Source organism: Antechinus flavipes, chromosome 2 (assembly GCF_016432865.1).
Source record: "Antechinus flavipes isolate AdamAnt ecotype Samford, QLD, Australia chromosome 2, AdamAnt_v2, whole genome shotgun sequence".
Taxonomy (NCBI): Eukaryota; Metazoa; Chordata; class Mammalia; order Dasyuromorphia; family Dasyuridae; genus Antechinus; species Antechinus flavipes.
In genome coordinates, this window is record NC_067399.1 from 62,122,752 (window position 1) to 62,251,324 (window position 128,573).

Genomic DNA, 128,573 nt, shown 5'->3' on the forward strand with positions numbered 1-128,573 from the left:
GAGTATAATCCTTTAGGGGAAAAGGTTTGATAAAATAGAGAACTTCAAGCATTCATCATGAAAAGACCAGAATTGAATAGAAAATTTGATTTATAAATAGGGGACTCAGGAGAAGCATCAGGAAGTAATCAGGAAAGGGATATCATATATTCCATATAATAAGATTTATCTATTTACCTTCCTACATGGGAAAATTATATATATACAGGGAACACAAGTGTGATTTGAATATGAAGGAATAGTATCTAAAAAGAAAAAAATTAAGGCATGAGAGAGAATACTGGGAATATGGGAAAGTAAAAGTTAGAATGGTATGAATTATCTGCCATAAAAAAGGCAAGGAAAAGTCTTTACAGTAGAGGGGAAGAGATGGAGAGGAGCTGTGAGTGAACCCTACTTTCATCAGAATTTGTTCAAAGAGAAAATAATATATACACTCAATATGGATATAGAAATCTATCTTATCCTGCAGGAAAGTAGGATTTGTGAAATCTTGAGACTCCAGAGACTGGTGAGGACTCCCAACCAAATTATGGGCAAGGAAGTCTAAGCCTGTGCAGGCAAAGCACTAATGTGAAGTGCCAATCAATAGTCCATTAGGGGCCAGACTAAGCAATTGGGATGTACTCAAGTATAAGAGAAAGGATAAGAAAAGGATGAAAAATATTGTTGCTCTATATGAGGAGGAACCTCCCAGGACTGATTTGGTATGTCAGGCTTAAATCTGTATGCAAAAGCTGGAAATAGATTTTTGTGTGTGTCTGTGTGAGGATATTTAACAAGGAGAAAATATATTTAATATGGTGGAGATGGTAAAAGCAATAGAACAGGATAGGCAGAGTAAGAAGGAAATGAAACATATATAGAAAGGTAACTGAGAAAGTTTAAGCATGTAGAAACGAGAAGAGCTTAGACTGAAAAGGGTTAAAGAGTTTGGGAACTTTGGGGAAAATGGAAAGGTAGTATGCTAGCTGTCACTTTAAAAACTCCTGCAAACCAGGAGCCTGCAACTTTGCCATCAAAACTGAGGCTTTTGGATGATTCTGACAGTAAAAACACATATGAAGCATAAAGAACTTGTTGTTATTAGCAACTTTACTAATAGTAAATATAATAAAGGAAATTGGGTATTTCCACCCACGGTTGTGAATTAAGAGGAAATTACAGCTGACCATTTAACTGTTATGAATATTCTAAGACTGTTCACTATGTTAAAACCTACAACTGGTAATCACTGTGTGTGTAGAACAAGAGTGCAAAGGAGAAGATTTAATAATTACTGGAGTGGAGAGATCCTGATCTGTAAATTAGTCAGGAGTTTCAGGAATTGTTAACAGTAGTCACTCCTGCATATGGGATAGATGTAAATCCCAGAGGTAGGGAATAACTTGTCAGAGATTGGATTATACAATTGGTATTAGAATTAAAGATGTTGAACCATCAGGTAGATTTAAAATGCACCCACTTTGGGTAGACTATGAATGACAAGAATAAAGGAGATTTTAAAATTTCTCATTTAAAATCAATCTAAAAAATCCAGAGGAATAACTTGTCAGAGATTGGATTATACAATTGGTATTAGAATTAAAGATGTTGAACCATCAGGTAGATTTAAAATGCACCCACTTTGGGTAGACTATGAATGACAAGAATAAAGGAGATTTTAAAATTTCTCATTTAAAATCAATCTAAAAAATACAGAAATATCCTAAAGATAGTTGGGGTGAACAGATAGGAACATCAACCTCAGCCTCTCCTCTAGGACCCTTATTAATTTCCCTATTTGGAAGATTACTATGTTTTTTGAAACCATCTTGTCAGCCCTGGAAAAAGAGTTTGATTTGGTTTTATATTCTCCAAAAAAGGAATGAGTTTATTGATAATTTACAAGTTTGTTATATAAAAATATTATATGAAACATAATATATATGTGAAATATATATTATATAAAAATATTAAATAAAAATAGCAATCTAGTGTTTGACAAACCCAAAGATCCCAACTTTTGGGATAAGAATTCACTATTTGACAAAAACTGCTGGGAAAACTGGAAATTAGTATGGCAGAAATTAGGCGTGGACCCACACTTAACACCATATACCAAGATAAGATCAAAATGGGTTCATGACCTAGGCATAAAGAATGATATTACAAATAAATTAGAAGAACATAGCATAGTTTACCTCTCAGCCTTGTGGAGGAGGAAGAAAATTGCAACCAAAAAAGAACTAGAGATCATTACTGATCACAGAAAATTTTGATTATATCAAGTTAAAAAGCTTTTATACAAACAAAACTGATGCAAACAAGATTCAAAGGGAAGTAATAAACTGGGAAAACATTTTTACAGTTAAAGGTTCTGATAAAGGCCTCATTTCCAAAATATATAGAGAACTTGATTTATAAGAAATCAAGCCATGCTCCGATTGATAGTCAAAGGATATGAACAAACAATTTTCAGAGGATGAAATTGAAACTATTACCACTCATATGAAAGAGTGTTCCAAATCATTATTGATCAGAGAAATGCAAATTAAGACAACTCTGAGATACCACTACAGACCTGTCAGATTGGCTAAGATGACAGGAAAAAATAATGATGAATGTTGGAGGGGATGTGGGAAAACTGGGACACTATTGCATTGTTGGTGGAGTTGTGAACGAATCCAACCATTCTGGAGAGCAATCTGGAATTATGCCCAAAAAGTTATCAAACTGTGCATACCCTTTGATCCATCAGTGCTACTACTGGGCTTATATCCCAAAGAGATACTAAAGAAGGGAAAGGGACCTGTATGTGCCAAAATGTTTGTGGCAGCCCTGGTTGTAGTGACGAGAAACTGGAAATTGAATGGATGCCCATCAATTGGAGAATGGTTGGGTAAATTGTGGTATATAAATGTTATGGAATATTATTGCTCTGTAAGGAATGACCAGCAGGATGAATACAGAGAGGGTTGGAGAGACCTACATGGACTGATGCTAAGTGAAATGAGCAGAACCAGGAGATCATTATATACTTCAACAACAATACTGTATGAGGATGTATTCTGATGGAAGTGGATTTCTTCGACAAAGAGAAGATGCAATTAAATCCCAATTGATCAATGATGGACAGAACCAACTACACCCAGAGAAAGAACACTGGGAAATGAATGTGGACTATTTGCATCTTTGTTTTTCTTCCCATGTTATTTTTACCTTCTGAATCCAATTTTTCTTATGCAACAAGAGAACTGTACAAATGTGTAAACATATATTATATTTAAGATATACTTTAACATGTTTAACATGTATGAGATTGTCTGCCATCTAGAGGAGGAGATGGAGGGAGGGAAGGGAAAAGTTAGAACATTAGTGATTGCAAGGGACAATGTTGAAACATTACCCACATATATGTTCTGTCAACAAAAAGCTATTTTAAAAAAATGTTTTGGTGGGGGGAGGGGGGAAAGGTATAACAAAGAGTACATCCCACAGAAATATCCTAAAGATAGTTGGGGTGAACAGATAGGAACATCAACCTCAGCCTCTCCTCTAGGACCCTTATTAATTTCCCTATTTGGAAGATTACTATGTTTTTTGAAACCATCTTGTCAGCCCTGGAAAAAGAGTTTGATTTGGTTTTATATTCTCCAAAAAAGGAATGAGTTTATTGATAATTTACAAGTTTGTTATATAAAAATATTATATGAAACATAATATATATGTGAAATATATATTATATAAAAATATTATATGAAATTTTCTAATGTTTGCCTCTTATAACAGAATGGGTTTTTACTATATTATATCCTAAAGTAGGTAAGTCAACTATTTGGCCTATTCAATTATCTGTTGCTAGGTCCATAACATTTCTGTGATTGCTGACTTTGGTGACAGGCATCTAAATAGGCAGCCTTGCTACCTGGGCCCAAGTCCATCAGTAAAGCCCTCCTCAGAGCGCTCAGTGGGGTGCTCCTATTCCCAATCTGCATGGCGCCTTGTCCAAGAGGATTAGCATGGAGGCCAGGCTGGAGAATTTGTCAGTTAATGGTTATTCGAAAAGTGGGCACCTGTTAGTGTAGAAGGTTCCAATTCAGATGAGGAGAAAACTGATAATGAAGAAGCAAATGAACTATATAAGCGATGGTGTGAGAAGTCTTCAGAGATTAGAAGAGGGATTAAGTGTGATAGGTGAAGACTTTTCAGTCACTAGGATAAATTTGTTCAAACCCTAGTCTGTTTCATTTACCAGAAATCATCTGACTTAAAAAAAAAAAAAAAAAACAACCTCAACTCCAAGTCCTCTTCCCCTCAGTGCTATTATGAGATAATTTCCCCCGTTTTAGATTGTGAGCCTGCATCTCAGTCTTTGGGACTGGAGGCCAGGGCAGGATGGAGAATTTCCAAATAAGGGTATATGATTTAGTGCTTTCCTTCTGTGATTGCCCTTCTGCTTTCACCTTGAGAAATCTTGATTATTTAAGGTGGTGGTCTTTGACCCACATAAAAGGAAGGAAGGAAGAGAGGAAGGGAGGGAGGGAGGAAAGGAAGGTGGAATGAAGGAAAGGAAGAAAGATGAATTGGTGACGGCGCCACCTAGCGGTCCTTTCATTAGCTCCATTTTGCCACGGAGAAAACTGAAGCCCACGCCCCTGGTGACTGAGGCTGGATTTTGGTTCAGGTTAAATGGGGTCCCCAAACTTTTTACATAGGGGGCCAGTTCACTGTCCCTCAGACTGTTGGAGGGCCGGACTATAGTAAAAACAAAAACTTTGTACCGTGGGCCTTTGAATAAAGAAACTTCATAGCCCTGGGTTAGGGGGATAATTGTCCTCAGCTGCCGCATCTGGCCCGCAGGCCGTGATGAGGACCCCACTGCACCACCTCAAGTCCTAAGTACATTCCTCCCTGCTTGCCCTCCGGGCGTTTTCCTTGGGTGCCGGGGTCGTCGTGCACAGCTACCTGCCATTGTGCATTCTGCTCTAGCGCTTTCTGGTTCCACGTTTTCTGAGAGTTCCCGGGACGCCAGAATGGGAAGGTGTGGGGCGTGTTCAGGGAGGGCTAGCACCTCAGGGGTGAAGGAGGCTGAGCCCTTTTCAGGGCTGCTTTCCACCTGACCCACCTGACACACTCAAGCAAACTATTTTTGGCAGAGAGCTAAACTATTTTCCCATCTGTAAAATAGGAGTATCAGCATTTCCTCCCCAGGGTGGTCATGAAAAATCAAACTGTAAAGTGCTTGTACCTAGTACATATATATAGACACGAGGTATATTGCTATTATTTGGGTGCCGTTCCCGGCAGAAAAAGGCAATTTCATTGGTCTTTGTATCAGAAAGGCCTTGCCTGCAGGTGCCCAATAATTACTGATTGACCCGTAGGTGACTTTGCTGAGGCTTGCAAGAGTTCTTAAGATTTCAGCGTAAGCGCTTGCACCTCAGAATCTGCAAATGCTGCAAATCAGGGCTTGGTGCCTGGTCACCTGGACTGTCTAGATAGGAGAACTAGTTAATAATAATGCGGGTTACACTTAAAAGAACGTCCTGGCTATATCTCCGACCCGCAACTCCCAACCCTAGGTTGTTAAACTGTAACCAGCACCCCCCAGTTGGGGAGGATCCTTCTAGATCATCTAGCGCAATCCATTCGTTTTAGAGGGGAAGGCTGAGGTCCAGGGAGATGTCAGGAAATGGCACTAGAAACACAAGATTCGGTCGAGCGCCCTTTCTTCCCCTTCTTCTCTTTAGGCAATTTAGAGAACCGAGAACAAGGTTGGAAGGCGAGGAAAATACTTTTGTCCTCTCCGAGCTACCGTAGCCGCCCCTCCCGGAAACACACTTTGCTCCCGTGCTCCGAAGCCTCACACCGGAAGTGAGCTTCTCTGGCAGGGACACCCAATGAACAGCCCGCCGCGGGTGCAGATAAGATGGTGGGCGCAAGTAGCGGCGCTGGCCTGGGCGGCCTCCTGGAGAACGCGAACCCGCTGATATACCAAAGGTCCGGAGAGCGGCCAATTACCGCGGGCGAGGAGGATGATCAGGTCCCGGATAGCATCGACGACCGAGAGATCTTCGATATCTTCACAGAGCTGGGAGGTCCAGCGCCTGGGAAGTTTAACGGGGAGAGAATGGGCTTCGCAAGTTTGCGTGCTGGGGCCTAGATAGGGCGGGGCGGGGCCTGGGCGAAGGGGCGGGGCTTATTGTTAATACTCAGGAATTGGGCGGGGTGGGATGAGAATTCGTGGAAGGCGGGAGTTGGGCGGAGCCTGGTGAGGGGGCAGGGCCGATTCAATTCTCAGTCATTAGGCAGTTTGGGCGGGACAGGGGTGGGGCGTGAGCAGGGAGCTGGCTTTGGAGCGCCCTCTGCCGGGCCTGGCGCAGCCGTGTTTTCCTTCACTCCCCGCGCACACCTGATCCGATCCATCAATGACCCGGAGCACCCGCTCACCTTGGAGGAGCTGAATGTGGTGGAGCAAGTCCGGGTGAAAGTGAGGAAGGGTCGGGTGTGGGGGATGGGGGTGGTAGTGGGGGTTTCACTTTGGTAGTTTCTGCCCCTCCTAGAGATGACCCCTCCCCCGGGGCCTTTCTCAGTCCTCAAATCCGTGAGCTTTCATTAAGCCCCTGCTGTGTACAGTGTGCTAAGGGCAAGTGACGGCGAGTGTGTGTATGAGTATGTGTTTAAAAACAGACGTTTTAATGGCTCTTTTCTAGACAGCCAAGTGTCACATTGAATAGAGTGCTGGTCTTGGAGTCAGGATGACCTGAGTTCCAACATAGACTCAGACTTTAGCCTCTGCCTGCCTCAGTTTCCTCTTCTGTAAAATGACTGTAATAGCACCTGCCTCCCAGGGTTATTGTAAGGGTTAAATGAGGTAATATTTGCAAGCTTTACAAAACTTGCAGCACCGTGTTTTGGTTTGGTTTTTGTTTTTTTGGCAAGCCTATGTCTTTCTTTGTTTGCCCTTCCATTTCCCCTCTTAGGAAAAAAAAGTCATTGTAACAAATATGTATAGTCAAGTAAAACAAATCCCCACATTGGCTGTGTTCAAAAATGTGTCTCATTTTTTATCTCAAATCCATTACTTCTCTCAAGAAGTGACTTGCCAGCTAGCAAGCTAGCTTCATCATTAGTCTTCTAGAATTGTGGTCATAGGTAATTATTGCATGGATTAGAGTGCTTTCAAAGACTATTTTTCTTTGTAGTGTTATTGTATAAATTGTTTTTCTGGTTCTGCTTACTTCCTGTGTATCAGTTCACTTTTTTCCAGGTTTCTCTGAAGCAATCCACTTCACAGTTTTCTATAGCACACCAATACCCCATTACATTTCCCATAATTTGTTTAGCTATTTCCCAGTAAATAAGTATCCCGTTAGCTTCCATTTCTTTGCTACTACAAAAGTAATAGCACTAATAGCTGCTATAAATAATTTTGTACGTAATTCATCAACCATTTATTAATCTACTTCTATGAGCTAGGTACTGTGCTAAACATTGGATCAAAAGTATACCCAGTTTATTGATATTTTGATCCTACTTCCAAATTTCTTTCCAGATGCCCAGACCAACTCTTAGCTCTACCAACACTATATTAATACCCCTATTATCCTGGAACCTCCTCCCAAATAATTGTCAATTGCCAATCTGATTGTATGAGGTAAAAGTTCAAAGTTGTATTTCTTTATTATTTAAGAGCAACTTTTCATATGTTTATTGATAAATTGAATTTCTTCCTTTTAAAACTGCCTTTTCATACCCTTTGACTACTTATGGAGATTGGCTTTTCTTGTAAATTTAAACCAGTTCTTCCTGTGTCTTAGATATAAGATTTATATCAGAGAAACTTGATTGAAAGATTTTCCCCCCAGTAACATTTCTTATGTCATTTTAACTGAATTACTTTTATTTCCACAAACACTTTTAAATTTTACATAATCAAAACTGTTCATTTTACTTTCTGTGGTCCTTTTTGATCATGAAATCTTCACCAATGAATAGATCCCAAATTTCTTTCTTATTTCTCTAATTTGTTTGTGATATTACCCTTTATGCCAAGTGGTAAATCCATTTGTAGTTTATCATGATAGATGATGTGAGATCTTTTCTATACTTAATTTTTGCCAAATTGTTCTTCAGTTTTCCCAGCAGATTTTGTCAAATAATGAGACCTTACCTTAGTCTTTGGGTCATTAGATTTATGAAACACTTTGTTATAAGGTTCATTTGTTCTCTGTTACTTCCCAAACCTGTTACACTCATCAACCTCTCTGTTTTTTTAATTGATGGGTACCAAGTTATTTTGGTGGTTACTGCTTTGTAGAATAGTTTTGAGACTGGGTATGCTAGGCCTCCTTTCGTCCCTTAAAAAAAATCCCCTTAAGAATAAGATTCTTGGGAGGAAGGAGGGGGGAAATTGGAACAAAAGGTTTTGCAATTGTCAATGCTGAAAAATTACCCATGCATATAACTTGTAAATAAAAAGCCATAATAAAAAATTTTAAAAATTAAAAAAGAATAAGATTCTTGGTCTTATATACATAGAGATGTCAGGAAGGGAAGCAAGGTGGGTCTGCCCTACAGTTTGCAGTTTTCTGAGCAGTTCTGTGGCAGTACGACTATCGAGGAAGCTTTCTAAGAGCTTGTAAAATCAGGATAGCTTTGAAAGTTATAGACTTCAAAATAAAGCATGCTGTACATGTCATAGTTTCAGAGGTTCAGGCACGATCCCCCCTTTTCTGTTTCTGTTTCTCTTCAGACATGGAAATCCTTAAATTCATAATTTTTTAGAAATAATTCAGAGGTAGTTTGTGAGACTTTCCGCCTAGGTATCAATATGGACCTATCCAGTGATGGAACATCAACATGGAGGAGTATTTCCCTCTCCATGGAAACTTGACCTTGACATTGGGAGAAGAGCCCAGATAAATAGCTTACACACTCTTCTTCCTCTGCAGGTTAATGATAAGGAGAGTACAGTGGCTGTGGAATTTACTCCCACAATTCCTCACTGCAGTATGGCAACATTAATCGGCCTGTCCATCAAAGTTAAGCTGATCCGCTCCTTGCCTGAAAGGTTCAAGGTCAGTGAAAGATATACATTCTCCCTACCTCCAGACTAACTCTGTACCTGACTAGGTAGTTAATCCTTTGAATACTTTTAAGGGGATTTAAGGTAAGGTGCCCATTATAATGGCATTTTTTGTGAAAGACTCAGGGAAGGAGGAGCCATCAATTTCCTTCTGCACATTCAAGCCCCATACTCTAAAAGACCCGGGAGATGGGGCACTTAGCAAGGATCAGAACTTCTTCAAAGCCTTTTAGTGGCTCTTTATTTCTTCCTTCCAGATGGATGTTCACATTACTCCTGGGACACATGCTTCAGAACATGCCGGTGAGTATGGGCCCCAGTCCCACACTTCCCTTCCTGGCTGCGCCCTCTCGATTTCAATGGAAACACCCAAGAAAGAATAGAATTGGGTTTTTTGAGTATTTTTTTCTTCTGGTTTCATTCACTCAGCATGACATTTTTCTCCATTTCTGGAGTCTGCAATTAGGGCAAGTGACCTTCTCCCTCTACCCTGTTTCCCAAGATCATGATCAGAGTCAGGAGGAAAACTCTAATCTGGCTCCAGGCACCATCCCATTGCCATCTAACCCCAATTTCCTTTTTTCCTTCATCAAACTTCCCTGGATACCTTGCCCCCCTTTCCCTCTGCCTGCCAGTATATCTATTCCCTCAGCATGGGGGTATCTGGTTGTTAGAGGTCTGATCCAAGGACGGTGTCCCCCTAGGAGAGGAAGGGCAGCCAGAGCAGGACAATTAGCTAGAAGCTAGTTTCCTTTCAGAAGACTAAATGGTGTGGGGAACATGGCCTGAAGCCAGCCAAATGAAGTGGAAAGGAAGAAGGCCATTCTGGGGAGGAGGAACACAGAGAGTTAGGTGTGGAGCATTTGGGGCACCTGCCCCTGTAGCCTTTTGTGCCTACCTGAGGAAAGGAAAATTGGTTTTCTTTCAGCAAGCACTTGCTAGGTACTTCCTGCATGCAGAGATTTGTGGTGAGGCTGGGAGGAGGCATAGGAGAAGCATTCAGCAGGTTTTTCCCATGAGACATTTCTAACCTAATTATTGAGAAAGAACATAAATAATTTAAGAATATGCTATAGTAGTAAGTATAGTAAGTATGAATGTATTATAAGATACAAGTAGATTGTATATTATCATTCTCTTGATTATTACAATTGTGGTTATTATTTTTACAAATTATAAGTACCTAAGATATTCCAAGCCAGAGAATTTACTGTAGATTATGGTTAATTTAGAAGGTTTCATGGGATAAGGCTTATTAAACTTTCTACTCACAACCCCTTTTTGCCTGAGAAATTTTTACCCAATCCCAGATATATAGGTATATAAAATAAATATATAAGTATAACATTTACTGATAATAAATCATAATTTCATGACCCCCACATTCAGTTACAAGATCCCATATAGGACTGATCCAAAGTTGAAGAAGTTGAGGCTTAGGATATGAGTTCTGAGGATATGGATTAGTGGGGAAATGAAGGTAGTTGCTATCAAGGAGAACGAAGGGAGCAGAAGTCTCATGTGGGTTTACCCCATGGTGAGGGGCCTGGGCTTGAGAGACGGGGGAGTTAGGTCCCAGGCAAGGCCAGTCTGGACCACGGTGTGTGGAAGCATCCAGAGCTGGCCTTGCAGGAAGATGGAAGCCATGAGGAACAAGAAGGTGAGGGTTTGGCATTTGGGATGGGCAGATCTGGTGGCCTGATGGACCAGAGGCCAGGGATGCGAGTATGAGACGGTGGTGGCTGTCCCAGGGGCAAACAGGACAGGCAGCCCAGCAGAAAGAATAGCAGTGAGCTCAGAGTCCGGACTCTGGGTTCTGGGCCTGCCTTTCCGGAGCTGAGGCTGGAAACGAGCCAGTTCCCTTCTTTCAGCCTCAGTTTCTCCTGAAATGAAGAGTTGGCCTGACTCCTCTCTCTAGTTTGTCTGTCTTTGTGCTCCAATGTGCTCTAGCTCTGGCAACCTCTGGTCACAGCCCTCAGACCTCTAGGCCAGAGATGCTCAGAAGCAGTGGGGCTGAGCCTTGGCGACACTATCCCCCTGCACCCCCACCCCATGCCCTGGTCTCTGCTTGTGTCTTGTTCAGTGAACAAACAGCTTGCTGACAAGGAGCGGGTCGCAGCAGCTTTGGAGAATTCCCATTTACTGGAAGTTGTAAACCAGTGTCTGTCAGCTCGCTCCTAGCTCTCTTAGGAGAGGAGCCACCTCCTGAGGATCCTGCAGCTCTCGCCAGTCTATATGTGTTCTTTCGGCCTTCCACGTCCCCCTATTTGTCACTCACACCCCTTCGTGTCTAAGGAAAACTGAACCGGGAAAAACTGTGCCCACTGCAACCACTTGACAATGGCTGTCTGGGTGGGCACAGGGGGATTCAAGTAAATGAGTTATGTCACTGAAGAGGACACTGGAAATATTTTAATAAACTTTAACTTATACTTCACTGAACCAAAAGGTTCCTTAACCCTGTGTTTTCCAAGGAGTTCCCAGGGTCAGGGCAAGGCACCTTCTGAACCCTCATCCCTTGGCCTCCCAGCAGAGCTGGAGGGGGAGCAGCAGGGAGATCCCCGAAGAACTGTGCAGCAGCCTCAGGAAAACGTGGTGGGAGGAGACTGGCAAGTGTGGGCCGATGGCCAGATTAGCCACTGGGAACCCGAGGGACATGGGTGCCAGGAGCTCACTGCTAGACTTAGAACCATGCCTTATGCCTGGAGCCCCTGGCCTGAGGTGGACAGCAGTCGCTCATCTCTGACTGGCTGGCTTCCCTGTGAGAGGAATGGTCACTCAGGACCCCCCTAAGATCATGCAGATAACTTGGACATTATGCTTTAGCATTCTTTTAAGTCCATGTGGCAGAATCGGGAGAGCCAGCCTCAAGAGACCTGGGTTCAGATCCTGCCACCAGCATACTGGCTATAGCCTTGGGCCAATCAATAGTAAACATATTAAGCACCTACTATGTACTGGGCCATGCTATACACTAGAGAAGTCAGCCTCTTCCTTCACAGTCACAGTCTCTGTAGGTAGGTGGGTCAGGCTAGGTACCCAAAGGGCATGAAGAAAAAGCAAAGTGAGTGCAGTCTGGCCACAGGAGATGTCCAAATACTGTCCTGGGCCCCTCCTAATGTGGAGGCCAACAAGTGCATGGCTCTGCAGGGCAGAGGCACAAGCTCTCAGGAGCGGGGGCATCTCCTGCACTAGGCCACAGGACAGGCTCCGAGCCCTTTGGAGGGCATTCTCTACCCCAATAAAAGCACCAGCTTAGTCTAGAATTGAAAGAAATCCCTCCTGGCTCCAATACCCGGTGTTCCCTTCAGTCTGAGGTCCTAAGAAGACATACTTGTTGATAAAAGTTCCCAGTTTGGCTCGGGTTTACACACGGAGCAGCCGGAGAATAGTCAAGTGTCTGGTTTCCAAAGTGTGTGCCATGGTTGGCAGTTCATGCTGCACTCGGTGGGGCACAATGGAGTCATGCAAGTCCTGTTTGATGTGTACTGGCTGCGTGAACACAGGCAATCACTTCCCCTCTCTGTGCCCGGGCCCAGACCGAGGTGACTGGCATGTGTGCTGTGAGGACACGGTACTGCACACTCTGTTTTGGGCCGGCTAAGATAGTGAAATGGTGACATGGCCTCTGGGAATTTATAGTTCAATGGGACAGCAGCGGTGTCAAAAAATAGAAACGGGCAGGGCTTCAGACCCCACACAGTAACATGTTTTACTGCGCTTTTACTCACTTTGTCTTATGTTTCCTAATCATGTTTTAATCTGGTTCCAGCCCCATGTGGAAGGCTTATGGGCCATGTGTTTGACATCCTCCATGTACAGATAAATATTATGCAAAGTGTAAAGGACAGGACAAAGAATAGAAAAGACAAAATCTGAAACCAAGTCTGAGGAGAGAGGGAGGATTGGAAGGTTTCCTGAAAGGGTTGGCTTCTGGATGGCCCCACGTTGGATGCCACAGATGGAAATAGGGTCTTGGCAACAGGAGTGTTCCAAAAGAAGGGCATGGTTATGGCCAAGCTTGGGGATGAAGCAGAAAGATCCCACACATGACCTAAGTAGGACAGGGTAGCTACAGGACTCCTGGCAGATCATGTCCCTTCTATCATGTCCCTTCTCCACAAAATGGGGTTGGACTAGATTATCTCTAAGGTTCTTTCCAATTCTAAAATGCCACAATTCAATCTGGTGTAACATAGGATCAAGAAGGTGGCTAACCCCAAATTGAAGTAATCTGAGAAGTCACCAGATAGGCCTGCTGTATAACTGTGGGCAAATCCTTTCATTTCTCTGATCTTCAGTTTCCTTATGTATTAAATGAGAAAGGAAGGAAAAGATAATTAAGCATTTGCTGGATGGCATGGTGGACAGTGCTGGGCCTGGACTCGGGAAGACTGAGTTCAAACCCAGTCTTAGGCACGTACTAGCATCTTGACATTGGGCTTCAAGTTGCCTCCGTTTCCTTATCTGTAAAATGAACTGGAGAAAGAAATGACAAATCATTGCAATATCTTTGCTAAGAAAACCCCATATGGAGATGATGATTGAACAGCAATATGTACCAAAGGTGGGGATATAAATACCATAATAATACAATCCCTGCTCACAAGAAGCTTATATTCAAATGTAGAAAGACATGACATAGGAATCATGGAAGGGGAGGGGAAGATGTCTAGCACAGGGGCACCATTTTGAGGTTGTTCAGAAAGTTGGGAAAGAGACCAGGAGATAAATGAAGGCAGGTTGGCTTGGATCCTTCACAAAATAGAGGCTCCAAAAGGAAATAATCAGTGGGGAAAGAGGGGGAAAGAGGAGCAAGGTGCAGGGGTGGAAGTATGTTCTAGAACCAGAAGGGCTGAGAAAAGATGAGAAAGCAATAGAAGCATGATGTGAATGGGGATGACAGTACTAGTAATACCTGCCTCATAGCGGGTGTCATGAAGGGAAGCATTTTGTAAACCTTAATGGAATGTCTGTAAGCTGTTACTATTATTATAACAGTCTGTCTCATCCCTCATCACATTTGCTACGTTGCTTTCATCATATGTTATTTTAACTCCTTGACTTAATTAGGGTGGGTCCCCAAAGATGCTGCAAATTTGTGATTTGAAATCACATATTTGAGCTTTTATTAGTAAAAGACAGTATAGTGCTTTAATATTTGCAGACTTTATACATTTACAGTTACACATTTCTTTTGAATTTTTATCACAACCTCCTGAGTTAAATGCTGGAGATAGTTGTTCAGTCATTTTGATTTTGCCCAACTTTGACACCATTTGAGGTTTTTTTAGTAAAGACAGTGAAGTGGTTTGCCATTTCCTTCTACCATCCATTTTATAGATGAGAAAATTGAGGCAAACAGGAATAATAGCTTGTCTAGGGTCACACAGTAAATTTCTGAGGCCAGATTTGAGCTCTTACTGAGTCTTACTGACTCCAAGTTCAAGGTTCTATCCAATGCACCACCTAGCTGCCCGATACAGACCCATTTCATGACCGAAGAATTTAGACTCAAAGTTTAAGTGACTTTGTAACTATGAGGTAGAATTCAAATTCAGATCTTCCTGACTCAGGCCAAGCATTCTACCTAGCTGTCCCACAGGAGAAAAAAGAAATAATTAACTGAGAGGCTGTAGAATTTAGAGGAACTGGAAAAGGCTTCCAATAAAAGGTGGGATTTTAAGCTGGGACTTAGAGGAAGCCAGGGGAGAGGGTAAGCACGATAAGGATGGCAGGGCAGCCTTTGATTTAACTTAAGGGCAACACTTAAGGATAGAAGCTGTCTTAAACCAGGACAGGGTGTGTCTGGAGCTGAGGTGACCCCCGCTGCACATCTTCAGCTGAAACCCAACAGCCACCTCAGCCTAACACTAAGTGACAGCTATGTGCCTATGGTCCCACCTTGGGGATGTAAAGACAATAAAAAGTTTGGGGGAGGGGTTGCATTCTATTGGAAAGAGGTGACATAAATATTTGTGTGATCATTTGAAGAAATACAGAGCAGGGCTTCTTAAATTTTTTTCTTTCATGACCACTTTTTGCCCAAGAAATTTTTATGTGACCCCATATATAAAATAGGTATATTAATAAAACATTTACTAATAATCATTAAGAAATTTATTTTAGAACAGTTTTCTGTTATACATATAATTTTACCATTTAAGAAAGACAAAAGCAAATTTGCATTCTAATGAGATGGATATGCTTGTTTATTTTTATCTAAAGAATTAAATCTTGGGGGAATAGTTGTTACCTTTTACTGCTGCCAAATTTTTCTGGACCCCCACATTCAGTTACCCACACTTTTCGAAGCTTTGTGATAGAACATTAATGCTTAGGAGACCCCAGGGAGGCTTTACAAAGGAGGTGGTCTATGAGCTGTCTTAAGGAAAGTTAATAATTCTAAGGGGGAAATTGGAGATGGGGTTGGGGGTGCAGTCCAGCTCTCAGAGATTGTCTGCAAAAGTATAATGAAGGAGATTGAATGCCGGGCATGAAGACTAACTGCAAACAGGTCAGTCTGGCTAGAAGATAGAGTTTATGAAAAAGACCAATTTGGAATGAGGCTAGAAAGACCATATTGTGAATTAATTATCCAACTGGGAAATTTGCATTTTATTCCAAAGTCAAAAAGAGGTCTCTTGGAGTGGCTTCTTGAACTTGAGTGTGACAAGATTGAATATGCTTTTAGGAGGCTTACTTGGGCTACTTAGGTGAAGAAGAAATAGAAGAGGGAAAAACCTAAAATGAGAAGTGACCAATTAGAAGATGAAAAATGAAAGAAGAGGAAGGAAAATGCAATTTATATCCAGAGAAAGAATAGATAGTAATATCACACACACACAAAGGACCACCTCCTTTGTAAATATATACATACATATTTGTGTCTAATAGTCATCTGGGCCAGGTAGGGAAAGAAGAAAATTTTGGAACTCTTAATTTTATTTAAAATGAATGTTTAGCTGGATAAATTATGGTATATGAATGTTATAGAATATTACTGTTCTGTAAGAAACGACCATCAGGATGATTTCAGAGAGGCTTGGAGAGACTTACATGAACTGATGGTAAATGAAATTAGCAGAACTGACAACAAGAAGATCATTTCTGATGGATGTGGCTCTCTTCAACAATGAGATGATTCAAACCAGTTTCAAATGTTCAGTGATGAAGAGAGCCATTTACACCCAGAGAGAGAACTGTGGGAACTGATATGGACCACAACATAGCATTCTCACTCTTTCTGTTGTTATTTGCTTGCATTATATTTTCTTTCTCGTTTTTTTTTCTTTCTTAATCCGATTTTTCTTGTGCAGCAAGATAACTGTATAGATGTGTATATGTATATTAGATTTAACATGAATTGGATTACCTGCCATCTAGAGGAGGGAGGAGGGAGAAGGAAGGGAAATTTTGGAACAGAAGATTTTGCAAGGGTCAATGTTGAAAAATCACCTATGCATTTGTTTGTAAATAAAAAGCTTTAATAAAATAAAAATTTCAAAAATAAAATGAATGTTTAAAATTATTTTTACATGTAATTGGAAAAAATAAAATGCTATTTACTAAAAAAAAAGTTGTACATAATAAATGTGCAGTTTTTTTCTCTTCTACTTTGTTATAGAAATGCTGGTTTTATTTTTTAAGTTCAGAATTGAAAACATAAATATATGAAATTATTAATTTACAAAAATAAAACAATACATTTAAAATTAGTTTTTTTTAAAATGTAAAGGATGGAGAGAAGGGTTAATATGGTTAAATGAATAAACTGGTGGTTCCCTATCATCTTCAGAATCAAATATAAAATCCTTTGGCATTCAGAGTACTTCATAACCTACCACCCTCCCACAGACAGACATACCTTTCCAGTTTTCTTTCTTATTCTTTCATCCTATCTCTATACAATGTAATGACCATGGCCTTCAGCGGTTCTTCAACAAGACAGTTCATTTCTCAGCTTCAGGCATTTTCTCTGCTTCTACTCCAAGGTTGGAATGTTCTTTTTCAATAATGCTTTCAAGCTTGGTGGCTCCTTCAAGTCTCAACTAAAGGTAGGAATCCTCTATAGAAAACTTTTCCCAACCCTTCTTAATTTAGTGCCTTCCCTCTGAATCATTTCCTATTTTTCCTATATATAGTATATATTTGTTTGCTTATTGTCTCCTCTGCTAGATTGCGAGCTCCTTAAGGGCAGGATTTATTACTTGCTTTTTTTTTTGTATCACTCATGCACACAATTAGTACAGTATCTTTCTCAGTAGTCATTTAACATGTTTATTGACTAACAGAGAAGGGTACAGAGATAAATTATCTTATGAAAGTTGAATTGACAAGATATTCTTTGGGGCATAAGAATAAAGGACAAGGAAGAGTTCCGAATTTCAAATTTAGGAATCAAATAATGAATGGCAGTGATCTCAATAGAAATAGAGAAATTTTTTGAGGGATGGATTTGGGAAAAAAAATTAGTTCTGTTTTGGAAATGCTGGATTTGAGAGGCTTTTAGAACGGCTAGTTGAAAATATCCCACAGGCAGACTCTGATCTGAGACCAGATCTCAAGAGATCTAGGGCTGAAGCTGGAAATTTCAGAGACACTTGGATAGAGATGTATTGAAGAGAAATGATGAGATCACCAAGAGAGAAGGATACAAAGAGAAAAGAATGAATACCATTCTACAGAAATAAAATCCCTCTAGAAATAAATAGGAGCTACGTTGTATTGTAGCCAAGAAGTAGAAAGGAGGCTCTCCTTCACTTCTCCGCTGAAACCGACTCCAGAAGGTCTCCAGAAAAGTAGCCGAGCCCCAAGTGAAGGAGATAGAACTTTGAAGGAGATAATAAAGGATTTGGACTTTTACACCTGGCTGCACTTGTGGTGATTACTGAACTGAAACGAAGGCTGCTCCCAGAGACCCCAAGAAAATCCGAATCAGAGAGGAAGGAAGGAAGGAAAGGAGGGAGGGAGAGAGGGAAAGGAAAGGAAAGGGAAAAGGAAAAGGGAAAGGAAAGGAAAGAAAGGAAGATTCAGCCCTTCAAAGCAAACTCAGAAGCGGCGGTCAGATGAGGGAAGAGGAAATCCAGGTGAAGGGCATAGCTAAATGTGTTCGGTGCCCAGTGAGGTCAAGAAAGATGAGAACTTTCAAAGTTTTATTTTAATAGGGATTCCTATTCCAATTCTGGCCTCTGGGTGTCCCCCTGGGGTCTTTGTGGGATTGAGATCCTATGAGTCACAGGCCAGCAGGTGGCGAGAGAGATTTGAAAGACATGACGGTCCTTCCCCAGCCCCATCCCTTCCTCCCAGGGGGCTGTAGAAAAAGCACCAGAAATAATGGTAACTCTTCAGGAATCCCCCTCAAGCGGAGCATTCCCTCGCTTCCATAGCAGGCCTGTACCTCAGCCATCCCAAACAGAAGCTGATGTTGCAGCGCTCCAGGGAGGAAGTTGCCCACTACAGTTACTTGGTCCAGTTTTGCTGTGAGGAGCCTGAGTCTCTGGCCTGGAGGGTATTCCACTGGATCATGAGACCTGAGGGGATGGAAGGCCCAGGCAGACACTTCCTGAGCAGGGGTACACAGTTAACTAGAAGATCTGGCCGATCCTTGGGGGCACTAGAACATAGAAGGCTAGCACTAGGAGATCCCTTAGAACACTGAAACATAGACTGTCAGAATTAAAAGGGTCCTTAGAGACTCTAGTCCAACCTTCAAAGGGAAACAGGCCAGAGGGGGTGTTGCTCCGGCAAATATCCATGTGAGCATTTGGGAACAATGAGCCCTTGGGGGCTACCTGGGTGCCAACTGGAAGTATCATCACCATCACCCAACTCCCTGAACAACCATTTTAATGTTACTATTTCTGGGGCCTACTAATAGGGAAGTCCTGCCAATAGCCCTGGCAAAAATCCTAATTTCCAAAACTAAAAAAAGGAAACTTTTTGTGTTATAAAAAAGTCCTGCACAAAAGGAGCATTTATAGCAATTCCTCTACACACACACACACACACACACACACACCCCCCTCCCTAGTCAAATCTACTTTTTTTCCAAGTCCTACTGCTTCCAGAAAGTAACCCTCCAGCCCACAAAGGCTTCACCCCATTAATTTGAAATTAGTTTCTTGTATTATATCAATGAGTAGCTAGGTAGCACAGAGAATAGAGCACAGGAGTCAAAAAGAACTGAGTTCAAATCTGTGCTCAGACACTTTCTAGCTGGGTAAACCTGAACAAGTCACTTAACTTTGCCTCAGTTTCCTCATTTACAAAATGAGCTGGAGAAGGAAATGGCAAACAGCTCCAGTATCTTTGCCAAGAAAGCCCCAAATGGGGTCATGAAGAGTTGGACATGACTGAAACAACTGAATAACAACATTATGTCAGGAAATCAGAGCTGGAAGGGACTTTAGAATGTAGACTATTACATATAGCTGGAAGGAATTTTAAAAGTTGTCTTGTGCAATAGAAGGAAGCATTTTATTTGGAGCTAGACACTTTGGGTTCAAATACTGACTCTTGCCACTGTATGACTTTGAGTTAGTTATTTCTCTTCCTGAGATCTCTTTTAGCTAAATTTATGATCCTATAAGTGACTAAACAGATTATGGTACCTGAATGTATGTAATAGAATAGTACTGAGCTCTAAGAAACAATCGCTATGAAGGAGTCAGAAAAGAGTTCTACAAACTGATATAGAGTGAAGTAAGCAGAACCAAGAAAAAAGGTACATATAGTTGCCTATCCCTATACATATAAGTGTGTGTATGTATATATAATCACCATAGCAATCAAAATAGAGGTAGCTAGATGCCACCGTGGATAGAGAGCTGAACTGGAATGAAAAAGTTCAAATTCTGAGATGCTTACCAGCTATACAAATGTGGCCTAATCGTTTGCTCTTTTCATCCTCCATAAAATGAAGATAATAACAGTACCTATTTCCCAGAATTGTTGTGAGAATCAAATTAGCTAGTGTAAAGTGCTTTGCAGACCTTAAAACGCTATATATTTGCTAACTCTGATTATTAAATGGGGGAAATACGAAAGTGAATGTTATATAATTATAGTGAACAAGTTTAACCTCATTGGGGAAGTATTGAAGACTTTCTACTTCTTCCCTCAATTTCCAAAGATGGAAGGGTGGAGGAGATGGATATATTTTTGAAATGAAGATGATATAAAAATAAACTAAAAATTTAAGAGAATTGCTTTGTAAACTGATATAAATGGAAGCATTAATTATTATCTAGTTTCCATATCTCTACTTTAAAGACAAGGAAACTTTATAGATAGATAGATAAATAAACTAGATAGATAAATACTAGATAGAAAGAAACTAGATAGATAAAGGAAACAGGTTCAGATTGGGGATATGCCCAAGCCTCCGCTTCTGGTAAGTGATAAGTTGGACCTAGGAAGCAGATATCCTGGATCCCTAAGCTGTTATTTCCATTTCACTAGCCTGCCTACTTTTACCCCAGACAAATGCAGGGCAGCCAAGGGATGCTTAGACTGTCACACTCATAAGGCCCTGACTCATTCTGAGAAAGTCAGTGTCATCATCTGGCCCCATGACACCTGGCCTTGCGCATCCCTCCCTGCCTGGCCCTGGACTCATGCTGTCCATCACATATCACTGCGCTTTCCCATCCCTCTTCTCCATCACGTTTTAATTCTCTTCCTGGGGCACTCAACAACTATTATTAGGGTCCACTTTTACCAGATATATGCTAGTTGTGCGATCTTGGACAAGTCACTCAATCCTATTGCCTGAACAAACAAACAAAAAACAAAACCAGAACATGAGATATCATCATTGACTGAAAAGGGGAACCTTAGAGATCCCCTAGTCCAACCTTTTAATTTTATAAGTGAAATAACTGAGCCTCAGGGGCAACTGGATGGTTCGGTGGATAGAGCACCAGCCCTGAAGTCAGGAGGACCCGAGTTCAAATTGGATCTCAGACACTTAATACTTCCTAGCTGTGTGACCCTGGGCAAGTCATTTAACCCCAATTGCCTCAGGAAGAAAAAAAACTGACCCCCAGATTGGAAAAGGGCCTTTCTTGAGGACACATGGCTTTAGTGAATTTTCAATCCTATGGTTCTCTGATCCCACATCCAGGGCTTTTTCTGCTGGGAGGGACAAGGGGTGAGAGGGTCTCAGGGACTGATGACAGCACTGGATGCCTGGACCCTGAGTAGCCTGTGTGGACACGGTTCCCTTGGTAGTGACAGAAACAAACTTGAGGTCAAAGGCTAATAATATCACAGACAGAAATCCGAGTTAGGGCTTTTCCCTGACACGTCGGCCAGGCCTGATATGACCTCCCCCCTCTGGGGAAGAACGCCAGGGGGTGAAGAGGCCAGGTGCCACCAGCTGCCGGGGTCTCTCAACCCCAGAGGCTCAGAGGATATTTCCAGACTCCAGATGCCCTGGAGTGGGAAGTGGGGAGGGGCAGGGGCAGAAGTGAAAACGATGTTGCCAAGGACGCTAGATTTTGTTTGCCCTGCCTGGGGCCTCCACCTCTGCCACCTGGCCCAGCTCTTGGATTCCTAGGGCCTTGTGACAAGCCCTGAGCTTCCAGAAAGCAGCTCCCTGGGATCAGAGGCCCCTTCCCCTCCCAGACCCCTCACCCTGCCCCTGCTCCCTCCTTTCTTTGCCCTTGAAGGGGTCCAGAGACCCCAAGTGCATTTTTCACTCACGACCCCCACAATCTAACTGGAGCCAATAAGACTTACTGACCCTGGACAGCCAGCTTGAGTTGAGCCTTTCATACTAGACCCTCTGCAGAATCATCTTGTCCATGTAAGGTAGGGGATTTGGCAGGGGGGGAGGGAAGGCAGCTCAGAGCTCAATCGTTCCCCATCCTCCCAAGTCGTTAGGCATTCAAGGCTGCTAGGTGACTTGGTAGATGCAAGTGTTAAACCAGCAAGGGCTGAATTCTTCCTCAGTCATTTACTAGCTATATAACCCTAAGCCAGTAACCTATCAGTTCACCCTCAGTTTCCTCATCTATAAAATGGTATAATAATAGCACCTATTTCATAGGAGTATTCTGAAGACCAAATGAGGGAATATGTGTAAAGAGCTTTGCAAAGCTCAAAGTACAATATAAAATGCTAACCTCTACTATTAATGTTGGAGGGACTTTCATGTGGAAGAGGGAGGAAGAGTGTTCTTTTTGGCCCCAGAGGATAGAACCAGAAACAATGGGTAGGAATTTTTAAAAAGGCAAAAATAAAAGGGAGGGGCCTGATGTCAGAATAAACCTCAACCAACATATAAAGAGGCAAAAAAGGGGCTGATGTCAGAATAAACCTCAAACAAAAGGATTGTTCAAAAGTAGCCTGGGGTCCCTAGGAAGGTAATGGGCTTCCCCCCGTCCCATGGCAGTCATTAAACAGACTGAATGACCCCTTGTTGGATATGGCAGAGAAGGGAATTTCTTGTAGGTATGGGGTGGACTAATAGCCATTGATGTAGATCCTTAGTCCCCTGTGATTCAGTGAGGGAGCCCAAGTTCCTAGGAGGATTCTAGAGACCTAGGTCCTAGGTCTACTTCCAACACAATCTTGCTTCATGATGTTGCTCCAGTGGCCTTCCCTACCCTGGGTCTCATTGGTGAAAGTTCTTGCCAACTCTGACATTCGGTGAGAGTTCCTGTGAGTGGGCATGCAGGTTCTGGCAGCCTGGGAAACAAAGGAAGCCCCTGAGGTGTGTATGTATGGGGGTGAGGGGAGGCGACTGACTCAGAGGGTGGAGAGCTGATTCTCCAGTTGCCAGGGAAACAGATGAAGGACAGCCCGTATTGTGTGTGCCACTGTTGTCACGACAACCCAGTGGGGACCTAACCCAAGTGAGGCTTAGTGGAGTCTAAATTGAATGGAAGGAGCAGAAGTGGATGATGTCACCATGAATTACTTAAGGACAATCTCCAGCTAACACTTCCCTCAAATCCTGTAGCCCCAACCTGGTTCCCTTATCCCCACCCCACCCCCCACTTCCAATTAGTAAGAGTCAGCCCTCACATGTACTTTACAATTTCCATTGTCTTGTCCGTGTATTATCTCAGCGGATGCTCTATGACGAGGCAGGGAGGGTAGTTATTATTCTTTCTATCCTTGAAATAAAAAAGCTAAGGCTCAAGAGCTCTCTGAATTGGAAATGTAGAATACTTCATTCAATTCAAGGACCAGGGACCAGCACTGAAACTGAGAGATAGAAAGACAAAATCAAAACAAAATAAAAGAATCTCAACTCTTAGGAAATGTATGTTCTAAGAAGGAGAATTCAGACAAGTAATTTTCCTGGAATGACGGGTAGGTGGGATTGTGAAGGACTTTCAATGAAAACAGAAAAGTTGTATTTTATCCTAGAGGCAATAGGGATCTATCCACTGATGCTTTCTGAGTGACGTGGTCCATCTGTGCTGCAAAAATATCAGTGAGGATGATGAGTGGTGAATGGATTGGAGAAATGAGAGAGACTGGTGCAAGGAGCCCAGATGGGAACCACTGACCTGGTGAATCCTGAGATTACCTGGCCCCACCTCGAGGTGCCAAGATCAGGCAGCTAAAAAACAGTGAATCAACTCAAACTCAGGTCTCCTAACTCCCAGACCAGGATTGCTTACCCCACACTCACTAAAGTGTCAATAAATACACAATCGTGCAACCATTCTGAAACTTGGTGTTCTTCTCTGTAAAATTAAGGAGCAGCTACGTGGCACAGTGGATAGGGCACTGAGTCTGGAGTCAGGAAGGTCTGAGTTCAAATTTGAGCTGTATGATCCTGGACAAGTCACTTAATTCTGTTGACCTCATTTTTCTCATCTGTAAAATAATCTGGAGAAGAAAAATGGCAAACCATTCCAGTATCTTGATCAAGAAAACCCCAAATGGGATTATAAAAAGTCAGTCATGACAGACCAATAACAAAAATGAAGGACATAAATGATGTCCAAGGTCTCTCTATTTTTTAAATTCCTTATTCTAAGTTTCTCTCTAGCTCTGACATTCCTCATCTCTCATATTCCATATTTTAAAATTTCTTTTATCTCCATGTTCTATGGTCCCTTCCAGCTTTTAATATACTGGGTTTTAAGCTCCCTTCTAGATCTGAAATTGTGTGTTCTAAATTCCTTGCCATTTTAATTTAATTCCATTCGATTTAATTCAACATAAATAGCATCTATTATATGCAAGGCATTGTATTTAGAACAGTTTGTGTTCTCAAGTCCTAACACTGCCAACTTTCTTATGTTAGGGCCCTAAGGCAGCCTGGGACTTCCATTCCCTTGAGCCCTATCCCCCCTCCCACTATCCCTGACTTTACAATTCAATTTAGTTTGATATTGTTCAACCTATTTCTATTAAACTCCCTACTGAGTGCTAAGCCTTGTTGCAATAGCTAAAATAACTCAGGCCACACCTACTTTGGATAAGTCACTATTTGCCTTTATGTTGAACACCTTGGAATGCACCCTAAATTCTTTTCTTTTTTTATTTGTTGTTTTGTTTTGTTTTTGGTGGATAGAACATGAAATCTAGAGGAACTGGATTTAAATCCCACCTTTGCCATTTATTGTATTTACTTTGAATATTTCACTTTACTTTTTTTAAAATTACTTCTTCAGTCATGACAATGGCCAGACTAGACAACATCTAAACTCCCTTCCCATTCCAAATGCATGATCTTATTTTGATCCAAAACATCACCATCCTTCCAATCACCCAAGTTCACATTCTGGATTTTCTCTCCCTCACCCCATCTATCCAATCAGTTGCCTAATCTTGTGTCTTGCTTCTACAACATTTCTATTTGTTCCTTTCTCTATCTCACAAAGCCATTACCTTAGTTTGGACATTATCAACTCTCACCCGAACTGTCACAATATGTTCCTCACTCTTTTCATTATATATGTCCTCTTCATTCCATCCTCCACACAGCTGCCAAATAAACTGCAGTAGCTCCCTATTGCCTTTAGAACCAAATATAAACTTCTGTGTTTGACCTTTAAAATCCTTTACATCCTGACCCCAACCTACCCTTACCAACCTCTTTACATTACTCACCTTCCTTCATTCTATGATCCAGTCAGATTAGTCTTCTTGCTATTCCTTACACATAAACCTTTCTCTCCTGTCTCCATGCTTTGTATTAGCTCTCTTTGAAGCCTGGGATGTCCTTCTTCCTCACTCTGACTCTGAGAATCCCTAGCTTCCTTCAAGACTCAGCAAAAGCACCAACTTCTAAATGAAACCTTTCCAGATCCAACTGCTAGTCCTCTCTCCTTCAAATTTACTATGTCTATCCATACATGTGTGTATCCATCCATATGAATGGATGAGTGGATGGATAGATAGATGGATATATATATATATTCACTTATGTACATGTTTCATCCCCCTCCCAAAAGTGTATTCCCATTGCCTAGCACATTTAAAAAAAAAAAAATGAACCTGTGATTTCATGGGTATAGGAAGCTCCCAGGAAGGAATTCTCTCTCCTAAGGTAAATCCCAATGTTAGGAAGTTGCCTGAGGCATTGAGACTTTAAGTTTGCCCGTACATGTCAGTGGTAGGACTTGATATAGTTCTTCCTGACTCCCAGGCTGGATCTTTATTCACTCTCCTACACTATAGGCATATAGTAGTCACGTTAATAAAAGTAATCATTGATTGATTGATCAATGTATTACTATGATTCTATTTCAGTTAAATGGAATGGGAAGTGATTTTTATCAAACTTTTTCCTTCTTCCAACCAATTCCAGGAAATTCCACAAAATAGGAGACTGGGATCCCAAATACAGATCTTTACTCCTTGGAGAAAGAAAAAGGAGGGAGACCAGCTTAGGCCCTGGGCCCAGCAGACAATGCAACATGAGCCCCAGTTGGCCGGTCATGGGGTCAGGGCCCACCTGGTCCACTGTCTAGGCCACATTTACCAAAATGTCCTCATGAGCTCAGCATCCAGGAAGCTTGGGGAAGGCCAACTGGACCCCCAGGACAGAGGTGGGGGAGGGAGGAGGACAGGAGAGAGTATTTTTAGCCCAGTTGCTTGTATGGGCAGAGGCCCAGAAAACTGAGCAGGGAAAAGAGAAAAGAGAGGGTGGGGGCTGTTGACCAGAAATACAAAGACCCATGTTCAAATACCAGCTTTGGAATGCTTCTATGATTTAGGGCAAATCATTTCACCTTTCTTCTTTTTCTGTAAAATTAGAAGTTTGGCATAGATATTAGCTAAGTTTCCAGCTCTAAATTCTATGATCCTATGATATCACAAATTACTTTCTTCTCTCTGACACTCAGTTTTCTCATCTGTAAAATGGAGATTATAAGATCATAGATTTAATAACTGCTGCACTCTCCACCTCAATATGTTTTATAAACCTCAGAGCACTGTAAAATATACATTTTTATTATATTAAGGGTCCTAGGAGACAACTGCTGAGGGAGACCCCAAATCCAGGTCCTCTAAAGTCAGTAGGTTGTGACCATCCCTCTCCTTTCCCTTTTCCACAAGGCACTGGAGCCAAGCCTACTCTGTCTCAGCTTCCCTCTCCCCCATTTCAGTCCCCAACCTTTCTTCTCTGTCCCATAAAAACTACTCTATTTTACTTTCATCCTGTCTTTGCAGAGCAGTCACCTGAAAAGGATAAATAACCAATCCCCATATGGTGTTCATCATAGGTAATATATGGGATTGTAGTAAAAGCATTGACACAGAGTAAGAGGACATGGCTGCAAATTCTACATCTGCCCTTTACTTCCAGTAAAGGAAGTCATCTGGTAAGTCATCTCTGGGTATCTCAGCTACAAAAGGAACTCTAGGTTCCTTCTTAGGGGAACTCCAAAGTCCCTTCAATTCTGAACAATACAATCCTATCATGTGTTACTTCTTCCAATGAGGAAGAGTTCAATCATAGGGAATTTTGGACTAACAGTACTGAGGAATGGGGGATATTATGGGGTAAGGGGACCTTCTTGTTTTTTAATTTATTGTTGTTAAGTCATTTTCAGTTATGTCCCATCTTTCTTGTTTGTTTGTTTGTTTGTTTTTAGCAAAAATACTGCAATAGTTTTCCATTTCCTTCTCCAGCTTATTTTACAGATGAGGAAACTGAGGCAAACAGGAGTAAGTGTGTTGCCCAGTATCACACAACTAGGAAATATTTGAGGCTAGATTTGAACTCCAGTTTTCCTGACTCCAGGCCCAGGACCAATTCATTTTATCTTACATTACTCTCAAGTTGGCATCCCTGCCCAGTCACCCTGTTACGCAAAGAGGGAAACCATTGTTTCTCAGCATCCTCACAATGGGGGCCTATGCCTTAATTTGCTCCCATTTTTAAGATGAGGCAGAGGCCCCATCCCTTACCTTCCACCCCAGGAAATCTGTGACTCATCAGCAGGTATAAATGTCGGTTCTTCTATAACATGTAACCTCTATCTCCTTTTTTCTACCCACTGTGTCATCATCATGGTTCAGGACCTCACCATCTCTGTCTGGAGGAGTCTCCTAAGTGATCTCCCTCCTCAATTCTATCACTTCCTCAGCTCCCCCACAATCCAGATGTGCCAAAATAATCTTTCTAATACAAAGCACAGATATAAAAATCTATTCAGAAACCTTCAATGGCTCCCCATTGCTCTCAGAACACAATGAAAATTCCCCCAAACTAGCATTTTAGGCCCTCTACAATCTAAGTTGCAACCTAGCCAAATACTATTTTTAGCTTGCTGTTCAATAGATCCCCCCTCTTTTCCTACCAACAAGCAGGTCAGCCCCACCTCTCCATCTCCATCTCAGATAATCTTTATCCTTTTTCATGCCTCAGGTCAGGTCCACTTCTTCCCTGTAGCCCTCCTAACCTTCTATTTATTAAGGCCTATGTTGTATCTTCCCCCTCCGACATGTAACTTCTTTGGGATTGGGGATTCAGGGACTGTTATGTCCAGGGAGTATAGTCCAGTTCATGGGAGGTTCTTAATAAATATTTCCTGGCTTGAAAGGGAGGTGGCTTCTGGGCCAGGAAAAAGAAAGGAAGAGGGAAGGAGGGAGGAAGGGAAGGAGAGAGAGAGAGAGAAAGGAAGAAAGGAAGGAAGGAAGGAAGGAAGGAAGGAAGGAAGGAAGGAAGGAAGGAAGGAAGGAAGGAAGGAAGGAAGGAAGGAAGGAAGGAAGGAAGGAAGGGGAGAAGGAGGGAAGAAAAAAGAAAGGAAGAAAAAGAAAGAAAGAGAGAGAGGAAAGGGGGAAGAAGGGAAGAAAGAAAGAAATTGAAGCAAGATCTGAAATCTCTTCTACATTAGACAGTTCAACCTGCCTTTTTTTTTTTTTTTTTTTTTTTTTCAGAAAAGGACACTAAAGCTCAGCCCCTCCCAAAAAAAGTGTCTTTGCTAAGGCCAAATAGTAACAACAGAGGGAGGATTCAAACCCAGTACCCCTGACTTCTTCACAGAGTCCTTCTCTTCTTACCACATGGGCCCTGTAGAAACCTACTTTAGTGGCTGGTTCTCTGGGATTGAAGAATACTTGGTCTTGGAAGAACAGTACCAGGAGCGCTGCTTTACCTATCCGCCACAGCTCCGTGAGAGCCAGAGGCTGGATGAAGGGGCCAGAAATCCATTTCCTCCAAGGAAACTAGCTGCCTGCAGTTCCACGCTCCACTCTGGCTAACCTGTACCAGTCCCAGCCTCTACCTCCCCGGCTCTCCAAAACGGTCCTGCCCCCCTGGCCCTTAGACTCCGACTCTGTAAATATGTTTCCTTCTACAGAAAGGGAAAATGAGGCAGGCGCCGGAGGACTGGAAGAATTTCTTCCACTCTGAGTAACCCAGCTCCCCCTAGATGTGTCTGTGTGTCCAGGGTCCCGATTTATTCAGGGTTGTAGAAACTAACTGTCCCCACTCACAACGGCACATCTTCTCAGGGTTAGGAAGGGGTCTTAGAAAACATCCAGTGCATACTACTGCCTCTCTCCTCCCCATTTAACAGATGAAGAAACTGAGGCTCAGGGAGGGGTAGTGACACGGCTAGATAGTGGCATTTCTGGGCTTGGACTAGAAATCGGGGCCCTTCCCTATACAGCCCTTCACTTCCCAGACTGGGGTGGGGGAAGGGGTGGGATGGGGGGGCTTTCTCTCCAGGATTTCCCCTCAGGTCAGGCTAAGTACAGATACGTCAGTCCTCCCAGCCCCCGCCAGCTGCCACCCCCTCTCTCTGAGGTTTGAGTCTGAGCTGGCAGAGCCTGGGGAAGGGGAGGCCGAGATGGGGGAGGGGGAGAAAAGGGGGATGGATGAGGAGGAAGGACAGGGGGCGGGTCTGGGTTTGCTCTGCCTGAGCCGGGACATAAATAGACCGCGCTGGGGCTCTCCGGGAGATCAGCCCGAGCAGAGGCGGAGGCATCTGGGCGGGGAGAGCCAGCCCGGTCGGAATCCGAATTTGAGTCGGTGTGTGTCAGTCCCTACGAGAGGTGAGTGTCGCGGAGATCCGGCCTCGCTAGGGAGAGAGGGTAGGTCCCACCGGTGCCCCGGTGCCGGGGTCTGGTATAGGACAGAGACGAGCTCAGTTTGGTGGCCCGGGATCCTCGTGTAGGTGGCCTGGGGTTCTACAAGGGACGGGACGGTCCAGAGAACTTAGGGGTGTGGACTGAAGTCAGACTGGTCTGAGTGTGTGTGTGTGTGTGTGTGTGTGTGTGTGTGTGTGTGTGTGTGTAGTGTCTGTATGAGTGTGTATAGTGTGTCTATGTGAGTGTGTGTGCGTCTGCGTGTGTTCTCTCGGGGTTGTACGGAGCCCGAAATGGCCCTGGCCTTTGACAGTGGCTAAACCGAGGCGGCCCTGGGTGCCGGTGTGTATTAGCGGAGGGGCGGGCCGGGGGAGAGGGCAGGGCAGACCTGGGAATGGCCGTCTTGGCGGCAGCGGAGAACTATACAGCGGCCGCCCCGAAATCGGGCTCACAGCTCAACCTGTCCCTATCCTCTCCTTTCCTGTCCCCTTCTTCTGCCGGGTCCCCTGCTGCCCAGAGTGCTACGAGCGACGGGCACGATGACTCTGAACCGTGGAGCTCAGCGGCGTTGCGGGGACCGTCGGCGGGGCAGCACGCCCTTCCTCACCCAGCAGCACCTGCATCGCCGCAGCATGCCCGTGGACGAGCGAGACCTTCAGGCGACGCTGCCCTCCGGGCCCTTGGGCCAGCTGTCCAACCTGGTGCGGCGCCCCAGCAGCAGCCCCCGGGAACCCAGCGACTGCTGGGCCTCCGGCTCCTCGGACTCCATCACCTCTTCAGGCAGCGAGTCCGACGGCCACCTGTACAAGGTGATACTTCTGGGAGAGCGCGGCGTGGGCAAAACCAGCCTGGCACGCATCTTTGGCGGCGTTGAGGAGGGACCAGAAGCCGAGGCGGCGGGTGAGTAAGGAGCGCAGCCAGGAGGGGCTGAGCAGGACTGAGGGCGGGAGGAATGGGGGGAAAGAGAAGAGAACCCAGGCTGGTGGGGGACTGACCAGAGGAGAGTTAGGAAAAATATTGGGATGGAAGACTAAAAGTAGAATATGGGACAATATTGGGATGGAAAACAAAGCAGAATATGAAAAAATATTGGGTTGGAAGACAGCAGAATATGGAAAAATATTGGCATAGAAGTCTTGGAAAGAAAGGAAAGAAAAAAGAATAACGAGTGTAAACTCATGGGGGGCAGGAACTAGCCTTCATTTTTGTCTGTATTCCCAGAATTTAGGGCAATGTCTTATATTTGGTAGGTGCTCAAGTGTTTGTATGGAATTGAATTAAGATGGGAAGGATCATGGAGAAATAAAAGAAAGAGACCCTTGGGTGGGGGTAGGGGTGGGGGGCTTCAGATGGCCTTGCTTGGGATCCTGTAGAGATTTCTGATCTCATGGAGAGAGCTTGATAGTTGCTTGAGTCACTTCCCTCTCTGAGATTATGAGAAAAGAATGATGTAAGGTAGAGTGAGGAAAACTCTGTTGGGAGGGAGGCTGACCTTGCTAGCAGAAAACTCTGGTTTGAATCCCACCTCTGCAATAAATTTACTGAAGGACCTTCAACAAAGAACTTCTTTCTCTGGTCCTGAGTTTCTATTCTCTAAACAAAAGGGGTGGGACTAGATCTAGTCTCTAGACATGGTTTCATATCACTGCTGAATGAGATATTCTGGAATTCTTAGGAGGGGGAAGAAATGGAAAAGAATAAACTTCCAGGCTTGGGGAAGGACTTCTGTGAGTTTATCCATCTTTCTGCCCATCCATTTATTAGAATTGCTGAGGTTGTCGGTGGGAATGGGGAGAGAGAGGAAGTATCCCTCATCTTCTTAGAGTGATATAGGAGTGACAAAAGTCACCCTTCTCACAGGTATTCACCAGACACAAATTTTGGAGCTGCAGGAAAAAATGATGTCCAAAGTCTTGTTGAAGGTCCTCTGAACCAGAATTCATGGAGAATTTTTTTGAGAAGGAAGGAAGAATAACAATATAGAGACCTCAGAGATCATCTTGTCCAAATCTTCTCATTTTACAGATCAGGAAACTGAGGCTTAGGGAGGAAAAGGTGATCTGTCTAAGTTCATAATGACAGTAAGAGAAAAGACAAGATTTCAACTGAGGTCTTCTGACTCAAAATCCATTATTCTTAATAAAGACTTGTTGACTGACTTCTAGATCTTTCCACACTGTACCTTTTCAAAGAGGTTCATGGGTGGGAGGGAACTGCCTTTCAGTGGCTTCCTAGGCCTAGGTAAGGTTAGTGCGTTCCCACCATGGTCCTCTTCACTGAAGGCAACTATAGTAGGTAACAGTCTGAGATCTGAGTATTGGCCGATGGCAGATAGGATTTGATAGAGGGGATGTGAGTATTGTAGGTCCAACCAGCTCAGCCTGGTACAGATCAGTAGCTGTAACTTTCCAAATATTGTGGGAGATGGATAGAAGCTTTCAAGAAGCAAAGAGACAATGTCCCCTAAATTTGGACCAATCTATACTCTCCAGTGGGCAGTTCTGTGGCACAATGGATAGCGTATTGGTATCAGAGTCATGATAACTCATCTTTCTGAGTTTAAATCTGGTCTCAGAAACGTATTAGCTGTGTGACAAGTCACTTCATCTTGTTTGCCTCAGTTTCCTCATCTATAAAAGGATCTGGAGAAGGAAATGGCAAATCACTGCAAAATCTTTGCCAAGAAAACCCACATGGAGTCACAAAAAGAGTCACACATGGTTGAACAACAATTCTTCATTAATTGGGCTAGCAGAATCTTTCCTTTATGCCCTTCAGTCTGAACCAATCTTTCAGGCCAGGATAACCCAGCTTACCATAGTAGTTAAAACTCTCTTAAAATCAAGAAGACCTTGATTCAAATCATGCCTTAGACACTTAATAGTTTTACGTCCCTGAGCAAGACACTTAGTTTTGGGGAGCCTCAGTTTCCTCATCTGTAAATTGAAAGGGTTATACCCAGATTTCTGAAGTCCCTTCTAGCTTTTCAATCTAAGATCCTAAGCTCTCCTCTTGGGGCCTCAGTAGGCCACAGTGGGAGGAATAATTCTAACTACCCAGGAACGTCTTCTTGGTCCATAAAGCAGAGAAGGCTGTTTTCTAGACCTGCCTGATGGCAAAGGGATGTGAAGGTAGGAACTGTAATATCAGCTAAAGAAGCAGAGATTCTGTTGTTTTATGGAGAATTGGGAGCTGATACCTTGTATCACTCACCATGCATCACATTGGAACAATGAAACGCTGCTGGGCTTCATAGGACAGAGTGTGTTTACGTTACTTGCCTGTGACATCATGTATCATCAGTAACAGTAGCAGGGATCGTGGGAATAATAAGGAAAAGGAATGGGGGAAGGGAAGTTAGGGGTCCAAGGGTAATAGAAAACAGATGGATAGATGAGAGGTTAGGGGTCCAGCTATAATAAGAAACAGAGGGATGGGGAGTTGGATGGGGAGTTGAGGAATTCAGCTATAACAGAAAACAGGAATAGATAAGGAGTTTAGAGATCTAGCAATAATGGAAAACAGGAATGGATAAAGAGGTTAAGGGCACTGCTGTAATTGGAAACAAGGGGACAGATAAGGAGGTTAGAGAACGTATCCAATCCAACAACCATTTTTAAGTACCTCCTATTTGCTAGGCATTGGAAGGGGGTACAAAGACAAAAAGGATAGTGCCTGTCCTTGAAGTGGACCAATTTATAATGAGAAATAAAAATGGGAGTCTAGGAGGCTGGCTATGATCATGTGTGTTTATATGTGTGTGTATGTACATTGGTTGCAGGTCTTGCTATAATTGAAAACATAAGGGAGAGTAAGGAGAAAGGAGAAGGGAGTTTAAGGAAACATTTAGCATAGCAATTGATGGGAGATGGGGACAGAAGGAGATCAGGGGTCTTGTGCTACACCCAGAATGCTTAGCACACTTTGTCTTTCCCTCTCTCTGTGAGGTCCCAACAATGACATTGTTGTCTGGACATGTCTTTTCCCTAGGGAATACCTATGACCGGTCCATTGTGGTGGATGGAGAAGAGGCTTCCCTCATGGTGTTTGACATCTGGGAACAGGTGAGACTCCAAACCAAGAATGGGAAACCCAGGGGTATGTAGGAAGAAGGAAATTTATTGGGACAGATGGATCTTCTTGGGGGAATGAAGCTAATGACTGTCCAGGAGGTAATGGGATGTCCCCGAGTGTGGTCATAATGTCCTGAAACCATCTGGACTTAGGACCATATGATTTTAGAACTGGAAGGACCTTTGAGTTCTTCTAGTCCGGCCCACTCCCTCATTTTTAGATGAAAGAAGTATCACATAGGTAATGGTAGTGCTGAGATTTGAACCCAGGACCTCTATTTTCAAGTCAAATACTTTTTGCATCAAACCATGCCAATTTATAGAGTCGTTTTAATGATCTATTTGCCCTTCCTTCTCTCCTCATGATGCCCTCCTCCCCCAAGCATTTGAATCTAAGAGATGGGAAAGGCTTGTTTCCAAAACTGAAACATTTCCAGATTAGAGTCAGAGAGTAAGAGTAGTTTGTTGATGTGACCCAATTCCTCTTGGGATCCCTATATTCTCCTCTTTCACTTCTCCCAAAATAATTTCTGAAACAGGGCTTTCTCTGGAGCATGAAGGGGCTACTGCCTTTCTCACTTTAGATCTCAACTTCTCCCTCCCTCCTTTTCTCCTCCTACTTTCTGATATTGACTATGGATTTAAAAGGTGATAAGAGAGGATCCCAAAAAAATGGCTTCCTGACACTGAAGAATTCACTTACTATCTTTGAAGTGCTCTTTCCTCATTTATAAAATAAGGGGGTTATATTTCTAGCTGGTATAACTTATATGGATTTATAATTTAGTGCTTTGAAACTGCATAGCATTTTTATATAATGACTTCAAAGTGTAAGAGCTTTGAATTTGGAATCAGGAATCCTGATTCTGCTACTTACTTGATTCTCTCATCCTTCTTCCCCTCTCTGATCCCCAGTAGCTATTTCAACAGAGTTAATTCTATTTGCACTGTCTACCTCAGAGTAGGGAGAACATTTTATAAAGCTAGAAATAAGATGGTAAGAGATCCTAATTAGGACCCTGGGACAGGTAGTACAAGTAGAATTATTCCCATTTATAGATGAGGAAACAACTTTAGAGAGATTGGATGAATCTCTGAAACCATAAAGCAAGATGCTAGAGCAAGAATTAAACAAAAACTCCTAAATTCTTCTTCTGGGCTAGATCAAAGCTTCTTAAACTGTGGGTCACAACCCCATATGGGGTTGCATAACTGCATGTGGGGTTGGCGAAAAATTTGCCAACAGTAAAAGACATCAAATATTCTGTCAAGATTTAAATTCTTTATGTAAAATTAAACAAGCATCTCATTAGTATGCAAATTGGCTTTCATATTTAATAAATAGTAATATTATATGTGTATCAAAGAATCGTTTTAAAATAAATTTTGTTGTGATTGGTTGTTAGTTAATGTTTGATTTGCATACCTTTTTAATATATGCATATATCCAGGGTCATGTAAAAATTTCTCGGGTACAAAGGAGTCACAAGTGGAAAAAAGGCCTGGACAACATGGCCTCTCAGCTACTTGAGGACAAGAACTGAGACTTAGCTAAATTGCTTTCACAAAGCAGATACTTTAAAAATATTTGTTGTATTATTCCTTATTACTTGTGACATTTTGTGTTCCAACATTCTATGATCTAAAGCCTCTTCCAGTTCTAACATTCTATGATTGGATGAGATAAGCCTGATATTTGAAAAGAAAAACAGAACTGGCTGCTCATCCTCCTCCCCTGGCAGTCTGCGAGAAATTCCATGGTCTACCAGAAATTAAGGAAGGAGCAGCCGGGTCAAGGGCAGGCAGGGAGTTGATTCTGTGACCTAAAGGGTAAATTTTCTCCCCTATTAGGATGAAAGTCAGTGGCTGTCCAATCATTGCATGAAGATGGGGGATGCCTATGTAATTGTGTACTCGGTCACTGACAAAGTCAGTTTTGAGAAAGCCTCGGAGCTGCGTATTCAGCTGCGCCGTGCCCGCCAATCAGAGGATATCCCCATCATCCTCGTGGGCAACAAGAGTGACCTGGTCCGTTCCAGAGAAGTCTCTGTGGATGGTGAGTCTACGACCCTGGGAGGAGACAACTCAAGTCTGGGATTCAAACCCCAGCAACTGCATGGTTAAAAGAAAATTATGCACCCCCCCTTGCCCCATTCCTCCCCCCGGGACCCGCCAAGTTTCTAAATATAAGACAGAAAAATGCTGGCTGAAGTCAGGCTGCCTCTCTAGGCATGTCTGTTCGGAACAGTGCTCTGGGGAAAATTGAGGTGGAAATGAGGGGAACCAGAGCAAGGCTTGGGAGGCGGAGTGGGATTCATTGGAGGAGTGAGGGGGTCCAAGGGGAGGAGGCGGAGCAAAGCAGAGGGTGGTTTCTTTAGTAAGCCTGATGAGAAAGCTTCCTCTGAGAGGTTATAGGGTTATAGAGCTAGAAGAGACCACAGAGATCATCTCGTTCAACTCCCTCCTTTTACAGATGAAAAAACTAATGCTCTGGGCAGTTAAGTGACTTGCCCAAAGGTATACAGGTACTAAACCTCAAAGGTGAATTTGAATCTAGTTCTTCTGATGTTAGAGGCCAATATTCATTCTCTGAGCTTAAGGATACAAAGACATGTAATAACAGACTCAGCTGCTCTTAAGGAGTTTACATACAGTCTATTGGAAAGAAAGGCACATATAGAAATATCTATAAAAAAAAATAGAGACACACACAAAAAAAATCCCACCCACCCCTGCCCCTTCACATCAGTTCTGGAAGGTCTTTAGTGCCCATATGGTTACTTGCACTTTATTATCTCTATTCTTAAGGCTACCCAGAGAAGGGAAGTCATTTTACTTAGCCAAAGTCATGCATTTAGGAGATGTCAGCATTGCTGAGCCTTAATGTGACTTCTGTCTTCTGAGTGTCGATTCTAGTGCCCTTTCTATTATACCATGAGATAAATGAGAGTGACAGAGACAGAAACAGAGAGAGAGAGAGAGAGAGAGAGAGAGAGAGAGAGAGAGAGAGAGAGAAAGAGGCAGATGGACAGAGAAAGAGAGACAGTCACAGAAAGAGACAGAGAAACCGAGATAGGGACAGAGACAGAAAGATTGAAACTGAGGTTTCAGGACCTCATCACCTTCCCTGCCCATTATTACAAGAAGTTACTCAGAGAGTGCTGATACAATGGGAAAGGAAGCCATCAGCAACCAAATGATTTTGCTTTCCAGAGAGAGTCCCAACTACAGAGTAACAGACAAATATAAATGACTTGCAAACTTTAAAGCACTACTTATGAGCTAGCTAATAATAATTAGTTCTCATTAATGATTAATTAATTATATCTTAATCACTAGTAATCAATAATTTATTATTGTTATTACAAATATGATAAGGACAAGTGTAGGATTCTCTGGGAGAGCTAAAATTTCCCAGAATTTGAGTTCAAATCATGGATGGCTCTGAGGAAGAAGGAATTTAGGGCCCAAAGAAAATAGTTGGATCCATCAGAGAGGGGAAATTGTACCTTTGATTATGAGATCCTATGGGCAGTTTGTGACTTCTGCATTTTCTGTAGAATGACATGACCTTCCTATGAGCCTACCGTCCAACCCCTAAATTCAAAGCAATTGAGCAGCAAGAGTTCACTTTTTCCTGGGTGTAGGTTGGTCAGGGAAGACCAAGAGAAGGTGTCTAAGTTGAGCTTGGAAGGAAGGAAGACTCACTGGCAGATGGAAATGGAAAGAAGGGGAATCTATTCCAAGTGAACAAAAATATGGAGACTGAAGAAAGCAGAATAACAGGGAGCATGGAGTAGTTCAGTCTGGCTAGAACACAGAATACTCGGAGAAGAGGAATTTGTTTGGTGTAGACTAGGGGAGTCGCCAAAGACATTTAAGTATTTCTTTGGAACTCAAAGCAGAATCTTTCAATCTCATCCCCGGCCACTCTGAGGATGAGACAGAGACTTAGCACAGTGACTGGTACATAGTAGGTGCTTAATAAATGCTTATTGACTGAATGATTCTATACCTTGGAGATCTATAAGAATCCTTATATTTATAGATAAGGAGATGGGGTAAAGGGGAATGGATGCCCAATGTCACACAGGCTAGCTGGTGATAAAGATGATAGGGTAGACTTTGGTGGAGTCCCTCGCCCCCTCACCACCTCTTCCCCTAGCCTTTCCTCTAGTCCTCCTCCCTCACTGCTTCTCTATCTCCTCTTGGATCCTCAGAGGGCCGGGCTTGTGCCGTGGTGTTTGACTGCAAGTTCATTGAGACGTCCGCTGCCCTTCACCACAACGTGCAGGACCTGTTTGAGGGCATCGTCCGGCAGATCCGGCTCCGGAAGGACAGCAAAGAAGACAATGCTCGGCGGATGGCCAACACCAAGAGGCGAGAGAGCATTGGCAAGAAGGCAAAGCGCTTCCTGGGCCGAATTGTGGCCAAGAACAACAAAAAAATGGCTTTCAAGGCCAAATCCAAATCCTGCCACGACCTCTCGGTGCTTTAGGCGGAACTACTGTGGGGTGGGGGAAGGGGTGCCCCTCAAGGGGTACAATAGAGGTATTCTTGATAATCGCGGGATCCCTGTCCATGGTATAGTGGAACGAGTGCTAGATTTGAAATCCTTGAGCTGGGTTCAGGTCTAGGACTCTGCCAAGTAAATGCTCTAATCTGGGACTCAGTTTGGGAATCGGACAACTCGAAAATCCCTGACAGCTCAAAATCCATGATGCCTTAAGATTCAGCGATGACTCTGGAAAGGAAGGCTGGAGAGGCTGCCATGGAAGCCTGGAGGTCAACAGCAGCTGGAACTCCAGCCCTTGCCCCTCAGGGCCTCCTCTCAGTCAAGGGGCCTGCCCCTCTGGCCTGGCCGGGGCACTATGTGCTACAGATGGACAAGGAGAGGGTGGTCCATTGGACATGATGGCACTGCCCCAAATCACTCCTTGGGAGAAGCCCTAGGACCTGGGTACGCAGGCCCGTACTTGTTTCAGACCCCTGTGGGGACAATCTGAACCACATCCCAGTGGGAGAAAATAAATGGGGAGGGAGGGGGGCAGACTTAGTTGACTATTTTATGCAGTAAGTTAATATTGCACTTCCATTTAGGTTGTTTGATGAATTTGTTATTTGTTTACATGCAGACTTTTATAATAAAGGATTATTTCCTGTTAGAGTTCATTTCCTGATAGATTATTTTCTGCAGAACCCTTGCCCCTCTGTCTTGTGTTTGGCGTGGTGGGCCATACTAGCTTCAGGAAAAGCAAAAGATGAGTATCTGGGGTCACAGGTTCCTGGTGGCTAGTACCAGCTTTGCCATAATTCTCTGTGTGCCTTTGGAGTAATCACTTCTACCCTCTGAGCCTCTGTTTCTCCAGTCCCATGAAATGAGATGGATGAACTAGATTATTTTTTAAAATTATTTTTAATATACACATTTTAATTTTCAAAATGCAGAAAAAAATCCTTTTCAACATTCACCCTTGCAAAACCCTGTGTTCCAAGTTTTTCTCCCTCCCTGCCCCCAACCCCTCCCCTTAGACAGCAAGAAATCCAATATATGTTAAACATGTGCAATTTTTGTAAACATATTTAATGGACCAGATTTTTAAGGTCCTGTCTAGCTCTTACTATTTTATGTTCAAGGGTATCTTCCCACTCTGACATTCACTCATCATTGTTTTGTTCTTCCACCTTTCCTCATTTGTAAAATGGGCTAAAATAATCTCTGCCTCTCCCACAGGAGTGAGAGCAAGGTATTAATATTCTGCATTCTACAGACCCTTCTATGATTGTGTTCTACAGTTCTTCCTAGCTTAACTGGTTCATGTTCCAAGGTTTCTTTTAATTCTGAGAACTATAATCTCCAGCATTTTGGTAGGTTGGTTTTTAGCTTGATTCTAACAGGTGCCAGGATCAGGTCAGAAAGTCTCTCTCCCTTACAAGTTGGTCTGTATGGGCCCTGCCCCATGGGAAAGCATTCAGCCAAAGGGATGTTTGCATTCCACAAGAATAGGCATCTAGAGAAATGTCAGTCTAACCCAGCACTGGAGAGATCGTCAGGAGACGTTGGGATCCTGGTTCCTGAGCTTCCCCAGAGGCGGAGCTAGCAGGGGGCCACTAGGTTTTTGCCATAGAACAGCAATCTTTCCTGGTTCTCTGCCTGGCCCTGACTTTTGGGAATGGGCTGACTTGGTTCTCTTTGGACATAGTAGAAATCCCCAGATGTCCTGTGGTGGATTCCTTCCTCAGGCTGCACCCCCAGTCCTCCCTTTTCCCCATTCTTTCATCTGGGGCTAGCTGCCCCTGGGCCACATCCTTAGCCAGCTTTCCAAGCTCCAATACCAGTCTCCCCCATTCCTTACTTAGCCCAAGCACAGAAATTGCTAGATCCATCTCAGGACTCGCAGCCCATGCAGTACGTTGGTGGGACCCTCCCTCTGGTTATTGATCACAGCTCTATCTCATCAGGGCCACAGGCTCTGACTCCCCTCAGTGGACCTTGCCATCCACTTGAACACTCAATCCTTTCTTCCACCAAAGATTTCCTCTCTGACCCGTGGATCCTCAGAGCTGGGAACACTCTGGAGAGGAGGGGAGGACTCACCTTTTCTCAGCTTCTGGGGCTCTCTGGAGGCTTTACTCTAGCTTGAGGGGAGCAGGAGGTAGACGGCGGATGGCACCTTGAGGAGGGAAATGGGGGTGAAGGGGAGAATCTTGCCAATGCCATACTGAAGTTCCACTAAACCCAATGTGTTTCATCTCTGTCCCGTCCCCTACCCTCTCCCCCTCACTATGTCTTCAGGATCATCCTCTTCCTCCTCTCCTCCTTCCCTACGGGCTCACCACCTCCCCCATAGAAATTCAGAGTCAGGCCCTTATGGGGTCCAAATTGTGCTGGGAAGTGTGAGAAGAGGCTGGGACAACTTGTGCTAACCACTTTCTAATTAAATCCTGCTAAGGACAACTTGGTCTGACTCCAATTCTGTAGGGACCACCCAGGAGACGGCCTTGTGAGAGCAGTGGAAAGAATACTGACTTTTGAGTCATAGGGTCCGGGTTCAAATCTCAGCTCTTCTGCTTACTATTTGTGGGCTTCAGTTTCCTTCTCAGCTTGATTTAATGATTTGTCAGGGTCCCTTGTTTCTAAACACTTTAATCCTGTGAAAAATTGTTTATGGCCATAAAAATAAGGTCAGAGAAAAGAACAGGAAGCTGAGGCTGTTTCTTTGGAGTAAAAGATTGCGAAGGGAATGAGGCCCCTGAGGATTTTTTCTTTTGCGGGGGCAGGGAGGCAGCTCAGTCAGTCTCAGTGAGGGACCCCTTTAAGTCCATTGCCCTTGAATATAGAGGGGGATCAGAAAAGGCTTTCTTACAGAAGATGATACTTGAGTTGCATTTTAATAAAATAGAGGAATTCTATAAAGCTAAGGTAAAAAGAAAGTACATTGATAGTTCTGTGATGTAGGTATTACAGGATAAATCTTCTGAATGTGGTAGTCATGAAATTATGGATTTATTATCTTTTTTAAACATTTTTATTTCTGTCCCCTCCAACACCACTGAGATAGTGAGTATTATGGTATCAATTATATATGTGATATAAATTATATTACTATATGATTTATTATTAGTAAATATTTGATTTGCATACCTATTTTATTTATTTAATTAATTATTTTTGGCAAGGCAATTGGGGTTAAGTAACTTGTCAGCTAGTAAGTGTTAAGTATCTAAGGCTGGATTTGAATTCAGGTCTTCCTGGCTCCAGGGCTGGTGTTCTATCCACTGTGCCATCTAGCTGCCCTCCTATTTTACATACATATATATCCAGGGTCACATAAAAATTTCTCAGGTGATTTTTGTTCCATCATTTTGTGCTATCTTGCACCTAAATACTTATCCATAAATTTTTTTTCTTCTTTTTTAGGTTACTTTTATTTTTTTATTAAAGCTTTTTATTTTCAAAACATATGCATGGATAATTTTCAACATTCACCCTTTCAAAACTTTATGTTCCAAGTTTTTTTCCTCCCTTCCCCCTACTCCCTCTAAGAGATGACACATAATTTAATATATATTAAACATGTGTAATTCTTCTATACATGTTTCCACAATTATCATGCTGCACAAGAAAGATCAAATCAAAAAGGGAAAAAAAAAAAAAGAAAAACAATGCAAGCAAACAATAACAAAAAAAGTGAAAATACTATGTTATGGTCCACACAGTTTCCACAATCCTCTCTCTGGGTGCAAATGTATCTCTTCATCATACTGATCCCTAAATTATAGAGAAGAAAAGATAATTGACAAACAGAAAGCAAATACATTCTTATTTTGTATCTGATATTGGCTATATATATACTGTATTTTTATTATTTATTAGCTATCATGTTATGAAGGAGCCCACCCTCAAATCATTGGGGGGAAAATTTTTCTCAGATGAAAAAGGGTTTTGGGTAGAAAAAATTTAAGAAGCCCTGCTATAGGAATTATCCCCATTTTGCAGATGAAGGGACTGAGTCTCAGACAGAAAGAGACTTGCTCATTCTCACACAACTATTAAATAGGAGAGCAAAGATTCACACTCAGGGCTTCTTGTCATCAAGGCCATTATTCTTTTCATATTGCCTATTTTTAATCCTTCCCTCTCTTCTTTCCAACTGTCCTACTTCTGTGAAAGTGAGAATGATGATTTCGTTCAGTCCTATTTCACTTAAATGCAGTTCACTTGCAAGTGAAGACATCACCCTCCTGATGTCATTAGTACTGTTGAACAACAACCCTACCTCCATCTATCATTCCCTCCTGTTTCCTGTCCTAGCCCGTGAGAAGACAAAAAGAAAAGATGTGGGTCTCTACCTCCAGGAAGCTTACAATCTAGTTGGGGAGTGGGGTGGGGGTGGGGAAGGAGTGCACAGATAGAATGAGAAGAGAATAATAATCATTCAAGACAGGCTACAATCAGACATGCTTCAGACTCTGTGAATGTAACAGTAATGACACGTTTCTAAAGGGTTTTTATCTTTTCTAAACACTTGTAAATCGATTGTGTCTTTGCTTCTCACAATCACTCTATGAGGTATTTAGGAAGTGGATTCATCTCTCCCACTTAATGTGTGAGAATACTGAGGCACAGGTGAGGGAAAGTCTCTAGTCCAAGTGAATCTACAAGTGAGAAAGTTTCCATGCTCAAGGAACTAACATTCTAGTAGAGGACACAACAAATAATGAGGAATCACCGAGGAAGGGAACTTTGGTCTAGCTAGTCCCAGGGATTGTGAAGGGAGCCATAGGGCAACTAAATTACCGTGTTCTTTCTGGTAACCACAGTAATATTGATTTGATTATTAAACCCATTGTTTCCTGAACAAGAGGTGAGAAGACTCTGTGGGATGGGGTAGGTAGGAGCTTCCACGTGAGCCAACAGAGAAAACTGCAAGATTCCTGAACTGTTGGACCTTGGTATCTGGATGATTGGTTGGCTCGGAGCCATGACTCAATGTTGCCTCCATGGACCGGGTGTAGAGAGGAAAGCATTAGATCTTGAGTCAGGTGTCATTGTGCTAAGTATCTAGCTTAACTTTCCTGTAGTTCTTGAAATATCTGTGTTTTATCAGCATCCTGGCGTTGTGGATAAAATGCTGGACTTGAAGCCAAGGTCTGAGTTCAAATCCTATCCTTTATCCTTCTGGTTGTGTGACCATGGGCTAGTCACTTGACCTCATTTAGCCTCAGTTTCCTCACCTGTAAAATGGGAGTAATACTGTGCTATCTGCTGTATCTTGGGAAATTGTTTATGAGGATCAAATGAAGTATGCATGAAAAATGCTTCACAAATTTTGAAAGACATCTGGGTGTCTCAGTGGATAGAGCACCAGACCTGCTGCCAAGAAGACCTGAGTTCAGATGCTACTTTAAGACACTTCCTAGTTATGTGATCTAGCTAGCATGTCTTGGTTTTCTCTTCTCTAAAATGAAGGTAATAAAAGCAAAGCAAAAAAAAAAAAGAATAAGAAAGGAAGGAAGGAAGAGAAAGAAAGGAGAGAGAGAGAAAGAAAGAAAAAAGAGAGAGAGAAAAAGAAAGAGAGAGAGAGAGAGAGAGAGAGAGAGAGAGAAATGAACTATCTCACTGGAAAAACAACTGACCTGAAAAATAGATCCAGGAGAGATAGTTTAAAAATTATCAGTGTACCTGAAAGTCAGATCAAAAAAAAAAAAAAAAAAGAGCCTGGACACCATCTTTTAAGAAATCATCAAAAAAAAAAACCTGTCCTGATACTAGAATCAGAGGGTAAAATAGAAATTAAAATGGGGGTAATAATAGCACTTACTCCCAGAGTTGTCATGAGTATCAAAAGAGATAATATTTTCAAAGCACTTGCAAACTTTAAAATGCATATAAATACCAGCTATTTTTATATATTAGTTATTATCACTAATTTTCTTTCTCTGTAAAATGGGGATGATGGTCTTTGCTCTACTTGTTTCATAGATTTGTAAGGAAAGTGCTTTGTAAATCTTGATATGTGTTATTTCCTATCTGGAAAACAAGGGTAGCTTCTATTTCTAATCTGTTCCAGCTTGGGTAGTCGATGTCTTATAAAATGAGCTTCCAAACTTCTTCAAAGGATAATCTCTTTTCCTGGAGAACATTTTCTCTTGCTTTTCCCTATTTCAAGGTCAAAAATCTGGGTCCGGCCTGACTCTGCTCATCTCAATGCCACAAATTCCCCATCTCAGTTGTTATGTAGGGATTGCAAACCTCAGGCCTCTGAAGTGGAGATCTCTGGGTTTGTTCCCACTCAGCATGGAGACCCAACCATTGCCTACTCCATCCTTCCCATGAGACTTTGGACCAAGGACGGACAGGGGAGACCAGGAGTTTCCTGAGCCATGTTCCAGTGAAGCTTTCTCAGTGTGGTTCAAGCTTTCTCAGTGTGGTCAGGTTCAAGGTCACAGGCAAGGTTCCAGGCCCTAGCTGTGTTCCTACTTTGCTCACAGTACAAGATTTAGGTAGGACCTTGCTCTAAGGGATTTGCCATATAGATTGGATTTGGACACTTTCTGCCATGTCAGAGGATGAGGGCTGTTGAGAGCTGGAAAGAGTCTTAGATGTCAGCTACCTGATTTTTCAGCTAGCTACCCCCCCATACTTTGATTTACCCAAGGTCACACGGAGAGTAAGAGGAGGAGCTAAAACAGCCTCAGGTTCTCTGAATTGAAATCAAGGTTCTTTTCTACCGTATCACCCTTAGATTCGGTCCCAGATTAGAGTGGCCAAAGTAGAAGGGGTGGCTCTTAGAATGGAATGTTAGAGTTGGAGGGAATCTGAAAGCATGGGACGTCAGAGCTAGAAGGAAATTAGCATTAATGGAATGACAACTATATTCCAGGCACTGTGTTAAGCATTTTACAAATGTTATCGCCTTTGACCCTCACAACAACCCTTGGAAGTTAAATGCCATTATTATCCCTCATGTTTAGAGATGAGGAAATTGAGGTCAGAGTCACACAGCTAGCTAAACCATCGAGACTGAAATTTAACTTAGGTATTCCTGATACCAGCCCCAGCACCATATACTGCACCAAAGACTGTTATTGTGTTTTGTCCTTTGTCCACCAGCTATCTCTAGGGATCCAAAGACATAGCATGTTAGAACACAGAATGTCAGAACTAATAAAATTCTTAGAGACTGTTTAGCTTTCTTTCCCATTTTATAGACAAGGAAATTGAGATCCACAAGAAAAAGGAAACTCAATGTATGTCCAAGGTCACATATTGAATTAGTGACATCAGTGCCTTAAGTACCCAGCCAATCCCCAGGGTTTCAGGGTGTTCGGTTTTCTTTAAGATGTCCCTGTAACAGTCTTTCCCATGCACAGAGATATTTGTAACCTCCTCAGACCCCTCTCTTATCCAACAATCCCAGCCAGATTCTTCCTGACTCCCAATCCTTGCCTCTCTTCCCAGGGAATCCTGTTGAATAGCCATGGATAACAGCATTAAAAAACTAGGGGAGGAGAAAAAAGCCTGTTGCCTGCTGGGATTGCCCTACTGGACTGTTACTCAGTAGAGAAATGTGGATGAAATATTCAGTGTTTTCCTTCTAGAGATGGAGGGGGAAGGGTGGAGGGAAGGGTCAGGAAGGGTGGAAGAAGGAGGTTATATCTCCACGTCTCTGTCACCTTCAGCAGCTCTCAGATGGAGTTCTACTCTGTTTCCCTCCTCCCTCTCGGCTACCTAGCTCCATCCAGCCATAGTCAGACATTATCTCTTAGTTATCTCTTTGTTCCAACTGAATTCATAATTGTGTAAAAGGGAAGGGAGGTGGGGGATGGGATGCCGTGTAAACTCAGAGAACCAAGAAATGGGGTGGATGACAGAGCCAAGACTGAGCAGTGGAAAGTCCTTAGGGAATTCTACCCTGTGAACCCTTTCCCAGGACAGGGGACAGCCAAAATCAGAGCCCCCGAGCCCCTGGACTCAGGGATCAGAGCCAAAAGAGCTTGTGGTCAAGTTAAACCTACCCAACCTCAGTGCCTAGGGAGCTGTGAATAACAACTCACATTTCCTCTAGTTTTTTTAAAGCATTTTCCTCACCACAGTTCTGTAAGGTAGTTAGCACAGGTATTATCATCCCCAGTTTTTAGGTGAAGAAAATCAAGTTATAGCAAAATGAAACGATTTCCTCAGAAACCCACAGCAGAGGGATTTACTCAGAAATCCCCCAAAACTGGGATTTGAACTTGTTTTCCCTGATTCCATGGGAAAGCAGCCAGGTAGTGCAGTGGGTAAGTCATGGAAAATCCAAGTTCAAATCCCAATTCAAATATTTCCTTGTTGTATAACTTTGAACAAGTCATTTAATATTATTTGTCTTGGTTTCTCTGATTGTAAAATGAGGATAATAATAGTCCCTACCTCCCAGGGTTGTTAGGAGGAGTCAATGAGACAATATTTATAAAGCGTTTAGCTCAGCACATAGTAGGAGCTTAATAAATGTTTCTTCTCCTCCTACCTCTTTTCAATCCAACACCATGATCAATGAAGTCATTTTTAATTGCTATCAGTGGTAGTCCAAACCCTCTGCCTGTCCCAGAAGAAAGATCTGTCCAGGAGACTAGAACAACAGGAAGAGATCATGGGTAAAGAATCCCCAAATGATCCCAATCCTAATCAGAGAAGATGGGTCAGTCTCCGGCTACCCAAGGTTATAAGATCTGAGGAAACTGGGAACCTGGAAGAAATTATGTGAATTGTACCCATTTCTCCTACCCTCCCCCAAAAGAGAAACCCATATTACAGATGAAAACATTTGGGATGTTATTTTATGAGAAGAGAGGATAGCAGAAGACGGGATGGGGGGAGGTGTGTGCTGTGACTACACTTGACTCTGTTTTCTATGGAATCACTAATCCTGTCCTGGGCAGCTACAGCTAGTCTAACGATGCTGAAGTTCCACCCAGCAATTCTAAGGACAGCAATGGAATGGGGACAGTCGAAGAAGGGAGAATCAAGGGACTGGTGATTATGAAGCTGAAAGAGCCCTGGGAGACTTCTAATAATCCAAGTGTTTCATTTTACAGATGAGGAAACTGAGACCCAGTAAGGAAACTACCTATGAGTCAGCCAGGTAGAGTGTGGGATTTGGAGTCAGCTAAAGCCTTCCTGGGTTGTGAGTCCTTCCCTCTCAAACTTAGTTTCCTCCCCCCTGGAGCTGGATAGAAAATGTCATAGGACTGGCCATCCCTATGGAAATACCATCTCTTGGGTTGTCATCTTAGTGGAGACCAGGCTTGAAAGAGCTCAGTTCAGGTCCTGCTGTGGCTGCTTACTAAAGATCCTATCCTGGGCAAAGTAACCTCACTTTTCTCAGCCTCAGTTTCCTCATCCATAACATGGGAATAAAATAAGAGTACCTACCCCCTGGGGTTGTTGTACAGATCAAATAATGCAATGTATAGAAAACATTTTGCAAACCTTAGCGATGGTTATAAAAATTGGGTTTAGATCCTCTAAATCAGAACCAGTGTACTTTTGACTGAACCACATGTCCTGGACACACCTGGTATCATCCCCTGGGGCAGGGGAGGGGGAATAGGGGTCGCAGGTTTTTAGATCTAGGAGGTTCTCCATTCTTAGAACATAGGACATTAGAACACAAAATATCTATGATGGAAAAAAGCTCAGAGCTCATCCACCAGGGGTTCTTAATTGTGCTTATGTCCTGGATTTTTGGCAGCAGTCTGAGAAAAGCCTACAGGACCCCTTCTTACAACTGCATTATTAAATCATTAAATTAAGTCCAGAGGATTGCAAAGGAAACCATTTATACTGAAAAACAGTCATCAAAACATCACAGACTCCAGGTTAAGAATTCCTGGATCCAATGCCAATGGTCCAATTTTATAGATGTGGAAACTGAGTCACAGAGAAGAAAAGGGACTTGCTGGAAATTAAGTGTAAGCAAGTGAACTTGAATCAGGCCTTCTGACTTTGCTTGTATCATTTCTATTGTGCCTCAATGCCCCCAGTTAGGCCAGCCTGTGGCAGGTCCCCAATACCCCCAAGTAAGCTTGAGCTCCAGGCTACGCTTGGGGCTGAGCCTTACCTCGTCCCTTGATTTTCTGTGCCCCTATCCCTTACCTGCCAGTGCCACCCATCTGGAAAAAACCCAACCCCAAAACCCAGCTCCCAGTCACACGGTTGGTAATCTGTCAGTGGCTCTCCTGAGTTAGTCATTGGGACTTTTCTTAATTAGAAAGTCAATCAGTAACTAATGAACAGTTAGGGGCAAGCTCTGGTGAGTCAGGCCTCTGTCCTTCAGGCCCAGCAGGAGGTGAACTGAGTTTTCCTGGACTGAGGCACTCGGACACTGCCCCCAGTGAGCCTCCTGTCCGGTAGCTCTCCCAGAGCCTCCTTGGAGAAGGACCAGCCTGGGACTCTCTCTCGAGGGAAGGCAATAGTAGGTAAGAGTGTCTGTGACCAAAATGGGGATGAAATCTAACACTGAATGCAGGGGGAACAGAAATTGGGGAGCAAATGAGTGCCAGAGCAGGGACATAAGGTGAGGAGGGAAGAGGTTAGGAAGAGAGGGAGAGAATGGAGAAGAAACAAAGTCCAGGAGAGGGGGCTTGGAGAGAGCGCTGGGGAGGTGCTGAGGCTTGGCGAGGAATATAGAAGTCAAGGTGGGCACTGAAAGACAGAAGGAAAAAGGAGAAGTGGAGTTTAGGGAGAGGGTGTCACTAGGGAGGGGCAGAGGTGATGGAGACCAGGGAAGAGGGCGAAGATTGGGGGTTTTGCAGCTGCTTCCCAGGATTAGACATAATCTCCATTCCCAATAGCTCCGATCTCAAACTTTGGTCCACAAATTCTTGCTAAATTAAATTGAATGAAAGATGAGGCTTTGGACTTAGATTGTATCCTTTGTGGTTTTGCCGTGATTCCAGGAGGATACTGAAGGGGGAACTGAACCCACTGAACTTACCAGCACTTCTAGCATCCTGATGGTGACAGGAGAGGGGGAGTAGATTATAGGGAGGGCAATGGGAGCAGAAAACGAGGTTTGTCATTTTCTGACCATTCTTTGAAGACAAAGTAGTTTAGGGAGGCTGGGAGTCAGTGAGAGCACATCAGCAATGAAAAGTTGTTCTAGCACAAGGTTCTGAAATCCACTTTTTTGATTGCAATTCTAGAGGTTTGTTCACAGAATTTAAAGTTTTAAGAGAACTTAGAAAAAATAGTTCAACTCCCTCGTTTGACAGAGGAGGGAATATTTAAGGTTCAAGGAAGGGAAATAATTTGCTCAAGGTCACACAGATGGCTAAGTGTCTGGATTTGAATTCAGGTTTTTTTTATTTCAAACCCAGTTATCTTTGTTACCTCTATGCTGCTTCCCTTACCCTGTAGTATGTGTGAAGAAGATTTCTTTGGTTCTGTTCTCACTTTTTAAAGTGAGACAAGTTTCTATGGCACTGTGTAAATTGCATTTACAATCTGGGTCATGGACACCAGAGTCACCCACTAACTGCCTGGGCTGACCAGCTAGCACTTAGCACAGTGCCTGGAACGAGCACTCACTCGAGGAGAGAGTGAGACTGGTAACTTTGTGCCTCGTGTAATTTTTTTTTAAGGCAATTGGGGTTAAGTGACTTCCCAGGGTTCCACAGCCAGGAAGCGTTAAGTGTCTGAGGTCAAATTTGAACTCAGGTCCTCCTGATTTCAGGGCTGGTGTTCTATCCACTGCCCCTGCCTCACTTAATTTTGTTCTCTCACTTAAATCCAATTCACTTGCAAGTTACGGCAAAATCTCCCTGATGGCATGGTCTTCCTCTGAGGGGAAGAACAAACAACAAACCAATGAGCACTTAAATGAGCAGGGATTTGACTTGACTTTGGAGTATGTTTTATATTTCAACAACAACCACTAAAAACATTTAACAAGAAACTATTTTTGCAAAGCTTTCTGGGAAAGAACAAGATGGAGAATACAGTGTCTGTCCCTAAGGAGCTCTTAAGCTGATTGGGGGGCACAATAACTGTAGTGCAGGAAGAAGTGCTAAGCAAGGGGTACAATGAAGTGCCAGAGGAGGAGGTGGAAGAATGAGCTCCTAGTGAGGAGATAGGGAACAAGGGAGAACCTTGTTCTATTAAGTGTTAGCTCTGTGACCTTGAGCAAGGTCCTAAGATTACATTTCAGCCCCGTGACGGCTCTCATAAGGCATCAGATGCAATGCCTTAATTTTTCAGCTGGGGAAAATGAGGCTGAGAGAGATTGAGTGATTTTCCCAGAGTCACATAATTAGTAAGTATCTGATGTCAGGATTTAGACTGGGGGCTTCCTAACTTTAAGCCCAAGACTATCCATTTTGTCACCTGACCTTCAGTTTGTGCCTGAAGCACTTTTTCTCTAAAATGAAGATTTTCTAAAGTTTCTCTCATCTTAGAATCCTGTAATACTATAAGTCAAATAGAAGTAAATTTAAGTGAGGTAGAGGAGTATAAGACATCAATACAGCATGGTAGGATAGAAAAAAACACAATGAATTTAAAGTCAGAAAACTAAGTTTGACCTTAGCTCTGTTATATATTTGCTTTTGGCGGGTAATTTTCACTCTTTAGTTCTTAGTTTACTTCTCTGTAAAAGGAGGGGTCAGACTAGATGAATCTCTTAGGTTCATTCCAATTCTAAGTCTATGATCCTATGCAAAGTTTTTACTAGGATGAGGTAATCAGGGTTTTGTATCAAGATGCCAAAAATTAGTGGGTACTCACAGTATAATCTGGAGCTTTCTTTTCCCATGTAGCACCACTGATCTCACCACTTTCTGTCCCCTCAGTGGCTGTGAGTATTCTGATAGTATAGGAACCTCTTGATGTTGCTGGGGAGATTTCTTCCCTTGGAAATTACACCTAGATAAGTTTTTCCCTGCCATTCCCAATCCTCCCCAGCCGTGACCCTTTCCTTGCTGTAAGTACAAAAATTCCTAGTTAAAACTGTGATCCTATGAATGGCCATATGTTGGCAAAGGGTATGAGATAAGGCTGGAATGGGAGACTAGAACCAGTATGGACATCGAGCCTATTCAGGGAGGCAATAGGACATCATGAAAGTATTTGAGTGGAAGAGTGAAGTTATCAAGGCTATTCATCAGAAAGATATATACAGAAATGGGCACAGGTACCATTATGAGGCTCCCATCATAATCCACCTGAGGAGTGATGGATTGGGCAATAGTGACGTAGAGAAGAGGGCACAGGGGTGAGATATTGCTGAGATGGAAGTGTCAGAACTCGACAGCTAATTAAATAGAGTAAGTGAGGAAGAAGGAGAAGACAAGATTGGCTTTGAGTCATGGCTCTACTTTGAGCAAATCAATTTATTGTTCTGGGTCTCAGTTTCTTCTTCAGTAATTTGAAGGTGTTGAATTAGATCAGAGATTCTTAATCTGAGATCCTTGGACTGTCTTCCCTTGCAGGGGGTCCATGGACAGATTTCAGGAGGTCTGAATTTAAATATGAAAAACATATATTTTATTTTTAGTAATCTCTAACTAAAATGAAGAATTTCCTTCAACTATTTTTTTTTTGCTAAGGCAATTGGTGTTAAGTGACTTGCCCAGGGTCACACAGATAGAAAGTATTAAGTGTCTAAGATCAGATTTGAACTCAGGTTCTCCTAACCTCAGGGCCGGCACTCTATTCACTGCACCACCTAGCTGCTCCCTCCTTCAACTGTTTCAAAACTTTATCTTGAGAAAAAATTCTGCCCCCTGCCAAGGGGATCCAGGTTACCACAGAGTACCCCTATAGAGAACCTCTAAGAACCCCTCCAGGTCCAAGTCCCAGGATTCTATGATTTTCCCATTTGGAGACAATTACTGACCACTGAGCTCTGGGATCTTGAATAGCCTCGGGAGAAAACCCAGCTGGAGTATTTGGTGGATCTATTTATGGGTTATGGTTAATTCTCACATTTTTTCAATGGGAAGTCATTTGATGCTAAGGGTCTCCCTAGGGTTGCAAGCAAACATGGTCCCATTCACCACTACTTCCCTTCACCCCTTACACAGTGATGTTGTCCTGGGAACTCTCTGCACATGATGCCTGGATTGAATAGACTATTTTCTAAAGTCATTGAATCCAGTGAGGTTTGGTCAGTGGAAAATAACAAAGAGAAGGGCTCTTTTGAGAGATTTAAACCCCCTGGGCCTCAGTTTTCTCATCTGTTTTTTTTTTAAACCGAGAAATGGGATCTAAGGCATGATCTCCAATTTTTTTAATTGTGCACATCTGTCAATAGAAAGTATTTGAGCATGCTCCCCCAATATGTATTTTCTTACTTATATATTGCATCCAAGTATCCATTATATTAATGATTACATGCAATATAAATAAAAAATAGAACATTTTTAAAGGATCAAATAAAAAGGTCATATTTCTGTTTAGAATTTTTTTTATGTTTTTGCTGAGGCAATTAGGGTTAAATGACTCACCCAGGATCACACAGATAGGAAGTATTAAGTATCGGAGGCCAAATTTGAACTCAGCTCCTCCTGACTTCAGGCTAGTGCTCTATCCACTGCGCCAAGCTGCCCCTAAGAGGTCATATTTTCAAAAGAATATTTTATTTGTTGATGGTACAGAAACATTTTGCTTTCACCAAAATGTTTTTTGTGGAAATTTGCAGATATTTTAGTGAGAGCATTACAAGTAAATGTTTCATTGCTTTTGCTCATTTTGGTTTAATGTTGGGATAGGAATGATGTCAAAGTTTGGTTTTATAAGTTCAATGCATTTCAGTGCTTGGCTTTCGTGGTTTTTTGGCAATCAAAAACAATGTCTTATAAAAATACACATCTCCAAATTAAAAAAATCCTTATTGACCGATCTCACTAAATTGTTTTCTAGTACCATCCACCAACCATACAAAGTTATTTTGCAGACATTTGGCTCATAAATTTCCACCGTTCAAATCAGTTGTTCTTCCAAATTAATCAGATGGTGCTGCATTTTCATATTTTTTAACAAATGGGTTTATTTTGAAACTTTCTCCGCTTGGAAGGATTTTAACACAGGAATAAATTCTGTCTCAGGTTTTTAATGTGGGAAGATGCGAGGATTTTTATGTGACATATTGACATTGTGACTTAGAGAGGAGAAAGTAAGCAAGAGCAAAAGATCATGAACTGTGTCAAAGGGGACAAAAAAGGCAAGAAAGATGAAACTGAGAAAAAAGCCATTGCATAGTAATGAAAAGATCATTTGGTAATTTTGGAAAACAAATTCTCATTTAAGTGAAGACACAGGAATAACAGGGGGTAGAGAACCTGGGATTCTGAAAAGATAGTGATATTCTTGACAGAAATAGGGAAATTCAGAAGAGAAGTGGATTTGAGGAGGAAAAATGATACAATGGAGTTGTCCGTTCAGATCCCAACTCATTCATGTTGGCTTGTCCCACACAATTCACTCTATTCCACCAAAAATCAGTCAGAAGGACAGCACTTTACCAGACATTGTCCTGTACCACAGAATGCAACCTTTCAGGGCACTTGATACAACTAGGATGTGGTTTGGGGGCCAGCGTGCTGGTGCTCTTTGGAGAGGGGAGACTTTGCTACAGTTACTTGGATTGAGGTTAGTTTATAACCACCTAGAGGGGCCAGAGGCAGGCAGAAGGGGAGGAGAAAGGATCCAGCTGTAGGCCTGGGAACAGAGTTTCTTGTTAATAGATGAAGAGAGTGGTTAAGTTGTGTTGGTCAGTGGGATAAGACCTGAAACTGGCCATCACTGAGAGGATGGGATGTGACCCCCATCTCTCCATCTGACTGATTAGCCCTTGGAATAATGCCATAATTCCCTGGGATGATGCCCGTGGTTACTGAGCTGGGGTAAGTTCAGCCCGCATTTTAAAGAGCACTGCTCTTAGGTACCTTCCAACTCTCAGTTCCTCTGTCCTTGAGTCTAGTCTTCGGACCAGGAATTTTTAGGAATACTTATCCCTTCTGGCCATTACATTTCAGGAAGAACATTAACATGCTTGAATGGGTCCAGAGTATAGTGACTGAGATGTAGGAATTCTGAACCAAACCGTACCAAGATCCAGTTGAGGCAACTGAGACATCCTATTTGTAGAGAAGGAGGAGAGGAAGGAGATGAGTGCTGAGTTCAAGTACAGCACCGGGAGGGCTGCCATTGGAGGGAAGCAGTATATATTAAACATCTGTTATATGCAAGGCACTCATTTGACCCTACAACAACACTGGGAGGTGGGTGCTATTACTATACCCATTTCACAGTTCAGAAAACTAGACTTCAGAAAACAGTTTAAGTGATTGAGGGTCACACAGCTCATTCATGTCTGAGGTCGTCTTTGAATTCAGATCTTCCTGTCTCTAGGTCCCCTCCATTGTGCCTCTTACCTGTCCTCTTCTCAAGGAGTATACTCCCAATAGGGTTCACAGAATTAAAAAAAATTAAAAGATAGATTACAGAATAAATGTAGGAAGGCAATCCCAAAGGAGAAGCAACTGGAGGGATTGGGAAAGAAAGTGAGCTTGGAAGTTGAATCTTAGCTAAGAGGGGCCGGTGAAGGGGTACAGCATGCCAGCCAGCCAAAGGCTCTCAGGTGGTGATGGAGCTTCCTGCTTGTCTTGTCAGGAGGCTGGCGATGCTGGATGGTGGGGGGGGGGGGGTGCTGGGAAAATAGGAGATAGGAAGGGCTTGGGAAGGAAGGGCTTTCAAAGCCAGGGTACGTTACACTGATCCAGAGAGACTGGGAACCACTGGAATCCACCGAGCAAGGAGGGCAGGGGGAACATAGGTGCAGCAGAGTTTAGAAAAATTCCTCTTGGCAGCTGAGCACAGGTTGTATTGGGAAGGGGAGACAGCTTAAGCAGGAGATTAATTAGAAAATCACTTGGAGAGAATGGGATGGTAGTGGCTTCCTGAGTGGAGATGGAGATGTTGTGAGGGAGACTTGGCAAGAGATGGCACGTGTGGGGAGAGAGGAAGGGGTTAAGGATGGCCTTCTTCTCTTCTCACCCCGTAATCCAGCAGCACCCCCACCTCTATGTCCCTGGCTTCAACTCTCCATCATGCTTGGTCTGGGCCCAGTATGCTCAGCTTCCTCATCCCCACCTTTGGGGGTCTTAAAGCTTGATTCAAAATCACCTCTCTCTCTCTGTCTCTGTCTTTGTCTCTCTCTCTCTTTCTCTATGTCTCTGTCTCTGTCTCCTTCTCTCTCTCTCTGTCTCTGTCTCCTCTCTATCTCTCTCTTCTCTGTGTTTATGTGTGTATCTATCTTTCTGTCTCTGTCTCTCTCTCTCTCTCTCTCTCTCTCTCTCTCTCTCTGTCTCTGTCTCTGTCTCTGTCTCTGTCTTTGTCTCTCTCTTTCTCTCTCTCTCTGTCTCTGTCTCTGTTGCTCTCTCTGTCTCTGTCTCTGTCTCTGTCTCTCCTTGTCTCTCTCTGTCTGCTCTGTCTCTCTCTGTGTCTCTCTTTCTCTGTCTCCCTCTGATTTCTCTCTCTCTCTCTCTCTCTCTCTCTCTCTCTCTCACATACACACACACACACACACACACACACACACACTTTACTAAAACCTCCCTCAAAAGGTTACTGCCCAGCTACGCTGTGTTTGTATGTATATATGTGCAAATATGTATATGATCTATGTATGTAAATGTGCATCTTTCATGTGTATATGTATTATGTGTATGTGTTATATAATACATGTGTATACACACAGTTTTTAAGTTGTGTCCCATTTTTTGTGATCTCTATTTGGGATTTTCTGGGCAGAGATACTGGAGGGCTTTGCTCTTTCTTCCAGCTCATCTGACAGATGAGGAAACTGAGGCAAATAGGGTGAAGTTCCTTTCCCAGGGTCAACAGCTAGTAGGTGTCTGAGGCCAGATTAGAACTCAGGAAGATGGATCCTGCTGACTCCAGGCCCTGGGCTCTATCCATCGTGCTACTTAGCTGCCCCACACTCATATACATGCATACATAGTATTTATTTACATACATATAGATGAGGGGCATGTTGTTTCCCCCATCAGACTGTGTTGTTGCCTTTTGTTGTTGCCTGCTGTTGCCTCCCTAGTGCTTGGAAGAGCACCCAGTAAGCGCTTAATAAATGCACATTGACCGATGACATTGAGGTTGGAGCCTGGGTGCCTGGGAAGATGATGGTGCCCTTCAGCGATTGGACAATTCAGTCTTCAGACTCTGGAGTCTGTCTTTCCATTGTGCTTTCCTCCCTTAGCTGGATTTTGGAGGGATAAGACCTCCGGGAGCCAGAGCTGAGAGAGGGAAGGGAAGGGAATTGGGACTGAGAGTATCAGTGAGCTTGGATCTGGGAGGGAGGTAAGCTGACCCAGTCTTAGACTCAATCTCTTTCCTCCAACGCAAGGTCCGCAGGGATGGCTGCCGTCTGGCTCGGCATCTTCTGTTCTTTCCTCTGCCAGGTGAGTGCTGGGCCTGGCCTTCCCCTGAGGTCCAGCCCAGAAGCGGGATGTCCTCTCTGGGGGGTCAGGAATGGCCGTGGCCGCCCAAAGCCCGACCTCAGGGAGAGGGGAGAACTCTTCAGGTTTGCTTTTTCTTGTTCCTGTGAGTTGGGCAAACACTGAAAGCTGAGTTTGGTCAAACTGAAAATCAGGGTGAGTCTGAGGGAATCACAGAGCTTAGAGAGCTAGGTTACAAATGAGGTGCCCACTGCATTCGTTGAGAAAATTTCCATATAAAGAATTCCCTGTATTGATGAAATAAGGAAATTTCGATGGTTCCTTCCAGCCTTAACCCCTGTGATTCAGACTTGGAATTCACAAGAACATGGCAGAGCCAGCTCTCTCTCTTCTAACCCAGGGATGTCATTTTGGTTCTCTTCAAGACCAGTCCCACTGTCTCCCCATCTCAGGGAAGATGTCCCTGTGTGCAAGAACCTAGGACTGGGCTACCTCGGAGCTGGCCCTTCCTTACTGGGGATGGGATTAATATCCACGTTGCTCAGAGGTCCACTGTTCCCCTCAAAATATCCCCTAAAGAGCCTTGGAGGCTGGGGATACTGGGATATTATAAAGTCATGATGGTATAGAGTCTGTCCTTCCTAGAGCCCTTTAAGATTCACAATTTAATTAAATAAATATTTATAAAGATCCTATTTTTGTGTTAAGTCAAAAGGCAGTATAAAATTATGGATAGAAAGCCAGCCAATCTCAGTATCAAGTCTTGATACTGACAAGTCAAATAACCAGCATTTATAAAGCACCTACTGCATGCCAGAAACTGGGAATACAAAACAAAGAAAAAAGATAGACCCTGTCCTGGTGGAGCTCATACATGCAAACTGTGTACAAAGAAGCAGGATAAATAGAAAACAAGCCAAAGGCCTTAGTCATCCTAGTGACCTGAACAAGTCACTTTACCCACTTTGCCTCAGTTCCCTCACTTATAAAATGATCTGGAGAAATAGCAAATCATTCCAGTATCTTTGGCAAGAGATCCCCAAATAAGGTGAAGATGAATCAGATATTACTGAAATGACCCACAGTAAAAGCTCCATTCTAAGGGAGAGACTGCATGAGTGGAGAAAGATATTGTGGAGCTAGAACTGCCAAGAATTGTCAGCAATCCTGCATGATAGATGGTGCAAAGATTATTGTTCCCATTTTTCAGATGAAAAAAGACCCTGAGGTAAAATGGCTTGTTCCTGGTCTTCCAGTAGTAAATGTCAGAGCTAAACTCAAGATTTCTGACGTTAAATACTTTCTAGCACACCTACTGCTCCTCCAGGGCACTCTGGTGATAGAGACCCCTTTCTTACTTTGAGAAGGGAAGAAATTAGGCTTGGGGTCTGCCCAGCTTGATTGCCCTGTTCAAGGCTACACAGGACCAGCTCTTCTGACCCCAGATCCATTGCTCTTTTCCCATTATAACCCCAAGTCATCATCTTTCTTTTTAAACCGTTTGGAAACAATAACTTGGGGTTCAGGACATCTTCCCCCACAGGTTGTACCTGAAGCTGTCACCAGTGAGTTCCACGTAGAAGTTCCAGAAAATTATGCAGGAAACTTTCCTTTGTACCTGAAGAAGGTAACCATGACCTGTTGTCACAGACCTTGAACCAGAGGCAAGGTGGAGAGGGAGGGAGGGAGAGGGACAGTCTTGTTTTGTATAACAACTTAAAGTGTTTGTGGTTGGAGTGGGGGCAGGGGTTGGGGTAGGTTTGCATTTTAATAGGGGATGAGTCAAATTAAGGAAGGTAGGATTTCAAGCATCATTGAGCTGAGACATTTAGAGGAAGGGAAATTTCTCAGCAGCCCTGAAATCATAAGCCAGTAAGTTGCCCCACCTCCCCAGAACATACATACATGTGTCATGGACTGTGAACCATGACATCCTGCAATCTCCCTCCTCACTGAACCAAAGGTAGGCCCTTCCAAGTAGAGCACTGCTCACATACCCTACCCAACCCACCTGGCCAAGACCTCTCCTTCAGGTCCCAGCTGCCACATCTTCAAATCCAGGATATTTAGCAGTCCTTCCTCCCAGTCACATTTCCCCCTCCATTCTCCCTCCTCTCCTAACCTTTCTCTGTTCTTCTGGCCCTCTCCACCTCAGCTGGACTTGCCCCCTGTGCATTCAGAAGGTCCTGCTGTGGTCCGAGTGACTGGTGATGAAGTTGCAGAAGGTCTTTTTGGGGTGGAATCTGACTCTGGTTTCCTGTTTGTGACCAGGCCCCTGGATCGTGAAGAGCAGGCCCAGTATACCCTTCAGGTATCAGCCACTGACCAATTCCTATGGCCCTCAGACAACTAGAAAGACCTGGTTTTGTTTTTTTAAGGAAATTCAATTCAATTAATTGATTAATTAATCAATTAAATTAATTTAATTTAAAGTTGACCTTAAATCCATGTTGTGAATAGTCAGCTCTATCAGGCAAGAGTATCAGGCTTACACTTAGATCTGGTTTTGAATCTCAACTCTGACACAAGCTAATGATGTGACCACAAACAAGTCTCTTGTTAACCTTTCTGAGCCTTGGTCCTTACATTTCAAATTGTTTGCCTTCTCAATGAGAGGGGGTTAGCAGGGAGGAAGGGAGAGCATCTGAACTCAAAAGTTTTTAAAACAAATGTTAAAAATTGTTTTTACATATGACTGGAGAAAAATAAAATACTAAATAAATTTTAAAAGTTAAACCAAAAAAATAAAAAAGGATGTTTATTGTTGACATGGATATGAGGTGTTATTGCTGGGAGAGAGACAGCTCTTTGTCTGCTGGGGAGGCAGATATCCCCCCAAATCTCTCTGCCAGGTGTATGTTGGATACCTATTTGATAAACAAAATACGGCATCTACTTCAGAGAACTAATTCATTTCCCTTGGTTTCCATGATGACCTCCCAGGTAATAATCACTGCTGAAGATGGAAGCCTCCTTTGGGGCCCACAGCCCTTGATAGTGCATGTAAAGGATGTGAATGACAATGTGCCTCAGTTTACCAAAGATGAATACATAAGGACCCTGAGCCAGGGTACCTATGCTGGTAAGTGACAACAGGGTTTGGGGATCAAAGAATGGGAATAATGGGCAATATTCATATTCCAGTGACAGCTCATCCATTGTTGAACAGCTCTAGCAGTTATCAGTTCTTCCCCTCCGGGAGTCTGTTACTTTGTCTAAAGATGAAGGGAGAAATGTCCAGGGATTGGAGTAAATGCAGAGAAAGACTTTGAAATATTGATGATTATCAGAACTAGATCAATAAGTTGGGAAACATGAGTGTGTTAGGGGTAAGTAAATAAAGTAGGAATGGTCCTCATGGAAAACCAGGACCCTTATGATGACAGCTAGTATTGATCCTTAGAACAATCCTATGAGGTAATTTTACAGATGATGAAACAGGCTGAGACAAGTTAAATGGCTTAACTCAGGCCACATAAACTAGGAAGTACCTGAGGGTGGATGTGAACTCAGTTCTTCATGACTGCAAGTCTGTGCCATTCCTCTAGATTATAGTACAATGGAAAGTAGATTAGATCTACAGTCAGGATTCCTGAGTTTCAATTCTGACTCTTCTATTTACTAGCTGTGTGACTTTAATCAAGCCACTTTTCTTATACATATAATAAATATAAAATACAAGGATTGATCTAGATGATTTCAAATGTCCTTTTAAAACTCTAAATAATATTATCCATGGTACCCGGGAGAAGTAGCATATGGAGGAATTTGGGGTGAATGTTAAAAGATGTCAGGAGGGTAATTGAAATGATGTGGTCCTTCTAAGAGCAATCATTCAACCATCACACTACTTCTCTCTCTCTCTCTCTCTCTCTCTCTCTCTCTCTCTCTCTCTCTCTCTCTCTCATTCCTCTGGTCAGATATACCCTTCCTCTATCTCAGCGCCACAGATGGGGATGAACCAGGTACAGCCCACTCGGACCTGCGTTACCACATCCTGAGCCAGATTCCAGCCCAGCCCTCCCCGGACATGTTCCATCTGGAAGCCAGGACAGGAGGCCTTGCCCTCAGTGAGAAGGGTAAGTAGATCCCATGTCCCCCAACCACTCCGACGGCCTTGGGCCTTGGAGGGTCTTGGAGGAGAATGTGGAAACATGAAAGCCAGATTTCTGAACTTTACTGTTCTCAGGGAAGGGGCTCCAGGTCCATGGGATGGTAGCAGTAAAGAAGCTCCTTCCTAAATATTGATCCTGGGAGTACATAATTCCCCCTTATCTTTCATCCTTCTCCTTATGGTAAATTTTACAATTAGCAATAATTTCATAAGCCAATTGATCCAAACATTAAGAGTCATGAAAGCACAGATGCTTTCCCAGGTGGTAATCTAGAAAGAAAGAAAGAAAGAAAGAAAGAAAGAAAGAAAGAAAGAAAGAAAGAAAGAAAGAAAGAAAGAAAAAAAGAAAGAAAGAAAGAAAAAAAGAAAGAAAGAAGGAAGGAAAGAAGGAAAGAAGGAAGAAAGAAAGAAGAAAGAAGGAAGAAAAAAAGAAAGAAAGAAGGAAAGAAGGAAAGAAAGAAAGAAAGAAAGAAAGAAAGAAAGAAAGAAAGAAAGAAAGAAAGAAAGAAAGAAAGAAAGAAAGAAAGAAAGAAAGAAAGAAAGAAAGAAAGAAAGAAAGAAACTACTACTTTTGGGACCACACAAATCATTAAGTTTCCTTGGGCCTCATTTTCCTCATCTATAAAATAGGGGTTTGGTTTAAATGGTCTTTGAGGACCTTTGCTGTTCTAAATCTACTATCCTAGAATGTTACAATCCTAGAATTGTATCATTAAGGAGACAAATCTCTCTAGTATTAATATTAGGAGGAAATTTGTCCTCCCCGTTAGGTCCCAAGTCTAACTCCTGTCTTAGACCAAATAACTTTCCTGATTGCTCCCACCTACACTCATACACTCATCCATTCATTCATCCAAATACTCACCTATGCAGAGATCCATCCATCCATCCATCTATCCACCCACCCACCATTCCTGTATCCATCTCTTCATTCATCCATCTAATCATCTGCATTTACCCAAAGAGCTTATAGCTCCCATAGCTATTTTCTGATACCTCTGATTGCTGTGTATCACAATTTCTTCCCAATAGCATTTGGACATTCTAATCCAGGGATCGTCAAACTTTTTAAATAGGGGCCAGTTCACTGTCCTCAGACTGTTGGAGGGCTGGACTATAGTAAAAACAAAAAGTTTGTTTTGTGGGCCTTTAAATAAAGAAACTTCATAGCCATAGAGGGGGATAATTGTCCTCAGCTAGCTCATCTGGCCCGCGGCTGTAGTTTGAGGACACCTGAATCTGTCCTGATACCAGACCCCAGACAGAGGTTGTGAGTTTCTAGTGGATTTGCCTCCACTCCGACCTACAAATAATGACTTCTTTCTTCTGTATCTTGTAGGAAGCTCTGAGCTTGATCCTGCTATTGTAAGTAACTACCAGTTGCTGGTGCAGGTAAAAGACCTAGGGGACCAAGCCTCAGGCCACCGAACCATGGCCACCGTGAATATTGTTGTGGTGGCAAATACTTGGTTTGTTCATGATTCGATCCACTTGGCAGAAAATCTTCAGAATCTGTGTCCCAATTCCTTCACCCATGTAAGTAAGAGCATAACCTATTTAGAGATCAAGAAATGGCAACCTAGGAAGGATCACTTTAAAATTATTTATATAGAATCCATATAAGAAGCAACAAGCACTTTTGTGGAGATTGTTAATAGAACAGAAGGAGTCAGGAGACCTGAGTTTTAGTCCAGGCTCTGCCATTTACCAATCCTAGGATCATTATCTACCAGAATGAAGTTGGATTAACAGCAACAGCACAATAATAACTAAAATTTATGTAGTGCTTTAAGGTTTGCAAAGCTTATTACATGTTAACTCACTTGATTCTCATAATCTGAGGCATCAAACATAGCATTCCTGAGTAAAGCCCAAACCAGATTAAAATGTCATTGGAAAATATTTAACCAAATAAAAATACAATAAAAATAGGGAACATTACATTTTAAAATTAAGTCAATATGTGACCCAGAGGGATGGCCCAGTTTTTATGGGAGTTTCACACCACTTCTCCTGATAACTCTGAGAGAGAGATGCTATTTACAGATGAGGAAACTGAGGCACAGGATATTTAAGTGACTTAAACACATAGGTAGCAAGCTGTCTCTGCACTTAACCATCTAAGCTACCAATCACTTCTCTCTGATCTTCAGTTTCCTCATTTGCAGCATAAAGGGCTTGTGCTAGATAATCACTAAGGGATTTTCTCATCCTGGAGTCCTATGCTGCCATGAATCTGTATTTCATGGTGCAAGGGGTCTGTATTTCTGAGGATAGATATGGTTCCAGAAGTTTAGGTTGCTCTGTGAGTCTGCAAGTGCACAATTCCATGGGGCTAGAATTACATAATCCAAGAAGCCTACATTTTATATGTCAATAGTAGTTTTATGACACTACAACCTGACTACTCTACCCAAGATAATGGTTCTTTGCTCGATGGCCCTTTGTCACCTCCAAAGGTCTCATCCATGATAAGTTCTGCCATTCTCATTCTCATTACCTTAAACATCCTCTCTTACAGCCTACAAGAGCGCACAGGTTAACAGTAAGGGTCTCAGACTTTGGGAGAAAATATGAATTTTGTCCTCAGGGATTTTATAATCTCAGTAGAGGGTTTTTTCCTTCCTTGGCTCCATCCATTGGAGGGTCCTGAGTAGGCTGCAAGAAGCCAGAGACCTGAAGGGTCCCAGCCTCTCCTTCTACCTCTGGGCTTCCCTGCATAGACAGCCCTTAGCCCCTGCTGGCTCCCTCATGGTGAGAAAACTTAACACCATCTCTAGGGATTCACGCCCACAGACAGGAATGCCTTTCAGAGAGTCTTAGCTTCCAGACAAGAGTCCAGAGGAGCCTAACTAAGCTCCTTCCCCTCCCCCGCAGCACCACCCTCCCCAGCACCATTGGGGAATCCCCTGGAATGCCCTGGGCCAGTGGGTAACTTAAAATAGCCCACTCGGCCATAACCGCCCGTAGGGGGGCCTGGGAAGGGGAGAAAGCCACATACTTGGAGATGTGCGTCACATGGCCCAAGAGACCCCATTCCCTCTCCTCCTCCCTGGCCCCCAGACCGCCCCGTCCCCCAGAACTCCTTCAGCAGTGACCCAGATGAAGGCTAGCTTAACTTAGGAGGAGGAAAGAAAGGAAATACATATTTGTATAAGGCCGACTGTGTCCCAGCACTATGATAAGGATTTTACAGATAATATCTCATTTAATCTTCATAAAAACTCTGGGAGGTCACTGCTATTATAATCCCCATTTTACAGTTGAAGAAACTGAGACAAAAAGAGATCCCAGGGTCACATGGCTAGTAAATGTCTGAGGCTGGACTTGAACCTGATCAGGCCTTTGAACTTCACGCCCAGTGCTCCATCCTGCCTCAGATGGAAGCCCTTGTTCTGGGATAGGACCCCCTTCCACCTACTCCTGTCCCAACTTTCCCCTCCTCAGTGGAAGGTCTGGGGGTCAGCCCAGACTCGACCTTTGCCAATGTCCAATTGCCAGATCTCTGAGGCTTTAATTGCAGCAGGAGAGGGTGAGAGAATACTGGCTGGAGGCAGGACCCCTGGTTTCAGTTCTTCCTAGATCCATGCTCTTGGGCTATGTTCTTCCCTTTTTCTGGGTTAGTCTCTTTATCAATATAAGTAAAACGAAGGGGGAAGACAAGATGGTGGCTAAGTTCCCCTTCAGCACCAGAATTCATGGGATCATAGAAAGGATTTTAGAGATCATCTAAATATACAGATAAAGAAACGGAGGTGTTCAGTGGACAGGTAACACATTCAAGATCACATAGATTAAGTAAATAGGTAAACTGAGGCTTGGATCCAGGTCCTCCGACTCCATCCAGATTCAGAGTCCTTTCCATTCCACTGTAAGGTCTCTATTTAATTCAATTAAACTAATATTTATGAAGTGCCTACTTTATAGGGGGAGATACAAAGTTTAAATTAAATACAATCTTCCTCCATTGAACTTAATGCCTTTTCAGGGATCTGACATTATATTAAAAAGTCTGTACAACAGAGAGATATAAAATAAAGTGAAGTATGAGATCAACTAGACAAGCTATTCTCAGCCAGGGGAATCAGAAGGCTTCCTGGAGGTGATGGTATAGGAGCTGGTCTTTTAAGGATGAGGCAGCTAAATGGCAATTTGAAATCAGGAAGATTCATCTTTCTGAGTTCAAATCCAGCCTCAGGTACTGACTAGCTTAACTGGGGAAATTATTTAACATATTTTGTCTCAGTTTTCTGTAAAACGAGCCGGAAAAGAAAATGACAAACCATTCCATTATTCTTGCCAAGAAAACCCCAAATGGGGTCACAAAGAATCAAACATGACTTGGATTTCAGTTTTTGAGAGGGATAGCAAAGACGTTGTGACCCTGGGGGAAGCAGGAGCAGAAAAGTAAGGAAGTCCAGGCTTTGTGGGGGCAAAGGCAACAGTCCAGTTTGGCTGGATTCTAGACAACTTAGCAGGGATCAGTATGAGACAAGAGTAGAAAAACAAAATAATGGTCTCAAGCGGCTGAACTGGTCCCAGGGACTTATTTATGATCAGTGAGAGGAGTTGGAGAAGCAGTCTCATAGGCACTAATAAAACTTCTCTGAAGACTCTATTGTCTCCCTCCTCTGAAAGAAGCATCCCCTGCTTTACGGACCACAGGCCTGACAAACAAACCTCTTGAATAGCATAAAGTTCTGTGATTCACCTGAGGTCCCCTGGGGACTTTGCTCAGGGCAGATTCAAGAGTCAGATGCAGGTCTCCCGACCCATGGTTCATACTGCCTCCTGTCCAGAAAGTGTGGGGAGTAGAAAGAAGCTCCATTCCCTTCAGGACCTGAGAACTCTCCAACTGACCATTCATTACAAGAAAGGAAAGGTGGCTGACCCGGATTTCTGCATATTGGGGTTGATGAAAATGAACCTATGAAGAAGGGGCTTGGCCCGGCTCTCGGTGAAGGCCTCTGCCTAGTCCCCCTTCCCTGCATTGTTCCCTCATCCTGTCTCCAACCTTCACCTTGCCCAGGTGCACTGGAGTGGTGGGGGTGTGGAATACCACCTGGAAAGCCAGCCCCCAGGGCCCTTCAGAGTGACCCACGAGGGAAACATCTGCTTGACCCAGGAACTGGACCGGGAGATGCAAGATAAGGTGAATAGAGTCGTGGTTGTTGGGAGAAGTTGGTATTTGGAGACAGAGACAGAGAATGAGAGAGAGAGACAGAGAGACAGAGAAACAGAGACAGAGACAGAAACAGAAACAAAGAGAGGAGAGAGAGACAGTCAGACAGACAGACACAGAGAAACAGAGACAGAGAGAGAGAGAGAGACAGAGAGAAAGAGAGAGACAGAGACAGAGAGAGAGACAGAGGGAGACAAAGACAGAGACAGAGAGACAGAGAGACAGAGACAGAGACAGGAAGAGAAACAGAGGAGAGAGAGACAGTCAGACAGAAAGACACAGAGAACAGAGACAGAGAGAGAGAGAGAGACAGAGACCGAGACAGAGAGAAAGAGAGACAGAGAGAGACAAAGACAGAGAGAGACAGAGAGAAAGACAAAAAGAGAGAGAGAAACAGAAACAGACATACAGAGAGACAGAGATAGATAGCGAGACAAAGAAACAGAGACAGAGAGACACAGACACAGACAGAGAAACAGAGACACAGACACAGACAGACATACAAAGAAACAGAGAGGTAGAAAGAGATGAAGAGACAGAGAGAAGAAGAGGGAGAGGGATGTGTATGTGGGGGTATGTGCATTGTGTACATGTATGTGTATGTATGTGCACATGTGTGTGTTGAGGGGACTTGGGGATGTTGGGGCGTGGCAATAACCTACTCCTATACTTTTAACCTCTGGTTACACTAATTTGATGAGAATTTTCATCATCAATTTTTGATGGTTAAAAAAAAACAAACATTTTTACCATCAATGTCATCTTTTATCTTGAGGGGACCCAGGAGAGGTAGTGGTGCATCAGAAGTGTTCCCAGGCTATCCAAGAGCTGTGGTCTCTTAGACTGGATTGTGGGAGTGAGTGGGGGTGGGGACCACTCAGACCAAGCTCCTGGGAATCCCTCTCACAGCTACAGCAGATGTAGTTTCAGCCTTTAGCTGAAGGTATCTGTCTGTCTATCTGTCTATGTCTTTGTATATATGAAGTTTATAGTATGTATATATGTATATATCTATATGTTATGCATGTATATTCATATGTACACACGTATACCTACTTCCATGTATATATGTGTGTAAAAACACACATACAGACACACAGCTGGGCTTCTTCCCAGGGGCAGCCTCTGCATTTTCATTTTACATTTTGTAGGGAATACACACCTATGCAATGTATATTACACTTCACACATTTATATTACCTCACACGTATTTATATATATTATAAAGTAACAAATTATATGTACGTGTGTGTAAGGAAAATGCAGCGGCCGTGGCTGGGAAGAAGCCCACCTGCGGCACCTGTGGGTGCAGATCCACCACACACACACACACCCAGAGCCGCGCGCCCTGCGCAGCCCGTCCCCTCCCCGGCCGCCCTCACCTGGCGCTTTGCTCCCGACAGTACCTGCTCTCCGTGTGGCCCAGGAACGCGGAGGGCCTGGCTTACAGTGACCCTCTGTCGCTAACGGTCCTCGTGATGGACGAGAACGACAACGCCCCCCGGTGCCCCCCGGCCGAAGCCCCGGCTGAGGTCCCTGAGCTCAGTCCGACAGGTGAGCCGGGATTCTGGGACGGGGCCGATCTCCCGGGAGAAGTCAGGAGACCGCTACTAGCGTCCCAGTGCAGCCACTGTGCGCTCCGGCCCGCGCCACTTTCCCCTTCCAGCTCGCGGTTTCCTCAGCTGTCTCAAACCAAGCTAAAAATCAGTCACCGTCAAAACCGTGTTCCTGGTGTTTTAAAAAATCGGAAGTTTGATCAATGGAACAGAGGAGGTAAACATGCCTCAAAAGCAACTGGCCATAGTAGCGGTGTCCTATAAACCCAAGGACACAATCTCGGGGCTCAGGACTTCCCTATTGGCTGAAAACTGCTGAGAAGTCCGGGACAGTCTGACAGAAACTAGAGGTGAGATCCACTCCTCATAAGCCATATTACACAAAAAGCTCCAAACGGATGCAAGTTCTAAATATGAGGGGTCATATCAGAAACAAATGAGACAAAGGAGGAAGATGGATAGAATTCTTTTTTCATCCTTTAAAAAAAAATATTTTATTTACTTTATTTTTATTTTATTATTATATTTATTATAGATTTATTTTATTTACTTTGTTAAATATCTCCCAATTAATTTTTTAAATTTTTGAGTTTTAAAAATCTCTCCCCTCCTTTATCCCTTCCCCCACTTTTAGAAGGCAAGCAATAAGATATTGATTTTATACATGTAAAGTCATGCTAAACATATTTAGGAGGAGAATTCTTAACTAAATAAGGGATAGAGATGAGTGTGAAAGATAAAATGATAATTTCCACTATACCAAATTGAAATTTTGTACAAGCAAACTCGAAGCAGTTACAATTAGAAGATAAAGAATTCACTGATTTTTACTTTGCAGCTAATTTCTCTGATAAAGTTCTGATAGCCAAGATATATAGGAAATGTATAGCAATATGTAATATACACATATTCACATACATACAATATGAATATATAGCAACATTCCCTAATAGATAAAAGGCCAAAGGATAAGGACAGTTTGACAGTTTTCAAAAGAAAAAATGCAAGCTTTCCAAAACCACCACATTGAGGACAAAAGGATGGGAAGAGGACAGGGCAGGAAGGGGGTATTTTATACCCCCTTCTTAGGTTCTAGGAAATGAAGAACCAGAATGGAAGATGGCTAAGGATGGCCAGGGATGGCTTGGAGCTGTTGATTATATTCAGATGGAAGTGAAAATGACCTCTCAAGAGTGTCCCAAATCAACCACTATGTATTTATGTATCTGTGCAAGGGCAGCCTCCCTCTAGTTAAATGGAATCCCCTGGAGGCTGTGGGCTGTCTGTATCCCCAAGTCCCAGCAAAATACATTGGACATAATAAGTGCATAATTAATGTTTGCCAAATTGAATTATTTAATGAGACCATTGGGGGGAAATCTGAGTGAAAATGGGAAAATGCTACTCATCAGACTCTTGTTTGTGGAGTGTCCTGTGGAAGGCCATAGTCAAGTCATGGTTACAGTCAGATTGTGGTCAAACCTAATGAATCATGAACAGACCATGCTTGAGGTATGATCTGGTCAGGAGCCAATCATGACTATCATATCATTGGACTGAATCTGCGGTCCTACTGTGCACTCCCACTGACAGCTGCTATTCCCCTCGTGTATAGGTATGGAGGTGACCAGGCTTCAGGCCACAGATGCTGATGACCTCAATACTCCTAACTCCCACGTGGTTTACAAGCTTCTCAGCCAGGACCCTCCTGGACCCGAGGGGTCCTCCTTCACTGTGGACCATCACACAGGGGCAATTGTGGTCCAGGACACCCTGATCAGGGCAGGAGAACTCTACAAGTTGCTGGTGCTCGCTGCCGACCTAGCTGGGGAAGAAGGGGGTAATTGTCTGTAAGATCCCTGTCCAAAGCAGAATTCATCCGCTTTCTCCCCACACCCTGCCTTCTTCCCAACTTTCCTATTATTGTTGAGAATACTACCAATGTCCCAGTCACCAGCCTTGAGGACACTCTTGCCTTCTCCCCTTCACTCACCCAGCATATTCAAATCTTATTTTTTCTATCATCTTTCCCATGTTTAATTTTTTCTCCACTTACACAGTCCCCAGCCTGAAACACATTCTCATCACCTCTCACTTGCACTACCATAAAAGATTTCTGAATGTTTAAGTGGCTTGGGATTCTCCCCCACCCATCCATCCTTCACTCTGCTGCCAAAGGGATTTTCCTAAAGGCCAGGTCTGACCAGCCACCTCCCTACTCATTTAACCCCACTGTCTCCCTATGACTTTCAGAATCAGAGAGAAATGCTCTGTTTGGCTTTGAAAGCCCTGGGTAACTTAGCCCCTGTCTACATTTCTTACACTGACTCCTCTCCACATACTGGGGGCAATGGGGCTTTCTCACTGTTCTTCCAGCAAGATATCTCATTTCCCATCTCAATGTCTCTTCAAAACTGGCTTTTCTCCATAACTGGATACTTTCCCCTTTCTTTTCCCAACCGGTTTTTCTTCAAGACTCATTTCCAATTGTGCCTTCTGCAGGAGGTCTTTGCTGGTCTCCCTAATGCCTTCTTCCCTCTGAGATTACCTCCTGTTTATACTGCCTGTATTTGCATGCTGTCTCTGCTCAGTGATTGACTGAGTGACCTGGGCCACCCCCTAGGATCTGCCCTTAGATATCTTCAGGGAGGGTATTGCCTCCTCTCAGACACTTCCGTCCAGCGGGATACAGTCATGTTTTGTCTGTCCTTTTGTCGGCTGCCTCCTTCTTAGGGATAGCCCCTGAAGGTCCCCTGGAAGATGTGACCTGGAACTTCCCCAAACACTCAGTGTTTCCTGGAGTGGAGTGGGTACAGAGGAGGGCAACTAGGTGATATTGTAAAGAAAAAACCTAGAGTCAGAAAGTTCTGAATTCAAATTTAGTTTCAGACCCTTGTATGATCTTGGAAGAGTCATTTAACTGCTATTTACTTCAGTTTCCACATCTGTAAAAATGGGGATAATTACAGCCTCTACAGGATTGTTGTGAGAATCAAATGAGATAATATTTGTAAAGTGTTCTGTGACCTTAAAATATTATATAAATGTTAGCTATTATTAACCATTAGGGAAGGAACAGGGGGAAATAAGCATTTAAGCACCTACTATGTACTAGGCACTATACACTTTACAAATATTATCTCATTTGATCTTCACAACAGTTCCACAGATGCTATTATTATCTGCATTTTATAGATGCAAAAACTGAGGCTTATCACAGTTAAGTGACTTTTCCAAGATCATATAATAAGGGAATGAGGTTGAATTTGAACTCAGTTCTTCCTATTTTTAGGGCCAATGCTCCATTTAGTTGACCCTAGATGAGGGCATCCCAGACCCATTTCATAGATAGATGTGCTGAAGAACATAGGGATACTTAATCTGGAGAAGAAAAAAACTTCGGGGAAACACAATTACTGTCTTCGAGTATTTGTAGGACTATTTTTGGGGAGGGATTAAACTTGTTTTGCTTTTCCCACCAGCCTCAGCCCAGAATTAGCTTTGGGAACCATGGGCTGCAGAAATGGATTTAGGTTCTTCAAAAAAAGAAAACTTCCTAATCGTTAGAAATGTGCAAAAAAAGAATGGGGTGCCTGAGGAAGAAGTGAGTTTTCCATGGCTGGAGGTCTTCAAGCTGAGATTTAATGACAATTTGTCAAGGATTTTATAATGGGACTCTCTTCTCAGGTAGGGATGTGCCAAGAGAATCTCTGAGAGGTGTTTTTGGTAATTTTGTGGCTTCTAGGTTTGAGCAGCACCTGTGAAGTCACCATCAAGGTTCTGGATGTGAATGACCATGCCCCTGTATTCACAGCTTCACAGGTAACAAGAGAGGGATGTAGCCAAGAGAGTGGTGTGGGAGGAGCTGGGGAAGGACCCAGAGACCCAGAGGGAAAAATATCAAGTCCCCAGCTATAGATAGAGCACTGGAGTAAAAAAAAAAAAAAAAAAAAAAAAAACCAACAACAACCTGAGGTCAAATCCAGTCTCAGACACTTACTAGCTATGTCATTGAGGGCAAGTCATTTAATCTCTGTTTGCCTCAGTTTCCTCAACTGTAAAATGGGGATAATAAGAGCACTTTCATCCTAAGGTGGTTGTTTGTTTGCTTTTTGCTAAGGCAATTGGGGTTAAGTGACTTGCCCCAGGTCACAACAGCCAGGAAGTGTTAAGTGTCTGAGACTAAATTTGAACTCAGGTCCTTCTGACTTCAGGGCTGGTGCTCTAACTACTGCGCCACCTCGCTGCCCCTGAGAAAACATTTGTAAAGCACTTAATGCAGTGCCCAGAACATAGTAGGCATTTAATAAATGTTCATTTCCTTTCTTTTCTTCCATTGTGCTAAATCCTCTTTATCCTGGGGCTGATCAGAGGATTTATAGCCAGAAAGGAACTTGACTAGATCATCTAGTCAAACATCCTCATTTTACAAGATTGGGAAACTAAGATCCAGAGATGAGAAATGACTTTTCCCATCACAGTAAAGAGCAGAGTGGGGATTCGATCCCAGAGCCGCGATCTGGGGCTCTTTCCCTTCTATTCCGCCTCTCTGGGATGTCCTGTCTCTTGCTCTCAGTACGGACCAGTCAGCCTTCCCGAGGATACAGTGCCAGGGACGCGAGTAGCCACAGTCACGGCCACAGATGCTGACCTGGACCCTGAGTACACCAGGATTGAGTTCTCCATTGTGGAGGGAGACCCCGATGGGACATTTGTCCTAGACTCAGACCCGCAGAGTGGCCACGCGGACATTCGGCTTCAGAAGGTGAGGGGCCGGGGGAGGGACGCTCATGGGACAGAGCAACTGGAGCTTCTCTTGGGGGGCTCCATTCCCTGCCCCTGGGACTGAGAGAGATCTGGGGGGGGGCAGAGACCTTCCCTGCTCAAGCACCCATTCTGGGCATTTAGGAACGGACTGCAGGGAGTTGAATGAAGGGAACTGGTGTGTGTGTGTGTGTGTGTGTGTGTGTGTGTGTGTGTGTAACACAGCAGAAATCCAGCAGCTACATGAGTCTGGGGTACGCCCAAGTGTGATATCCATACAGCCATGTGATATATACTAATGATCGTGACTCCCCCTTCCCCAGCAGTTTAAGGTTTGCTGTGTACTGGATAGAGCACTGACCTGGGAGTCAGGAGGTGCTGAGTTCAAATCCAGCCTCAGACACTTACGAGCTAATTAATAACTATACTAGTTTTGTGGGGGGGGGGAGGGTGCAAATGGTTTTTAATCTATTGATTTTTATTAATGACTTAAATAAAGTCATAGATGGCATGCTCTTATATTTGTGCATGATACCAGAAGGAGAGAGAGCGCTAACATACCAGATGATAAAGTCCAAAAAGGCTGAACCTCATAAAATAAATTCCATAAGGACAAATATAAAGTTCTATACATTGATTAACCACATTACAAGTATAGGAGAGGGAAGGCATGCTAGATATCAGCTGCTCTGAAAAAAAGATCTGGGGCTTTTAGGGGAGCAATATTGGGAGGTAGACAGTAAAAATACTACTATGTCCATTTTATAGACAAAGAAATTGAGATTAACAAAGGAAAATTATCTTGTTCAAGGTCACACAGCTGTAGTAAAACTTGAAGCAAGACTTTAAACTTGGATCTCCTGACGTTTGGGTCAAAGTCAAGAGAGGGAGAAAGGCCATGTTGTCATGGGAGTATACTAGAGAACACCTGGACAGAGGGAAGATGTAGATGAGGCATTCAGGAAGCAGATCACAGAATGAGAATTGGAAGGGACCTCAGCAGTTGTCTATCTACCAGTTATATCCAAAAGGATTCCCCACTATAAAATGGTCATTAAGTGGATGTCCAGTCTCTCCTGGAAAACTTCCAAGGAGAGGGAGTTTACCGCCCCTTGGGACAGTCCATTGCACTTTTGGACAGTTGTAATTGCTAGGAAATTTTTCTGACGTTAAGCCTACGTTTGTCTTTTTTTGGAATTTCCACCCTTGTTCCTGGTTACTTCCATTAGCGCCAAACACAACAAGTCTGATCTTCCCACATGACAAATACTTGAAGATAGCCATCATCAGGTCTCTTCTGAGTTTTCTTTTCTCCAAAAATCTTAAAAACCTATCAGAGGACTTTATAGTTGCTCCTAGAGCTAATCATGGGCCTTAGGAGTTGATTGAGTAGGAGAAAGGAAAGAAAGAAATAAGTATTTATTAAACATTTACTTTGTCCAGGCATTGTGCTCATCCTTTTAAAAATATCTTATTTGATCCTCTCAACAGCCCAAGGAGATAGGTCCTATTATTACTCTCATTTTATAAATGAAGAAACTAAGGCAGACAACGATTAAGTGACAGTATTTAAATGGAAAGAAAGTAAGGAAGATAGAGAAGGAAAGAAAGAAAAAGAAAAGGAACAAACAAAAAGGAAGGAAGGAAGGGAGGGAGGGAGGAAGGAAGGAAGGAAGGAAGGGAGGAAGGAAGGGAGGAAAAAGGGAAATGAAGGGAGGAAGGAAGAACAAGAAAGAAATGAAAGAACAAAGAAAGAGTGTAAGGAAAAAAGAGAAAGAGAAAAAGAGAGTATAAAAAGAAAAAAGAAGGAGGAAATAAAGAAACAAAGGAAGGAAAGAAGGAAAGAAGAAAAGGAGGAAGAGCGGGAGGAAGGAAGGAAGGAAGAGAAGAAAGAAAAGAAGAAGAGATGGGAGGGAGGAAGAATAGAAGGAAGGGAAGAAGAAAAGAAGATATGAAAGCAGAAAGAAAAAGAGAGGGAGAAAAAAAGAGAAAAAGAGAATAAAAAGGAAGGAAGGAGGGAAGAAAGAGAGAAAAGAGAAAGAAAATAAGGAAGAAAGAAAGGAAGAGAAGGAAGGAGAGAGGAAGGAAAGTCCTGGTGCTTTTTCCCCTAGGGGCAAATCCCTTATAACCTCTCCAGACTTTAGGCAAGTTCCTAGCACTCCAAGTTATATTCAGATTGTGATCCACTTTGGTAGAAGTTTTGTCATTTATATATATATATATATAGGCTAAACTACTCTACTAGGAACTACTCTACTAGGAGAATTCTGTCAATGTTGTTTAGCTAAATTTTAGTGAGACATTTGACAAACATAGAGACAAAATTCTAACTAACAGACAAAATAGGGAATCTTAGCAAAGACGAGAGTACAGTTAGTGGTTTTGGAACTTGCTGAATGATTGGACTCAAAGTGTTATTATTTTATGTCAGCCAGGAAGAAGGTCTCTGGTGTAGTGCCCTAGGGAGCTGTCCTTCATTCCATACTGCTTAATACTTAGGTCAGACTTGAATAAAGGCATAGATAGCACATTTATCCATTTTTCCGATGACACTAGATGAGTCAGGATCCAAAAATATCACAGGCAACAAGCATGATGGGATGAATCAAAGGAGCTGAAGCCCTCTGTAAAATGGGAATAGCACTCTCAGTAGTACTGCTCTCTCTGGGCTACTTCTAGGCTCAGAGGAGATAATGCCTGAAAAACATTTAAAAAGTCCAAGGTACTCCTATTGATATCAGCTGTTACTAGTAGTAAGGGTAATAAGATGAAGCGTAATAGAAATAAATGGAAAATCCCACACAGATTGAAAAAAATAAATTACAAAATTGAAAGATAAGACAATTAGTCTGAAAAAGATGGGATGGGGTGGTTAATGAGCTGAAAGATGACTAGGAGACCTCAGGCTGATGGGGCAGCCAAAAAGGCTTGTGCACTATGAGCTAAGGTTCAGACTAGGGATGGTGCTATTGTCCTCTGCCTTGATCAGACCTTGCTGGAAATGTTGTGCTCACCTCTGGCTGACGCATCCGAGAGATGTTCAAGGGCATCTGGAGGAGACCTCATCCGGGTCTTCAAGACCTTGAAGAGCTGGCAAGGCGGAAAGGGTTTGGCTGGTTCTATTTGACCCCAGAGCTCATAACTAAGAGCAAAGTTGTAGAGAACTCCATTGGGGGAAAAAAAGATAACAACAAGAGCTGACCCACAATGGAAAGCACTGCCTCAAAAGGCTGTGGATTTCCCTTCCCTAGAGATCTTCTGGCTGATGACCATTTAGGGAGATGGTAGAGGGAGGGAAAAGGGGTGGATGGAGTGCCCATCCTGGAGTCATGACCACCTGAGTTCAAATCCAGCCTCAGATACCTACTAGCTGCGTGACATTGGGCAAGTCACTTAAACCTGGTTGCCTCAATTTCCTCAACTGTTCAATGACCTAGAGAAGGAAGTAGCAAACCATTCCAGTATCTTTGCAAAAAAACCCTAAATGGGTAACTGACAACAACTTAAAAACAACAACAAAGAAAGGAAAAAACTACAGCTAGAATACTGGATCTGGAGTTCAAATCCAGCCTCAGACTTTTACTGGCTGTGTGACCTCAGGGAAATTATTTAACTCTCTGACTGCCTCAGTGTGTTCACCTATAAAATAGGAAGAAATAGCACCTAGCTCATAGGGTTATTGTGAGAATGAAATAAGATAATATTTATAAAAAGCTTAGCACAGTGCCTCAAGAGGAGAAGGTACTTAATAAATCTTTATTTTTTTTTTTATATCTTTCTCTTTATTTCCTTTTTTGAGTGGACAGGATCTGTGTTCAAATCCTGCCTCGAACATTTATTTACTAGCTATGTATATCTGAGATAAATCTCTTATCTATAAAATGAGGATAATAACAACACCCATCTCTCAGGGTTTTTGTGAGGATCATCTGAAATACCACAAATAAAATGCTTAGCAAACCTTAAGGTCCTTTATAAATGCTAGCTATTGTTATTATTATAACTCCAGAGACACATACATAGGTGCAGATGCTAACAGACTTAAGCAGATAAATTTTGACTTACTGAGTTTTCTTGCCTCTCTTCCCCTGGCACCAGAGACCAGACCCTCCCCCACGTATTGGCTCTTTGTTAGTCATTCTGAGGAATTACAGCTTTCAGGGGAAACTCTGCTCTTATCTTGGATTGTCTCCCAGTGTGAATTTGGGAAATGAGTTCCAATTTCCCCTTGTTAACTACATTAGGCAGTTTTCCCCAATGGAGTGGTGAGGGAATGCAGTAGAGCCCAGAAAACACACTTCCTCCCCTCCAGCCCCTCGCTCAGTTCACTAACCCCATTAGTTTTAGTCTATGTGAAGCTACTCCCTCACGGACCCTTCCCCCTCTGTTCTTGAGTCTTATGTCTCCAATGAGATTCTGGACTCCCTCGAGATAAATACTCAACTTGGAGTGCAAAAAATGTTTTTTTTTTTGTTTTTTTTACTTGATAACTAACTATAGATATAGATATAAATGCATTTTAATCTCTCTGGGTCTCAGTTTCCTGATATGTAAAAAAAGAGATACCCCACACAGGTATGAGAAGAAATTAAAATTCTCTAGAAAAGTTATTTGCTATTATTAGTGTTTCCCCTCTCTCCCTCCTACTGTGCCCAGGACAGAGGTACATCTGCAGTAAGGCAGTGTATTTGCCTTATTGTTATTTGTCCTTTGTTCTCAAAGAGGTCCATGACATCTGTGGATTCTGCTCTCTGTGACTCAGTTTCCTCACCTGTCAATGAGGGAGTGGGACTAAAAGGCCTCTCAGGTCCCTTCTTGAGCTATAGCCTCATAGATCAGTCTTCTCTCCCAAAAGTCTAATGATCTGATCTCCACGGTAGGTGTTTAGGGACTGGGGAAGTGCTGATCCTCCCCTCCCTGCTCCCTTCCCTGGCTGGAGGGGGGCAGTGGGGAGTAGGGGAAAGCAGCAGGAGTCTCTAGAAACTTGTTTGGCCAAATAAGGCGAAAACTGACTTTCTCCTCCTGGCACATCCTGGGCCCACCCCAAGGTTGGCAGCTGCTCCTGTACAGGCCCTCCACCCGGGCAGGGAGGGGTGGGAGTACAGAGGCATCAGGTGCTGCCGCACTCAGACAGTTCAGACAGAAGGTGGGTAAAAGAACTTTGGTGGGAATCTCTTCAGCCTGGAAGCCCGCAGACGGCTAGTACAGAGGCAGTCATTATCTGAACGGGCTGTTTGGAAGGTAAAGAAAGCTCTGAGGAGATAGATTTATAGGAAAAAAAGCTCTTTTTCCCTGTTCCTGCCCCAATTCCTAACCCTGAGCCTCACAAATACGGGCTCTAGGTCTTGAGGAAAGCCCACTAGAAAGTGGGGGTGATTCTATGTGTTACATCCCCACTAGAGTAGGCACAGCTCAGGGGACCCTCCCCGGGATTTTCCTGTATAAAGAAACATACTCCCCTTTCCTTCATCACCCTCAGCCTCAGAAAATGTGACTGACTGTTCCTCCAACTCCCCTGGGGAATGGCAGTCTTGTAGATTGTAACAAGAGGTTATTCAGACACAAGGAAGAAATGGGGATTTAATTTAGTTGGCAATATTTGAGGAGAAAGTAATCCCTTGCCACTAAACCATTTCCTTGGACTTCAGGACTTTTTCTGTGGCATGTGGCCCTTTCGGCGTGTCAATCCAGCTTGGAAAGAGGAACAAAACAGCCCTTAGCATAGAGTAACTATGGTAGGAGAGAAAATGACCATCATTTATTAATTTGGTTCAACAAGCCTTTATTAAGCACCTACTAGTCTCAGACAGTGGACAAACAAAAAAAAAAAAAAATGACTACAGGCCCTGCCCTCAAGAAGCTTACAGTTTACTGGGGGAGAAAGAACATGTCACAGGTAAGTAAATAGTAAATATGCACAAAGTGCAATTTGGGGGTGGCAGGGGAAGAACTCAGTTGATGGATAAAGATGTAAGAAGAAAGTTGTCTGAGCCCTCAAGAGAGCTAAGAATCCGTAGAATTAAAGGTAAGGAGGGAGAGCATTCTGGGATTTTAGGCCCAGCCGGTACAGAGACAGAAAATATTACATATGGCGCATGGCAAATAGACCAATTGGACTAGGGAGGTCAAGGAAGGCTTTTCAGTGCACTTTAATGGGTGGTTAGGAAATTTTAGGAACCCTAGGGACCTTTGGTGATCCCCAACTTCTCTGGTCCCAGAAACTAGATTACACTTCAGCCCCAAGCTACGAGCTGGTGATCATGGCTAAAAACCCGGCAGACCTCGTGGGGTCAGCGACGGACTCTCCAGTCACAGCCTCCGTGACCGTGCTGGTGGAGGAACCCATGTTGCCACCTGTCCTAAGCCAGGAGAGCTATGAAGTCACCATCTTAGACAGCACCCCGCCTGGGACCCTCCTGCTGACCATTGGGCCCGAGGATCCCCAGAGCCCACCCCTCAGGTAACAGCCTGCCCTTGTCCTCTTGGACCAGGGGCCCAAGGATTGCCTTCCTGCTCCCTACCCCAGTCCGTCAGCACCAAGCAGGAGTTTTGGAAGCCCTCTGCTCTCCATTACCAGATTTGTGGATTAGCCATCATTTGAATTGCAAGGACTCCTACATTTAGAACCGAGGCAGAGGCACTATGAGACCATCTAGCCAACGCACTTATTTTAGAGATGGAAAAATGACCTACCCAACTTTCTAATCTTTTTACTACTTAAAATTGGGAATTTGGTTCCCTGATTAAGTATCCTTGCCACTACAGAGTATATCACAATATGCAACAGCACAGATGGTCTCAGAACTCAGATAATCCCCAAATCATTTCTTTTCATCTTGGAATGTTCCCTCTGATGATTTCTCTATCAGAGTCTCTAGTGGAGGGTGTTATTAGAACATATATAGGTATATATATGTATGTATTCTGATGATTTCTGTATCAGAGTCTAGGCTGAGGGTGTTATTAGAACATCTATAGCTATATATGTATATGTTCTCATCTATATTTCTATACATGTAAGTATTCTATTTTGTTACACATTTATTTGTTTACATTGGGTTGGAACCATCTGGCCAAAGACAGATTTGGAAGGAATTGGCTGTGAATGCTAGTGAAGGGATTGGTGGCTGGAGGTGAAAGGGGACGTTAGAAGAAAGGATGAAAAAAGTTCACTTTATACCCCTACTGCTTTCTTACATGTAGTTTGCTCTTAATAAATATTTATTGCATTGAGGGGGAAAAGATTGGCTTCAAGTCAAGAGAAAGAACTAGATTGAAGTCAGGAAGACTTGGATTTAAATGCTGTCTCAGATACTTACTGTGTGATCCTCAGCAAGTCCCTTAACTTCTGACTCAGTTTCCTTATTTGTAAAATGAGAAGGACAGATGTAAGACTTCTAATGTTCCTTCTAGTTCTAAATCTATGATCCTTTGATAAATTCTTACTGGGTTGGGCAAGTCACTTTCTCTGAACTTCAGTTTCCTCATTTGTAAAATAGGAATGCTAAAACTTGCACACAAGTTTTATCCCACAGAATTGTGAGGAACATATTATGTACATCTTAAAAGCATAGATATATGGGTTTTAATATGATTATACTCCTTCTTTCATGGCTGTCCACCCCCTATCCACCCACTCAGAGGCACTCCTCTAGGTGGGACAACATTCTGGTAGACAAGATTGATCCCTCCTGGTTGAGAGAAAGGGCATTCTTACCATGGCAGAATCCCAGGATTTAGAGCCAGAAGTAACACTGGAAATGATCCATCTAACTCTCTCATTTGACAGATGAAGAAAAATGAAGACCAAATGTGATTTAGCTCCGGGTTTGGTTCTGACTTCATGTGATTAGCTCCCTTCTCCCATTTCCAGCCTTCAGCTGCCTTTGGCCCATCCCCAGAGCCTGTTTGACAGAATAATATTCAAGTCAAATCAGGCAGCATTTATTAAGTGCCTACTGAGTGCCAGGCACTGTGCTATATAATCACTGAAGATACCAAGGCAAAACAACACATCTTTGCTTTCAAGGAATTCATAGTCTAAAATCGAACATTTATTTAACTTCATGGCTTGCAAGATGCTTTACATATATTATCTTCTTTGATTCTTATAGCAATCCTAGGCTATGGGTGACACTATTATCTCCATGTCACAGATGAGAAAACTAAGGACTGGAGAGAGGAAGAGGCTTGCCTTAGATCACACAACCAGCAAGTGTGTAGCAGGATTTAACTCAGCTCTTTCTGATTCCAAGATCTGTTCTAAATCCACTCTGCCATGCTGTCTCTCCCTTCCTCTCCATGTTGATACATCTCTGCCCTGTTGTTGGGGAGCCCAAAGCGTTCATGTCCCTAATATCTTGGCTACAGTCAAATGATCCCTTTGGGATTGTTCCAAGGTCTCCCTCCACTGCCCCCCAAAAGCACAGGTCCAGACCACCATCCAATGATTGGTTCCTTGTCCCAGAAATGATGGAACCTCCTCCTGCTCGGGTCCGCACACCCAGGACTAGATGCTTGTTGAATTCATGAATATTTGATTGATGAATTGATGAATCATTGATGAATAATGATCCCTTTTGTTTTTTTCTGTCCTCACCCCACTCTGATCCCCCTCAACTGCCCTTCACAGAATCTCAGAGGGGGAGGGATCTCAGAGGGAATCTAGTCCAGTACAGACCTCTCAGTAATCCCCTTTGAATCACCCGGACAACAACCACTTAGCTTTCATTGGAAGGCCTTCAGAGAAGGGGAGCCCACTACCTACTCCTAGGGCCCACTGCCCTCTAGAATAGTTCCTATTGTTAGAAAGTCTTGTTTTGTATTCAGGGGCAGTTGGCCATTGGGCAGCAACTCGTTAGCAGTTCTGTACTTGTTCTTCAGCCCTGCTCCATACCCTTCTTCAATTCTTCTCTACCTAACTGGAACTGGCCATTCCACCATCCCAAGATTCCTTGGGTGGGAGGCTTGGGTCTGAGAGAAGGTGGCAGTGAGTGCTGCTTGCTACTGCCTTCTAGACCTCGGGGAGGTCTTTTAATCTGTCCAAATCTCACTTTTCTTGTGGGTAAAATAAGAGGTTTAGACCAGATGGTCCATCTTCTGCCATTCTCTTAAGGCAACTGGGAGATGTAATAGACTTGGATTTAGGAAAATCTGAATTCAAATCCTCCCTCTGACACTTACTAGCTGTGTGTCTCTGGGCAAGTCCCTTATTATTTCTTACTCTTGGTTTCCTCATCAATAAAATGAGAACAATAATAGTACCTACTTCACAAGGTTGTTGTGAGAATGAAAAGAGATAACAGTCCAATAGAGAAGGAAACATGTAGGTACAAGATACAGACATGTGAATGGGAAGGTATTACAAACAAGGAAACAGAGGTCTGAAGAAAACACGTCTCCAAGATCATATGAAATATGTGATAGAACCTGGGTTTGGAATCCAAGTGTTCTGGCTGCAGAACCAGATGATTCTGCCATACTACCAGGGATGGTTTGTAAGGGAGGCAGCATGACACAGTGGAAAGAGATCTGGATTTAGAGGCAGGCAGATTTGGATTTGAATCCCAGCTCTTCCAATGACTAATTGTGTGTCCTTGGACAAGTCACAACTTCCTGTGCCTTAGTTTATTCATCTGTAAAATCCGGTTGAACCAGATGCACTCTATGGTCTCTTCCAGCTCTAAATATATGATTCTATGGTTTTTTCCAGGTTTAGATGTCAGGAAACTAAGACAAGTCCCACTGTACAATTGGGGAAACTGAGGCACAGAGAGCAAAGGACACACTTTCCTCAGAAAAGTTTTTATAGAAGCCCTTTCTCCCATTCTCTCACCCGTCCCCTTTTTTCTTCCATTCTGTCCCGTGTCACCTCTCCACTCTCATACTAATGTGTCCATAGGTTCTCGATGATGAACGACTCTGAAGGTTGGCTGTCCATTGAAGAACACTCTGGAGAAGTCCGAACAGCTTCAAAACTGGGGTCAGGACAGCCTAAAGAAACATATATTGTACAAGTAGTGGCCGAAATCATGGGTAAGGGAGAAACACACTTTTCTGAGGGACTGAGTCCACACTCTGAAAGATTCAATGTCAGACAAAGAGATTCTAAGAAAAAAGCGAGAAATGACAGAAAATAATGGGGTTTTTTTTCCCATCAAAGCCAAAAAGTGTATGAAGCCCAGAACCACAAAGTCTGAGTTGGAAAGGACCTCAGAGATGATCTACGCCACCCTACTCCCAAGCAGCCATACCCTTTCAACATCCCCAACAAGTGATCATTCATCCAGGCTGCTTTCAAGACAGAAATTGATAAGAAATTAATCATGTCTCAAGGCAATTCAATCCACTGTGGGATAGTTCTATATAGATCTACAACCTAGGTCTATAAGGCATCATTAGGGATATTCCCCCGGGCACCCTACTCCATGAACAGGGGTCCATGACCCTCACATTGACAAAGACCTTTCCCCATCCCCTCCCAGCACTCTCTACCATGACCATCTAGCTCAACCAGATGAAAATAACCAATAGTTGACCAACCTGGTAGGTCACTTATACCCAGTTGTCTAAAATAAGATATTTCTCCAAAGGCCAAGGGTGGAAAGTTAACCCCCATCACTCCCACCCCCATCACTTAGAGCTCCTGACATAAACTAGTTATTGCCATCTTCCTAGAGACAAGAGAGCACCTTACATTAGCTGGTTACCACTGTGTCCTTAGTGATCAAGGGTATCTGAGTAATGGTAGGAAGAGGGGATTCTTCAGGGGAAATGAACTAGGTGAAGAGAATTTGACTGAAATTTCCTACTTAGCACCTGGTGGCTTTGGACTCTGGGCTTCAGTTTTCCCATATTTACAATGATGGGGTTAGATTAGAGACAGGGTTCTTAAACTGTGTATCATGGATTCTTTGTCAGTCCTGTGAAGTCCAAGGCCCCCTTTTCAGGATAATGTCTTTAGAAGCATAAAGCAAAACTTACAGGATGGTGAAAACAATAATATTAAAATATTTAGGTCCAGTTTAAGAATCCCTGAATTAGATCTCTAAGGCCCTTCCCTAATTCAAGGACTTGGGATGGGTTGGGGGAGAAGGTGCATATTTTCCTGTCCCCTGATGGAGAATCAGAGATTAGAGCTATAAGGAACCACAAAGAGAAAGCATAATTTAGAGATTTAGTGCTAGATTTAGAGACAAGAGTTACCTGGGTTTAAGGACCGCCTTTGACGCTTACCAGCTACATGACCATGGAGAAGCCCCTTAACCATCAATGAAATAAAGGAAGTTACTGAGATGTCTATCCCAATTCTAAGATCTGTGAGCCAAGAGATCATGTCATCCACTCTGGTTTTAAAGATGAGAAAAATGGAGGCCCAAAGTCAAGGTTCCATAAGTAGAAAATGAAGAAACTGGGATTCAAAGCCAAGAATTTTGATCCCAAGAGCCTTCTTCTCCCTGAAGAACAAATGGAAACCCAGTTCCCAATCCCTAGTTAGCCTGCTTTCTGGAGAACTCACTCCCTACATAACCAGTCCTATCCACTTTGAAGAGGGGGGAAGGTCTTTGACCTTGGTCTTTGATTCTTTTGCAGACCATCCCAGCCTGACTACCACTGCAACCCTGGTGCTTTATATAATGAGGGATCTCTCATCTCATGCTGGAAAATCATCCTCCCTTCCTGCACCTGCCCCCACCCCGCTCCAGATCCTCTGCACCCCCCAGGACATGCCACAGGGAGTGGTCATCAATGGGCTACAGCATCGGGGAGGATCTGCTGCTGACGACGACCCCTACTCCTTCGCCCTGAGTGAGGACCCCACGGTGCAGAGAGAGTGGAGGCTCCAGGCACTCAATGGTGAGTCTAGGGTTGGGGAGGCTGAATGTCTGGGTGCTTATTCTTGAATAAGATGCAGTGGGAGTTGAGGAACTAGATAACCTGCACTTGTGGAAGATCATTTTCCCTCTCTGGGTCTCAGTTTCCCTATTTGGGAAAATGAAAGAGGTGAACTAGATAATCTCTAAGGTGTCCCCCAGGCTCAGTCTTGAGATCCCTCCCACACTGAGTCCTGGCCACCTTCTGTCTATCCCCACATCCCTGCTTCCCTCCTAGGCACCCACGCCTACCTCACCATGGCCCTCAGCTGGCTGGAGCCCCAAGAATACTTCATCCCGGTTTTCCTGACACACTCGGCTCAAACCCAGCAACTCCGAATAAGAGGTAAGACCACGTCAGCTCCCCAGGGGCTGGGGCCGGGGAGGGGGCCAACCAAGCATCTGAAAGAGAGGTACGAAATATGGTCCTTGTTCCTTAAGAGCTCAATGGATGGAGTCACTCGAGGTTCCCCTGGCAGACTTCATTTCCTCAGAAATGTACAGCTCTGGCCCCTAAAGCTGCCTCAGTCAAATAGAGACCAATGAAGACCTCAGCTTCAAGAGGACAAGGTCTCCCACTGCATCCAGGGCCATCTCCAGTCATTCTGATCTATATCTGGCCACTGGATCCAGATGGTTCTGGAGGAGAAAGTGAGGCAGGGGACCTTGCACAGCCCTCCCTCCCTTAAATCCAATACACTTGCAAGTCATGAAATCTTCTCTCTCATGTCATGGTCCTCTTGGAGAAGGAAGGACAAACAGCAACTCCTGCTACACTAAGATCTAGATTCATCATTTCTCTAGTCAAAAAAAGTCAGCAAGCATTTATTAAGTGCCTACTGTGTTCCAGGCAGTGTTCTTAGCTCTGGGATATATAATAAAGCAAGGCAGAAGCATCGCCTGCCCTCAAAGAGCTCACATCCTGCTCTAATATAGGGCAACCACATATATTCAAGATATATTCAGGGTAAATTGGAGGTGATCTAAGAGAGAAGGCATCAAAATCCTTCCCTGGCTCCCTATTGCCCCTCAAGCAAAATCCAAATGCCCCTGCCTGGCAGTCTGGGCTTCCTGCATCTATCACTGCTTTGTTTTGATAACTATTTTCAAACCAAAATGGAGCCCTCCATAACCTGCACTCTCCTGTCGCCATGTTGTTCTCCAGGCCTGTAATGTCTTCCCCACTCTTCCAACTCTTGAATTCATGCTATTTCAAACCTCGTCTCCTTCAGGAAGCCTTCCCTCACCCCCTTACTTGGCAACTATCTTCCTCTAAACTTCCCCAAATATTTTAAACTAAACTAATATTTTTTATATTAAACTTCTTGCTTCTTTAACTCAATCATCAAGTAGCTAAAATGGTGCAATAGATAAAGTTTCAGGCCTAGAGGCAGGAAAACTGGAGTTCTAATCCAGTCTCAAATAGTCACTGGCTATGGGACTCTGAGCAAGTCACTTAACTTTGCCTGAGTTTCCTTATCTGTAAATGAATTGGAGAAGGAAATAGCAAACCACTCCAGTATCTCAACCAAGAAAAACTAAATGGGGAAAAAGTCGTCTATGACTGAAAACAAATAAACAATAATTCACTTATCATGTAATGCAGTATAGGACAGCTATCTATGTTTCTGTCTTATCCCAATGCTAGAGTATAAGCTTCTTGAGGACAAAAACCATGCCTTATGGAGACTTTACATCACCCACCACTCCAGCATCCCATGTGCTTCTCTATGTAAGAGATGTCCTCATATCTCTCACATATGAATGGTAATCCCAAAAATATAACAAATCCCTTTCATATGTGGGACCCCAGAATATAACCCCCCACCATTTGAGGGACCCTGTGATGTTATATCTCAAGCTCTACATCTAGGATTGCTCACCAGCTAATGGCTTGTTGCATAAACATACACCTAATATCCCTCTGGCAAGAGAATGTTAATATTCAGTCAGATTACATACAGTTTAATTGATTTAGTAAAATCATGGTAAAATTTAGACATATTGGGCACATAAATATAGAGTACATCTTAAATACCCCCCAAAGCTAATACCATGGGGGTATTATTCTGGCTATCATAAGTCTAATGCCAACAAATGGTAGGAGAGAGGTATTATTACCCCAAATGCCATTTCCTCCTTCTCATTCAACTTCCACCTATCATTTTCCATTTAATGTCCCATTGGGAATGGCCACTGACCGCATTTCTAGTCAAGGTAAGAGAAAGAAAACCAGAGAGAAAACCCTACCTGGGCTCAGTTGGCACTGACAAATATTCTAATTAGATTAAAAGCTCCTTGAGAACAGGGAATATCTTTTGCCTCTTTTTAATTTTTTTGTTTGTTTTTTTCTTTTTTGTATCCCCAACACTTAGCACAGGACAAGGGGATGCTTAATAATTTGTGATAACTAAGCACTGGCAAACCCTGTGGAAACACCATCTCCTAGATTCTGAGCCTGTATCCCCATACATTCCTTATGGCTTCATTCAGTAGGCACTTTAAAAAATGTTTGTTGTTGCATTGAATTGACATGTCATACTGGTCCTAAAATAAGTCACACATGAAAATAGGCTCCACTGCTAAAATGAGATCTGTTTAAAAAGAAAACAATATAAAAGTACTTCCTTGTTGTTGTTTGGTCATTTCAATTGGGTCTGACTCTGTGAAACCACTGGAGTGGTTTGCTGTTTCCTTCTCCAGTTCATTTTACAGATGAGGAAACTGAGGCAAATAGGATTAAGTGACTTACTTATCCAGGGTAACAGAGCTGGTACATGTCAGGCTGGATTTGAACTCAGGTTTTCCTGACCCTAGGCTCAGTGCTCTATCCACTGAGTCACCTAGTAGTCCATCCTTCTCATTTCATCCTTAAATGTCCTTGTGATAGATAATATGGCTTTTTACAAACTTGTTTTGCCTCCACTATTTCGCACTGTTTTATGAGGGGATACTGTTCATAATCCTCCACTATCCTTTCCCATCAGACTTTACAAACAAGTTTATATTCTAAAACAATGTTGGCCTTGGCTGCCATATCTCTCCCTTTGGCAAGAAAAGCGAGTGTTTTCTGGCTAACACTGTTTCTAAACTTTTAGACTTCTCTTTATGGTGATGAATTTACCTCAATTGGACTCTCTTAAGAAATGTGGATAATCGGTTTAGATATTTGGTCTTCTTATGGTGATGGACCTACATCACTTAAACTTCCTAGAAAAAACATTGAGAGTCTGTAGAAAAAGATTTTTTATGGGTTTCCCAGTTTTTAGCATCAGCACCTTGCTTGAGTTGCCTCAGTTGCCTGACATTATATACATATTTTCGTCTCATTTTTATTATTTCTTTCAACCTGGAGTTGATTCTGATCTTTGCTCTAACAAGCCAGGAATCTGACTACCCACACACTAATTCTGAAATAACTGCCACATAATAATTGTCCATTTCCTCTCTGTTAGAATGCAATCAATCAAACATTTTTGTGATGTTACTTGGTACTTTCTTTGTCCAATAATTCCCTTCTCCTATTTTTTACACTTACAATTTTTTACCTTACAAGAGGTGATTTTTTGTTTTTTTGTTTTTGTTTTTCAACTGATGCTTTAGAGGGGAAAGTGGTCATTTCCAATTTTGATTCCTGCCCCGAATAAAACCTTCCTTTGTAGCAAAGAAAAAATAGTTCAGTATAACCAACTGCCAAACCATGTTTGATGGTGCATACAAGTTTTTTTTTTGTTTTCTAACCACAGACCTGTATTCTTTCTTCAAGAGAAGAGATATCTTGTTTTAAATTCTAATCTTCAGAACTAAGATTATACATTGCTATTCATCTAAGTTCAGTCACTCTTTATGGTATTTATTTTCTTCTTTGTTTCTTCTTCTTTCACTCTGTATCACATCATAAAAGTCTTCTTGTGTTTTCCAAAATCTCCCATAATCCTTGATTCTTTATAGTACAATAATATTCCATCACATCCATACACCACAATGTGTTTAGTCATTCCTTCATTACTGGACAATCTTTGTTTTCAGCTTTTACTTCTTTGGCACATATGAATAGATAAGACTTTTCTGTTGGTTATTTATCATCATGGATCTATGCCTACTGGTGCAATAGCTTATTTTAGAGTAGCTGGACCAATTCACTATTCCACCATCAATATATGTGTCTGAATATCTTCCAACAGCACGGTCCCTCAGGAGGAGAGAGGGCAATCAAGGCAGTGAATGAGTATAGTAAGTTCAGAAGGTAGAATAGTTATGACCTAGATGGTATTCAAGTAACTGAAAGAGGAGTGAGAAGAAGAACTTAAAAAGATGGATTTAGGATGGACAAACACAGGGAAATTTTCTTTCCTCTAGCTTTCTACAGAGAATCTCCAGGTGAGAGATTCAGGAGAAATCAACTAATTCAGAGGTCTTCAAACTTTTTAAACAGGGGGCCAGTTCACTGTCCCTCAGACTGTTGGAGGGCCAGACTATAGTAAAAACAAAAACTTTGTTTTGTGGACCTTTAAATAAAGAAACTTCATAGCCCTGGGTGAGAGGGATAATCGTCCTCAGCTGCAGCATCTGGCCCGCGGGCATAGTTTGAGGACCCCTGAACTAATCTAACCCATATTTAAGGTTATTTTCTTATATCCAGTGAAATTATGGACCCCTTTCTAAAAAATATTTTAAAATTCATAATTGAAGAAAATACTAATTTCAGTTAGAGACAAATGATTTTTTTTTCCTGTAATAACAAAAACTAGTACTTATTGTATGCCAGGCATTTCCTTTCTCCAAGATTCTGTTTCCTCCTCTATAAAACAAGAGATGGTCAGTGAGGATGGCTAAGAGCAGGACAATCCAATCCGGATTCCTCCCAGTTCTCAATCCTATCTCCCTCCCTTTGGTCACAGTGATGGTCTGTGTGTGTAACTCAGAGAGGCGCTGCTTGCTCAAAGTGGGCCGGATGGAGGGGATGCCCACGCTGCTGTCGGCAGTGGGAATCATGGTAGGCACCCTGGTGGTGATAGGTAAGTGGCTTCTTGGTCCATCCGGGTGGGGAGAAAGGCCTGGAGCTGTTTCAGCCCGTTATCGGATTTAGAACTGGAATGGCAATAACATCATCTAGATTCATTCTACCCAGGGAAGAAGAGAAGGAAAATGACCCACCCACAATCATCCTGGTCATGAGTATCAGGGCACTTTCACTGAGCTCCTGACTTCTGGGAGTCCAAAAGTCTAGTTGACCCTTCTTGAATACAAGTGAATTCCCAACTCCTTCTGAAAGTATTACCGTTTCTGCAAATATGTATTGTATCTAGGATATACTGCAACATATTTAACATATATAGGACTGCTTGCCATATTGGGGGGGGAGGAGGGAGGGAGGGGAAAAAACGAAACATAAGTGATTGCAAGGGATAATGTCGTGTAAAAATTATCCTGGCATGGATTCTGTCAATACAAAGTTATTATTAAATAAAATTAAATTTTTTTTAAAAAAAAAAAAGAGAAACTAATCTAAAGTCGGGCAGAACCAAGATTCAGAGAGAGGCTGAAGGTAGCAACAAGAGCTCTCGGAACCAAAGAAAGCTAACTGGGCTATTTTGGAAGAAACAATAAAGAACTACTTTAACAGCAAAAAAAAAAAAAAAAGTATTACCGTTAATCAAGACTTCAAATTCTGTGCTTATGGTATGCAGGGGTCCTCAAACTTTTTAAATAGGGGCCGGTTCACTGTCCCTCAGACTGTTGGAGGGCCAGACTATAGTAAAAACAAAAACTTTGTTTTGTGGGCCTTTAAATAAAGACACTTCATAGCCCTGAGTGAGGGGGATAAACATCCTCAACTGCTGCATCTGGTTGGCGGGCCATAGTTTGAGGACCCCTCAAAGGTATATAAGTAGAGATATAAGGATATTCTATTTCATAAGTACTATGAGTTTTCTATCCTTCCAGAAGGACTTAGAGGAAGACAGAAAAATGGAGAGAGGATGGAGGGGAAAGGGAGAACCCAACAAACAGATGGGGGAGAGAGAGGGAAGAAAGGGAATAAGCATTTATACAGAACCTTCTATGTTATGCAATATGGCAAATGTTATCTTATTTGAGGGAAACAGGCCTGCCATTTGGGAAATGACCAAAAGTTGGACAAGGTGAGTACCAATGGTCATGCGAGCCAACCAGCTAGATCCACCCCCTCAGATTAAGAAAGCATAAGTTGAAATATGACAATCATTTTATGCTTTCTTTTTCTAGAAAAAAAAAGATAATATAAATAACAGCAAATATATTAACCCACCTTCAATTCCTAGCAAAGTGCATTGCTCCAAATCAAGGGAAAGCCCCCTGGGACCAAGTTTCTTGCCTGGAACTGACTGATTCTTTCTTTGATACCCCAGGTTTCTTCTTAATCTTGATCTTCAGCCACTTGGCCTTAGCAAAAAAGACGGAGGCACAGCCGCCAGACAGCATCCCCCTGAAGGCTTCTGTCTGATGGGACAGGATGCTTGGTCTCCTGCCTTCCCTATAACCCACAGTTTCTATACTTCCAACAGCAAGGACTTGGATTCTGGACTGAGCTGGGTGAGACCAACCCCAGAGTTAAAACATCTCAGGGATGAGCCTTTGCCCTTCTATTCTCAGTGAGCAGAAGGGCCAAACAAAGCCTGCGTCTGATCCAACACTGGCTGGAACCTCCTCCCTCTCCAGAGTCCTCCTTTGAAACTTGGGGCTCATGTTCCCATCAGTAAAAGTTAAGACTTTCTTTAATGGGGCTAACTTCTCACATAAATGCCTTCTGGAAGTCTCCCCCAGAGCCACCACAGAATAATAAAACCTGATGGTCACTGAGTCCAGAGCTCTTGAATTCCCAAATCTGTCCAATGATTTGTCTGTTTCCATCTTTCTGTCTGTAAGATGAGAGAAGTGGGTTAATCAAAACTGAGTGCATGGAGAACCTCTTCAACCAATATTTATTAAGTGCCTACTTTGTGCAGAGATTGGTGCTGGGCACTGGGGGCTATATGGGAGTTAGAGAGGACTCTTGGATAGTTTGAAGGGCCTGCAGCAGTAGGGACGTTGCTCCCGAAACATGGGAGAGGGAAAGGGTCTGTGAGCCCTAAGCTTTGCTGGTTTCATGGATCACACATGGAGCCCAAAACCTGACTGAAGACTGATCCTTAAATTTTATCACAGATAAAGCTCTACCAACCTTCTCCCCACACCTGTCACAACAGCTAAAGGGTCTGATTAGGAAGGACTGTGTTCTAAAATCCGAGCCCCCAGGGACTGCTGAATTTCAGATATGCTGGAATTAAGGAAAACAACCTTTCCCAATTAGCTGACCTTATTTCTAGAATTATAAAGCTAGGACCAGAAGTTACCTCAGAGGTTGGCAATGGGAGATCATCTTTCTTGCTTTTGGATAGAGATTTGGGGGTTATTCCTGTCAGAGTGGAGAGACACAGTATACTTCCGTGTGTTTAAGTAGAATAGAGTTAGGGAGGACAAATATGACATACTGACTGATCAAGGTACCCCTCCCCTAAATAAATGGGCTGCTTTAGTGATGCTCTGCCAAACAAACTTCTCTAGGATCCTCCACTAATAACATCTATCTCCTTCATCCAAGAGTTTTTCCTACAAAGCCTGTGAAACAATAAAATCAGAGAATATTAAAATGGAGAAGGACCTTCATTTGGGCCTGACTGCATTGTTTTACAGAGAAACAAAGTAAAGTATTAAAAGTTTTAAGTGACTTGCCCATTGCTCAGCTTGTAATTAGCAGCACACACTCAAACCCAAGCTCTATAATTCAGCACTCAATGTTCTCTCCATTTTGCCTAGCCCTCCTCCATCTCTTTGCATTCCTTCTCACCCAGGGGTCATCTTGTACATGTCAGCCCATCATAGAGCATTGAGAATTGTAAAGGATCTCAGTTAATAGGACACAGGACATGAGAGAAGCAAGAGATACAATACAATATCAATACAAACTCAAGTGCTTTATAGGTAGTAGTGGATTGGGACAGAGCTTGAGACCCAGAGTCATGAAAACCTGAGTTCAAAATCTGACCTCAAATATTTATTAGCTGTGTGCCCTCGGGCACAGGCTGTGCTGACTCAGTTTCCTAAACTGTAAAATGAGGATGAAAATAATAATAATAATAACTGCCTCACAAGTTGTTGTGAGGATCAAATGAGATAATATTTGTAAAGTACTAAATAAAGGCTAGCTGCTGCTATCATCATCATTATCAACATTCTTCTCTCAACAGCCGCGTTAATAAAGTTTGAGAGTTGGAAGGGCTCTTAGAGAAGAAAGTGTAGACTGTTAGATCAAAGAATATTAGAATAGAGCCGTCTGTAAAGGGCTTTAAATGACTAACAAAAGATTTTATAGTTGATGCTGGAGGTTATACAGAGCCATTGAACTTTATGGAGTTAGGGGCTGACATTTTTTAAACTTCAGCGTCATAGAATGTAGAATTGGAAGAAAATAGAGGCCCTCTCGTCCAAACCCCTCAGTTTACTGAAGAGGAAACTGAAATCAAGGGACGGGATTTTGCCGGCCTTCACAGAGAGAGATAAATAGCAGGGTCAAAATGTGAACTTTTGTCCAGGTGGCTTGGAGTCAGGAAGGCTCATCTTCCTCAGTTCAAATCCAGCCTCAGATACTGACCAGCTGTGTGACTCTGGGAAAGTCACTTAGCCTTGTATGCCTCGGTTTTCTCATCTGTAAAATGAGCTGGAGAAGAAAAATGGCAAACCATTTCAGTGTTTTTGCCAAGAAAACTCCAAATGGGGTCACAAATAGTCAGACATAACTGAAAAACGGCTGAACGGCTCTGATAACAGTTACTATTCTTTCCACTTTCACAACACTGCTCCTCATACCTTTCAGACTTGTAGAAATGGGAACTATTAATATAAAGTGCCAAATAAATGTGAGCCATAATTATTGTTATTATTAATAAGAAGAGGCTGACAGGTCTAAGGGCTCTGGCCACTGTCCAGAGAAGGACACCCTGTCGGGGGAGAGTCTGGACTAACGGCACTGAGTCTTACCCTTTGCCCCTGCCTCTCAGCACCCACTGTGAGACTGTGGTGGGGTTGGGGGCGGGGAGGACTCGGGGATGTTACTGGGGCCTCCGGGGGGCCAAGCAGGGGGCTGAGCTGGGCCTGTGTCCAATACCAAAGACACTTCCCAATCAGCAGGCACCGATCAAAGGGCCAAACTGCAGTGAGAACAGCGAAGCTCATGTGGAAGGAATGTAAACATCTGGGGGTATTTTTAAACTTTTTTTCCAGTTCAAGTGATTAAAGCACTTCAGCTAAGAGAGACTCTCTCAACCAGGACTCAGGCGACAAGCAAAGGGAGGAGAGTAACCGAAACCCTATTCAAGAGCCAGTTAGCCACTTCAGGGACTGATTGAGGAGGGTCCCTCCTCCTGCCCTGCCCGTCCTTCCTCCCCCACCCCAATGCAACGCTTTGCTTTGTTTTAGGGGAGCACAAGCAGGACCCCCCTCTTTCATCCAAAGTCACCCCTCAGAGTCAGTACCAACAGCCCGGCCAGGCGTCCCCCAGCCAATATGGCAGCAGTGTACTGGCTGCGGACTCAGGGACTGGGCCAGAGATGGAAACAGCCTCTTAGTTGGCAGTTCCCTTTGCCACTGTGTTAGGGATCGGCAAAACGGGCTGCTTTGGGAAGGGGAGAACCACAGATGAGTAGCAGAGAGCTAAAGGCAAGTATTAGAATCATGGGGGCGTAAGTGGAGCGCTCCATTGGCGGGCCAGGTTGGAATCCTGATTTTGCCCTTTACCTCGGATGAGACACAAATGATCCATCCCCATGAGTGGACTTTAGGGCCTAATTCTAAATCTACAGCCTTGCAACATGGAATGATAAAGTTAGAAGGACCGAGGGGACATTGGGAAGCTAGGTGGGCCAGTATCAGTGCTATCATCATTATGATTATTAATATAAAACATCAGAGACATAAGAAAGAATATCAGAACATAGAATCTAGGGCAGAGCTCCTCAAACTTTTTAAATAGGGGGCCAGTTCACTGTCCCTCAGACTGTTGGAGAGCCGGACTATGGTAAAAACAAAAACTTTGTTTTGTGGGCCTTTAAATAAAGAAACTTCATAGCCCTGGGTGAGAGGGATAAACGTCCTCAGCTGCTGCATCTGGCCCACAGGCCATAGTTTGAAGACCCCAGCTAGGGTGTCAGAGCAGGAAAGGATCCTAGATTAGGGAATGTTAGAGTACAAAAATGTAGAATGTTAGAGCTAGAAAACACTTTATATAACATCAAGTCCAAGTCCTCAAGTTTACAGATGAGGTCATTGAACTCCAAAATTGCCCAAGGTCACACAGCTCGTGTGTGACAAAATGGAACCCAAGGTCAAAAATGCCTCTTCTTCATTGCTATTGTTCATCCTTTGCTCTCAAAGTAGCAAGAAAAAATTGAGGGTGACTGCTGATGAACTAGGATACAGCAGGTGACCTTGACCTTTATTTCTTAATAGACACAATGCTGATCCTGGAGTGAGGAAGACCTGAATTCAAAACCTAAGGCACCTACCACTTGTGTGATCCTGAACAAGCCATTGAATACCATCTGCCTCAGTTTAACCATTTATAAGATGGGGATAATAATATCTAATATCTTATAGACTTGGTATAAAGGTCAAATGATACCTGTAAAGTTTTGTATAAACATTAGTTATTATTAGAGGCAATAGAGAATAAGCATTTATATAGTGCATACTGTGTGCCCCGCACTGAGCAAAGCACTTTATAAATAGCTAATTTGATCCTCACATAGAGAATAAACATTTATATAATGCCTACTATGTGCTAATTTGATTTTCACAACCAACATGTTATTATTCCCATTTTATAGTTGAGGAAACTGAGGCAAACAGAAATTAAGTGACACAGCCAGGATCACAGAGATAATAATTGCCTTTGGATACATTTGAATTCAGGTCTTCCTTACTCCAGGTCCAGTGCCCTCTAGCCAACCATTTTCATCATCATCATCTTATATCACAAGATTTGGTCCTTCCCCCCATCCCCAAAAGGAAACTTCCCTCATTAAAAATAAGTACAAAACAAAACAAATCAACCCCTGTACCCGGTACCCCTGACCCAACCCCTCTTTTGAGAGATTGGAAGTATATAGTTCGTATCAGTCTCCTGAAGTCGTAGCTGGGAACCCTCTGTTTAAAGTGAGATCTTTCTCAATCCTTCCTTCCTTTGACAGTTTGTGATCATTGTATAAATTGTTCTCCTGGTTCTGCTTATTTTAATCTACAACAGTTCTTCCCATTCATCATGTCTTAGGACAAAGCCCTCTTCTTCAGCAACAGCTTCCATCTCCCTCTCCTCAGGAGTACGAACAGGCAAGGATCAGGTCTGGGTTCCCAAAGACCCGCCAGCCTAGATAATAAATACAGCCTGTCCACTGCAGGCAGCCCGAATACTCAAGCCAGGCCCGACTCCTGGATCTCTTTATTCTCCTCATGTTTCTCCTTCTCCGGCTCTGTCCCTTTGTCTCCAGGCTCCCTGCTCTACCCAAGGAAAGGGTCAAACACACAGACTTCTTCCAAAGCCAACTTAGGCCCCTCTGGGAATGGAAATCCCGAGAAAGACCCCTTGGGTTCTGCTGGGACCTGGCAACTAGACACTATATTTAGCTCAGGCCCTTCTGGTGGGGTGTGTGTGTGTGTGTGTAAGGGAGAAGGGGGAGGGAAGGGTGGAATACTCCTAGTATTTATTTTTAAGCATTTTCTTTAAATGACCCTCAAGGGCCCCCTTTCTCCACAATTTGTCTTATACTATACTTATGTCCCTGCTGTTACAGAACTGTAAGCCCCATGAGGGCAGAGACTTTGTCTTTCTTGGCTCTTTCTACAAGAGGCAAAGGGGAATAGGGGAGCTCACATGGGATGAAGCTACCCACGGGAAGTAGGAAACATTGCTTTGACATTTAAGAACTAGTGACTGCTAGGGACAAAGTTAAGGTTAAGGGATAAGAATAATTTTCCAGAGCAATACAAGGTTTTTATGCTGCTAAAGGGTAAGGGCATAATTATTTACATGATACTTCCTATAGAACTGCTAAAGGACTAACCACTAGTAGGGGAAATATGGTACAAAGGCCAGCTGCCCATGTTGGGAAAAGAAACTGACTTCGCATTTCTCTAAATGGGCTTTTTAAATTCTGATACCCTGAGACAAAGCTCTAATCATCTCATCAAAATTACCATTCTGTTTCACTGCCCTTCTTTCTCCTCCTTGTATGTTCTTGGAAAAGTCATTTCCCTAAATAGCAATAATAGCTTACATTTCAGTTTGACATATATAGTCTTATTAATAAAAAATATTATCCCCATTTTACAGAGGAGCAAATGGACTCAGAGAGATTAACTGAAATGCACAATTTCCTCATCTGTAAAATGAAGGGGTTTAACCAAATGATCTCTCAGTTTTCTCTAACATTCTACATTCTCTTCTACATATTATATTTTTCATTCTAATTTCTCTAACTGGCTAATCTGCATATTCACAGGGATGTTAGAGAAACAGAGCCTCATTCTTTGTTATCCAATACTGAGGGAATAATGTTCACAGTGAAAGTTTTAGAAAGGTTTTCTAGCCAAAGAAGGACACAGGTAGAGAAAATTAGGGACAGGCAGAGACTTGAATGCCTCCCAAGTAGCTCCTGAGTGTACACGCCAATTCATTCCTAGAATAAAATTGGTCCAAATTCAAAGTACTCTATAGATTCACATCCACTTAAAATCATAGGTAACAAGCCTCTACAAATGTGTTCATTGTTTTTAGTCAGAGAACGCAATTAGTTTAAAGCAAATGTCTTTCATGAAAAAGCATAATTTTTTTTAAATTGCAATAAAATATTTTCCTCATAAAGCTAGTATAAATCCTCCTTCAAACACACAGACCATCCCTGGAAGGACAACTCATGCCTCTCATGCTGCAAGGCTACCTCTGCTTCAAGAAACATCATCTCACTTCTCCCACTGACTTTATCAACCACTGGGTCCCTTGTGACTCCTGCTTGATAACATTGCATTAATTTTGGAATCCCCATTGATTGCTGCTAAGTATTGTTCCAGTGGCATAAAGTTGTAAAGCTTTTCTTTCAACTTCTGGTATCACCTGGAAGGAAGGAAGGAGAAAAGGAAGGAAGGAAGGAGAAAAAGAAGGAAGGAAAGAAGGAGGAAAGAAAGGAAGAAAGGGAATGAAGGAAGGGAAGAAAGAAAGAAGGGAAGGAAGAAGAAAAGTAATGGAGAAAGGAAAGAGGGAAAAAAGTAAAGGAAGGAGGAAGGAAGGAAAGAAGGAAGGGATGTAAGGAAAAAGGGAGGGAGGGAAGGAGGGAGAGAAAAAGAGAGAGATGGAGGGAGAGAGGGAAGAAGGAAGGAAGGAGGAAAGGAGAAAAGAAGAAGGGAGGAAGGAAAGGAAGGAAGAAAAGAAGGGAAGAAGGAAAGGAGAGAGGAAAGGAGGAAGAGAGAAAGGAAGGGAAGGAGGAAAGAAGTTTATGAAGGCCCTATGATGTGCCAGGCACTATGCTAAGTGCTTTACCAAAATGATCTCACTTGTTCCTCACTACCACCTTGTGAGGTAAATTCCAAGGTAGGAAATATGCTCCTTTTAGAATCACAGAAGGATGGTTGAATACTGGTTTTGCTACTTACCTGTGACCTTCCCAAGTCATTGTTAAGAGATAGGAAAGTCATTTCAGACAGAGAGCTACCAGCAAGAGTGAGAAAGCAGAAGGGCCTCTTAGCCCTCATCCAATGGGCAGAAAGGGCAACAGCTGAACTGTTGGAGAGTGGGAATGGGATAGCGATGGAGGCAGAAGATGGAGGAAAAGATGATCAGCAGCGAGCTCCGGACAGGGGCAAGCTGGGCCAGGCTGGTAGCTGGGCTCTTGGTCTCCAGGCTACTTGTGGAGTGTGATGTTATGATTTAAATGTCCAAACAGCTCTGGTTCTAAAATCCTTCAGTATGAAAGGGGGAGGACCTCCCAGGGGAAAGGCCTTTGGAAGAAGAGGCCATGAGGAAGGAAGATGGATGATGTCTCCAAAGTTTCCACAAAACTAGAATCTGAGCATAAACTGAGCAAATCCTTGAGTCACTGAGAGGCTTTGGAAGCTTGTTGTGGAGTATTAGTCCTTGGGGAGGATATTTCTGAGGACCCTGTGACAGGAGAGGTAGCAGGTGGGGGTAGAAAGAGCACAGGTCTTAGAGGCGAAAGACATTAGCCATTTGATCTTACACAAGTCCCTTAACTTCTCCGTGCCTCAGTTTCCTTACTTGTAAAAGGGGGTAGTAATACATTATTCAAACTTATGTTTGCTATGAGCAAAACATTTTGTGGGTCGTAAAGTCAGTCAATAAGCATTTTAAAACACCTGAAAGGCAATGGCTTTAGAGGAAAGGCTTCTGACAAAAGGAGAGATTTTAGCTGAGACTATAAGGAAGTGGGAAGTATCGAGGAGATCGAAATGAACTTCTCTGTGACAGGTAGTGTGGACTGAGAGATGAAGAGCCAGCCTCAGGATCAAAAAGTCTAAACTCCAGTCCTCTGCTCCAGACTGACTGCATGACCCTGACCAAGTCATCTAACTTCTCAATGCTCCAGGAAACTTTCTAAAACTATCATTTCAAAATCTGCATTAGTGGAGCTGTTGTCTCAGTGGAAGTCCCCCATAGCAATAATAAGTAGATAGGTAGATTGTTGAACGAGAGAGAGGAAGAGAGATGGATAGAGAGAAGATAGAGAGAAATGGGAACAGAAAGGAGAAAGGGAGAGAGAAGGAAAAGATAGGAGAGAGCAGGAGAGAAAAAGAGAAATGAGAGAGAGGAGGGAGAGAAAAGGAGAAGACAGGAGAAATGGAGAGAAAAAGAGAAGGGGAGCAAGGAAGAGAGAGAGAGAAAGAAGAGAAAAAAAGAGGAGAGGAGAGATGAGAGAAAGAGAAAAGGGAAACAGGAAAACAAACAACAAAACAGTCAAAATAGAGGAGAGCCTGAATAGAGGGGAGTGCAGAACACTACTGTCTCCTCCATTAGATTATGAGCTTCTTGAGGGCAGGGACAATGTTTTTGCTTTCCTTTATCTTCTCAGCACAACACATAGTAAATGTTCAGTAAGTGCTTGCTGAAGTAGTAGTATACTATGATCAGTTATTATAGACTTATTTCTCAGCAATACAGTGGTCTAAGAATTCCAAAGGACTCATGATGGAAAATTCTATCCACATCCAGAGAAAGAACTATGGAGACTGAATGCAGATCAAAGCATACTATTTGTTTAAGTTTTTTTGTGGTTTTTCCCTTTTATTCTGATTCTTCTTCCAGAACATAATATGGAAATATGTTTAACATGATTGTACATGTATAGCCTATACTGGAATGTTTGCTCTCTTGGGAAGGGGAGAGGGAAAAGAGGGAGGGAGAAAAATCTGGAACTTAAAATCTTACCAAAATGATTGCAGAGAACATTTTTACATGTAAGTGAGAAAAATAAATGTTTGTTGAACATTATTGTAACAATGATCAACTATGAAAGACTTAGTTTCTCTGATCAAGACAATTCCCTCAAGATAATTCCAAAATGTTATCCATGATGAAAAATGTTATCCACCTCCAGAGAGAGAACTGATAAACCCTGAATGCAAATTGAATGTGTACTTTTTCCACTTTATTTTTCTTGCTTTTTTTTGCAACATGGCTAACATGAAAATGTTTTCATATATAATTGATATTATATTGTTTGCTTTCCCAATGGGTAAAGGAGGGGCTAAAGAGTAAAGGAAAGAATTTGGAATTCAGAATTGTTTAAGAAGAATGCTTTAAAAAACAAGCAAATAGATGATCTTAAAAAGAAAAATAAATACTTGTTGATTTATGTAGGACAATATAAAAGAGAACATGGACCATAATACATTGGTTCTCAAACTTTTGTTTTCATATCTTTATCCTATTAAAAATTATTGAGGAGCTCTCCAAAGCGTTTTTGTTTATCTGGGTTATATTTATAGACATTTACCATATTGGAAATAAAAACTATTTTTGAATTTGTAGACCCTCCAAAAGGGTTTCAGAGCCCCAGGATTCTCTAGATCATGCTTTGAGAACCACTGCATGGATCTGAGAAAAGGCCAAAATAAAAGGGAATAGGACTGATAGAGAGAGAAGCATGGGCCAATATAAGAAATAATTTAGTATAGAGCAATGTGTAATCTAGCGTGTAAGCCCCTGGGCCAGTGTAGTTGGGAATATAACTTGGGTTAGAGAAGAACATAGTGTGGAAAATAATATGGACCAAAGCAGAAAGGGGGTGGATTAATTGGAGTAGCTGAGTTACCTGCTTCTAACCCTTATCCTAGAAGTGCTATCAAAAGGATGATCATGATCCAAGAAAGCCTAAGGCTGAAGGAGATGAATGGAGATGGGCGAAGATAGGAATGGGCAAATGAAAGCAACCAGCTTCCAGAGAGCCAGAGATTTTCTCTTGTTTCTGCCATGAATCACCAATTTTGGGGCCTGCCTGCCTGTCTGCATGGTCTTAGCCAACTGGAATGATAGAGACCCATGGACTACAGCCACCAAGATGTTCTTCCCCTTGAGGCTTGATTTTAAAGGGAAATAATGTAGCCCTGCCAGCCTTGCCCTTGAACTTCCCCAGTGCCCACCTTGGCTGGTAGACTTGGGGACACAATAGAGGCTGCTTGGGGGATTCCAAGAGTATTCAAAAGGTTTGGATCACTACTGGGGCAACCAGATAGCTCCAAGAACTGAGAAAAAGGAGAAGCAGGAAATCTACTTTCAGAGTTGATTGCTTCCAAGGAATCTTAGAAAGGTATTAAATTTCCTCTTTCCATTTTTTCTCAGAAAAGAAGGTCTCATCACTGCCCAGGCTAGAAGGAGGAATCATCCATCCCAGCTGTTTCATTTTGCTAATTAAAAAAAAAACAAAGTTCCAGAGGAGAAGCAGTAAGGGATAACACGGGATAGTGGAAAAGTGGAAAAGTGGAAAAGTGGGAAAGTGGAAAAGGTATAAGTCAGAAGCCCTGAGTTTGAATCCCACCACTGATGCTTTCTAGGCATTTGACTTATTTTTTTCCTAAAATGAAGACTTTGGACAAGCTGGTTACCAAGATTATTTCCACTTCCAGAACCCACGATCCTAAAAAGTGGTGAACCAAGGTCATCTGACACTAGGACTGGGGCCAGGGCTAGAATTTGGGTCTCCTGACTTATTAGCTAAAGATGCATGAAAGAAGCGAGGAAGGGTCGGTCCATCACCGTTGGGGGGACTCCCTGATCCCCCAGCACTGAGGCTCTCAGGGACCCTGGTGCAGCAGTATTTTTAACACTTGGAGCAGTCAGGCATGTTTGTTTTAGCACATGCTGGGGGAGGGAGAGTGGGTCAGTCAGAGCGCCGGGGTGTGAAGCTGCCTATTTTAGCTGCCCCAGAGTGCGCTGTTACTATTCTTACTCACCTGGGAGATAGGGAGAGCTGTTAGAGGCGAATCGGGGAACAGAGTCACAAGGCCTCTTATCCAACACATTCCCTGGAAACTTGGCAGTGGGATCGCCTTTCTGAGGGCCCCAGGGCCCGGTGGGGATTGTGGGGTCAGTCACTGCTGAGAGCCGCGGGGCATGAGAGGGAGTCACCACCGAACAGAGAACAGCCGCCAGGAGCCAAAAGGGCCGGCTTCATCCCCTGGCATTGCTGGAGAGCAAGGCTGGAGATGGGGACTGGACCAATGGCCACCGGAGTGTGCGGCCAGAGTGTGGAGGAGAGGAAAGGTCTAACCTGAATGGAAAATTAAACTTGTACTGCTTAAGGCAGCACCCAACATCACTAGTGCATAAGGATGGGCAAAGCCTGGAAGTAATGAGGGGAGTGGGTTAGACCAAGGATTCTTTGGGGTTTTTTTAATGTATTTATTAATTTAAAACTTAAATGTAAAATAGGGAAATAGAAAAATAAAAAAAGGAAAAAAACAAAAACCACTGTCACATACCCAGCGGAACATCAGGGAGAATTCAAAGCACATAACCATAAAATTCCATTTCAAGAGAGCATATATAATAATAGAAGACACTGTATTCATGACTGCCCATCTTTTCTTTATTTCCTTGTAGTTTTTCTTTTGTTCTCTGCTGTGCAGTTTTTACTTTATTCTCTTTTTCCTTTTCCTCCCCCGACTCCTCCAGATAGACTACAGTTAAGCATGGATTATTTTTGAATACATGTGTATATATACATATACACACACATACACATATACCTACCTTTAGAGTGGAGATACTTTATCTGGTGTCCATGTCCTTGGTGGGTTTATTTTTTTTTATTTTGATAACTATATTTCAATATAATTGATTTATTTTTTGTTGTGGCTATTCAGTTGTTCAGTCATGTCTGACTCTTCATGAACCCATTTGGGGTTTTCTTGGCAGAGATACTGGAGTGGTTTGCCCTTTCCTTCTCCAGTTCATTTTACAGATGGGGAAACTGAGGCAAACTGGGTTAAGTGATTTACCCAGGGCCAAACAACTAATAAGCATCTGAGGCTAGTTTGAATTCAGGGAGAAGAGACTCCAGACCCAGCACTCTATTTACTGCACCACCTAGCTGCCCACTTAGAATTCTATGTTATTTTATAAATTTAGACTCTAAGAAGGAGTCCCTTGGTTTCACCAGACCAGACTGCCCAAGGTTAACACAAGAAGCTTAAAAAGCCCCATCATTCTGGCTATAGAATGGTCCAATTCCAGTATCTAGGAAATCTTGATCTCCAGCTGCACCAGGAAGCAAAACGGAGCCCAGGTTCATCTCTTTTGGCTCCACATGGCTATTCTCTGGTGGTCTCTCCCTTTCAGTGACAGACCCCGGATTCCCAGAAAGCCTTTCCATTTCTGATATTTTCTCTTCTAATACACCTAGATTGTGACATTCTAATGTACATTTAATGTTCTTATAAGCTAATGAATCTATGCTCTTAGGAGCATAGATCTAGAGCTGAAAGGCCATCCCCTTCATTTTACAAAGCAGCAAACTGAGGCAGGGAAGTGATTTGCCTGGGCTCACCCAAGTACAAATAGCAAAGTCTATAAAGGAGAATGCAATGTTAACAAATTGTAGGCAGGAAATCAGGCTCTTCCTTCCAATGCATGCACTCCCTTCTAACACTCTTTGTCTTTCCGACTCTGGCACTCTAGGTCCTAACATTCAGTGTCCTGAGCATCTGCCGCTTCTGCCATTCTCTGTTCTAACATTCTCTAGCTCCAACAATCTATGTCCTCCAATGTTCTATGATTCTGGGCTGTCACACTTTCCCAGGCAGTCCCCTGACTCCCACCATGCTGTGCCCTTCCCCCTAACCCTGACCTCCACTCTCCCAGACCCCCTCCCAGAGACTGTGTGTCAGGGCTCTTCACCAAAAGAAACCTGCCAGGCTTTGTGACAGGTCCAGTGGCTCAGCCCTCAAAGGCTTTTTTTAGCTGCCCTTTGATTATTAGATATGGAGCTATTGCTGTTCTGGGAGTGGGGACTCAGAGAAATCCCATCAACTTGGACTTCTTAGAGCAGGGTTCTCTCACACCACCCTTGGCTAGCTCTCCCCATGGCTATTCTGCTCCTGAAAATCAGGATGACAAAGATTCCAGGACAAGGAGATTGAGAGTTATGAGATTCAAAGGCATTTAGAGCAGGTAGGAATCTTGGAGAATAACTCCTACAACCTGCTCATTTGACTAAAGGAAGCTCAGAGCCAGAAAGAAGAGATTCAAGTTCTAGATAGCAAAGCCAACCTGGGGCTTACAAGCCAGAGCTCATTTTATTGCATCACCTTATATCCTGTACTCTATGGAAATAGTTTCATCTTTAAACTTAGAGGTGTCAGGTACGTACATTCTAGGTTATTTAAGTCAATTCAACCAGACAACAAACATATAATAAGTAAGTGCTTTCCATGTGCCAGGAATTGTGGGGGAAAAAAAAAAGATTAAAAATTTGGTCCCAAATCTCAAAGAGTTCACATTCCAGTGAGGGAGACTGCAGGTAAATACCTAGGAGTACACAAGGTATGTAGACAGTACAGATTGGAAATTATCTCTGCTATTGGCACTAAGTTGGGGCTGGGAAAGACCTTTTTGAGAAAATGGAATCTTAGCTGAGACTTCAGGGAAGTCAGGAGGCAGAAAAATGGAGGGAGAGAATTCTAGGCATAGAGTCTGTGAAAACTAAAGCAAGTTGCTGAAGAGCCTTAAGATTTACAGACCTTTATATCAAAAAAAAAAAAAAAAAAAAAAAAAAAGCCATGATTCCCAACCCTCCTTTCTAATCTATAAATCAGCTCTTCATCTATGAAACTCCCCAGAATACATTAGTAGGCAAAGTTTGTCAACAAATTCAGTCCGTGAGCTATGCATATCTCTGCATACACACATTGGTGAACACACACACACACACACACACACACACACACACACATTAATTTATTGGCCCATCTTGTCACTTAGAAAGGAAGGATGCAGGAGAATGCCTGGGGAAAAGTCAAGGAAAGGAAAAACGGGAAGAGTTTTGTCTTTGGAGCATAGTACGGATCTATTGAATAGGAGAGGAAACAGATGGAATGTGAAGGAAAATAATTATAATTCTAGTACAGAAGCATGAACTAAGAGTGATGGAGGAATTTCAATTATGTGGAAATCACAGAATTGGAAGGAATCTCAGCAGTTTGACCTAAAAAGTCAAGTAATCCATTATCCAATTCTTCTAGAGTTCTCTTTGCCAAAAGCAGAATAACTGATAATTTCTTGATCTGCCTTGATAATAATTTCATCTTCCAAAAGGTGGAGGAATCAACAATGGGGAATTCTATTTTAGGTTGGATTCTAACTATCATAGAGGAATTGTTAGGGTAGAAATGATGGGAAGTTTAAGAGGAAAGTGGCCAGACCACTCCATCTCAGAATTTGTGAAAGGGGAGAGGAAATTGGGGGGCCGTCTGGCAAAGCACCTGAGATTTTGGAGGAGCAGATTTCAAAGAGTTCAGAAGGTCAGGCAAGATATTATGGACTGAAGGATTGTAGGACAAGTGAGCCCGAGAAGAATGGGAAATTCTAAAGAATGAAATTCTAGGAGCAGCTAGGTGGTGCAGTGGATAGAGCACCAGCCCTGAAGTCAGGAGGACCTGAGTTCAAATGTGACCTGAGACACTTAACATGTCATACCTGTGTGTGACCTTGGTCAGTCACTTAACCCCAATTACTTCAGGAAAAAAAATGAAATTCTAAAACGCTCCAGGTGGATTATACATATGCACTGGTCCCTGGAGAGCAGTATTAGGAGCAATGGAGGTAGGTAGGAGGTGCTGAGAGGCAGATTTAGACTGAATGGAAGGAAGCTTCCCAATAAGTGGGAATGGGCTACCTCAGGAAATAGTGGGCTCCCTCTTATGAGAGGTCTTCAAGCAGAAGCAGATGAGCACTAGTTAAGGAATCTTAACTGAGTCAGGGATGATTCTGAATCAGGTCTTGTCTAGATTTGGATCTTTTCTTTCAATTCTGAAATTCTGATTTTATTCATAATCAATAAAAAAAATTATAATAGGGTATCAGGTGGTTCAGTGGATAGAACATCTGCCCAAAATCAAGATCTGAGTTAAAATTTAACCTCAGATATGCATTAGCTGTGTGACTCTGACTAAAAAGAAAAAAGAAAGAATGAATAAAAGAAAGAGAGAGAGAGAAAGAAAGAGAGAAAGAAAGAAAGAAAGAAAGAAAGAAAGAAAGAAAGAAAGAAAGAAAGAAAGAAAGAAAGAAAGAAAGAAAGAAAGAAAGAAAGAAAGGAAGGAAGGAAGGAAGGAAGAAGGGAGGGAAGGAAGGAAGGAGGGAAGGAAGGAAAGAAGGAAGGAAAGAAGGAAGGAAGGAAGAAAAGAAGGAAGGAAGAAAAAAAGAAAAGCAATAAAGAAATGAGTGTATTCTCAACAGAGTTGTGAAAAAAGCCCTTTGTGAGGGCTTGAGGCAGTGTAGACATGATTTATGATTATTAGCCTAAGACAGACAATAAGGGGATTTGGAGAGCATTCCCTCCCCCGTGGATTAATCCTTTTCAGTAACGAACATGGACTAGCAGCAACAGATAAGTAATCTGGATTGTCACATGGCTTTTCCCCTCATTACTGCACAAGGTGAGAATTCCCCGTCCAGTAGGGGATATAAATAGGCCCTCTGGCGATTGCCCCAAATCCTGGCCAAGAGGCCAGGGCAGCCTGGAACCCAGCCTTGAGGGCTATTCTCAGCAGCTCTTCCGAGCTGGAGTCTATCCTGGAGACCGGAACCCCTTTTCCTCCCCCTCAGCTGAGGCTTTTGGGAAGCCAGGCTCCTTGTGCCCTGACCTGGAGAGCCGGAGACGGCCAGGGCAGTGCTGCCAAGTGGTTCCTAAGCCCTGAGCAAGAGGCGAGGGAGTTCTGAGAGTGAGTGGGCCAGAGGGCTGGGGTCAGGGATCTCTGACACAGAGATACGCCCAGTCTGGCCGGGGCTGCCGAGCCAGGGCACCCACCTGGGAGATGGGGAAGGGAAGGGGGCAGGACTGGGCCCGAGCAAGAGTGAGGAGTCCTTCCTATAGAACCACAGAATGTCAGAGCTGGGAGTGACCTTAGAATATTAGAACAGAGAGTATAAAATGTTAGAGCAAACTAGAAGGGACCTTAACACATCCAACAGTAAAATTCAACATATGCATTTATTGAATACCTACTCTGTTAAGCACCAGGACGTGCCCTGAGAGTGTATGTTCAAAACTGAAGCCCTCCTTCATGTTACAGAATAGAAAATGGAGTCCCTGAGAAAGAAAATTATTTGCCTTAAATCACACAGAAAATTACCATTTATATCTAATCCACTTGGATTCTGCTTTCTTCCAACACACTAGCCCAATGGGGCCTAAAAGAGGCATAGACATAGGCCCTCTTTCTTAAACAGAAGTAAAATGAAATTTCTCCTAAGCCACTTTTCTCTAAAGACTTTGACTAGGATTTCTTGTTGTTTTCCCAGTGAAATAACCCTGCTGGCCAAGAATTAGAACTAATGGGAACAGGCCCTCATCATTCTTAGCTCACAATGTTCTAGTTAGATTCTACCCCTACGGGGCTGACCTCCTGGCCTCCCGCAGTCCACAGTCATCCCTGTCCTCTCATCTTCCTACTGCATTGTCCGGAGCTCTCATTTGGGTGGGATTCTTCATAATATTTCCTCAATCCTTCACTCATCATCTATTAAACTGTGGGTAGAGATTGTGTCTTATCAGGCATTTAATAACTGTTCACTGAGTGGATGGAGTAATACATTTCAACAAACGTTGGTGATGATGGAGATACAAATGCACATTATCCCTGCTATTGTGGAGTTTGCAGTGTAGTAGGGAAATAAAATTATGTACTGATAGCTAAAATTGATCTCTCAAGATCTGACCTTCCCTTCTTGGGAGGGTTCCCTTCTGTACTGAAGACAAGCAGCCCCGCTTGAGGAGGGGGTCTATATCTCACCCCCTCAAGATTCTGGGCTGCTGAGGGACAATGGGTAGATGTATTTGAATAACATAAAGTGAGGGAAGAGTAAATGGGGATATTGTAGAAATGGTCCACGAGGTTCCTTAGAAAACAGGCTTTCCAAGCTCTGGAAGTCATCCTCATTCTGTGAGGCCCCGAGAAGTGAGTGTGAATAGAACTAGGGAGAGCCTTAGAAAATTTGATGTAAGGAAGAAAAAGGAAGTCTTTCAGAGATGGGGCTGGGAGGAGGTAAGGGAAGGAAATCTGCCAAATCTGGATTTAGCATCAAATAAACAAATGGCCTCTCACTGCCCCTCCTCCCTTCCACACGCTCCTCATCCCTCTCATTGCTACAACTGGAAGGATATACCTTAAAGTTAAAAAAGAAGAAGAAGAAGAAGAAGAAGAAGAAATCAGGAATCTAAAGAATTGAATTTTATCCAAGCTCCACCATTAAATTCATTGCGCAAATGGGCAAATGGGCTTCCCTTCCCTCTTAAATAAGAGAGTTGAACTAAATGAACTTTCTAGCTCTGATATCCTATTTTTTACTCTATCCAAACCCTATATTGGCCCTACTCTTACCCTGGGGACAAGTCTCAGATTTTCAGGCTTTGTCGAGGTGCTAACTTGTCCTTCTGCCTCATCATCATTGCCCGTTCAGTCAGGAAATGTGGACCCAGACACCAGAAATGGCCTAGAACTAGGAATCTGAAGATGATGAAAGGTAAGTGACCTCTACTCTGAGCTGCCTCTGCACATAGGCTACTATGTACACAGCCTTCTGCCTCTAATCCCTGATATTCCACTACTCATCCAAACCTTGAGATTAAGGGCAAATACCCCGGGACTTCAACACTCAGCAGAGTGCCTGTAAGCACGTAAAAATGCCAGCTGATTCCCTGAGAAATAGTTCCATCCAACATGTATATGATAATCATATCCAGGTACTTTACAAATATTATCTCATTTTATCCTCACAACAATCTTGGATGGATGTTATTATTATCCCCATCTTACAGATGGGGAAACTGAGGCTGGAAGAAGCTAAGTGACTTACCAGCATCACACACATAGCTAGCATGCGTGGAAGGCTAGATTTCTACTCAGGTCTTCTTGACTGTATGTCCAGTGCTCTATCTGCTGTGTCACCTATAGCGTGTTGATAAGGGGCATCTGTGTGTCAGAGATAACCTGGCTTCAATGCTGTCTCTGACAAATAGTGGCTGCATGAACATGAACAACTCATTAACCTCTCAGTGCCTCCAACACACTAGAACTATAAGTTACACACGGTAGTTTATCTGTCTGCAGGAGTATCCATATATGTGTGTTGTATATATTTAAATGTATATATATATAGGTCTGTGTGCATGTGTGTGTATATATATCTATAGCAAGAACTTTCATATCTATTATCCCATTTAGGCTTCTCCAAATCTAAGAGTTTGGGGTCTTCAAGATTCTCTGGTTCAACCCCCAGCTGAACAAAATATCAAGCATTTTCTTGAAGATCTGAAATAAGAAAAAAACCCTTCCTCCCAAAGCAGCCCATTCTACTTTTTCTCCTCTAAAATTGTTAGGAAGTTTTAACATCTATTAGCTTCCTCTAAGTTCCACATATTTCCACCTATAATTCCTATTCATGGTCAATCATTGATGAATTTTTTGGCTCTAGAAGCCCCAAAAAACAAAGAAAGCTCCAAAATGGCCCTCCATCCTATGCAGAGGTTATTAAGAACCACACAACTTTTAGATTTATGGTTTTCTTGCTATTCTTCAAACAAATGCTCCCGCTCTGAATTCCATGTATTTTCACCAGCCAAGTTTCCCAGTGTCTCTCTCGTCATATCTGTCTCTTTGCTTCCCTATCTCTTAAGTTTCTGCTAAAATTTTTTTGCAAGAAGACTTTGCTAGTTCCACTTAATAGTAGTACCTTTCCTCTGAGATCTACCTCCAATTTACCCTGTACATATTTTGTCTATTCATAGATGTTTGTATGTTGTGTCCCCCAGTAGAATATGAATTCCTTGGAGACAGGAGCTGTTTTTGCCATTTTTTGTATCCTAAATACAGAGCTCAAGTTCTGGTACATAAGTAAGTGCTTAATAAGTTCTTGTGGACTGGCTGACTGACTGAGCTATAAACATGAATTGACTGTTGATACTTTAAATGTGAGATCTTTGTTTAATCAGGAATTGAACATATTAATGGAAGAGCTGAACCATAGCAATCTGGATATATTTATTATAAATGAAACTGGAAGAAGGAGGGATGTCAGCTGAAGGATGGCTCATAGGTATCAAGTAGGAATGGAAAGGAAAGAATTGGCAGAATTGGTTTTATTATATTATCAAACACATTTTCTTGTAGAGGATGGAATTTTGGAGAAGTATACCTGAAACAAGGATACTTACAACAAGGTGTTAACTCAGTGGAATATAGGAGATGACGTTTCTTTAGTATCTATATACTTAGTACTTAGCATGGTGAGGTAGTGGTTCTCTAGTTCACACATACATAGAGTTCTGTAGTGATATAATCATACCAAGATATTTAAGAGCTAAGAAGGACTGGAAAAGAGGCATGCCATTTTTGACCATCCTCCTGATGGCCCTCCTGCCTCCTTCACTCCTCCACTAAGACCAAGGACTCGGGCTGATCCCGAGGTCCTCCAGAAAGCTAGCCCGAACATTACATTTTCTCTTCTTACCTTATAGGGCTTGTGATAAATATCAGTTTAAAAAACCCACCATGAAAATGATTATGAACTAATTTATTGAGTCTTTCCAAGATGATTTGTCAAAATAGAAAGGAATTGGGGAGGGAATAAATCTACAGCATAAGAATAAGAGGTCATGAGCTTCCCTCTCAGGGGAGAGAAGAAAAAGGCAGAAGCAGATGAGAGAGCTTCAAAAACAAAAATTTTACACTGAACCTGGCTCTGGGATGGTTTCCCATGTGATTATTAATATTTTCAGGACAAAGACAAGTAGACTGAAAATGGAAAGAAATATGTCTGAAAATAGACAAAATCCTCCATAATCTGGGACTATCAGCCTTAATTTATCTTATTTTCCCCTTCTATATGATTCAACCACCTTCCACTACTTGCCACCCTTAGGAATATATTTCCCTTTTCTACCCTTCTCCTTTGGGCTCAATAAATTTTTATCCATTCTTTATAGTTACACTCAATTGTCACCTCTTCTAAGTTTTCCTTGATCCATCTGAGCAGGAACAACCTTCCACCCCAGGTCTCACATAACACTTTGTTCTGTATCTGTCTAATATACTTATCATGAAATATCTATGTTTGGGTTTTATGCCCCTGCCAGATGATAAATCCCAGAAGAACAATGTTTGTGGCACAGTAGATTGGGCACTAGATTCTTCCTGAGCTCAAATCTGGCCTTAGATTCTTATTAGCTGTGTGACTAGACAAATTATTTAACCTCTGCTTTCCTCAGTTTTCCTGACTATAAAATGGGAATAATAGCAACTACTACCTCAAGACTGATATGAAGCTCAAATGAAATATTTGTGAAGTACTTTTTGAACCTTAGCTGTGTGACTAGACAGATCATTCAACCTCTGTCTCCCTCAGTTTCCCTAACTTTAGGAATAATAATAGCACCTACTACCTCAAGACTGGTTATGAGACTCAAAGGAAATATTTGTGAAGTACTTTTTGAATCGTAAAGTGCTATATAGAATATGTATACATATATTTAATATACTTAACATATACTTTGACATATTTAACATGTATTGGACTACCTGCCAACTAGGGGAGGGCATAGGGGGAAGGAGGGGAAAAGTTGGAACAGAAGGTTTTGCAAGAGTCAGTGTTGAAAAATTACTCATGCATATGTTTTGTAAATAAAAAGCTATAATAAAAAATAAAGTGCTATATAAATACTAGCTTTTAGTATAATTAGTATTAATTTTCTATTAACAAATATTCACTAAGCATCTCTATGTACAACATTTTGGTTAGGATCAAAATGGTCAATGTGCTAAGTGACTGAGCCAAGGGGCTCCGATCCATCTTGTCCCAGGGACTTACAGTTCAGGACTGTCTCGGATATTTGCTTGGGTTTCTTTTTGCAATTCCAAATAAATTCACCCTCCTGTATAAACATTTCATGGGGAAAACAAAACAATTCTGGGTTTTGTCATGAATTTTTCTCTGGAAAGGGGGGCCAGGGCCCAGTCCAATGGCTACTGCAACCACTTTCAAAGTCCTCACTGAGAGAGGTGGGCGAACCCAGCCCGAAGACAGTTTATAAAAGAGTGGGGAAAAATCTTGGATCAAGATGCTAATAAAGGGAAAAAATATCCAGCCTGAAATCAGCCCTGAGCAGATTTAGTGACATAAATTCTCTTCCCAATATAGTCAGCAAGACCCAAGCCCAGCCAGTCCTCATGGATGTGAATGTGAATCATGAGGTGGCAGGGGAAGGAGGGAGGGCTCTTTCAGCACGAGGGGATTCTGAGAGAAGGCATGAAACAGAGCCAGGGGAGAGATGGCCACCCCCACAACTGCAGGCTAGAAAGCCTCAAGCCTGGGAACCCTCTGGGAACCTGCTCTGAGCTCTGTTCTCCCCAGGGAGAAAGGCACCAAGAGGGGCCAAGTGGATCCTCTCAGCTTCTCAACCACTAAATCCAACCGACTTTTCTCAGTACTCATCCTTGACCTCTTGCTTTTGAGATCGTAAACTACTCTCCAGTCTCCCTCCTCCCTTTGCTTTTGTGACACTGCCCTCTCCTGGACGTCCTTCTCCCCATCTGATCATCCTCATTCATCTTGATTTGACCGTCATCCATTGGTCCCCAAACTGGGGGCATCACTCCAGGCTCCATGTGCATTTCCTTCTCTGCCTCTCTCTTTTTCTTCTTCAGGTGTCATCTGGTCAGCTTCCAGGCAATAAATGAGGCGTATTTCACGTGAGTCCCCCCATTCTTCTGGGCTCAATCTCCCAGAGGGATGAGATAATGTTGCTACAATTCTTAGCACACTATCTAGTATATAGTAGGTACTTAATCGACACTTTTTTTTTCCTTTCCACTTTGAGGGAGTTAATCCACTCAGCTTTGACTTTAATGATCCACCTAGGGATGGAGCTATCTAATTGATGTTGTATTCAGTTATTTTCAATCATATCTGACTCTTTTTGAGTTTTCTTGGTAAAGATAATGGAATGGTTTATCATTTCCTTCTCCAACTTATTTTTACAGATGAAGAAACTGAGGCAGATGGGGTTAAATGGCTTGCTAAGGCTCTCACACATAGTAAGTATCTAAGGTAAAATTTGAGAAAGATGAGCCTTTCTGACTTCAGCCCCAATACTCTATCCACTTTGACACATGGCTTCCCTACCTGATAATGAGTGATTCCTCACCCCCTTTATCTACCTATAAGCATTATTGATGGAAAGGGTATAATAATTGATGTCCTATCATATCATTCACTGTCTCTGTGGCTCCCCAGATCAAACTCCCTTAAATATCCATTCCTTAATTTGGGTTATGTTCCTCTACTAGAATGTAAACTCAGTTTTCTGATTAAAATGATAATGTGAAAGGTTAGCTACCCCCAACAAACAGCCCAGCAAAGATATAAAAGGGAACCAGTGGAAACTGATTTAATAGAAATACCAGTAAGATAATCCAACCAGTCTAGAACTACCAATAAAACTTATAAAAGGCTATAGGTTTGCCAAATGGGAACATTCCATGGGGCTTGCAACCAACTCAATCACTGATAAATGGAGCCTATAGCCAGTGAGACCCAGGCCCTACCCTTTTAGAATGGCACTGAGGAGTCAGCTAGTCTCTAGTAAGTTCTGTTGAGGGAGATAGGGCCATACACTAAATATTCTCCTTAGGGTCTTCCAAAAGTCCTGAAGCCAGTACTCCTAGGAGAACCACAGCAGGGACAGAGATTTGGTGGGAATTGTTCATAGAGGAAATCAATGCAGTCCCTAGGCAGCCTATTTCAGGGAGAAATCAACATAATGTCCTATATATAATCAATATCTGTATCCAAGCTAAGCTAAACTAGGTCTTGATGATGAATCTCTTCTAATAACAAGAGCTAACATATAGAGCACTTTAAGTTTTACAAAGCATTTTCTAAATATCATCTCATTTTATTTTCAAAATAACCTTGGGGGGAAGGTGCTATTTTACCACAGTTTACAGTTAAGGAAACTGAGTCAGGAAAAGGTAACTTACCTAGCAAGACACTAAGAAGTGTCTGAGTCTGAATTTGAAATCAGCTTTTCCTGATTCCAGGTCCAGATCTCTATCCACTGTACTACTCAGAAGCTGATACTCAATCCAGAAAGCTTTTCCATCTTAATGAGACTTGTCAGAATCATGTTCCTCCTGGGTCATCTCCTTGCCACAAAAAGACTTTCATAGAGGATCAAAGTACATATAAAAGCTTAATTAGTAACAGCAATCAGTCATGGGGGAATTGAGGAAGGGGAAAGTCCTTGAGGACAAGGTCCTTACAAATTTCCCCCCCCTCGTTTATGTTTTCCTTCTTTTTTTCCCTTTTTAATACATTTTACTTATTTCATTAAATATTTTCCAATTACATGTAAAAAAAATTTAACCATTTTTACATATAAAATTTTTATAATTACATGTAATTGTTTTGAGTTGTATATTTTCTCTCTCCCTGCCCTGAGAATGCAAGCAATTTGATATTGATGATACATGTAAAGTCATGCAAAACATATTAGCCATGTTGCAAGACAGAAAAAAAAAAGAAATAAAGAAAAATTATTCTTTAATCTGTATTCATAGTTCCTCAGTTCTCTTTCTAGAGGTGGATGGAATTTTACTTATTTTCCTTATAGATTTCCTTTTTCATCACAGACACCAATGTGGCCTCAGTGGGAGCTTGGAATTAAGCAGCTGATTGAAAACAGTGACTCATGATATGGGCCAATGGATCAATACTTCGGAGATCTCAAACATGCAAGACTCTCAAGTACAGCCTGAACCAGAATAAAATGTAATTGTGAAATAGTTAACAAAATAAATAAAAAGTAAAATAGAACACTTCAGGCGTGTTTGACTCTATGACTCCATTTGGAGTTTTCTTGGCAAAGATTTTGGAGAAGTTGCAGTTCCTTTTCCAACTCATTTTACATATGAAAAAACTGAGGCAGACAGGATTATGGGAGTTGTCCAGAGTCACACAGCTAATAACGTCAGAAGCCAGGTTTGAATTTAGGAAGATGAGTATTCCTGACTCCAGGCCTGGTGCTCTGTGCCCTATGGTGCCCTCTAGCGACCCACAATAGAACATAGATAATGTTAATAAAGTTTTTCAAGTCGATAGATGACCAGTAGGGATTCTTAAGAACAGGACAGTAGCCTTTGGTTTTAGTTTGACAACACTGCCTTACCGCATCATCAGTAGTTGTTATTTTAATTTATAATTTATATTATAATTAATTATTATATAATTATATATATAATTAATTTATAAATAGTAGTTATTTTAATTTATAATTTATATTATAATTAATTATTATATAATTATATATATAATTAATTTATAAATAGTAGTTGTTATTTTAATTTATAAATAACAAAACCTTATGATTTTACAGGTATGGGACGATAGATTGCAACTGGCAATAATTCATATTCTTGGAAAATTGTCTGAAGCCCAGAGAGTGCATGCCCATGGTCACGCTGCCAGGTGGTCCAAGGTGGGGTGTGAGTGGACTAGAATTGCCTCCTAACTATATCCAAAACGCTATAAAATTGTGCATTCCCTTTGATCCAGCAGTTTCACTACTGGATCTATATCCAAAGAGATCATAAAAGAAGGAAAAGGACCAATATGTGCAAAATGTCGCAGCTCTTTTTGTAGTGGCAAGTGAAATTGAGTAGATGCCCATCAGTTGGAGAATGGCTGAATAAGTTATGAATATGAATATGATGAAATATTATTGTTCTATAAGAAATGATGAGCAATGATCAACTATGAGAGACTTGGTTCTTCTCAGCTGTTTAGTGATCCAAGGCAATCCCAATAAACTTTAGGTAGAAAACACCAAACAGATTACTATGGAGACTGATTTGTAAATCAACATATAATACGTTCACAAATTTTTCCCTTCTGTTTTTTTTTCTCTCGTGGTTTTTCCCATTTGTTCTGATTATTCTCTCCCAATATGATTCATAAAATAGCATATTAAAAATTAGTGTACATGTATAAGCATAAAAAATAAAGCAATAATAATAATAATAATAAAGAAATGAGCAGGCTGACTTCACAAAAGCCTGGACTTACATGAACTGATGCTGAATGAAGTGAGCAGAACCAAGAGAGCATTGTACACAATGTAACAAGATTATGTGATGATCAACTCTGATGGACATGGCTCTTTTCAACAATGCAGTGATTCAAGGCAATTCCAATGCACTTAGAATGGAAAATGCCATCTCCAGAGAGAGAACTATGGAGATTGAATATGAACCAAAAAATAGTTTTTGTTTTTTCTTTCTCATGGTTTTTTCACTTTTGATCCAATTTTTCTTGTACAATAAGGCAAATATGAAAATATGTTTTAAAAAGATTGCACATATTTAATCTACATCAGATTACTTGCTATTTTAGGGAGAGGGAAGATAATGGAGGAAGGGAGAAAATTTTGGAACTCAAAATCTTACAAAAAACGAATGTTGAAAACTATCTTTAGGTATATCTGAAAAACTTCAATACTATTGAAAAAATCTTAAATAGAATTGCTTCTTAATTGATCAGCTCATTTCCCCTCTCCAATCCATTTCTGCACAGCTACTCAGTGGATCTTCCTAAGCCCAGGTATGATCTCTTACTCTGCTGTGAGAAGCCCTCATGAATCGCTTTTGCTTTTAGAATAAAATACAAACCTCTCACCTTTAACTTTATGGACTTCACAATCTGACTCTCACATAACCCCCCAGGTTTATTATTATTCTTTTCACTCATGTACTCTACAATTGAGTGAAGCTGGACTACCTAGCTGTGTCCCTCCTCCGTCCCCCCAAGCAGTCTCTCTCTCTTAAGAGAACTGTATTCTTGCTCCTGTTTTGTAACTGACTCAACACATCACTTTGGGCAAATGACCTTTCTCTGAATCTCAGCTTCCTCATTTGTGAAGTGAGAGTGTTGCTTTAAGTGATTTCTATACTTTCTCTACTCTGTTCTAACATATTATATTATATTCTCATTGAACCACTGAGAAGAATCAAGACTTTATAGTTGATCATCGCTCATCATTTCTTATAGAACAATAATATTTCACCAATTAATATTTATAATTTATTCACCTGCCAAACAATTGCTACCAATAGGGATCCAAACAGGAGAGCTCTGGGGGGGAACAGCACCACCCCCATCCATCGAGCTTCCAGCCCAGCCCTCATAGCCATCATCTGAGGGAGCAGTTCCTATGGAGGAGGGGCTGGACAGCCCTACTATCTATTGACCATTGAGGGGAGACAGGCCAGTATAGCTAAAGCAAGCAAGAGAGACAGAAGGCAGCATGTGCTGGGCAGGTCAAATCACCATCACTATCTTAACCATCCTCTCGTTTCAGACACTGGGGAAAATAGCCCAGGATGCTGAACCCGACAGCCTTTGCAATAGCAGTGGGTCCAGCCAAGTGTCCTCAATCATCATCCTGAAGAGCCATCCTATGGAGAAACAGCCTCAGCCTGGCAGCTATTCCCGCAGAGGCTGCAGGCACAGCTACTGGAGATCCAGAAACAAATGTTCTTGCCACCAAAGTCCTTGACTGTTGAAATCGTTCAACATCAGAAATTGATGCCATTTTATCAGTGGAAACAACATCAAAGAAGAGCCCTTAACATCTGCTTTGCTGCTGCATCCTAAAGATTATGGGACTTTTCCATCAGACTTACAACTGATACCTTCATATATGCTGCTTCTTCCATCAAAATGTGAGATTTTTGAGAGCAGGGTGGGTCTTACATTTCTATCCGTAACTGGCACTTAGCACAATGCTTTGCACATAATTAAGAGCTTAAATGTTTTTTTTCTAAATTCATTCATATTCTGTTTCTTTATACCACTAATATTCCATGATTCTGTAACTATGGATTTCATCAATCTGGACCCAAAGCACTGTCCAGGGGTTCCTCAAACGAGCTTTCCAGAAATAATGAAGAAACCATTCATGTTCCAAAGTGAATCCCACTGGTAGAATTTCAATTTGATCATCCTCTGAACAGGACTTGGAGTCGGTCTGAGTGGGGTCCCCATATCTTCAAGAGGTCTGTGACTAGATTTCAGAGGTCATAAACTTCTATGAGGAAAAACCATTTGACTTCCTTTGTGTATTATTTTATGTTAATGGCAATCTACTAAGAAGGGGTCCATAGATTTCAGCAGACTGTCTAAGAAAGCCACAATACAAACCAGATTAGGAACTCTATCTCTAAACTAGATGATCTCTATATAAGACCCCTTCCAGCCTGAAAGCCCAACATTAAGAAAAGCTCTTAGGAGTGCATGTCTCTTAATCAATTTACTATAGGTGGAACAGGGACATCTTGTGGTATTCTCTGTTATTACAGTTTCTCAAAAGCAGGAAAAGGCAAAAGAGGTGAAGGAGGAAGATACGGAAAAGAAAGAAAAGGAAGCGTTTGCTTAGTGCTTTAAGGTTTGAAAAGTTCTTTACATATATTTATTTTTCAAAACATTCCCAAAGTAGGTGCCATTATTGCTCCCATTTCGCAGATCTAAAGAAATGCCCTCTGCAACAAGTCTGAGAATTGATCACGTCTTTACTGGAAGACCCCAATTAATAGGAAACTTAGAGAAGCAACCCGTTCAGCTTTGGACAGCTCCCATTGTAACACCCATACCAGAGACAGAAACTTGGAATCCAACTGGCCCAGAGGACAGTATCTGTCCCAGGCTCCTGAAGTGCTATAATCCATACCCCACCACTCCACTCTCAGCAAAGGAGAACTTTATCCCATCCCCTTTCTTCATCCATCTCCTTACCCACCAACAAGCTTTTATATCTTATCTGGCTGCTGCAACCACCATCAATTAATCTATTCTTTATAGATCTGGAAAGCAAAACACTTATAAAATCTTAGAAATAACTTATCCAAGTGTCATTAATTTGTTGTCTTGAATTTATTTTTATAGATATATAGGTGACTATATTTCAATTTAATTGGTTTCTTTTGTGATTCTGAACTTTATTTTATGCATTTAAAAATATTATTCTGAGAAAGGATCCAAAAAGGGGTCTATGACTCAAAAAAAGGTTGAGAGCTCCTGGTCTAGTGTAACACTCCTCACTTGACAATTGAGGTAAATGAGGGACCCCCCCAAATCAGGAAATGATAACCAGAATTATAGAGCTAGTAACTTTTCACTAGTTCAACAGATACTTATGAAATATTTAAGCTATTACAATAAGGATGATTATAACATTCAACAAAGATCATGTAGGTAATAAAAAGTTCCGGAAATGATTCTAACTCTCCAGAAATACAAGTCTCACTAGAATAAGAGGGTAAGACTGGAAAGTCTTTCTAGATTGAGAATATATGTGAATATACACCTTGTAAAACAAACAAAAAAAAGCCTGTGAGCAAAAATATTGTAGAAACAACATAGGAAACTAGAAATTGAGCAGATGCCCATCAGTTGGGGAATGATTGAATAAGACATATGAATGTTTTAGAATATTATTATTGTATAAGAAATGATGAGGAGGCTGATTTCAGAAAAGCTTGGGAAGACTTGCATGAAATGATGAGTGAAGAAAGCAAAACCAAGGGAACACTGTAAATAGTAACAAGATTGTGTGATGAACTTTGCTCTTTTCAATAATGAGGTGATACAAAACAATTCCAACAGACTTGTGAGGAAAGTGCCATCTGCATCCAAGGAAGGAACTATGGAGACTGAATGTGATTCAAAACATAGTAATTCAAAATTCAGTAAAGTGCCTTTAGCATAAAATAATACACATAGCATCACAAAGGAATTCAAATGGTTTTTTCTCATAGAAGTTTATGACCCCTAAAATCTAATCACAAATCTCTTGGAGGTTTTTTCTCTTTCTCATTTTTTTTCTTTTGATCTGATTTTTCTTGCACAATATGACAAATGTGAAAATATGTTTTAAAAAAAAAAAAAAGGATTGTATGTATTTAATGTATATCAGATTGCTTGCTGTCTTGAAGAGAAGGGAGGGAAGGGAAGGAGGAAAGAAAAATTTACAGCACAGTTTTATAAAAATAAAAATATAAAATTGAAATATCTTGACATGTATTTGGAAAAATAAAATGCTATTGGGGGGGAGGGGGGAAAGGCAACACTATAGGAAGTAGATTCCATGACAGAAAATGGGCAACAGGACACAAAAATACCAGTCAGTTAACAAGCATTTTTCTAAACATTTATGTTCAGTGCTGGAAATACTACAAAAACCAGTCGCTGCTCAGTCTCATATGAACTAATTGTGTATAATAGTTTCACTGAATACTAACCAAAATATACAGACAAAATTGAGACAAGACCCCCAACATTGAGACGAATAACTCCCCCTCTCTTTGGGAAGAGCACGATAATTATTTGTTCATTGGATAATAATAATAACTGACACACATATGCCACTTAAAAGTTTGAAAAAAACTTTCCTTACTTTATTTTTTTGACCCTCACAATAACCCTATTAAGGAAGGACTACAATTATTAACCATTTCAAGATAAGGAAACCGAGGTGAAGTAATAGCCAAGGCTACACAAAGAGTAAATAATACAGCTATAATTCCAAACCAGGTTCTCTCACTCCAAATTTAGAGTTTGTTGGTATTCTTGAAATATTTCTATCCTGTGAGAAAAGTAATTGCTACCCTACAATTGCATCTTAGAAAATTACTGATTGCTAAGCAGAGTCATTTGCCACGTTCAACAGTCAGCATTTAAAAGGGTTTATGAATACACAATAAACCAAGGTTGAAAACAGATAAAGGACAAACATTCAGGGAAACTAAGATGACCTTTGTAGAAAATACACACAGTCGCAGAAATTTAGGAACTTTTCCTTTGAAATGCAGGCGTTAGGAATGAACTATATCAATGTTCAACTAACAACTTTTTTTAGGTGAAAGTTGAAAATTATAATTAGGTGAAAACAGTCCTTCACCCATTCCCTTTCACACAGTTTATGTTCCAGACAAACTGTTTACTGTTCCCAGGTGGAATCCTGTCCTTTCCCATTTCTCTACTAACAATCTTCACAAGATTCTTCCATTCACTTGATTGGAATCCTTCCTTTCCTTCAAGCTCAGGTAATTATTACTTCATTAAGTTTGCCCAAGTCCTAGCTTTCTCATATAATATATAAATATATATAATATAAAGTATATTGTATATAATATGACATAATATAAAACATATTACATATTATGTATACAGTATATAACTAAAGAACTTTATATTTGTTTCATCATTCCTTCTACATATAAAAGTTTTATAGTTTTTTAAAAGAAATGAATTCTGAGAAAATCACTTCCTAAAGTCCCCTATGTTCAAAGCATTTTATGAAAAGTAAAGGGCATACTACAAACTACAGCATTAATAGTTTGATTTGGTTTGTTTTTTAAATTCACGTATGGCCCCTGTTTTAAGGCAGTAACTGCTTCACTGCATTTCAGTCATTAGAATTTTAAGTTTCTTCTGATCTGAAGCACAACATCTACTCCAAGACCTGTGTCCTTCCTTTGTAATCTAAAATCTAAAAAAATGTGGATTGTGGAGTGATCAGGGACCACTGGGTTCTGATGACTCTGGAAAAAAGAGGGAAACCAAGACTTTGTGCAACTCTGCCTCATTTAAATCTAATTACATTTAAGTCAAGACATCAACCAGTGATGCCATTGATTCTCTTTGAAAACAAAGGACAAGTAACAGAAAACAAACAACAAATTTCTCATGCTTTTTATTTTAATACATCTTACATACTTGTTATATAACATATTACAACTTTTATTATAGTCACTTTTATACCTATCTTATTCTCCAATGCCTATAACTCTGTGAGAGTCATGGCTGTATGTACATATATATATAGATATTTTACATCTTTGTATCCCCCATGCCTACCTAACTCAAAAGATGGCACATAGTAAACATCTAATAAATTATTTTTTTAAGTGTTGGATTTTGTCTAGGAAAAAAGAACCTATAAGAGACTAACAACTGTAATGCAAATAATTAGATCTCAAGAATATCCATCTTAAAGGAAAGGCTCACAATGAGCTTAGTTTTTAAAAAGAACTGAGACATTATAAAAAGTAGTCAATCAATAAATATTTATTGTGCACACCTACTATGTGCCAGGCACTGTATTAAGCACTGAGGATACAAAGAAAGGCAAAAAAAAAAAAAAAAGCAGGAGCTCATAACCTAATAAGTGAGTCAACATGGAAATGACTGTATAAACTCATGATATGCAGAATAAATAATAATCAACAATGGGAAGGCACTAGAATTAAGGATTGACAAAGTCTTCCTCTAGAAGATGGGGATTTTTTTCTGGGTTTTGAAGGAAACCAGGAGGCAGAGATGAGAACATTCTAAGAATAGATATAGGGTGGGACAAAGTTGGACACTAGAATGTCACCTGTGGGGGAATAGGAAGAAGCCAGTGTCATTAGAATCAAAGAATATACAAGAGGGATGCAAGGTCTAAGATGACTGGGGACTGGGGGAGTAGAGAGAAACGGGTTATAAAGGGCTTTGGACACCAGCAGAGGATTTTATATTTAATCCTCCAGACTATAGGGAGACAATGAAGTGTATTGAGTAGGGGAGTGACATAGATTTGTATTTTAAGAAAATCATTTTGAAGCTAACTCTCCACTCAGTTGGATAGATAAATAGACTGAAGTGTGGAGAGACTTGGAGTAAGCAAAATAGCCGGAAGCAATAGCAATAGTACAGCAGTCAGGAGATGAAGGCCTATATAACAATGTTGGCAATATCAGAGAAAAGAAGGATGGATATGGAAGAGATGTTACAAAAATAAAATTAACAGGTCGTGGGGCAGCTAGGTGGGGCAGTGGGTAGAATACCAATCCTGAAGCCAGACCTGAGTTCAAATCTAGTCTCAGACACTTAATACTTTCTAGTTGTGTGACCCTGGGCAAGTCACTTAACCACAATTGCCTCAAGGGAAAAAAAATTAACAGGTCTTGGCAGCAGACTGGATATGTAATAAAGAGATGATATATGGATGTGAGAGAAGTTGAGATAATATTTGAGTTTCTAACCCAAATGACTGAGAGAGAATGTTGGTATCCTTGACAGGAAATTTGGAGGGAGGGAGAATTTGGAAGGTAAGAGGATGAGTTCAGTTTTGGATGAATTACTGGACATTTAGAATGAAATGTCTAATAGGCATTTGGAGAGATGAGACTGAGGGCAGTAGGTTAGGATTAGATAAACAGATTTTTGAGAATCATTGGCAGAAAGATAATAATTGAATACTTTGGAGCAGATATCTCCAAATAAAATAAGAGAAGAGCCCTGTAGGATGCTTATATGACCAGCAAAAGAAATAGAAAAAAGCAAACTTATTGATTTTGGCCAAATCACTCTCTCAATGTAATCTCAAACTGAGGGCAGCTAGGTGGCACAGGTGCGAGACCTGGAATCAAGGAGACTCATCTTCATAAATTCAAATTGGCCTCAGATGCTTACTAGCTAAGTGGCTTGATCACTTAACCCTATCTTCCCTCAGTTTCCTCATTTGTAAAATGAACTGAGAAGGCAATGGCAAACCTCTCCAGTATCTTTGCTAAGAAACGCCAAATGGGATCACAGAGAGTCAAATATAATTGAAAAACTAAACAACAGTCCTAAACTTGAGATTCAAATTTGGCTTCCATCATTCCCACAAACCCTTTTAGAATCCTCGTCTATCAAAATTCAGTTCAGTTACCACCTTCCCTAAAGTCTCTCCTTATCCTCCCATCCCAGATGTTAGCAATTTCTCCTTCCACAAATTATCTTTTACTTATCTATATGTCATTAGGGACATTTAGTCATTTAAGATAATGTCAGTTCTTTCTGAGGGTAAGAACAATGTGTGTTTTTGTATTCTACCAATGCCTTACAAATAATAGATACTAAATAAATATTCATTGAATTCTATTTTAAAAAAAAATTTAATTCCATCATTCCTTCACTTGGCTTAAAACCTGCTTAAAATATAATTACCTCTAGGAAAGTTAAAAATTAAAGTCCTATTATATTTCACAGTGAATAAGTTATTTCCTTTTATTTAGTCTAAGCCTGTGGCTTCTTTTGGTCTTTTACTATTGAACTAAATTTTCCATCATTTTTCACTGTAGTCCATGTACCTATTTTGTACCAAATTCACCTAGTATTAAAGTATAGGTTTATTTAATTTAGAGGATCTTATCAAATTTATAGAATTTCTTTTCTTCCTAAGATCCTCTGTAACAGCTGATAGCACATGAGCTGGAATTATTTTCATGATAATCTCTTTGCAGATCAACACTGCAATAAGACATGATCAAGAATTACATGGTATGACATTTCTATTGCTTTTGAATTCAAGATAAAACCAACTCCACCAGTTTCTCCTGAATACCAAATAACATCACTAAGATGAAACTGATTACATTTTAACAGAGAGCAAACACTGGTTACCAATACAGGAGTCATTTCTAAATCAACTTTTCCACATACAGCTGGAACACCAATAGGGAACAAAGATCAAAAATGATTCCAAGTTAGGTTAGAAGTAACAAGAAAATATGGCAAGCAAATGTGGCAATTCCAACATTCCCTATTTAAATTAGCTGAGACTGACTAATGGGAAATAATTTTAAAAAGTAAGATACTGACTTAGGATCATTTCCTAAAGAAGACTAGTTAACCAATTTAAATCAATGAGGTGAACCAAAAAGCCTAGAAAACATAAAGTCAGCAAATTCATAATATTTTTGCCAAGCAAAGAGAAATAGAGCCAAGGAAAATACCAATCTAGAATATAAACTAGCTTGTAAAATCTTAGAGAATGGAGAAGTCTGAGTAATATTGCCTCATAAAATAATTAGAAGCAATGAAAGGAAAAATAAAATTGAAAAAAGCTTGGTATGAGACACAATTAAGCAAAAATTAACCCTGGAATATTTGTGGATAAAATGGAGGGAGGACAATAAGGAAGATAAAAATTGAAATGATTAACAAAAATTTCTATGAGGAAAAAGAGGGATAGAAGTAACCATCTTAGTGACATAGAAAAAGCACTGGATTCGGAGGAAAGGGACTTATGTTTGAATCCTGGTTCTACTCAAAACTAGAGCTGTGTGCTGAGAAGATGGGGTCCAATCCTACTTTGGACACTTAGGGGAGATAGTTGGTACAGATCTGTGACCCTGAACAAGTCACTTAACCAGTTTGTCTCTGTTCCTGATATGCTTTAGGAAGGAAATAGAAATAACACTAGTAATGTAATTGTAAGCAATAAATTGTTTAGAATTAGAATTGTTTAGAATTAAATGTTGGATTTAACATATTTTTTAACATGTATAACATATATTGGATTACTTGCCATCTGGAGGAGGTGTTGGGGGGAAGGAGGGGAAAATCTGGAACACAGGGTTTTGCAAGGATCAATGTTGAAAAATTATCCATTCATATGTTTTGAAAATTAAAAAATAAATAAGATAAAAATAGTTATATTAGACCAAGTAAACAAAGAGAAAATCTGTGATGTAGATGGTAATTTTGAGAGTTTTCAAGGATGAATTCTCCAGATGTCTGAAAGATACTAAATGGTTTTTTGGAGGGAGAAGGGAATCAGACCTTATTATTAGAGTTTTTTCAAAAAGAAAAAAAAATAAAATTTCAAAAATAAAATAAAAGTCACATACCTACTAAACTAGATAGATAGCTTACATTTATATGGCACTTACTATATATCAGGTACTGTGTTAAATGCTTTACAAATATTATTTCAATTGCCCTTACCACAAACTTGGGAGATAGATGCTATTATTATCATCCCCATTTTATAGATAAGGAAACTGAAGATGTCCCTTCTACCTCCCCTAAATGTCCAAAGTAGCACTGGCCCCCATTTTTCAGCACACAGCTCTAGTTTTTAATAGAATCAGGATTCAAAACCAAGTCCCTTTCCTCCGAATCCAGTGCTTTTTCCATGCCACTAAGATGGTGGTTTGTCCTTTTATCCCTTTTTTCCTCAAATTAACAGTGTTCACTCTCTTCATAAAAATAATTCAGTTCAACAAACATTTTTTAAAGTAGATAGCAAGGGAATACCTTAGGTGATAGAAATGCAGAGATAAAGTTTTAAAATAATTCCCATAAGGAACTTACATATTTCTGGGCAAAAGAGCAAATAAACAACCAAATAAATACAAGCTAGTTTAAGGAGGAACCAAGCACACCTGAAGTGTGGGAGTCAAACAGCATTTCACAAGAGAAGATGGTTCTTGATTAGAAATCAGGAAAAGTTTCCTAAAACTTGGAGCTGCCCAAAATGAAATGGTCTGGCCTGAGAAGTACAGTTTTCTTCTTCCTTTTAGCTCTTCAAGAAGAGTCCTTGTGACTGCGAGTTAGGAATGTTATGGTGGGAATTCCTTTATGACACTGGTTGAACTAGATGCCCAGCTTTCAAAATCTGCAATTCAGTGAGCTAAGAAGAAATTGAAAGTTAAGAGGAGCAAATGAAAAGTGAGAAAGGGGAGAAGGAATAATGAATTCAGAAAACAGCAAGGAATATAGTATAAATGGAAAGTAATGTGAAAAAGTAGGTTGAATCTAGACCATGATAGATTTTGTATATGAGGGAAGCTATTTTATCTGTAATAGGAACTGGTCAATAAGCCTAGTCCTTATGACCATGAGGAGAGGGCTCAGCTGATGCAACCTCCAAATAGACTTCAAAGCATATGTAGACTTTGGTACTAAGACCACCAACCACGTGGTAAAGAGGAACATTTGTGATTGGTTTTGTAGCCAAAACTGAGGGAATTCAAAAGATAGCCTAAGTCCATCTTCTGGGGACTGATTTTGAAGAGTATGTGAAGTAAGGATAAATAAAGATTGGGGCAAGATAAACTCATTTTAGACTTTACCCTAATCACTGAGTAGCTCCCATCCAAGTGACCTATTAACAAATTATAAAAGATATAATATAAGGAGTCTATTCCCAGTTGGTAATGAAAACATAAAGAAATGTTTATGCTTCTTGAGGAATATGAAGTTCTTCCATTTATCTGAATCACTGGTTTAGGTTGGCTAAAATAGGATGAGTTTCACCACATGCAGGATGTGGTAAAACAATGAGCCATGTTAAAAGTCCTTGTACCTAGCTCCTTTCCAGTTTTCTCATTATTTATTCATTATATAACTAGGAGGATTGGACAAATTAAAGTATATGGATAGATAATAATGGAATGTTATTGTGCAGCAGAAAGAAACTAAAGGGATAATTCAGAGAATCTAAGAAAACTTGCAAGAACTGAGGCAGAGAAAATAGAACTTGGAAATTAAATTATGAAATAACTTTGAAAGACTTTAGAACTCTAATCAATGGACTAGCCAAGCCTGATTCCTGAGTACTAATGACATCCCTACTACCCACCTGATAGAAAGGAAATGGATTCAAGATATGAAATAAGGTACATTTTTGAAATTTTTTACCAGAATTTCTTATCCCTTAGAATGGGTCAAAAAGAAAGTAAACACTTGGAATTTTGTTTTTAAAAAAATGAAAAATGAGACTAAGTTTCCCTTTTAATAGATCAGAAAATTAGGACTCAGAAAAATTTGATCATGGTGATACAGTTGGTAAATGCTGAAACTGAGATATGAACCCAGGGCTTTACTGAAGCCTTCCTTAGCCCCTCATAATTCTAGTGTCTTCCTCTACTGATTTCCTATTTATCCTATATACAGCTTGCTATCTATTTACATGTTGTCTTCCCCATTAAATAGTAAACTTTTAGAGCACGACTATCTTTAATCTCTTTTTGCATTCTCAGTGCTTAATACACTGCCAGACACATAGTATGTTTTTAATATACTTTACTGATTCCAGGTCCAGTGCTGCTTGCCTTATACCATGCAGCCTCCAAGCTCGAATAAATATCAAGCTAACTAAATAGGCCCTTCCATTTCAATTAATTTGAAAGTGAAAGTATTAGTGCTGCTTTTGACAGAGCCACGCATAAGATGAGGATAGCCTTTTCAAGTTACACATACCCTCCGCATTGAAAACCTACTGCACATGTGACCAGCATTGAAAGCAGATTAAAAACCCTCCAAAGGGGCAAAGGATTAGACAATGAACTACTGTGTAGTTCCCTGCTGAGACTGCCCCAGGTTACACTTGCAACAGCAATCCAACTGTGATCCAAGGCCAGTCTAGCTCCTGATAATAAGAGTAGCATAGTAGTGGGAGCTCTGGATTTGCAGAGGACCTGGGTTCAAAAAAACACTGGGAAAGAAGCTGGAGAACCTGAATTCAAATTTTGACTCCCAGACTCACTATGAAGCACTGAAAAGGTCCCTTCAATTATCTGGAATTTGTAAAATGGGTTGAAAGATGGATTAGAAAACCAATCAGGAACCTGAATGAATCTCATAACAATCAGATTTGGGTTTCAATTCACTTATAAAGTCAGAGGACAGGTCTTTCTCTTTCATGAATTTAGAAAAGTCCATCTGTTAATTAAGCACTTTACTATGTGCCCTACACTTGATTAAGGCAAGAGAATACTAATGCAAAGCAGAAAGTTGCCCTTTTCCC

The 128,573-nt window shown here is 41.9% G+C and overlaps 3 protein-coding genes across 4 annotated transcripts; all 3 read left to right on the top strand.

Annotated features, from left to right (window-relative positions):
* Positions 1 to 5,751: 5,751 nt before the first annotated feature.
* CIAO2B (cytosolic iron-sulfur assembly component 2B) lies at positions 5,752 to 11,518 on the top strand. Its single transcript, XM_051975066.1, has 5 exons — positions 5,752 to 6,059; positions 6,393 to 6,472; positions 8,937 to 9,062; positions 9,328 to 9,373; positions 11,154 to 11,518. The coding sequence occupies exons 1-5, from the start codon at positions 5,912 to 5,914 to the stop codon at positions 11,249 to 11,251; spliced, it is 498 nt and encodes a 165-aa protein (XP_051831026.1). The 5' UTR covers positions 5,752 to 5,911; the 3' UTR covers positions 11,252 to 11,518.
* A 17,938-nt stretch (positions 11,519 to 29,456) lies between these two features.
* RRAD (RRAD, Ras related glycolysis inhibitor and calcium channel regulator) lies at positions 29,457 to 38,826 on the top strand. The gene is made up of 5 exons (XM_051975067.1): positions 29,457 to 29,548; positions 30,099 to 30,481; positions 33,572 to 33,645; positions 35,506 to 35,710; positions 37,875 to 38,826. Exons 2-5 carry the CDS (start codon positions 30,121 to 30,123, stop codon positions 38,150 to 38,152), a joined length of 918 nt encoding a protein of 305 aa, XP_051831027.1. The 5' UTR covers positions 29,457 to 29,548; positions 30,099 to 30,120; the 3' UTR covers positions 38,153 to 38,826.
* Positions 38,827 to 48,499: 9,673 nt separating this feature from the next.
* CDH16 (cadherin 16) lies at positions 48,500 to 90,969 on the top strand. 2 transcript variants are annotated; one of them, XM_051975068.1, is made up of 18 exons: positions 48,504 to 48,618; positions 56,565 to 56,619; positions 58,160 to 58,243; positions 58,772 to 58,927; positions 59,560 to 59,698; positions 60,537 to 60,695; positions 62,070 to 62,266; positions 65,760 to 65,882; positions 67,316 to 67,466; positions 69,084 to 69,308; positions 71,214 to 71,290; positions 72,045 to 72,233; positions 78,451 to 78,692; positions 82,134 to 82,267; positions 83,825 to 84,088; positions 84,344 to 84,451; positions 89,007 to 89,123; positions 90,495 to 90,969. In XM_051975068.1, the coding sequence occupies exons 2-18, from the start codon at positions 56,575 to 56,577 to the stop codon at positions 90,587 to 90,589; spliced, it is 2,505 nt and encodes an 834-aa protein (XP_051831028.1). In that variant the 5' UTR covers positions 48,504 to 48,618; positions 56,565 to 56,574; the 3' UTR covers positions 90,590 to 90,969. The 2 variants fall into 2 exon arrangements, with proteins under 2 accessions (XP_051831029.1, XP_051831028.1); XM_051975069.1 differs by lacking the exon at positions 89,007 to 89,123 and having other exon boundaries at positions 48,500 to 48,618.
* Positions 90,970 to 128,573: the final 37,604 nt, after the last annotated feature.

Coding starts and splice junctions, on each gene's coding strand:
- CIAO2B (XM_051975066.1), top strand. CDS start 5,912: ATGGTGGGCGCAAGTAGCGGCGCTGGCCTGGGCGGCCTCCTGGAGAAC. Junction 6,060..6,392: donor CGACGACCGAGAGATCTTCG/ATATCTTCACAG, acceptor CTCCCCGCGCAC/ACCTGATCCGATCCATCAAT. Junction 9,063..9,327: donor CCTTGCCTGAAAGGTTCAAG/GTCAGTGAAAGA, acceptor TCTTCCTTCCAG/ATGGATGTTCACATTACTCC.
- RRAD (XM_051975067.1), top strand. CDS start 30,121: ATGACTCTGAACCGTGGAGCTCAGCGGCGTTGCGGGGACCGTCGGCGG. Junction 30,482..33,571: donor ACCAGAAGCCGAGGCGGCGG/GTGAGTAAGGAG, acceptor TCTTTTCCCTAG/GGAATACCTATGACCGGTCC. Junction 33,646..35,505: donor TGTTTGACATCTGGGAACAG/GTGAGACTCCAA, acceptor CTCCCCTATTAG/GATGAAAGTCAGTGGCTGTC.
- CDH16 (XM_051975068.1), top strand. CDS start 56,575: ATGGCTGCCGTCTGGCTCGGCATCTTCTGTTCTTTCCTCTGCCAG. Junction 58,244..58,771: donor TTCCTTTGTACCTGAAGAAG/GTAACCATGACC, acceptor TCTCCACCTCAG/CTGGACTTGCCCCCTGTGCA. Junction 58,928..59,559: donor AGGCCCAGTATACCCTTCAG/GTATCAGCCACT, acceptor ATGACCTCCCAG/GTAATAATCACTGCTGAAGA.